At 44.6% G+C, this 144,179-nt stretch overlaps 2 protein-coding genes and 1 pseudogene across 10 annotated transcripts in view; 2 read left to right on the top strand and 1 right to left on the bottom strand.

Annotated features, from left to right (window-relative positions):
- Window positions 1-56,745: 56,745 nt before the first annotated feature.
- Window positions 56,746-115,272, bottom strand: hmg20a (high mobility group 20A). 5 transcript variants are annotated; one of them, XM_070865000.1, is made up of 10 exons: window positions 115,182-115,272; window positions 83,631-83,726; window positions 80,492-80,639; window positions 74,678-74,893; window positions 73,599-73,731; window positions 72,469-72,506; window positions 66,480-66,555; window positions 65,458-65,673; window positions 62,619-62,751; window positions 56,746-59,763 (listed from the first exon to the last, which is right to left on the bottom strand). In XM_070865000.1, the coding sequence occupies exons 2-10, from the start codon at window positions 83,723-83,725 to the stop codon at window positions 59,760-59,762; spliced, it is 1,059 nt and encodes a 352-aa protein (XP_070721101.1). In that variant the 5' UTR covers window position 83,726; window positions 115,182-115,272; the 3' UTR covers window positions 56,746-59,759. The 5 variants fall into 5 exon arrangements, with proteins under 5 accessions (XP_070721101.1, XP_070721104.1, XP_070721102.1 ...); XM_070865003.1 differs by having other exon boundaries at window positions 74,678-74,890; XM_070865001.1 differs by lacking the exon at window positions 115,182-115,272 and adding an exon at window positions 89,407-89,565.
- Window positions 115,273-117,001: 1,729 nt separating this feature from the next.
- On the top strand, window positions 117,002-117,240 carry LOC139234222 (U2 spliceosomal RNA; annotated as a pseudogene).
- Window positions 117,241-125,801: 8,561 nt separating this feature from the next.
- The window catches only part of peak1 (pseudopodium-enriched atypical kinase 1), a 196,472-nt gene continuing 178,094 nt past the window's right edge, over window positions 125,802-144,179 (top strand). For all 5 annotated transcript variants that reach the window (XM_070864994.1, XM_070864987.1, XM_070864992.1 and 2 more), the window contains exon 1: window positions 125,802-125,934. The gene's annotated coding sequence lies outside the window, so the exon portion shown is untranslated. The remainder of the gene's footprint in view (window positions 125,935-144,179) is intronic.

Genomic DNA, 144,179 nt, shown 5'->3' with positions numbered 1-144,179 from the left:
GCGTATTCCTGACTGGTGTCAGCCGTGGCTCAGTAGGTAGCACCCTCACCTCTGAGTCAGAAGGTTGTGGGTTCAAGTCTCACTCCAGGGATTTGAACACAAAAAATCTAGGCTGATACTCCAATGCAGTGCTGAGGGAGCGCTGCACTGTCAGAGGTACTGTCTTTTGGATGAGACGTTAAACCGAGGTCCCATCTGCTCTCTCAGGTGGATGTAAAAGATCCCATGGCACTATTTTGAAGAAGAGCAGTGGAGTTATCTCCAGTGGCCTGGGGTCAATATTTATCCCTCAATCAACATAACAAAAACAGAAATTATCTGGTCATTATCACATTTCTGTTTGTGGGATGCTTCTCTAATTGGCATTTCCTACATTACAACAGTGACAACACGTCAGAAAGTATTTAATTGACTGTAAAGTGCTTTGAGACGTCCAGTGGACGTGAAAGCTGCTATATAAATCCAAGTCTTTCTTTCTCTAATTTTCTTTTTCCCTCTCCCTTGCTGAAGATGTTGGCTCTTTGCTTAGGTACTGCTCTATAGGTACCAGATGACTTCAATACATTGCCCAACAGCTAGTATTGGCAACCATTGGGCCGCAGTTGGCATTGCAACCAAGCTTGATCCAGACCTCATATGCCATCCAACACCAGTAAGAGTCGCTAGACAGTCCCCTGACCAATTTTCTACTACCCTTAGATCAGCCGTGATCTTATTAAATGGCGGAGCAGCCTCGAGGGGCCAGGTGGTCTACTCCTGCTCCTATTTTTTATGTTCTCACCCCAAAGTGCTGAGGACAGACATGAAGACCTTACTAACCAGCCACCAGCTGAGATAAGATAATTGCTACATTAATAGATAAACTTGCTGAGCCTTTGCTAGAGCCCTTTGATTTAAGGGTTAGTGTTAAGATGCAGAGCAGAGGGAGCTTTTCCCTCCAGCTAACCCATACCGTGTCTTATAAATTAAAAATAAAACGTTTTTTTTAGGGTAATTTTCAGCAAGCCATGAACTGAATAATTTATCTTCTCACAGAAATATTTTCCTAATTTAACTTCAGCCTCCAAAATTGCAGAGAAAATCAGTGGTTGCTGCTTCTTGATGTAAGAAGAGAAAGCAGATTTTCAAAGCTACAAAAAGAGTCCTGTGGCACTGAAAGGATTAAAGTGAAAACTCGGTGTTCCCAGCCAGCCCTCAGTTGGGTCACCCTGATTTTCTGACACCAGCCTTTTCTCATCCCTACACAGCAGCCACAAGGCAAATAGACACTCAACAGCGTGCAAGCCGCCCACGTCGGCTGTTGCTGCCTGTTAATCACACGGTAATTGCAGGTTACATAAGCCACAGATTGGAACTGAGCCGTTAGGTTTTATCAGTGTCTAACTCAGCTTTTTAAGGTTACCAGTGGTGCCAACACACTTCAGAAAACCCAACTCGCAACTAAGAGTCACATTGAAAAAAATGAGGCCAATTAGGCTTATTAGTGAAGCTTTGGAGTCCGTTTGAAGAATCTGGGACTAGCAACAGTTCATCCAAACAGCTAGTAAGCAGATATCTTCAATTCTCTTGTGACTGCTGCACAAAAGAATGGTTCAAACGAACAGCCTTAATCTCTCTGTAAGGACCAAACGCAATGGGAAACAAAGACCAAACCCATTGTGCTTTTGTATTCTTAAATAAGGCAGAAATAGAAAGCCGCAACTGAATTAATTAGATTTTTTTGTTGTTGAGAAACTATGTTGAAGGGCCAAGGGCCACAGTGTAGAACAGCGATAAAGATGAAAAAAACGGGAAAGTAATTAAGATGACTCAAGAAATAAAGGTAGAGTGATATTAAGCATAGGTTTGGAAAGTCTATGCTTATAGCAGTAATGGAAGACTGAGGGACAGGGAAATAATGAGTTAGAGCCAGATGCTGGGGGAAGACCAGGAAGGGGAGTCAGAGTTGGACCATGCACAGTTGAGGGATGAGTAGAAGTGGAAAGCGTAATGCATATGCCGCTCCAGATCACAGCAAGAACAGTCATCAGTGTAGGGAGGAAGAGGGATTGAGGAAGAATGGATGAAGGAGTGTTCCACATCTCATAGGATGAAGATAATTCTGTTTTTTTACACACCAGCCCAGATTTTCAACTATAAATCTTTTCAATTAACACAGCCTCCCATGCACCTCAGGTACCTAAACCTAGGTATCCAATTTAGTCATCCAATGGCTCAGTTGGTAGAACCCTCGCCTCTGAGTCAGAAGGTTGTGGGTTCAAACACCACTCCAGAGACTTGAGCACATAAATCTAGGCCAACACTCCCAGTGCAGTACTGAGGGAGCGCCGCACTGTCGGAGGGGCAGTACTGAGGGGGTACTGCACTGTCGGAGGGGTAGTACTGAGGGAGTACTGCACTGTCGAAGGTGCCGTCTTTCGGATGAGACATTAAACCGAGGTCCCATCTGCTCTCTCAGGTGGGCGTAAAAGATGTCCAATGGCACTATTTTGAAGAAGAGCAGGGGAGATATCCCCGGTGTCCTGGCCAATATTTATCCCTCAATCAACATAATAAAAATCCTATTATCTGGTCATTATCACATTGCTGTTTGTGGGAGCTTGCTGTGCGCAAATTGGCTGCCGCGTTTCCTACATTACAACAATGACTACACATCAAGAAGTGCTTCATTGGTTGTAAAGCGCTTTGGGGCGTCCAGTGACCGTGAAAGACGCTATATAAATGCAAGTGTTACTTTTTTCTTTCTTTTAACCTTTGCCGTATCTACTTCAGTACAGCAACCAGAATTACGCACAATATTCCAGATTCAGCAACCCTCCCCAAGACTGATCCCTCCCTGTAACCCTCCAATAAAGGACTATACCCCCAAGATCTTGTTTGGTCCCATTACTGAGGTAGAACATTGTGGTGATGGGTTCAGCAATCCCTCCACCATGACCTCCAGATCTCCCTCCTGCATTGTGTCCTATACACTGCTATCATTTAATTTATATTCCCACTGCTATTACCTTTGCCCAATTTTATCACTCTGTATTTAACCACATTAAATCACGTTTGGCACTTGTCAACCCCAATTCTGAATCTATCGAATCTATCTACTGCCCTCCCTCGCCGCCTCAGCTGTAGATAATTTGTGAACTTAACTTTGTTCATGTCATCACTTCCAAATAATTTATGTCCACAGAAACAGCCCTGACAGTTCTCCCTGAGGAATCCTACTCGTTCTTCTGTCTTTACTGTCACTATACAATCTCCAGCCTGAAACGATGCCTTAGGGCTGAAAATCAATCACCACCTTGTAATACATGGTCACAGCTGTAGAGTCAGGAAGAGAGGACAAGTCAGAAATCTTGGCGGAAAAGAGTGAGCGTTCCAAAATCTAACCAAGCTCTATCCGTTTTTCATTCCAACAATGCATCCACCCCAGTCAACTATCTTCACCCTAGTGACAGTGGTGGGACGTGAGGCCAAGAGGTCCTGCGTTGGCACTCCACCAAGGTAGTGGGAAGCTACTTGACATGCTATTGAGCACGAATGACCCAATTCAATACATTTGATCACTTGTATGTTATTGCACGCATTCTGTGAGATTCAACTTTTAACTATAAGACACTGCTTTTGGAAAATATTCCATTACTTATACACTAAATATTCCATTACTTATACACTAAACCAGGCAGATCAGTTTCATCAAAGTTGAGTAGGTAATTGATCCAGAAGATATTGAGGCTAAAAATTCGCGTGCGCCCAGTTTTGGGACTTCTTAGAATTCTTCATTAAGATGGAGAGTGACACAGTTAATTCAGAGACTAGGGTCCTGAACTTAAAGAAAGGTAACTTCGATGGTATGAGACATGGATTGGCTAGAATAGACTGGCGAATGATACTTAAAGGGTTGACGGATAGGCAATGGCAGACATTTAAAGATCACATGGATGAACTTCAACAATTGTACATCCCTGTCTGACTTAAAAATAAAACGGGGAAGGTGGCTCAACCATGGCTAACATGGGAAATTAGGGATAGTGTTAAATCTAAGGAAGAGGCATATAAATTGGCCAGAAAAAGCAGGAAACCTGAGGACTGGGAGAAATTTAGAATTCAACAGAGGAGGACAAAGGGTTTAATTAGGAGGGGGAAAATAGAGTATGAGAGTAAGCTTTCAGGGAACATAAAAACTGACTGCAAAAGCTTCTATAGATATGTGAAGAGAAAAAGATTAGTGAAGACAAATGTAGATCCCTTGCAGTCAGAATCAGGTGAATTTATAATGGGGAATAAAGAAATGGCAGACCAATTGAACAAATACTTTGATTCTGTCTTCACTAAGGAAGACACAAATAATGTTCCGGAAATACTAGGGGACCAAGGGTCTAGTGAGAAGGAGGAACTGAGGGAAATTCTTACTAGTCAGGAAATTGTGTTAGGGAAATTGATGGGATTTAAGGCCGATAAATCCCCAGGGGCCTGATTGTCTGCATCCCAGAGTATTTAAGGAAGTGGCCCGAGAAATAGTGGCTGCATTTTCCAACATTCTATAGACTCTGGATCAGTTCCAATGGATTGGAGGGTAGCTAATGTAACCCCACACTTTAAAAAAGAAGGGGGAGAGAAAACAGGGAATTATAGATCGGTTAGCTTGACATCGGTAGTGGGGAAAATGTTGGAATCCATTATTAAAGATATAATAGCAGGGCATTTGGAAAGCAGTGACAGGATCGGTCCAAGTCAGCATGGATTTATGAAAGGGAAATCATGCTTGACAAATCATCTAGAATTTTTTGAGGATGTAACTGGTAGAGTGGACATGGGAGAACCAGTGGATGTGGTGTATTTGGACTTTCAAAAAGCTTTTGACAAGGTCCCACACAAGAGATTAGTGTGCAAAATTAAAGCACATGGTATTGAGGGTAATGTATTGACGTGGATAGAGAACTGATTGACAGACAGGAAGCAAAGAGTAGGAACAAACAGGTCCTTTTCAGAATGGCAGGCAGGACTAATGGGGTACCGCAAGGTTCAGTGCTGGGACCCCAGCTATTTACAATATACATTAATGATTTAGATGAAGGAATTGAGTGTAATATCTCCAAGTTTGCAGATGACACTAAGCTGGGTGGCAATGTGAGCAGTGAGGAGGATGCTAAGAGGTGCAGGGTGACTTGGACAGGTTAGGTGAGTGGGCAAATGCATGGCAGATGCAGTATAATGTAGATAAATGTGAGGTTATCCACTTTGTTGGCAAAAACAGGAAGGCAGAATATTATCTGAATGGTGACAGATTAGGAAAAGGGGAGGTGCAACGAGACCTGGGTGTCATGGTAGATCAGTCATTGAAAGTTGGCATGCAGGTACAGCAAGAGGTGAAGAAGGCAAATGGCATGTTGGCCTTCATAGCGAGAGGATTTGAGTATAGGAGCAGGGAGGTCTTACTGCAGTTGTACAGGGCCTTGGTGAGGCACATCTTGAATATTGTGTACAGTTTTGGTTTCCTAATCTGAGGAAGGACATTCTTGCAATTGAGGAAGTGCAGCGAAGGTTCACCAGGCTGATTCCCAGGATGGCAGAACTGACATATGAAGAAAGACTGGATCGACTAGGCTTATATTCACTGGAATTTAGAAGAATGAGAGGGGATCTCATAGAAACATATAAAATTCTGACGGGATTGGACAGGTTAGATGCAAGAAGAATGTTCCCGATATTGGGGAAGTCCAGAACCAGGGGACACAGTCTAAGGATAAAGGGTAAGCCATTTAGGACCGAGATGAGGAGAAATTTCTTCACTCAGAGAATTGTGAACCTGTGGAATTCTCTACCACAGAAAGTTGTTGAGGCCAGTTCATTAGATATATTCAAAAGGGAGTTAGGTGTGGCCCTTACAGCTAAAGAGATCAAGGGGTATGGAGAGAAAGCAGGAATGGGGTACTGAAGTTGCATGATCAGCCATGATCATATTGAATGGTGGTGCAGGCTCGAAGGGCCGAATGGCCGACTCCTGCACCTATTTTTTATGTTTCTATCTTTCTATAATGACCAGATAATCTGCTTTATAGTGATGTGGATTGAGGGATTAATATTGGCCAGGCACCAGGGATAACTCCCCTGCTCTTCTTTGAAATAGTGGTGTATGATCTTTTACGTCCACCTGAGAGAGCAGACGGGACCTCGGTTTAACGTCTCATCCGAAAGGCGGATCAAGGCTCATAGTTAAATAATTGTCACTTGTGCAAGGTACCAGAGGTTGCCTCAGTGTCAAACCACAGGGACCGCACTTACAGGAGACGAGGGGAGAGAAGAAAATTGTGGAAGAAAAAAAAAAGACCCTCAGTAACTCAACCTCCTAACCTTCCCCTGCCCTGCTCCACCTCGGCCTCGTTGGATCCTTTCATTATTGGTGGCGAGAGGAAACAATTATGACTAGCGTCCAACTCCTGGCTGCCGGAGCCCTGAAATAACTATGGTACTAACATGGACTCCTGCCACAAATAGCCTTCAGAAACTGGCATAACAATTAAAAGCTTATTAAGACTACTGTAATTAATCCATCTGCTTTGAAAGGATGTGTTTTGCACTAAGCAGGAGAATAGCTGCTTCCTCTTGCAGTTCAAAAATACTGATATAAATTCAGTCCAAGTCCCATGTTACTGAAACTAGACAACAGCTGTGTTAATGAGAGGCCTGCAGGTGATGACAGCACTGCGCTAATGCAGGGTTGGTGGAATGAGTCACAGATCATATGCTCTTTCATCATCATAGACGGTCTCTCGAACAAGGATGACTTGCTTCCACACGAAAAGGGATGAGTTCGCAGATGTTTCAATGATGGACCCGATATTCCAGTCCTGAATTCTAGGGGTGGAAGATGCCTGTGCATGGATTTTCTTTAATGTGTGGTGACCGTTGCACATCAGCCACCACGCAGGCTTGGCAGAGCTAGGCCTTGATCCAGTGGCAAGGGTTAACCAGGGCGACTGGAGACCTGCTCTGCTGCACGGACCTAGTGAGCACACATATCGCAGTGTGGGCTGGCCCGTGCTGCCCCGGGGCCCTCGGCTCTTCTGGGCCCCATACCCCCATTTGCCACACCTCCGCCAGGATATCCCGTCGCTCCTCCGTCACAAAACATTCGCCGCACCTCCTTCACAACCTCTCACCGCACTTCCGCACCAAGTATTTGCTGATTACTGGAATGAGGAGAGGGGCTTTATACAAGCAGCACTTAAAAGCAATATTTTTGAACAGTACAACTATGTAGCAATAACAACAACTTGTATTTATATAGCACCTTTAACATAGTGGAACGTCCCAAGGCGCTTCACAGGAGTATTATGAGATAAAAAATTTGGCACCGATCCGCATAAGGAGAAATTAGGACAGGTGATCAAAAGCTTGGTCAAAGAGGTCGGTTTTAAGGAGCATCTTGAAAGAGGAAAAAGAGGCGGAGAGGTTTAGGGAGGGAGTTCCCGAGCTTAGGGCCCAGGCAACAGAAGACACGGCCACCAATGGTTGAGCGATTATAATGAGGGATGCTCAAGAGGACAGAATTAGAGGAGCGCAGATATTTCAGGGAGTTGTGGGGCTGGAGGAGATTACAGAGATAGGAAGGAGCGAGGCCATGAAGGGATTTGTAAACAAGGATGAGAATTTTGAAATTGGTTCTTTTTGTCAGAGCAATGCCCGATGACCAGGGCTGATTAACCAAGCTCCAATTCCCTGGCACAGTACACACGACAACAGCTTACATTTATATAACGCCTTTAACCAAGTGCTTCTCAGGTGCATTATCAAACAAAATTTGACACTGAGAAAAAAAGAAAGCTGTACTAAGCCGCATAAAGAAATAAATTAAGAATAGCGCTTTTCACGACCTCAGGATGTCCCAAAGCGATTTACGGCCAATGATTACTTTTGAAGTGTAGTCACTGTTGTCATGTAGGAAACGCGGCAGCCAATTTGCGCACAGCAAGCTCCCACAAACAGCAAATAAGGAAATATTAGGGCAGGATTTAAAGGAGGAGAGAGGTGCAGAGGCGGAAACATTTAGGGAGGGAATTCCAGAATTTAGGGCCTTGACGTCTGTAGAAATGGCCACAATGGTGGAATGAAAAAAATCAGGCCAGAATTGGAAGAGCGATCGAAGAGGGTTGTAGAGCTGGAGCCAAGCACAAATGCTCTTATTGAAGCGTACATTGCAGCGCAGATGCTAATTTCATGCTGTTATCTCGCTGATTCATGGAGCTATTTTCTTCCTTCATAAGAAGCTGAAGGAAGAGAGGAACAGGAGTAGGCCATTCAGCCCCTCGGTGTTCAATGGAATGTTCTGTCATTCAGTGAGATCATGGCTGCTCTGTATCCTAACTCCATCTACCCGCCTTGGCTCCATATCCCTTATGCTAGCAAAAATCTATCGCTCTCAGATTTAAAATTATTAATTGAGCTAAATCTGTGGAATTTGCTGCCTCAGAGAGCTGTGGAAGCTGGGACATTAAATAAATTTAAGACAGAGATATACAGTTTCTTAACCGATAATGGAATAAGGGGTTATGGGGAGCGGGCAGGGAAGTGGAACTGAGTCCGTGATCGGATCAGCCATGATCGTATTAAATGGCGGAGCAGGCTCGAGGGGCAGCATGGCCTACTCCTGATCCTATTTCTTATGTCCTTATGTTCTTATGTTAGCAACTACTGCTTTTTGTGAGAGCGAGTTCCACACTTCTATCACCCTCTGTGTGAAGAAGTATTCCCTAACTTCTCTGCTGATTGGCCTGGTTCTGATTTTAAGGTTATGTCCCCTTGTCCTAGACTCGCCCACCAGTGGAAAAAGTTTCTCTCTATCTACCCCATCAATTCCTTTCAAAATCCGAAATACCTCAATTAAATCACCCCTTGGCCTTCTATATTCCAGAGAATACAAGCCTAGTTTATGTAATCTCTCTTCATAATGTAACCCTTGAAGCCATGGTAACATTCTGGGGAATCTGCACTGAACTCCTTCCAAGGCCAATATATCCTTACTAATGTCCGGTGCCCAGAACTGTACGCAGTACTCCAGCTGTGGTCTAACCAGGGCTTTGTATAGCTATAGCAAAACTTCCTCCCCTTTATATTCTGGCCCTCTAGACATAAAGGCTAACATTCATTTAGCCTTTTTGATTATTTTTTTGCACCTGACCAATACATTTTAGTGGTCTGTGTAGATGAACCCCTAAATCTCATTGGACTTCCTCCGTTCCTAGTTTTTCACCATTTAAAAAAATACTCAAACCTATCCTTTTATTGGTCTAGAATGGATGACCTCACATTTACCTGCATTGAAATCCATCTGCCACAGTTTAACCCACTTACATAATCTATCAATGTCTCTAATTCTATGCTCCCATATAGATGACTTGTATACCACCACTCTTTGTGTCATTGGCAAACTTGGATAGATGCTGCAGTATAGTTCCATGGGCACCGATTAGCCTCTGGTACTTCACTCAAGTGGTAAGAGCTTCGTCAATGGAAAGGTCTCCCAGGAACGACTGCAGCTCTTTGGTGCAGAGCAGATGGTTAGTCTTCACGGCTGACCTGAGATAGTGAGTGTTGTCACGCTACTTCACCGTGGGGCTGTCGCAGCTCAGCCTGAACCGCTCCTCATCCAATGTGTACAAATGTACATCTTCCAGAAGGGGCCACTGCCAGCCAGTGCATCTATCCCACTGTCGGAAGTGCCGTCTTTCAGATGAGAGGTTAAACTGAGGCGCCGTCCGCGCTCTCAAATGAACGTAAAAGATCCCATGGCACTATTTCGAAGAAGAGCAGGGGAGTTATCCCCGGTGTCCTGGGCCAATATATATATCCCTCAATCAACATAACAAAAAGACAGATTATCCGGTCATTATCACATTGCTGTTTGTGGGAGCTTGCTGTGCGCAGGTTGGCTGCCGTGTTTCCTACATTACAACAGTGACTACACTCCAAAAGTACTTCATTGGTTGTAAAGCACTTTGAGACATCCAGTGGTCGTGAAAGGCGCTATATAACTGCAAGTCTTTCTTTCAAATGTAACGATGAACCCAGAGTACAGCCCAGGTCACAACATAAACAAGGTATTTAGAAGGTCCTCAAAAATCAAATGATACAATGCAAATAAAAAATACAGTGGAGGCCCCTCTCCCCATGGGCTAATGGGCAAATGCAGTAGGATACAGAGTCAGTTAGACCAGAAGATCCTCGGTTGGATCGCCAGTTTGTGCAGTGTTACTATAGCTGATCTCATTCAGGTCAGCAGTTGAGGTCTTCCAACTGGCCACGATACCTCTAGACTAGAGACGGGAAACAATAAGCCAGGATTTCTGCTCATGATTGGTATCCAGTAACCCCTTCTGAAAACCTCAGTCAGTGTCTCATAGTGGTTGTCAGGTGAGGACAAGGATGACCTTGCTTCTGACTCCATCCATGAATAAATTAGCCTGCCAACGCTCACCGACTAGGCTTATACAGGAAGAGTGGGCACAAAGGTGAGATTAGAGGGTTCCTGGGCTTCCAGTAAAGTGTTCAGAAGGGCGGAAGGAACTGTAGGGAAATAAACACAAAGCAAGTGCAAAGCACAGATATATTTTTCTATTCCGTACCACCTGAACACATTACTCAGTCAGTTGTCTCATAATGATGCAACCTTCAGCTCCATTCACACAAATTTTCAAAGCAATTTAATGCAAATGGAGCATCAATTCTGCCTACAGCAGAGAAGGGAAAAAAATGTAACCTGTAATTCGAATTTCCTGAGACTTTCAAGAGCTTGGACTTAAGGACATGCAATTGGATTGAAGCCAGTGGGAGGTTAAAATCTTATTAAAAGTTAAAAGACCTTTAATTCCCTTCACGTGTAATCCTTCATTAACCCACTGGCATCAACCCTTTTCAAGAAAGACAGTCTGGCTTTTGTGTTGCATTATTAGGTCATTAGGGCAAGAACATGAGAGGTTGGCTTTCAGTCGGATGGACCTGAGTTCAAGTTCAGATACCCAGACTTGCTTGTGTCAGATGAGTTTTGTCAGTTCTTGAATGATATGTTTGCCACAGTGCCACAAAGCATTTCATTTCGGGGATGGGGAACTGCAGATCCCAACTAATCCCTGAACTGAACTGTACTGGTTGTAGCAGTGCAGCGCTGTCTGTTGTGCACACGTAAATAACTGACAAACTGAGCCAGAAGTAATCTAACTTAACCTAACTGTGCTTTTATACAACCCAAAATGGTGTCCCCCAAACCAGCATGAGTACAGCAACTGTGAATAGCTCCCGCAGGGTCCTAATGCCCATCCAGTGAGCTGTAACAAATCGAGTATGAACACAACATATTTCCCCCCTTTTTAAAACGACAGTCTATGTACAGACAAAGTCCTTGAGATAGCCAGGTCGTGTTCTGACCCGCTGAGACCAGCGAGGAGCTTGCGGTGTTTCCTCTCCGAGGGGTGAGTGGCAATTAATCCTGAACCAGGGAAGGTTAAGGTTTTGTCTGCCAGTATCTGAGTTGAAGCAGAGGCTCAGTCTTCAGTCAGCTGGTCTTAACCATGTGATCTCCTTCCCCTCTGGCGGTCTGCCTGAGGTATTTCCTTGACCTCGGGAAGTACCATTATCATGGTTCTGATACGCAATCAGTACCTCTAATGGTGGTCATAAGAAAATAAAAAATAAGAACAGGTGTTGCCATTTGAATGGAGGGGATCGTCCTATAAGGAGAGAATGAGAAGACTAAGCCTATATTTCCTAGAGTTATAAATATTGGTCCAGGGGACTGTGAGAATCATTCTGCATCCCCACATCTTGCAACCTTTCTCTGTTGCTGTTTCAGTATGCATGCTTTGTGTCTGTATTAGCTGCTGCTGATATCGTGCGTCCAACAGATCATAAACCTCGGGCTTTGAGTGTGCAATTTTGCAAATGTGCTCTCATCGACAGCCAGGAGCAGCAATTTCCAACAGTTTCTTTATTCCTTACATTATGTCACTATCCTTATGAGTGTCAGCTGTGGTTCAGTTGGTAGCACCCTCGCCGCGGAGTCAGGAATTTGTGGGTTCCAAGTCCCACTCCAGGTACTTGAGCACAACAATCAAGGCTGACACTCCAGTGCAGTGCTGAGGGAGCGCAGGACTGTCGGAGGTGCCGTCTTTCGGATGAGGCATAAACTGAGGCCCCGCCTGCCCTCTCAGGTGGATGTAAAAGATCCCACGGCAATATTTCGAAGAAGAGCAGGGGAGTTATCTCCCTCAATCAACATCACTATTGCATTGCTGTGATATTATTATCTCTGTTTGTGGGACCTTGCTGTGCATAAATTGGTTGCCGCGTTTCCTACATTAAAACAATGATTACATTTCAAAAGTACTTCTTTGGCTGTAAAGCGCGATGGGACATTGTAAAAGGAAATATATGATTGCAAGTCCTTCTTTCCTTTTCATTGCTTTATTTCATACACTCTAGAAGAAAGAAAGACTTGCAATTATATAGCGCCTTTCACGACCACAGGACGTCCCGAAGAATTTTACAAAGGTACTTTTGAAGTGTAGTCACTGTTGTAATGTAGGAAACATGACAGCCAATTTCTGCACAGTTAAGCTCCCACAAACAGTAATGTGATAATGACCAGACAATCTGTTTGTGTTGTTGATTGAGGAATAAATATTGGCCAGGAGATAACTCCCCTGCTCTTCTTTGAAATAGTGCCGTAGGATCTTTTACGTCCACCTGAGAGGGCAGACAGGGCTTCAGTTTAAAATCTCAGCCGAAAGATGGTGTTGTGTTTCTGTAAAGCATGCACTCTCATGTTCTGCCACCAGGGAGCTCATCCCCTGAAGTCCCAAGGGATCCCAGCATTCCTTGGGAGCACTGTATATAAGCCGGCCCCTAAAGCCTGTTCCTCACTCTGGAGTGTCTTATTAAAGACTGAGGTCACTGTTACTTTAACCTCCCTGTGTGCAGCCTCATCTGTGTTAGGAACACAATAGACGGCATCTCCGACAGTGCCCATGACCCTGTAGTGGGGCCTCAACCCCACAACCCAAACCTTCTGATTCAGAGGTGAGAGAGTGCTACACAGCTGATACACAACACTTCAGAAAGGATCTCTATAAGGGATTGAGGTAGAGATGGCAGTTAGGAAGGTGTTACGCTAACTCCGCAACATACATGAACTGTACACATTGACTTAGAAGCGTATAATGACTGGAAGTCGAATTGTTGAGAAAATGTCCCACTCTGTGGAGCGCACCAGGAAAAATAGGGAAGGTTTAAGAGAAAAAATTTAAGATCAGTAGCAGGAAAGGTTTCCCGAATGACTTAGTAAGGAAATGCACCAGTGGCGTGGTACAAAGCTGTACAGCCCAGAAGGTCCCCGCTTTGATTCCTGATCTGTGCTGAGTTAAAACTTCATCCAGGGTATCACTGCTATAATTGACTTCAGTGATGCTGGGCTTGGCGGGGTTAAAATCGGCCACTCCTAATTACTGTTTGGTCACCCTTGCTGGTCACACGTGTATACATTGAATGGCCATGGCTGTGATGCAGTAGAATAGCCTACCGACACTCACTTGGGCAAGACACAGGAGAGCACTTGTGGAACCAGTACCCCAGCATGCAATCATAGAAATTTACTGCACAGAACAAGGCCAGTCAGCCCATCGTGTCCATGCCAGCCGAAAAAGAGCCTTGTAGGTTACAGCACTTCAAGTGCATATCTAAGTACTTTATAATGTGATGAGGGTTCCTGCCTCTACCACCCTTTCAGGCAGTGCATTCTATACCTCAACCACCCTTTGGGTGAAAAAAGTTCTCCTCAACTCCCCTCTAATCCTTCTACCAATTACTTGAAATCTGTGCCCCCTGGTTATTGACCTCTCTACTAAGGGAAATAGGTCTTTCCTATCCACTCTATCTACACCCCTCATAATGTTATACACATCAGCTCCTCTATTCCATCGAAAACAACCCCAGCCTATCCAATCTTTCCTCATGGCTAAAGTTCTCCAGTCCTGGCAACATCCTGGTAAATCTCCGCTGTACCCTCTCATGTGCAATCATATCTTCAGCACCTTCATTAGCTTATGTTAGTATCTTTGGGAAAGGAGCAGGAAAAAATGGGAGGAAATACCTGAACCTTCTTGCCCCGATAGCTTTATGTTGCAGAGAAAAAACTTGAATGGAAAATACTTTACTTTAGGTCCAACTCCTGTCAATCTAAACTAAATGAATTCTGATTCATGACTCAAGTCAACTCCAAAAATATTTGGTGAGTTGGTTCCAAATCTTTTGCCAGAAATCTGTTACTAATTGGTGCTGAGTGATCGAGATAACTCATATAAAAGCTACATCTATATAAAACATGAGTCTATGAATCCTATTTCATGAAAACAGTATAAATACTGCACCTATATATTAGACATAGCAATGTGTGTAGCCAGTCCAGTGCCATTTGAATATAAGTTAGGGCTTTGCGGTGTTATTACAATGTCTCTCATTTTTATGTGTTAGCTATTTCTGATGGCTTAGTTGGCAACCACCATACCCAGTCAGCTTGTCTCAGTTCAGAGCGCTCACCTCCAAGTCTAGTGTGTTGTGACTTCCAGCTCTGCTCTGGGACTTGTATGCATAATCTATACTGACAGTCCAGTGCAGTACTGAGGGAGTGCTAGACTGTTGGAAAAACTATCCTTTGGATGAAATATTTAACAAGGTCTCATCTGTCTGTTCAGGTGACTGCTAAAGATCCAGCCTGAATTGAAATAGGGAAGGAAGCATGCCCAATGTCCTAGCCCAAATTCCTCTCTCAATCAACACCATCTAAAGCAATTAACTTACTATTTATTTACACGCCTTTGAGTCAGAAGTCCCCACTCCAGGGATTTGAGCACAAAAATCTAGGCTGACACCCCAGTGCAGTGCTGAGGAAGCGCTGCACTGTCGGAGGTGCCGTCTTTCGGATGAAACGTTAAACCGAGGCGCTATATAAATGCAAGTTGTTGAAAGAGCATACGTTAACAAAAACATTCAAAAGTTATACCTAAAAGGTTGTAGGGGACATGCTAATTAACCCAGATTAATTAATAAAGATCCTTTAAACAACAACGACAACTTGTATTTATATTGTGCCTTTTATTGTGTTCCTAACACAGATGAGGCTGCACACAGGGAGGTTAAAGTAACAGTGATCTCAGTCTTTAATAAGACACTCCAGAGTGAGGAACAGGCCTTTGGGGCCAGCTTTATATACAGTGCCCCCAAGGGATGCTGGGATCCCTTGGGACTTCAGGGGATGAGCTCCCTGGTGGTGGAACATGGGAGTGCATGCTTTACAGATACACATCACTCCCCCCGCCAAAGTCAAAGTGAAAACTATTTACAAGGTGAGGCGGTCGGGAGCCTTTCTTTCCCTGGTGGACCGCCTCGGTAAAAATGTCTGTTCTAGTGTGTTGGCTGTGTCCTCACTGGGCTGTCGTGTTGTTGGCCCTGCAGGGCTGCTGGGTGAGCCTGGCCTTGCTGGGCTGTTGGGCGTGATGGTTTCGATTTCCTGGTCCGGTGTGGTGTCGTTTGGGTGTGTGTTGTGGGCTCGAAAAAGGTGGTGTCTGCTGTCGATTGTTCAGAGCAGTCTGTGAACCGCAGCCTCGTTTGGTCCAGGTGCTTTCTGCAAATGTGTCCATTGTCTAGTTTGACTACAAACACCCTATTCCCTTCTTTAGCTATCAGCGTGCCCGCGATCCACTTGGGACCATGTCCATAGTTTAGCACATACATAGGGTCATTCAAATCAATTTCTCGTGACACAGTGGCGCGACCATCGTTTACATTTTGTTGCTGCCGTCTGCTCTCTACCTGATCATGCAGGTTGGGGTGAACCAGCGAGAGTCTGGTTTTAAGTGTCCTTTTCATGAGTAGCTCAGCCGGGGGCACCCCTGTGAGCGAGTGAGGTCTCGTGCGGTAGCTGAGCAGTACTCGGGACAGGCGGGTTTGGAGTGAGACTTCTGTGACTCGTTTAAGGCTCTGTTTGATGGTTTATACTGCCCGATCTGCCTGCCCATTGGAGGCTGGTTTAAACGGGGCCGAGGTGACATGTTTGATCCCATTGCGGGTCATGAATTCTTTAAATTCGGCACTGGTGAAACATGGCCCGTTGTCGCCGACCAGTATGTCAGGCAGGCCGTGGGTGGCAAACATGGCCCTCAGGCTTTCAATGGTGGCGGTGGCGGTGCTTCTCGACATTATTTCACATTCAATCCATTTTGAAAAAGCATCCTCAATCACCAGGAACATTTTACCGAGATACGGGCCCGCATAGTCGACATGGATCCTCAACCATGGTCTGGAGGGCCAGGACCACAAACTTAGTGGTGCCTCTCTGGGCGCGTTGCTCAACTGAGCACATACGCTGCATTGCTGTACACAGGACTCTCAGTCAGAGTCGATACCGGGCCACCACACATGGGATCTGGCTATCGCTTTCATCATTACTATACTCGAGTGTGTGCTGTGGAGATCCGAGATGAAGGGCTCCCTGCCCTTTTTGGGTAGCACTATGCGGTTACCCCACAACAGGCAGTCTGCCTGAATGGACAGCTCGTCCTTTCACCTCTGGAACGGCTTGATTGGCTCTTGCATTTCAACGGGGATGCTGGCCCAGCTCCCATGTAGTACACAGTTTTTTTACTCGGGACAGCAGAGGATCTTGGCTGGTCCAAGTCCTAATCTGGCGGGCCGTAACAGTTGATTTATCATTTTCAACGCTTCCATGACCATCAACAAGTTTGCAGGCTGCGCCATTTCCACCCCCATGGTGGGCAATGGTAGCCGACTGAGAGCATCCGCACAGTTCTTGGTGCCTGGCCTGTGGGGATGGTGTAGTTATACGCTGATAGCGTGAGTGCCCACCTATGTATGCGGGCTGAGGCATTAGTATTTATCACCTTGTTTTCAGCGAATAGGGATGTGAGGGGCTTGTGATCGGTTTCCAGTTCAAATTTGAGGTAAACAGGTACTGATGCATTTTCTTTACCCCGAACACACACGCTAATGCCTCTTTCTCAATCATGCTGTAGGCCCTCTCGGCCTTAGACAAGCTCCTGGAAGCATAGGCGACAAGTTGCAACGTCCCCGCAACATTAGCTTGTTGTAATACACGCCCGACTCCGTACGGCGACATGTCACATGTGAGCACAAGTCTTTTACGTGGCTTATACAATACAAGCAGCTTGTTGGAGCATAAAATGTTTCTGGCTTTCTCAAAAGCAATTACTTGTTTTTTTCTCCATACCTAGTTCTCACCTTTGCGCAATAACACATGTAGGGGCTCTAAAAGGGTGCTTAACCCCGATAGGAAGTTACCAAAATAGCTGAGGAGTCCTAGGAACGACGTTCTGTAGCCTGGGTGCATTCCTGATAGCCTCTGTCTTGGCTTCTGTGAGCTGAATGGCGTCCGCCTCGATCTTTCTCCCCAAAAACTCCACTTCTGTTGCCATGAAGACACATTTCGACCTCTTCAGCCGCAGCCCTACGCGATCCAGTCACTGGAGGACCTCCTCCAGGTTTTGTAGGTGCTCGGCGGTGTCCTGACCTGTGACCAATATGTCATCCTGAAAGACCACCGTGTGTGGTACCGACTTGAGTAGGCTCTCCATGTCCCTCTGGAAGATCGCTGCAGCCGACCGGATTCCAAACGGGCATCTGTTGTAGATGAACAGTCCCTTGTGCGATGCAGGTGAGGCCCTTCGAAGACTCCTCCAGCTCCTGCATCATGTAGGCCGAAGTCAGGTCGAGCTTGGTGAACTTCTTGCCTCCTGCCAGCGTCGCAAATAGGTCGTCTGCCTTAGGTAGCAGGTATTGGTCCTGTAGCAAGAAACGATTAATAGTTACTTTATAATCGCCGCAAATCCTGACCGTGCCATCATTTTTGAGTACTGGAACAATCGGGCTGGCCCACTCGCTGAATTCCACTGGGGAGATGATGCCCTCGTGTTGCAGCCTGTCCAGCTCGATTTCCACTCTCTCCCTCATCATGTGAGGTACCGCTCACGCCTTGTGGTGAATGGGTCGTGCCTCTGGGACCAAGTGGATCCGCACCTTCGCCCCGGAAAAGTTTCCAATGCCTGGCTCAAAAAGGGAAGGAAATTTGTTAAGAACCTGGGTACATGAGGCCTCATCGACATGTGATAGCGCTCGGATGTCATCAGAGTTCCAGCGGATTTTGCCCAGCCAGCTCCTTCCAAGCAGTGTGGGGCCATCGCCCGGGACAATCCAGAGTGACAGTTCGTGCACCGTGCCCTCGTAGGTGACCTTGACCATGGCGCTGCCCAGGACAGTGATAAGCTCTTTGGTGTACGTTCTCAGTTTCGTGTGAATGGGGCTCAGGGCTAATCTGAATGCCTTGTTGCACCACAGTTTCTCAAACATCTTTTTACTCATGATGGATTGGCTAGCGCCAGTATCTAGTTCCATGGTTACGGGTAAGCCATTCAATTTTGTGTTCAGCATTATGGGTGGGCATTTCATCGAAAATTTGTGCACCCCATGTACTTCAGCATCTGCCTCCTCTCTCTGAGGCTCAAAATTGCTTTGATCCACCATGGACCGATCTTCCTCTGGTGGTTAGCAGGTTTTACAGAGCTTGCAGCTCGTTTGCAAGCTCGTTGGAGGTGCCTCATTGTTCCATAGCTCTTGCAAACATACCCTTTGAAGCGGCATGAATATGCTGAATGGAAGCCTCCACAACGCCAACAACGTGTGATTTGCCTTGCATTCATCCTTTGTTGGGGACTCTGAGTCATCTGGGTCACCTGAGACCTGCTGGCAGTTGCAGATGGGTTCTGCCCTGTACATTTCTGCTCACAAACACAGTTCCAGTTAATTTATGAACATTGCTAGCACTTGTGTGCTGAAAGATTTGTTTGGTGTTATCACTGGCCTGTGCTATCGCAATGGCCTTACTGAGGGTCGGTGTCCCTACAGTCAAACGTTTTCGTAGGATGGTCTCGTGGCCAATGCCCAGTACAAAAAAGTCTCTGAGCATTTGCTCCAGGTAGCCATCAAACTCACATTGTCCTGCAAGTCGTCTTAGCTCGGCGACGTAGCTCGCCACTTCCTGATCTTCAGATCGCTGGCACGTGTAGAACCGATACCTCGCCATCAGCACACTCTCCCTCGGGTTAAGATGCCCCAAAACCAGTGTACACCGCTCCTCATACGACTTATCTGTGGGTTTCACCGGAGCCAGAAGATTCTTCATGAGGCTGTAGGTCGGTGCCCCGCAGACTGTGAGGAGGAGCGCTCTCCTTTTTGCAGCGCTTCCTTCTCCGTCCAGCTCGTTGGCTACAAAGTACTGGTCTAGCCGTTCGACATAGGCTTCCCAGTCCTTACCCTCCGAGAACTTCTCCAGGATGCCCACAGTTTGCTGCATCTTTGCGTTGGATTTGTATTCTCATCGCCAGTTATTGTGTTCCTAACACAGATGAGACTGCACACAGGGCGGTTAAAGTAACAGTGACCTCAGTCTTTAGTAAGACATTCCAGAGTGAGGAACAGGCCTTAGGAGTCGGCTTATATACAGTGCTCCCAAGAGATACTGGGATCCCTTGGGACTTCAGGGGATGAGCTCCCTGGTGGCGGAACATGGGAGTGCATGCTTTACAGATGCACAACACCTTTAATGTAGAAAAACACCTCAGGCACTTTCGAGAGCTTTGAGAAAAAATCAGACACTGAGCCAAAGAAGGTAGGAAGGGTAACCAAAGCTTTGTCGAAGAGATTGGTCGCCGAGAGCATGCAGAAATCAAGCGCAGACAGCGGAAAGAGCGTGCGGCAAACCTGTCCCACCCAGCCTTACCCTCAACGACTGTCTGTGCCACCTATGGCAGGGACTGTGGTTCTCATATTGGACTGTTCAGTCTTCTAAGGACTCATTTTAAGAGTGGTAGCAAGTCTTCCTCGATTCCGAGGGACTGCCTATGATGATGATAATGGTTTTAAAGGAGGAGAGGGAGGTGGAGAGGATTTAGGGAGGGAATACCGAGAGTCAGACTTAGGCAGCTGGAGTCATGGTCACAATGCTGCCCAATAGGCTGAAGTCCGAGGAAAAGAGAGTCGGGTGGGAGGGATGGGTTAGGCCATGAAAGCCTTAAACTGGCACAATTTCTGTTGAATTGCAATGAAACGGCTCAAGTTATGACATGTTAGTAAATTACCAGTTGGGAGCCAGGTCAATACAATAATGCTGTAATGTTATTTGAGCTTGGTTGCCATAAAACTGCAAATTGCTTTAAGTAAATCAAGTGTGATGTTCCTCCCAGGAAGCTATGAATGGCAGGGGAAATACCAGATTAGTTTTGTGGGTTGTGTTGTATCCTGCCCCTGTGGGCTGTTTGCAAAATAGTTGTGTGGGTTTATGGAGCGTCCTCCTCTGTTTCGGCGGCCTCCCAAAAGTTTGCCAACATTCTTCTCCTGCTCCATGACGACCGTGATCCTTACCAATGGATCCATTACAGACCCAATCCACGTCCGGACCGGGGTCAACCAGGGCTGTGTCATCACTCCAACCCTCTTCTCAATTTTCCTCGCTGATATGCTCGACCTCACAGTCAACAAGCTCTCCGCTGGAGTGGAACTAAACTACAGAACCAGTGGGAAGCTGTTTAACCTACGCCGCCTCCCGGCCAGGTCCAAGATCACCCAAACATCTGTCGTTGAGCTACAGTACGGGGACGACGCCTGCATCTGCGCACATTCTGAGACTGAACGCCAGGATATAGTCAATGTATTCACCGAGGCATATGAAAGCATGGGCCTTACGCTTAACATCCGTAAGACAAAGGTCCTCCACCAGCCTGTCCCCGCCGCACAGCACTGCCCTCCAGTCATCAAGATCCACGGCGCGGCCCTGGACACCGTGGACTATTTCCCATACCTCGGGAACCTCCTATCAACAAAAGCAGACATTGATGCAGAGATTCAACATCGCCTCCAGTGCGCCAGTGCAGCCTTTGACCGCCTGAGGAAAAGAGTGTTCAAAGACCAGGCCCTCAAATCTATCACCAAGCTCATGGTCTACAGGGCTGAGGTAATATCCGCTGTCCTGTATGGATCAGAGGCATGGACGATGTACAGAAGACACCTCAAGTCGCTGGAGATATATCACCAACGATGTCTCCGCAAGATCCTGCAAATCTCCTGGGAGGCCAGGCGCATCAACATCAGTGTCCTCGTCCAGGTTAACATCCCCAGCATTAGCACTGACCACATTCGATCAACTTCGCTGCGCAGGCCACATAGTTCGCATGCCAGACACGAGACTCCCTAAGCAAATGCTCTATGTGAAGCTCCTTCATGGCAAACAAGCCAAAGGTGGGCAGCGGAAACGTTACAAGGACACCCTCAAAGCCTCCCTGATAAAGTGCGACATCACCATTGACACCTGGGAGTCTCTGGCTGAAGACCGCCCTAGGTGGAGTAAGTGCATCCGGGAGGGCGCTGAGCTCTTCGAATCTCAACGCCAAGAGCGTGAAGAGGTCAAACGCAGGCAGCGGAAGGAGCGTGCGGCAAACCAGTACCACCCACCCCTTCCCTCGACGAATGTCTGTCCCAACTGTGACAGAGTCTGTGACTCTCGTATTGGACTGTTCAGCCACTAAAGAACTCACTTCAGGAGTGGAAACGAGTCTTCCTCGATTCCGAAGGACTGCCTAGGATGATGATGAGCTGTTAAATATGTGCACACAGCTCCCTTGTTGGGCTTAGTGGTAAAATCCATTGTGGTCCTGAGCCACACAAACTTGAAGGTGTCAGACTCAATTTCCAGTCTTTACTAATACAAAAGCAAAATACTGCGGATGCTGGAATCTGAAATGTGCGGGGTTGGGGAACTGTGAGGTTGGTGGCTGTGGAGGGAGCGCAGGGTTGGGGATTTTTCAGATTCCAGTCTTTACTAATTTAGCTTATCTGAGCCAGGACAAGAGTTGCGGCGCTGCATTGACCATTTTTACAGGGCATGGGCGACTTTGGCAAGACCGCATTTTATTGCCCAAAACTTGTTGCTCTCAGAAGGTGGTGATAGACTTTCTTCTTGTACTCCTTGTGGTAATGGTGTTCGCCGGATGGTGTTAGGTAGGGAATTCCAGGTGAAGATGAAGGCATGGAAGGGAACTTGAAGTCCTCGTGTTCCCGTAATGTTGTTAGTTTTGTCATTTTCAGTGGTAGAGGTCATGGGATTGGGAGCTGCGTAGGAAAAATATTGGGAGCTAATGTAGGAAGAATGGCATCCAATTCACATACAGCAAGCTCCCACACACAGCAATGTGATAATGACCAGATAATCTGTTTTAGTGATGTTGATTGAGGGAAAATATTGGCCAGGACACGGGGTATAACACCCCTGGCTCTTCTTCAAAATAGTGCCATGGGATCTTTTATATTCACCTGAAAGAACAGACGGAGCCTCTGTTTAACATCTCATCCGAAAGACACCACCCATGACAGTGCAGCACTCCCTCAGTACAGGACTGGAGTATCAGCCTAGATCTTTTGTGCTCAAGTCTCTGGAGTGGGACTTGAACCCACAACCTTCTGACTCTGAGGCAAGGGTGCCACCCACTGAGCCACAGTTGGATTATGTGATCAAGGCTGCTGCCAGCGAGGTCTATTTGTTAAAAATGCCTGGTTCAGTGTACATGGTGTTGACAGATCACAGAAACTTGTCGCTAATCTTAGTGGTAGACCTTTGTTTCCTGAGACGTTAGTCATTGGGCCCATGTACAGCCCTGGAAATCTTATTTCTGCAAGGAAAGCTTTAATACCATAAAAGCCGATCACCAATGACTTGCAAACAGGATGAAGACAACCACTTGACTCATTTTAATGGCTCAAGCACAGTGACTAAACAAAAAGCTTTTTTTTTAGAGTAGCCACTGTTGTAATAAGAACATAAGAAATAGGAGCAGGAGTTGGCCATACGACATAGCAAGCTCCCATACACAGCAAAGTGATAATGAACAGATAATCTGTTTTTGTTATGTTGATTGAGGAATAAATATTGGCACGATCTTGGACAACGTGGACCATTTCCCATATCTCGAGAGCCTACTATCAGCAACGGCAGACATCGCTGATGAGGTCTAGCACCGCCTCCAGTGTGCCAGCGCAGCCTTCGGTCGCCTGAGCAAGAGAGTGTTTGAAGACCAGGACCTCAAATCTGGCACCAAGCTTGTGGTCTTCGGGGCAGTAGTGATACCCACTCTTCTATATGGCTCATAGATGTGGACCATATACAGTAGACACCTCAAAGCACTGGAGAAGTACCACCAACGCTACCTCCGCGGGATCTTGCAGGTCCACTGGGAGGATAGACGCACCAACGTCGGTGTTCTCGCTCAGGCCAACATCCCCAGCATCTTAGCACTGACCACACTTGACCAGCTCCGTTGGGCGGGCCACATGGTCCGCATGCCCGACACGAGACTCCCAAGGCAAGCACTTTACTCGGAACTCCTACATGCCCCCAGGTGGGCAGAGGAAACATTTCAAGGACAGCCTCAAAGCCTCCTTGATGGGGTGCGGCATCCCCATTGGCACCTGGGAATTCCCTGGCCCAAGACCGCCCTAAGTGGAGGAAGAGCATCTGGGAGGGCATTGAGCACCTCGAGTCTCATCAGTGGGAGCACACAGAAATCAAGCGCAGACAGCGGAAGGAGCATGTGGCAAACCAGACTCCCACCCCCCACCCCTTCGACTATCTGTCCCACCTGTGACAGAGACTGTCATTCCCGTATTGGACTGTACAGCCACCTGAGAACTCACTTTTAGAGTGGAAGCAAGTCTTCCTCGATTTCGAGGGACTGCCTATGATGATGAAATATTGGCCCAGGACACCAGGGATAACTCCCCTGCTCTTCTTCAAAATAGTGCCATGGGATCTTTTACATCCACCCAAGAGGGCAGACAGGGCCTCGGTTGAATGTGTCATCAGAAAGATGGCAACTCCAGCACTGCAGCGCTCCCTCAGCACTGCACTGGGAGTGTCAGCCTAGATTTATGTGCTCAAGTTCCTGGAGAGGGACTTGAACCTACAACCTTCTGACGTTAAGGTGGGTGTGCTACCCACTGAGCCACGGCTGACACTTACAGAGTTAACGTTTCAAGTCGATGACCTTTCCACAGATGCAGCGTATTTCCAACATTTTCTGTTTTTATTTCAGATTTCCAGCATCAGCAGTATTTCGCTTTGCATTAGCGTTTCTGACTTCATGTAAGTAGAAGCTGAAGTTGCTGTATTGATAAGCAAAGCTGAAAGTGTACAAAGCGCCAAGCAATGTTCCCTGTAAGTTTTTTTGGGCTGCGTGGCCGCTTTAATGGACTAAGCAGCCCGTTCAAAAGTCAGTGCATGCGCGACTTTTTCAACTTAAAAGCTGGCTCACTGGCTGCGTGGGACCCTTGGAGCGTGCACAGCCACGCAGTTTAAAGGGAACATTGGTGCCAAGGTATCCAGAGCCATTGATTGTATCTATTGGTGTTCGATCAGTTGTCTTCCTCTTACTGTGGTACTCAGTAATTGTTCCTGCCTAGTTTCCCACCATTATCTCAGAATTTAAACAAAATATCTATATATTTTAAATTGTTGACATTCACATATATTATGAAGCCATTGCACACCTTACAGATATGGTGCTTGCAGGAAGAATACACGAATATATTAAGTTTTTTCCAAGTCTGGCAAGGCCTCGATTTGAAAATGCTCATGCTGGTTTTCAAATCCCTCCATGGCCTCACCCCTCCCAATCTCTGTAACCTCCTCCAGCCCTCCAAGATCTCTGCGCTCCTCCAATTCTGGCCTCTTGCACGTTTCTAGATTTTCAGAGTTCCACCTTTGGCGGCTGTGCCTTCAACAACCTGAGCCCTAAACTCTGGAACTCTCTCGCTAAATCTCTGCGCCTCTCTACCTCTCGCTCCTCTTTTAAGACTCTGCTTAAAACTTACCTCTTTGACCAAACTTTTGATCACCTGCTTTAATATCTCTTTATGTGGCTCAGTGCAAATTTTGTTTGATAACACTCCTGTGAAGCGCCTTGGAATATTTTACTATGTTAAAGGCGCAGTATAAATACAGGTTATTGTTGGTTTCTTGGTGCGGCTGTGCTTGCACTGGGAGCAGAGCATGTTTAAGATTTAACAAAATGTATTTGTTCCTGGTCCCTGATGTTTAGTTGGTTTTGGAACCACTGGAGAAGACCAAGTAATGACCCTGTTGGCTGGGGTGGCTGTTGCTGTTTTTCTACCAGTGGTTGATCTACTTTCAGGTCCTGAGGAGTGGTTTAGGGTTGGAGGTTAGACATTGTTGCTGAGTAAATAAAACTAGCCTAAAATATGAACAGAAGTTGACATACTACTGAGTGATAAACTGGGACAGTGACTAGTGGAGCGCCGCAGGACTCAGTGCTGAGACCCCAGCTATTTACAATATACATTAATGATTTAGATGAAGGAATTGAGTGTAATATTTCCAAGTTTGCAGCTGACACTAAGCTGGGTGGCGGTGTGAACTGTGAGGAGGACGCTAAGAGGCTACAGGGTGACTTGGAGACTAGGTGAGTGGGCAAATGCATGGCAGATGCAGTATAATGTGGATAAATGTGAGGTTATCCACTTTGGGGGCAAAAACACGAAGGCAGAATATTATCTGAATGGCAGCAGATTAGGAAAAGGGGAGGTGCAACGAGACCTGGGTGTTCTGGTACATCAGTCATTGAAAGTTGGCATGCAGGTACAGCAGGCAGTGAAGAAGGCAAATAGCATGTTGGCCTTCATAGCTAGGGGATTTGAGTATAGGAGCAGGGAGGTCTTAATGCAGTTGTACAGGGCCTTGGTGAGGCCTCACCTGGAATATTGTGTTCAGTTTTGGTCTCCTAATCTGAGGAAGGACGTTCTTGCTATTGAGGGAGTGCAGCGAAGGTTCACCAGACTGATTCCCGGGATGGCAGGACTGACATATGAGGAGAGACTGGATCGACTGGGCCTGTATTCACTGGAGTTTAGAAGGATGAGAGGGAATCTCATAGAAACATACAAAATTCTAACGGGACTGGACAGATTAGATGCAGGAAGAATGTTCCTGATGTTGGGGAAGTCCAGAACCAGAGGACACAGTCTAAGGATAAGGGGTAAGCCATTTAGGACTGAGATGAGGAGAAACTTCTTCACTCAGAGAGTCGTTAACCGATGGAATTCCCTGCCGCAGAGAGTTGTTGATGCCAGTTCGTTGGATATATTCAAGAGAGAGTTAGATATGGCCCTTACGGCTAAAGGGATCAAGGGGTATGGAGAGAAAGCAGGAAAGGGGTACTTAGGTGAATGACCAGCCATGATCTTATTGAATGGTGGTGCAGGCTCGAAGGGCCGAATGGCCTACTCCTGCACTTATTTTCTATGTTTCTATTTGCTGTGGGCCAAATTTGAGATTCCCCCATGGGGCAAGGTGTAATCGCAGCCATGTCAAGCCTCACTATAATTACATATCGGTTGGAATATTATAACTAAGATGTCCCCTTAATACCAATAGGTGCTATTGGTGTTAGTGTTAGGCAACCAATTAGATCCAGACTGGAGTCAGTCAAACTCCAAAAAGGAAGACAGATTTAAATTGATATAGCGCTTTTCACAGCCACCGGATATCTCAAAGCACTTTACAGCCAATGAAGTATTTTTGAAGTGCAGTCACTGTTGTAATGTAGAAAACGCGGCAGTCAATTTGCGCACAGCAAACTCCCACAAACAGCAACGTGATAATGACCAGATAATCAGTTTTTTTTGTTATGCTGATTGAGGGATAAATATTGGCCCAGAACACCGGGGATAACTCCCCTGCTCTTCTTTGAAATGGTGCCATGGGATCTATTACATCCACTTGTGAGAACAGATGGAGCGTCGGTTTAACGTCTCATCCGAAAGAAGGCACCTCTGACAGTGCAGCGCTCCCTCAGCACTGCATTGGGAGTGTCAGCCTAGATTTATTTGCTCTGGAACCCACAAACTTCTGACTCAGAGGCGAGAGTGCTACCCACTGAGCCACAGCTGACACTGTAAATTGGAGTTGGTAAGCTGCTGAATACGGAATAAAGTAAGTTGTTTTTATTGTGTATGCAAGCACTCTATTAATGACTGCACGAGGCAGGGTTATGGCATTTGAACTGTATTGACCTTAGTGCTTTATTGCAGCTCCTAGAGTGAGGACACCAAGAGGTGAGCTCCCTTTTATACTTGGTTACCTGCAGTGCACAGGTGACCCTTAGGTTTGCAGCAGCAGCACCCTCTGGTGTACAGGTATGGTATATACAGGGTGAAGGTACATTCAGGTCTAGTGTTACAGTACAACAATAACATGCATACATAACAGTTTTCAACCTGAAACAAATCTCAAAGGTAACTGAATACAGATTACAATTGGAAGACAGCAAGGAGAAAATGCAAAAACACACCATTTGATTTTTAATCTGATGGTTTTTCTCCTGAGTTTGCTCGCTGCAGATTAGTCTTTCATTCCTGGAGTCTCCAGGGCAGTCCTGGAGGGTTGGCAATCCTATCTGCAGTTGGCTAACAAAGTCTCCCTGCTCCTTTTGGCAGTGTAAGGGTTAAGTGATATTTCAAACATCTTCTCTTATTGCAAGGTTTCAGGGGATTAAATTAAATTGCTTTACTGCGTTTAAATTGGTTATGAAAGACAGCAGTTGTAAAACTTTAAAAAGTACAATATGTACTTGAAAATATGAAGTATTCATGAATCTGTCACCTTGCATATTATCTAAATAACTGACGGTTCACAGATTTTTTTGAGTCAAAGGTCTAAGCATTTTACTGTTTCTATATTTTATTACATCTAGTTATGCAGCAATGTACTATCACTCTTCTGAGTCTGAAACACTGTGCAAACTAGTTTCATCTGCCCTCCAGCATCCGTGGTGGAGCCTTCAGCCAATGTGCCGCACACTCTTGAATTCCCATATTAACCCCTCCGTCTCACTACCTCACACTTGACCTTCAAAAATCCCTCAAAACCTACTTTGGAAAGAGAAGTACTTGTATTTATATAGCGCCTTTCATGACCTCAAGACATCCTAAATGAAGTCTTTTTGCAGTGTAGTCACTGTTGTAATGTAAGGAAATGTGGTAGCTAATTTGTGTACAGCAAGCTCCCACAATCAGAGATTAGATAATGATTTATCTGTTTTTTTGTTGGTGTTGGTGAGTGCTTCTTATCGGCCAGGACACCGGGGAGAACTCCCCCCTGCTCTTCTTCGAATAGTGCCATGGGATCTTTTAGTTCCACCTGTGAGGGCAGACGGGGCCTCAGTTTTAAGTCTCATCCGAAAGTCGCGACCTCCGACAGAGCAGCGCTCCCTCAGCACTGCATTGGGAGTGTCAGCCTGGATTATGTGTTCAAGTCTCTGGAGCGGGACTTGAACCCACAACCTTCTCAGAGACAAGAGTGCTGCCCACTGAGTCAAGAGAGAGCAGGACAGTGGGATTAGTCTTAGATTGCACCAGTCAAGATACAGCAGAGACACGATGGGCCAAAGGGCCTCCTTCCATGCTCCAAATTTCAATGGTTCGTGACCTGTCCTTCAATCAGCTCTCTTAATTCCCCTCCCACTTCTTGTTCAACACTCACTTCTCCTCAGGATGTTTCATCATGCAAGTTGCACAATATTTAAAAGTATGTCCTTGTTGCTTATTGATAATGAGTTTCCCCTTTGCAGTCAAGGACTGACTTGTAAATTGAGCAATCCTGCGTTTTTTTCACTGAGTAAAGGCTGAGCTTCTTCCCGAGGGAACAGATTGTAATTTCGTTCTCCCCTGATTCAAAGCTCAGAAACATAAAAAAACCTGACGTTTATCTACAGAGTGAGGCAATTGGGAATTAGATTGCATGATTGTTTATTTTGCAATGGAATGTTACTTCCCCATTTCCTGATTGGATAATCTCTCTTCTGGGTCTAATTGAATACGCATAGTTTTCTGTGTTATTTCACAGGACTCAGGAAATTGTTCTCAACGGGAACATTCTTATGAAAATGTGACGATCCACTTTCTGCAGTCATTAGAGAACAAGCAGAAGATTCACATTTGATGGGCCACCTAACAAAGGTTCCTGCTTGAATTATCACTGATTCTTGTTCTCTTCCTCAAAACTGACATCTGGGTCTTCGCCTGCATGAGGTTTGAGCATGTCATCCAGGCTGACACTCCACCACAGATCTACATAGGGTTACACAGGATATACGGCACAGAAACAGGCCATTCGGCCCAACCAGTCCATGCCGGCGTTTATGCTCCACTTGCGCCTCCTCCCGTCTTTCCTCATCTAATTCTAAAGGCATAACCCTCTATTCCCTTCTCCCTCATATATGCTAGTCTAGCCTCCTTTTAAATGCATCTATCCTATTTGCTTCAACCACTCCCTGTGGCAGCGAGTTCCACATTCTCACCACTCTCTGGGTAAAGAAGTTTCTTCTGAATTCCCTATTGGATTTCTCGGTGACTATCTTATATTGGCCTCAAGTTATGCTCTTCCCCATAAGTGGAAACATTCTCTCTGTATCCATTCGATCAAAACCTTTCAGAATTTTAAAGGCCTTTATTAGGTTAACCCTCAGCCTTCTCTTTTCAAAAGAAAAGAGACCCAGCCTGTTCATCCTTTCCTGAGAGGTATAACCTCTATCTAAGGGAGTCTGCGTTATTGGAGGTGCTGTCCTTCAGGTAAACCATAGTCCCCTTTGCCTATTCAGGGGCATGCTAAAGATCCCACAGTGCTATTCGAAGAAGAGGAGGCATTTCTTCCAATATCCTAGCCAATATTTCTCCTTCAACTAATACAATATAATAAACACAGATTAACTGAGTCATTGCTGTTTGTGGGATCTTGCTGTTCGCAGAAATATATGCCTACTTAACATTTCAAAGTAATTTCTTGTATATGAAATGCGTTGAGATGTTTCTGAGAGGCTGGATTAAGTGTCATATAAATGCTCGTCTTTCTTTCACCTCTGGGACCTGCTTTCAAACCCAATAACTTGCATTTGTATAGCATCTTTAATGAAGTAAAACGTACCAATGCGCTTCACAGGAGCATTAGCAGACAAAATTTGACACCGAGTCACATAGAGATATTAGGACAGGAGCTTGGTCAAAGAGGTAGGTTTTAAGAAGTGACTTAAAAGAGGAGATTGAGGTAGAGAGGTGGAGGTTTAAGGAGGGAATTCCAGAGCTAATGGTCGAGGCAGCTAAAAGTATGGCCATCAATGGTGGAGCAAAGGAAAATAGGGATACGCAAGTGACCAGTATTGGAGGGCTGGAGGAGATTACAGTGATGGGGGACGGCATGGAGGGATTTGAGCACAAGGATGAGAATTTAAATTTTGAGGTGTTTCAGGACTGGGAGCCAATGTAGGTCAGAAAGCACAGGGGTGATGGGTGAGTGGGACTATGTGCAAGTTAGGATATTGGGAGCAGAGTTTTCGATGAGCTCAAGTTTACAGAGGGTGGTAGGATGACAGCCCTCTCTGTTGGCTTTACGGTTACTATATGAAATTAGTCTGGGGCATTCTCAATTCAGTACCGAGTGGGGATGGGTCGACAGCACAAAACTGCCCCTAATACTGAATCAATTAGCACTAAATCTGCAATCTCCCCTGGGGTGGTCGCAAGATGGTGGTGCAGTAAAGGCTTCCTGTTGAAGTTGGGACAGAGGCATATTATTAAGCCAGGCTAGTGGGTGCTTTGCTTTGCATTTAACTGCCCTACATCTGACCTGAGAGTTCCTGATGCTGACTTGGGAAATGGAAAGTGTTGTGTATGTATAATATAAATATATTCCCTATACACTCAATGTACAGTTACATAAGACTACTGAATGTATCTTCACACTGTATAGCACCAGAGGGTGCAACTGGTGGAGACCAAGGGGTCACCTGTACACGACAGGTAACCAGGTATAAAAGGGAGCTCACCATGCTGTACCCTCACTCAAGAGCTGTAATAAATGGACAAAGGTCACCACAGTTCAAGTACAATACCTTGCCTCGTGGAGTCATTACTAGTCACAATTACTTACAGACACAATAGAAAATGTTCTGATCTCCAGCACTAACATCTCTCATATCAATAAGTTCAAAATTGACACACAAAAAATATACCAGGCAGGTCCGGGGTTCAAACCCTGGCTTGTGTTGAGTTAATTGATCTCAGCTCGGGTGGCAGTTGGAATAATAGTAATTTCCCTCAGTAACCCTGAGTTGGGGAGGAGAACGGTAGCATATTGGTTATAGTACAGGACTAGTAATCCAACAATTTAATTAAATAAATCTGGAATTAAAAGCTAGCATCAGTAATGGTGACCATGACACGACTGGATTATCGTTAAAACCCCCAGCTGGTTCACTAATGTCCTTCAGAGAAGGGAATCTGCTGCCTTTACCCGGTCTGTCCTATATGCGACTCCAGATCCACAGCAATGTGGTTGGCTCTTAACTGCCCTCTGAAATGGCCCAGCAAGCCATGCAGTTGTCTCACCACCACCTTCTCAAGGGGCAATTAGGGATGGGCAATAAATGCCGGCCTTGCCAGCGGCGCCCACGTCCCGTGAATAAGAACATAAGAAATAGGAGCAGGGGCAGGCCATTTGGCCCCTCAAGCCTGATCCGCCATTTAATAAGATCATGGCTAATTTGATCATGGACTCAGCTCCACTTCCCTGCCCACTCCCCATAACCCTTTATTTCCCTTATTACTCAAAAATCTGTCTATCTCCGCTTTAACTATATTCAATGACCCAGCCTCCATAGCTCTCTGGGGCAGAGAATTCCACAGATTTACAACCCTCTGAGAGAAGAAATTCCTCCTCGTCTCAGTTTTAAATGAGCGGCCCCTTATTCTGAGACTATGTCCCTTCGTTTTAGTTTCTCCTATGAGTGAAAATATTCACCTTGTCGAGCCCCCTCAGTATCTTATATGTTTCAATAAGATCACCTCTCATGAATAAAGAAATCAGCCAGGATTCCTGCTCCCGATCGCTTTCCAATGACTCCAATGTGTGTGTATGGACATTAGAATCAGCTGTGATGTGCTGACCTTGCACAAACCTCATGAGGAGCTCCAATGCTTTCAGGAGAAGAAGGGGAACAAAGACTAATGCGAACAAAATCAATGAGCTGGAGAGGTTAGAAATAAAAATGACCAGCACGCAACTTGATGAAAGAATTCCTTTCTGCTGCTTAAATGACCTGTTCCCATTTCTAGCCGTCCTAAGTTCCAAACAAAATCTTCAGATATTGTTGCTATTAAAGTTAATTAAATAATTCAGCTGAGGAATTTTTCCCAGATTTAGGCTTTGGTGCTCCAGACTATTGACCTTCTGCTGTGTCTGTCGGTTCACTTTCAGGCGGGTCACTCGTTGCCATAACGCCTAGATTCTAGAAATTCTGAGAAATTCTGAGAAATTCTTATATTATTCCTTGATTGAACACAGCCATGTTCAACTAGTATGGACACTTGGCCAAGGCCCAGGAACACTAAAAAAAAAATCACAAAAACAGCCTAATTGTAATCTTTACCTCATGCATTGCCCAGACTCATTATTAATAAGTATTTATAAAGGAGTCTCAGGAAACTGATAAGAAAGCTTGAAAAAAGTGAAGTGGAGTTAAATAAAGCACATTGAGGAGGTGGATAGAATGGAAGGAATGGGATGGATAGAATGGAAGGCGAGATTGCATAGAATGGGGAAGGGGATGAAAGTTGTTGAGGCCAGTTCGTTAGATATATTCAAGAGAGAGTTAGATGTGGCCCTTATGGCTAAAGGGATCAAGGGGTATGGAGAGAAAGCAGGAATGGGGTACTGAAGTTGCATGATCAGTCATGATCATATTGAATAGTGGTGCAGGCTCGAAGGGCCGAATGGCCTACTCCTGCAGCTATTTTCTATGTTTCTATGAATAAGATGGAGGGAGGGGACAGATGCGATGGGGTGGGCATGCATAGGATAGGGTGGGGGTGAATAAGATGGAGGTAGAGGATGTATGGGATGGAGGATAAGGATGGATATGGTGCAGGGATCCTTGGATAGGATCTGTATTTTTGCCTCTCCCAGATCACATGGTTTTGGGTGTGGTGGAGTGTATATGTTGAGATACACAACTTTTCGCAATTGTGTGGGTCAGGCTCAATGGACCAGATGGTCTTTACCTGTCCTTCATTGTTCGTATGGATGAAGTCAGTACCTAGTGGCCCATGTTGAAAGCACATATGGCTTGCATCAGGTGAGGACAGGGTCTGGCTCAGCAGGCTCGAGGGGCCGTATGGCCTACTCCTGCTCCTATTTCTTATGTTCTCTACAATTGAATGGCCCACCAACACCAGGCCCCCAAAGGAAAAAGGTGGTCACTGCAGCTCCCAGTCACTGTTGGACTTTCACCCCACACACCACTCTGTAACTCATACTCCTCAACTCTTCTCTTTGCAAAATGTCTATCCAGTGTCTTCTTGAATTTTCCAACACTATCTTTGGCAGGGGGCATGTAAAACGGGCGATACCGGATCGACAGCTCGTTCTACACCCTGTTTGATTTTCCATTCCGTTTGAAGTCTGGCTGCACTGCCTTCCCAAGCAGTCTGAACCACGCATTCACCAGCCTCTCTACAAAGTAGTTAAAGGCAGCTCATCTTTTCTTTCTGGTACAGAGAAAAATCAATGTCATGAGAAACCAAAGCCGAAAAGAAAAATATCAAAAGATGACAAACACTAAAGGAATGGCCTACATTCTCTCCCTGTCCCCCAATGCGTTAAATTTAAATTTCTCTTCCTCTAATCCCTCGACGACCTCCTCCCACCCTATCTCTGCAATCTCCTCCAGCCTTGAATCCCCTCCTGCACTTTTCTGGCCTTTTGTGCAAATCCCTCCCTTGTATCTGAGAGAGCCAAGAGCCTACAACCACCTTGGGCCCATTTTCTGGAATTCCCTCCCTAAACAGCTGCCCCCACTACCGCTGCCGTCTCTCCAACTTTAAAGACCTTTACAAAATCCATTTTTCAACAAAGCTCTCGGTCCCCACACCCCGTCTAATTCCTCCCTTCATCGCGTGCTGTCCATTCCCTTATCTGTTTTTGACCCCGACACTAACTGCAAGCTGCTGTTCTAAAATATTGTTCGATTTACTCGCCTGAACTTTCAACTTTGACAGGGGCACAGAACGGGCCGGAGCTGACCAACCTCCCGTTACACGCCCGGACAATTTTTCTATCCACTGAGTCACAGAAAGGAAAATGAGACGGGGAGTATAATGGGCTGATTGGCTACACTCCCACCCAAGGGAGAAGTTCCACCTACATTTCCCATGCACTGTGCATTCTTTCCTTGGTGCCTGCAGTGCATGTGTTGACGTTCAAATATTGTATTAGGATAATGCTTTTCTTGGGCGTGATTAGGAAACAAAAATGCAGAAAAGGGACCAGAAAAACACAGAGACAAAGCAAGGGGTTGTCTCCCAGCAAATTCTAATCATGATGGTTTGGAACATTGTGTCATGTAGCTTAGCTACGCACAAAGACTATCAGCATCTGAGTAACACACAGGGATTATCAGCATCCCAGTGACCCACAGGGATTATCAGCGTCCCAGTGACCCACAGGGATTATCAGCGTCCCAGTGACCCGCAGGGATTATCAGCGTCCCAGTGACCCACAGGGATTATCAGCATCCCAGTGACCCACACGGATTATCAGCGTCCCAGTGACCCACAGGAATTATCAGCATCTCAGTGACCCACAGGGATTATCAACATCCCAGTGACCCACAGGGATTATCAACATCCCAGTGACCCACAGGGATTATCAACATCCCAGTGACCCACAGGGATTATCAACATCCCAGTGACCCACAGGGATTATCAGCGTCCCAGTGACCCACAGGAATTATCAACATCCCAGTGACCCACAGGGATTATCAACATCCCAGTGACCCACAGGGATTATCAGCGTCCCAGTGACCCACACGGATTATCAGCATCTCAGTGACCAACAGGGATTATTAGCGTCCCAGTGACCCACAGGGATTATCAACATCCCAGTGACCCACAGGGATTATCAACATCCCAGTGACCCACAGGGATTATCAACATCCCAGTGACCCACAGGGATTATCAACATCCCAGTGATCCACAAGGATTATCAGCATCTTTAAGGCATGGATATTTCCAGGGGAATTTATTGTGTTAAAGTTAGGTTGAGAAACAGACAAGAAGGGCTTGGATGTCCTCCCTTCACTTACCTCCCGTAACTCCCCCACAAAGGCTCGATGGCTATTACTTCCTTCCTCTGTGAAACACTTTGGGACGTTGAAGCAAGAGTCAGCACATTCAGGAGATGAGGGTGAAAAATGTATGCGGGGGGGGGGCGGGGTGGGGGAAGTACCTTCTTCTGTTTTTTAATAAATGGTTAATGGAACTCCCTCCTTAATGAGTTCACACAATTGAAAAACTACTATGTGAGGCCTCCCATTAGGACAAAGTAATTGCTGCACTGAAGCAAAGATTAAGTCAACAATTTGCATGTTAGTGAAATATGACGTGAATTAAATCCTTCATATGACTATCTTAAGGTCTTACTTATGTTAATGTTAATTAAGTTAGTTTTTTTTATTACGTTAAGTAGAAGATTCTTTTCACTAAAACTTGTCAGAGAGTTTCCTTGTACAGAAGTGTATTAGGGGCATCTGTATGGTTCAGTGGGTGAATGCACTTGCCTAGTGCAACATCCCCACCGATACCTGGGAGTCCCTGGCCAAAGACCAAAGTGGAGGAAGTGCATCCGGGAGGGCGTTGAGCACCTCGAGTCTCATCGCCGAGAGCATACAGAAAACAAGCGCAGGCAGCGGAAAGAACATGCGGCAAATCAGTCCCACCCACCCCTTTCTCTCAATGACTATCTGTCCCACCTGTGACAGGGACTGTTCAGCCACCTAAGGACTCATTTTAAGAGTGGAAGCAAGTCTTCCTCAATTCTGAGGGACTGCCTATAATGACTGAGCTTTGCAATCTCAGTGCTCTTAAGGTTTGATCCTTGCAGTGTACTAAATATCAGCTCTGGCTCAGTGGGTAGCACACTGGCCTCTAAATCTGAAGATTGTGGGTTTAAGTCCCACTCCAGGAACTTGAGCATGAAAAATTCAGTGCATTGCTGAGGGAGTGCTGCACTGTTGGAGCTGCCGTCTTTCAGATGAGACTTTAAACAGAGGCCCAATGGGAAAAGATCCCATGGCACGATTTTGAAGTAGAGCAGGGGAGTTATCCCCGGTGTCCTGACCAATATTTATCCCTCAATCAACATAACAAAAAAACAGATTATCTGGTCATTATCACATTGCTGTTTGTGGGAGCTTGCTGTGCGCAAATTGGCTGACGCATTTCCCACATTACAACAGTGACTACACTCCAAAAGTACTTCATCGGCTGTAAAGCGTTTTGAGACATCCGGTGGTCGTGAAAGGCGCTATATAAATCCAATTCTTGCATTCTTTCCTCAAATTACCCAATGCCAATTGGCTACTTGTGTCCCTGGGTTGGCTGATCAGAGAGGGTTTCAGCTCCCGACAATTTTCCAGTCATTGGATGAGGACAAGGTCAGGCTCGGCTGTGATTGTGCCATGGTTGAATTGTGCTTCAATACTCTGGGTTCGCACGAGAAAATTCACCACTTTGCTGAGCTAGTGAAGGACACCGGGTGCCCTGGGAACCGTACCCCAACATGAGGCAGCTATTTCAGGGGATGGGGGGCAGGCACCTAACAGTGCTTTTTAATTGTTGCCAGAAGAATATTAAACAGAACATTGTGCAAAGTGTGTTTTGGCAGGGAGCCTATCCCCCTATAAACTGGCAGGGCCGGACGTAGTTAGCCTGCTGCCATTTCCTGTGACACACAATGGTGTCGGACCAGTTCTATGGGCGGAGAGGAGAAGGGGGACTCTGTGCCGACCTGGCTAATTCCAGCCAGGAAAAACAAAGGATTGTTAACCATTTGCATGCAGTTGCGTCCTTAGTATTCGAATTTTCTCAAGATTTTTAATTACATTTCTTTATTTTACACTCGGTGTTTTAAAACTTCTGGCAGCCTTTTTTCTGAGCTTTGATTTTTTTGGAGGGTTAATTTCCGTATTCTTTTTATCATGTGTTTACATGCATTCGACCAGACACAAAAAAAGAATTAATTTGCCTTTATAAAGCACCATTCACGACTGCAGGACATCCCAAAGTGCTTCGCAGCCAATGAAGTAATTTTGAAGTGTAGTTGCTGTTCTTCTTCTTCTTAGGCAGTCCCTTGGAGTCGAGGAAGACTTGCTTCCACACTAAAAATGAGTTCTCAGGTGACTGAAGAGATCAATGCAGGACCAACAGTCTCTGTCACAGGTGGTTGAAGGAACAGGTGGGTGGGGTGCCTGGGTTGCCGCGCGCGCCTTCCGATGTTGACGCTTGGCGAAGGGATTCAGCGCCCTCCCAGGTGCTTTTCCTCCACTTTGAGCAGTCTTGGGCCAGGGATTCCCAGGTGTCGTTGGGGATGTTGCACTTTTTTAAGGAGGCTTTGAGGGTGTCCTTGAAGCGTTTCCTCTGCCCACCTGGGGCTCGCTTGCCATTTCGAAGATCCGAGTAGAGTGCTTGCTTTGGGAGTCTCAAATCAGGCATGCGGACGATGTGGTCCGTCCAACGGAGCTGATTGAACGTGGTCAATGCTTCGATGCTGGGGATGTTGGCCTGAGCGAGAACACTGACATTGGTGCATCTATCCTCCCAATGCCAAGTTGCTGTTGTAATGTAGAAAAAGAACCCATGGTACTCTTTTGAAGAAGAGCAGGGGAGTTATCCCCAGTGTCCTGGGGCCAATATTTTATCCTTCAATCAACATAACAATAACAGATTATCTGGTCATTATCACATTGCTGTGTGTGAGAGCTTGCTGTGTGTGAGAGCTAACTGTGTGCAATTTGTTTTCTACCTTACAACAGTGACTTCAAAAAGTACATCATTGGCTGTGAAACGCTTTGGGACATCCTGAGGATGTGAAAGGCACTATATAAATGTAAGTCTTACTTTCTTTTTCAGATCCCAGCACTCGATTTAGATCACATCATAAATATTTACGAGGCATCATTACTAAATTTAAAACTCTCTACATATTCAGATTTCTTTCAAGGTAAAACACTTTGCGATTGTACTCTATTATCTCAGCGGGGGGCATTAAATTATTATTTTTTTTTTAAATAGGCAGGTACTATTTCTGGAGGAAATGCTTTGAAGTGGAAAGTTGCAGTTTTCCCAATTGAAATGATATATCATGCCAGCTTCGATTCTCGGTCAGTACTGGGTTCCCTGATCGCATCTCGGGTGGCTGTTTGTGCCAATATCCCTGGGCAATGGTGGAGGGGAACATCCGGGATTCCTGTGTCAGCTGTGGTTCAGTGGGTAGCACACTTTCCTTTGAGTCAGAAGGTTGTGGGTTCAAGCCCAACACCAGAGATTTAAGCACACAATCCAGGCTGACGCTCCAGGGAGTGCTGCTTTGTCAGAGGTGCAATCTTTCGGATGAAACCCTCTCGGGCGAATGTAAAAGATCCCGTGGCACTATTTTGAAGAGCAATAGAGAGTTCTCTCTGCTGTCCTGGTCAATATTTATCCCTCAATCAACATCACTAAAAAACAGATTATCTGGTCATTACATTGCTGTTTGTGGGAGCTTGCTGTGTGCAAATTGGCTGCTGCATTTCCCACATTACAACTGTGACTACACCAAAAGTACTTAATTGGATGTAAAGCGTTTTAGGACATCCTGAGGTCATGAAAGGCGCTATAGAAATGCAAATCTTTATTTCTTTTTAAAACTTTGCTTTGATTTTACAATAGACTGCAGCCAGACGTGTACCTCCCAGTCAGTTTCTTTTGGTTTTATGGTATTTAGGAGGTGTTCTGCTGTGTTAATCCTGTGTTATAACAAAACTTAATGGAATTTTCATTTATGGAGTCAGTAGACAATTCGTCGTTTAGTATTTACATAATTCTCGTTGAAAGGTATTTGCCTGTATTCATTGCACTCAATGACAACCCTTCAAGCACTCCCTAGTCAAAGAAAGAAAGAAAGACTTGCATTTAGATAGCATTGTTCACGACCACCGGACATCTCACAGCGCTTTACAGCCAATTAAGTACTTTTGGAGTGTAGTCACTGTTGTAATGTAGGAAACACGGCAGCCAACTTGCACACAGCAAGCTCCCACAAACAGCAATGTGATATTAACCAGATAATCTGTTTTTTGTTATGCTGATTGAGGAATAAATATTAGTCAGGACACCGGAGAGAACTCCCCTGCAATTCTTCTAAATAGACCCACGGGATCTTTTACGTCCACACTGAGAGGATTAACGTCTCATCAAAAGGCAGCACCTCTGACAGTGCGCCGCTCCCTCAGCACTGCACTGGGAGTGTCACCCTAGATTTTTGTGTTCAAGTTCCTGGAGTGGGACTTGAACCCACAACCTTCTGACTCAGAGGCAAGAGTGCTGCCCACTGAGCCACAGCTGATTCAAGAGTTAAATATAGTGCAAACCTACCTCTATGCTGCCCCAATAACGTGCCCCAGCTCCCAACTTCAGAAGACTGCCCTTCACTACCACAGCACTGACATTCCCATTTTCGCACCATCTATTTTTATGACCTAAAGAGATGATTCAACTCGTGTCAAGTTAGGTGTCATTCTGTGCTATGATTTGCAGCTCACTGGGAACAGGTTTGAGACCGCCCCAACCTCAATACACAAACGAGTCTTAACGGTGATAGGAGAGGGGAAACTTTCAGCTTAGTGCTCTGGGCTGGTCTCCAACTGAATTCCTGGAGATGAAATGATAACGTTCTAACGCACTACAGGATCTATTCCTCCACCAGAGATTTTCATCTCAATGCTCAGCGACAATCCCCAGAGTTTTCCGATGCGGCCCACCAATCGCTGCCAAACAGAGGAGACTTTCAGTTCTCTGTCTGAGTTATGGTGAGGTGTGAGGATAATGCTGATGTGCTGTTTCCCAACACTCTCCACCAGTGAGTACCCCCCCCACCAGAGATGGGAGATTTGCATCCCATCAGTCTGAACTAGACTCAAACCCCTCTCCCAATCCCTGTTCTAGATTTCCCCCTGCAAATCTAATTATTAATAAATATTTACTGTAGTCCAAGGAAAGGAAATCTGAATAAACTTAAAATGAGACAAAATTGTGCAATCGTACTCAAGAATAATTAGAACCTCTATGTGGAATTAGGTGATGACTTAACAAGAAAAGAACTTGCATTTATATAGCGCCTTTCATGACCTCAGGACGTTCCAAAGTGCTTCACAGCCGATGAAGTACTTTTGAAGTGTAGTCACTGTTGTACGAAACGCAGCTGGCAATTTACGCACAGCAAGCTCCCACAAACAGCAATGTGATAATGACCCAAATGTTTTAGTGAGGGATAAATATTGGCCCAGGACACCAGGAATAACTCCCCTGCTCTTCTTCGAAATAGTGCCATGGGATCTTTTACATTCACCTGGGAGGACTGACAGCGCCACGGTTTAATGTCTCATCCAAAAGTACTGCACTGAAGTGTCAGCCTGCATTATGTGCTCAAGGCTCAAGTGGGACCTGGATCCACAACCTCTTGACTCAGAGGCAAGAGTGCCACCCAGAGTCACGGCTGACAAGATAAAAGTTACTGAGCTGCTCTGATTTACATGTGTGGCTGGTTAGAACACTCATCATCATAGGCAGTCCCTTGGAATCGAGGAAGACTTGCTTCCACTCTTCGCATTAGTTCTTAGGTGGCAGTACAGTCCAATACGAGAACCACAGTCTCTGTCACAGGTTGGACAGAAAGTCATTGAGGAAAAGGGTGGGTGGGGAGCCTGGTTTGCCGCACGCTCCTTCCGCTGCCTGCGTTTGATTTCTGCATGCTCTCGGCGACGATACTCGAGGAGCTCAGCGCCCTCCCGAATGCACTTCCTCCACTTAGGGCGGTCTATGGCCAAGGACTCCCAGGTGTCAGTGGGGATGTCGCACTTCATCAGGGAGGCTTTGAGGGTGTCCTTGTAACGTTTCCTATGCCCGCCTTTGGCTCGTTTGCTGTGGACGAGTTCCGAGTAGAGCGCTTGCTTTGGGAGTCTCGTGTCTGGGATGCAAACTATGTGGCCTGCCCAACGGAGTTGATCAAGTGTGGTCAGTGCTTCAATGCTGGGGATGTTGGCCTGGACGAGGACGCTAATGTTCACTACCCCATAAAAGAAAGACTTGCATTTTTATAGCGCCTTTCACGACCTCGGGATGTCCCAAAGCTCTTTACAGCTAACGAAGCACTTTTGAAGTGTAATCACTGTTGCAATGTTGCAAAGAACACTGCACCTCTCTCCCCTTAATTTTCTGGCCAGAAGGCATGGCCTCTTGCTGGTGTGTGGAACACAAGAACATGAGTAAAAGGAGCAGGAGTCGGCCGTTTGGAATCGCAGCTGACGGCAGACCTCCGGTTCCTCTTTATGTGTCAACCTGGACAGTGAGTGTCAGCAGGACATCTGGAAGAGCAACTCTAGCCAACTTTGATGCTGTCCTCAATCACTGTCCACAGATGTGCACTTCCCAGCTGCATGGCCAGTGTCTTGGATCACACATGGCCAAGGGATATACTACAGCCAGCTGAGAGAACATTTTTAAAAAGACTTACAGTTCCATTCATCTTTTCAGACCACCTCACAAATAGCAATGCACGGGTTCTGCTTGATCCTGGGGTCAGACAGTGACTCACCGAGTTATGAATCGCACACACTATAATAAAAATAAATTCTTGCTGAACATGCAAGGTTATTTTTGCCTGCGGATATGGGCCCTGCTGAATCTACGGAGCATGTCCGCATGGAATGACTTAAACATCCTTAGGCGCAGCAAGGAAGTGTTGGACCAATGAGACGTGTCCTGAGAGGTTTCCTGCAGCTTGACATTCTTCTCCCCCTCGTTAAAACATATTTCAGGTTTCCTGGCAACGGAAAATGTGACTTTAAAAATTTCAATGCAGTGTGACGACAGGAAACAACTGCCGCAGAACAGGAATTAGGTTCAGTCAATTATTTACACTCGCTCCAAGATCTTCATGATGACTTGACTCCTCGTCCAAAACTGAAGTCTTGTCTGAAAACGATCTTACTTTATGTTCCACCACCCCTCACCTCGGTTTCTGTTTTGTTCAATCATTTATGCACTACTGAAAATGTCACACTGCCATCATGTAGAACACCTGGGCTGTGGCATATTTTTCTTAAAATGCAGCGATGGAAAAGGCTAACACATGCCCGGATGAAATTTCATCACACCCCACGTGCCACGTTCTGTACTAATGCATGGATGGCATCGAGCTTCCACAAGGATCTGAAAATATAAAAAAAGACTTGTATTTCTATAGCGCCTTTCTCGACGTCAGGGCGTCTCAAAGCGCTTTACAACCAGTGAATAACGTTTGGAGTGTAGTCACTGTTGTAATGTTGGAAACGCAGCAGCCAATTTGCGCACAGCAAGCTCCCACAAACAACAATGTGATAATGACCAGATAATATTTTTCTCTTGATATTGATTGAGGGATAAATATTGGCCCCAGGACACCGGGGATAACTCCCCTGCTCTTCTTCGAAATAGTGGCCATGGGATCTTTTACGTCCACCCGAGAGGGCAGGCGGAGCCTCAGTTTCGCGTCTCATCCGAAAGACGGCACCTCCGACAGTGCGGCACTTCCTCAGGACTGCCATATAATTTTCCAAATCAGTGCAATTTCGCCTAGTGAAGTGTAGTGCTATCTGCTGGGGCTTAATACAAGTTTTATCCGCTGCCGGGAGCCTGATCCCTTCTTCATGTTTTTCATGGAGGTTGGTCCCTTGCTGGAGCTGAACAAAGCTCGTTTCTGTACATTAGAATCTTGTGGCCAACGGGTTTCCTGAACTATGATCATTGAAGCAAGAAACAAAATGTGGTTATTATGGCCACACCCTGACTGGAATGATTCAACAAGTAGCCTTCACTCCAGGCCTATTATTTTCTATTGGCAGTGATAAAGGACATATTTTAAATATTCACGTTTCCCTGTGTTTGGCTATTTTTATGCTTCCTTGAAATATGGAACATTACTGGCTAGCAAGAGTCATTGGGCTAGACCCAACTGGCTGGAGGACATTTACCCATGGCTATTCTGATAGCCTGGTGCCAAAGACACTGTCTGTAGTACAGTGCTTAGTCTGTGCCAGATCAGAAGATGCCAAGTTTCATTCAAGCCTATGATAAATTGGATGATCGCAACCAGAACAGCAGTTGGGATTCTACAGTTGGCCTCAGTGCCTTGAAGTGGAAGGGAAGAAAGGGAAGGTGTAGGAAAGCAGCTTGAGCTCCCACTCGTGATCATTATCCAATGCCTTCTACTGGAAACTACATGTGTAAAGACAGGATTAGCCTCAGTGGCTATGTTCCCCAAAAAAGACTTGCATTTATATAGCGCCTTTCACAACCTCAGGACATTCCAGCCGATGAAATACTTTTTGAAGTGTAGTCACTGTTGTTTGAACACAGCAAAGTCCCACAAACAGCAACGTGATAATGACCATGTTTTAGTGACATTGATTGAGGGATAAATATTGGTCCAGCAAAGCGGGGAGAACTCCCTTGCTGTTCTTCGTAATAGTGCCCTGGAATTTTTTATCTCTACCTTAGAGGGCAGACGGGACTTCAATTTAATATCTCATCTAAAAGACCGCACACCTCTTGACAGTGCAGCAGTCCCTCAGTACTGCAATGGGAGTATCAGCTTAGATTTTTGTGCTCAAGTCTCTGGAGTGGCTCTTGAATCCAAAACCTCCCTGACTCAGGGGAGAGACAGTGCTGCCCACTGAGCCCCGGCTGACACACGGTAAAGATGTGTGTGAGGACAGAATTGGGCTTAGCTGTGATGCTCACCAAGGTCGAGTAGCCTGACAAGGCTCAGCAGTGAGGATTCACACATGAATAGTGGCGGGTGAGATACCAGAGAACTGCTGGAGGACTGCTGGCTGGCGTCTGTGGAAATATACCCCAGCAAGAATCAGTGCCTTTAGGAGAGGTGAGGAGTAAAGTGGAAAAACTAAACAAGGGAAATAGTCTCACATAGGTGCCATTTGGCCCTTCGAGCCTGCACCACCATTCAATATAATCATGGCTGAGATCATGCAACTTCAGTATCCCACTCCTGCCTTCTCTCCATACCCCCTGATCCCTTTAGCCATAAGGGCCACATCTAACTCCCTTTTGAATATATCCAACGAACTGGACTCAACAACTTTCAGTGGTAGAGAATTCCACAGGTTCACCACTCTCTGGGTGAAAAAGTTTCCCCTCATCTCGGTCCTATATGGCTTACCCCTTATCCTTAGACTGTGACCCCTGGTTCTGGACTTCCCCAACATTGGGAACATTCTTCCTGCATCTAACCTGTCCAGTCCTGTCAGAATTTTATATGCTTCTATGAGATCCCCTCCCATTCTTCTATATTCCAGTGAATATAAGCCTAGTCGATCCAGTCTTTCTTCATATGTCAGTCCTGCCATCCCGGGAATCAGTCTGGTGAACTTTCACTGCACTCCCTCAATAGCAAGAATGTTCTTCCTCAGATTCGGAGACCAAAACTGCACACAATACTCAAGGTGTGGTCTCACCAAGGCCCTGTACAACTGCAGCAAGACCTCCCCGCTCCTATACTCAAATCCTCTCACTATGAAGGCCAGCATGCCATTTGCTTTCTTAACTGCCTGCTGTACCTGCATGCCAACTTTCAATGACTGATGTACCATGATGTACTCCTGTCCCGCACCCCCGCCCTCCCAACCCCGCAATTGCTATGTATTAACTAGATGGGGTGCCTATTCTGCTTGGGGCAGAACTCAACCACGTCATCTCACCTAGATGGGCCTAGCCGGGTGCAAAAAAAGAGAGATACATGAAGAAGCAAGCCCTTCAAAGGAGGACTTAGCAATGAGCCACTTTGTTACGCTGGTCGCATAGTATTAACATTGTGTTGCCAATTCTACCTCTGTGCGCTCCTTCCATTACTCACCTGATAAATTGTCTTACGAAGCAATTTAACAGATGACGAAGCCTCTTTAATTACATTGTCAAGCAGCAACAATTAATCTTCTGCATGTAGTCATTAACGTCTTGTAATGTAGATTTTTCCAGAAGCCAAGAATGGAGAAACAGAGGTAGCGCCCTGATTAAATTTAAACACCAGGAGAACGACGGACATGGGCAGGAAGCAATGAAGGATAGGCTGACAAATACACAACTGAGACACATAGAAGGGGATTAATCAATGTAGATGACTTCCCCCGCTCCCTTTCCTGAAAGTGCTCACTTGGTTGTGCTGGGGTTGCACAACTCCATCTGCATTTTGGGCATCACTGGGAACATAAGAATTAGGAGGAGTAAGCCATTTGGCCCCTCGGGCCTGCTCTGCCATTCAATAAGATCATGACTGATCTGATCCTGGCCTCAATTCCACTTTCCCACCCGATCCCCATATCCCTTGATTCCCCTAGAGTCCAAAAATCTATCGACCTTGGCCTTGAATATATTCAATGACCCAGCCTCCACAGCTCTCTGGGGTAGAGAATTCCAAAGATTCACAGCGCTCTGAGTGAAGAAATTCCTCCACATCTCCGTTCCCTCTGTGAGTCTAAATAGTAAGTGATGCTGAGCTATTTGACCCATTGGTGAGGAGGACCCATCATGAGAAAGGAACGAGATCCCCTTCTTAGAACTGACCAAATCCGCCTTGCCCCAGAACATTCAGGCACCCAGTTCCTTTCGATTTGTGCATTTCATTAAATTCTAAATCAGAGACAGACTGGAAAGATTAAGGCATTGGTAAACATACAAAAAAAAATCCCCCTTCGTTCTGTCCAAAGTTAGTTTTTTGCACAATTTGTTGTTCCCCGCGTCAAATGTCGGACAGCTGTGCCTGTGTGGATTCCGGTCTCTGTGGGCAGATTCCATCTCAACATTATCCACACAAATTCACTCAAAACCTGCTGGCAATCCATCAAAGACAGAGTCTCCGTCTGCATTGTTTTCATTAAATTATTTAAAGATTTTTTTTTTTAAAAAGCTTTTATTTTTCTACCTTTTTCTCCTAATTTATGCTGTGGAAAGGTTCCAGCCTCCTCCTGCCTCACTCACATGGCCTTTATTCATACGCGAGCAAGGACGGTGAGAATCTTTGCGGGAAGCTTCAGTCAAGCCTGTTCCTTTTCTCACCTGATCCACACATACATGTTGCAGCAGAAGTCATTGGACTGGAGTCAGAAGTGGGAAACCCTGGATACTTTGTCCCACTACTGAACCCAGGACTGCCCCGAGCATTCAGTGGGCAGCACTCTCGCCTCTGAGGCAGAAGGTTGTGGGTTCAAGTCCCACTCCATAGACTTGAGCACAAAAATCTAGGCCAACACTCAAGTGCAGTAGTGACAGAGGTGCTGTCTTTCGGAAGAGACGTTAAACCGCGCCCCCGTCTGCTCTGTCAGGTGGATGTAAAAGATCCCTCGGCACTATTTCGAAGAGCAGGGGAATTATCCCCGGTGCCCTGGCCAATATTTATCCCTCAAACAACATCATAAAAACAGATTATCTGGTCATTATCTTGTTGTTTTGTTTGTGGGACAGGGACTGTGGCTCTCGTATTGGGACTGTTCAGCCACTTAAGGACTCATTTTAAGAGTGGAAGGAAGTCTTCCTCGATTCCGAGGGATTGCCTATGATGATGATGCTGTTTGTGGGAGCTTGCTGTGCGCAAATTGGCTGCCCCGTTTCCTACATTACAACAGTGACTACACTTCAAAAGTTCTTCACTGGCTGTAAAGTGCTTTGAGATGTCTGGTGGTTGTGAAAGGCGCGAAATAAATGTAAGTCTTTCTTTTTTCTTTTTACAACCAATGCAGTACTTTTAAAATGTAGTCACTGTTGTAATGTAGGAATTGCAACTACGTAACGGAGGCCAAGCGTGGTACCACTATCGACAACCTGGTGGAAATGAGCGAACTCAGAACAGATTAGCAGTGGGGTCACTTCGTGCTTCACCAGACATGTGGCTGAACCCACTAGGGCATTGAGCCCATAGACAACAGTTGAGAAAAAGGCACGGAATGCAGATTCTAAACGAGTGATGAATACCAAATAACTCACGACTACCTCAGGCATGAAGGAGTCACATAGGCCCTAATCAAAAGGAGAATAAATCCTGCACAGAATGCTCAGCCAAGGTCAAAATCTTTGATGCAGGTGGTTGAGAAGACTTTAAGCTTTACTTCCAACCTTTGGTTGCAGCCTTTTTTCATGGACAATTTCCAATACAGTGAGAGACACGATAGGTACCATGACTTAGAAACATGGATGTGTTGTTGCACATTTCATGTTAATTCAGTGGACAGATCATAATATAAGAACATAAGAATTAGGAGCAGTAGGTCATTTGGCCCCTCGAGCCTGTTCCGCCATTCAATAAGATCATGGCTGATCTTCTACCTCCACTTTCCTGCCCTATCCCCATATCCCTTAATATTCAAAAATCTATCGATCTCAGTCTTGAATATACTCAACGACCGAGCATTCACAGTCTTCTGGGGTAGGGAATTCCAAAGATTCACAACCCTCTGAGTGAAGAAATTTCTCCTCACCTCAGTTTTAAATGGCCGACCCCTTATCCTGAGACTATGCCCCCTAGTTCTAGACTCGCCAGTCGGGGGGAAACAGTAAGTCACCGAGCGATACAGACTCAAAGTTTGGCTGATGGTTTGGGCTGAGCCAGCTGATCTAGTTAAGAGTGGTGATGAAGCATTACCAGCTTTGGGCTCAGCAAGAGGAACAATGCCCAGGTCTCCCACGCTGACCATTAGTCAGTAAACTCACCACCCCTTCCTCTGCAAGAAGTGTGTACATCTGGAATTTGGGAAAGGGCAGGATCCGACTTGGCTCCAAATATAGTCAAATAAGCTCAGCATCACTTACTGTTTAGACTGAGAGAGCAGTCACTCAGATGACCGTCTGGAAGGCTTTTGGCCTACAATCTAGCATGAGTCACTCATTTTCAAGATTGGAGCAAAATCAGCACATATGACACGCACAATAATCAGTAGGAAAAGAAGTGGGACCAAGAGCTGGAACACTGGGTTTCGGCTGGAGAGCTCTTTTACAGTCAGCACCAACACGATGGGCCGAATGGCCTCCTTCTGTGCCGTAAATGTCTATGATTCTATTCTATAGATGATGTATAAACAGATCAAGCAAGTAAAATACCTGAAAACAAAGCTGTATGCTGGCCAATACACAAGAGTATATGGCATACTCCAAAATAGTCACACAAAGCACATTTCCTACAAATTGTGGTCGTCAGTGAATCCATACAGTATTGTTTCGCTTCAGATCTATTTGGGTCATCATACATGCAGTAAGCTATAGTCAAGCATCTTTTATCCCACAGAGCATAGGAGGAACAGATTAGTTTAGGTTTGCGTTTTAAATATAGCACACACCACCTTATAGGACAGTCTTCGAGGCCGTAACAGATCACATCTCCTGCTCAGTGTCTGAATATAAAGCTGTGGATAAATACAAATTTAGACCATGAATCCAAAGAGAAACAGAAAGACTGACTTGCATTTATATAGCACCTTTCACAACCACTGGACGTCCCAAAGCACTTTACAGCCAATGACATACTTTTGAAGTGTAATCGTTGTAATGTAGGAAATGCGGCAGCCAATTTTCACACAGCAAGCTCCCACAAACAGCAACGTGACAATGACCAGATAATCTGTTTTGATGATGTTGATTGAGGGATAAATATTGGCCCCAGGAAACCGGGGATAACTCCCCTGCTCTTCTTCGAAATAGTGCCATGGGATCTTTTACGCCTCAGTTTGATGTCTCATCCGAAAGATGACACCTGCGACAGTGCAGCGCTCCCTCACCGCTGCACTGGAGTGTTTGAATCTCTAGACTAGGACTCGAACCCACAAACTTCTGACTCAGAGGCAAGTGTGCTACGCACTGAGCCATGGCTGACACAGCTGAAACAGATGGGTAAGTGCAATGACTTCCACTGTACAGCTGAACTAACTACTGAATGATTTTCCAATTCTCTTCCTTCCTGGCAGTGGTCTGCTTTCCCGAAGCATTTCTGGAAGCAAGTATTGCCCTGAGCTGAGTGATGCACAGTAAACAGAAAACCCGACATCCCCTTCCAGATGTGTTTTCCAGCTGTTCTATACAACAGGAAGCTGTTGGCCATTTTTAAGTTGTGTTTCCAGTACCTTATACATAGCCTGCAACAGCTAACGACCAGGTTATACCTATAATTAGCACCTGACATAGCAAGGAAATGATATGCAGCGGAACAGGAATTCCCCCCCAGCCTCTCCTCCATCCCAGCTGTACTGAAATCACATGCAAAGTGACATGGGTGTAAATTCTTTGTCCCTGCACAGTGCAACAGAGAAAATTGAGCAGACTGCAAAATGAAATTTGAATGCAACTTTATTTGGCAAACTTTTTCTCTGCCCACTTGTGAAGCCTGTCTGACTCGACAATAGGCCTTAATGTTACTCTCTCCTTCTGATCCAACGGAGATCATCTAACTCACATAGACCAGGTGTTCAAACAGCCGTGGCTCGATGGGTTGCACTCTCGCCTCTGAGTCAGAAGGTGGTGGGTTCAAGTCCCACTCCAGAGACTTGAGAACAATAAATCTAAGCTGACACTCCAAGGCAGTACTGAGGGAGTCCCTGGAGTGGGACTTTGAACACACAACCTTCTGACTCAGAGGCTAGAGTGCTCATCATCATCATAGGCAGTCCCTTGAAATTGAGGAAGACTTGCTTCCACTCTAAAAGCGAGTTCTCAGGTGACTGTACAGTCCAATGCGGGAATTAGTCTCTGTCACAGGTGGGACAGTCAGTCATTGAAGGAAAGGGTGGGTGGGGAGTCTGGTTTGCCGCACGCTCCTTCCGCTGTCTGCACTTGGTCTTTGCATGCTCTCGGCGACGAGACTCGAGGTGCTCAACGCCCTCCCGGATGCTCTTCCTCCACTTAGGGCGGTCTTGGGCCAGGTATTCCCAGGTGCCGGTGTTCTCGATCAGACCAACATTCCTAGCATCGAAGCACTGACCGGCACTCGACCAGCTCCGTTGGGCGGGCCACATCATCCGCATGCCCGACACGAGACTCCCAAAGCAAGCGCTCTACTTGGAGCTCCGACATGGCAAGCGAGCCCCAGGTAGGCAGAGGAAACATTTCAAGGACACCCTCAAAGCCTCCTAGACTGCTACCCACGAAGGTGGCACCGTTCCAAAACAAAAATACAATCATATAAACATACCTGGAACATTCACAAGATGGGATCAGATGAAGAATACCCTTCAGCTTTCCAGAATACCAACATCTTCCCATTAAAGCATACAGATGCTTTTAAGGGAGTCCAGTGTCCTAGCAATTCACATTTTTCTTGGCAACCTATTCCAGTTGTTGACACCCAGTATAAAGAAATACTTCCTGCCATCTATTCTAAACTTTCACAACCTAAACCTGTGCTCTTTTTTCCTGCTGCATTAGTGTATTTGAAAGTATTTTTCCAAGTTTACTTACTCTACACATTAAAGGAAGAATATTAGTACTGTGGAAAGAGCCACTAGAATACCAGGACAGAAAGGTTATAGTTTGGAAGAAAGGCTAAAAAAATGGTTTTACCCTCACTAGAATAGGGGATTAAGGAGGGGGTTGAATAGGAGTTTTCAAAATTAGTAAAACTTCTGAGAGCGTAAATAATGAAAGACTGTTTCCACTGGTTGGGTAATTGCTAACAACAGGGCATAAATTCAGGATTGTCATTCAACAAATGTAGGGTGAAGCAAGAATAATTTGTTTTGCAATTAGAATATGGAATGCTTTATCACAAAGTGGCTATTGAGGCAGAGATTATATATCATTTAAAACGGGGCTCGATATGTATTGGAAAAGGAAGAGTATAAAATGTTACCAGGAAGCAAGAAAATGGAATTAAGAGAACTCCAGTTAATGAGCGAGCATGAGTATGATGGCCTCCTTCTGTGCTGTAATTTCCATCATTTTGATCCCATTAAAGTTCTTGGAGGGAAGTGTCTTCAATTGCAATGTTATACTACAGCGCACAAAAATCTAGGCTAACACTCCACTGCAGTGTTGCACTGTCGGAGGTGCCGTCTTTTGGGTGAGACGTTGAATACATAAGAATTAGGAACAGGAGTAGGCCATCTAGCTCCTCGAGCCTGCTCCGCCATTCAACAAGCTCCACTTACCCATCCGCTCCCCATAACCCTTAATTCCCTTATTGGTTAAAAATCTATCTGTGATTTGAATACATTCAATGAGCTAGCCTCAACTGCTTCCTTGGGCAGAGAATTCCACAGATTCACAACCCTCTGGGAGAAGAAATTCCTTCTCAACTCAGTTTTAAATTGGCTCCCCCGTATTTTGAGGCTGTGCCCCCTAGTTCTAGTCTCCCCAACCAGTGGAAACAACCTCTCTGCCTCTATCTTGTCTATCCCTTTCATTATTTTAAATGTTTCTATAAGATCACCCCTCATCCTTCTGAACTCCAACGAGTAAAGACCAGTCTACTCAATCTATCATAAGGTAACCCCCTCATCTCCGGAATCAGCCTCGTGAATCGTCTCTGTACCCCCTCCAAAGCTAGTATATCCTTCCTTAAGTAAGGTGACCAAAACTGCACGCAGTACTCCAGGTGCGGCCTCACCAATACCTTATACAGTTGCAGCAGGACCTCCCTGCTTTTGTACTCCATCCCTCTCGCAATGAAGGCCAACATTCCATTTGCCTTCCTGATTACCTGCTGCACCTGCAAACTAACATTTTGGGATTCATGCACAAGGACCCCCAGGTCCCTCTGCACCTCAGCATGTTGTAATTTCTCCCCATCAAATAATATTCCCTTTGACTGTTTTTTTTCCCCCAAGGTGGATGACCTCACATTTTCCGACATTGTATTCCATCTGCCAAACCTTAGCCCATTCGCTTAACCTAGGTAAATCTCTTTGCAGCCTCTCTGTGTCCTCTACACAACCCGCTTTCCCACTAATCTTTGTGTCATCTGCAAATTTTGTTACACTACACTCTGTCCCCTCTTCCAGGTCATCTATGTATATTGTAAACAGTTGTGGGCCCAGCTCCGATCCCTGTGGCACACCACTAACCACCGATTTCCAACCCGAAAAGGACCCATTTATCCCGACTCTCTGCTTTCTGTTAGCCAGCCAATTCTCAATCCATGCTAATACATTTCCTCTGACTCCGCATACCTTTATCTTCTGCAGTAACCTTTTGTGTGGCACCTTATCGAATGCCTTTTGAAAATCTAAATACACCACATCCATCGGTACACCTCTATCCACCATGCTCATTATATCCTCAAAGAATTCCAGTAAATTAGTTAAACATGATTTCCCCTTCATGAATCCATGTTGTGTCTGCTTGATTGCACAATTCCTATCTAGATGTCACGTTATTTCTTCCTTAATGATAGCTTCAAGCATTTTCCCCACTACAGATGTTAAACTAACCGGCCTATAGTTACCTGCCTTTTGTCTGCCCCCTTTTTTAAACAGAGGCGTTACATTAGCTGCTTTCCAATCCGCTGGTACCTCCCCAGAGTCCAGAGAATTTTGGTAGATTATAACGAATGCATCTGCTATAACTTCCGCCATCTCTTTTAATACCCTGGGATGCATTTCATCAGGACCAGGGGACTTGTCTACCTTGAGTCCCATTAGCCTGTCCAGCACTTCCCCCCTAGTGATAGTGATTGTCTCAAGGTCCTCCCTTCCCACATTCCCGTGACCAGCAATTTTTGGCATGGTTTTTAGTTTTGACCCCTCCTGCAGCCCCTTTATATTCATACATATTGTCCCTTCCTATCACCTTGTGGTTTACACTTACCCCAGTGCTACTCTGCTCTGTTGCCTCCTGCCTTTTGCATTCTTTCCTGGGGTCCTGTTCATCTGCGCTCTTACCCACTCTAACTAGCTCAGAGCCCTCTCCTGGGTTCCGAATACTCCTCGCATTGAGGCACCGAGCTTTCAGGTTTGCCTTTTTATTACACTTTGACCCTTTAGAATTTTGCTGAAAAGTGGCCCTTTTTGTTTTTTGCCTTGGGTTTCTCTGCCCTCCACTTTTACTCATCTCCTTTCTGTCTTTTGCTTCTGCCTCCATTTTGTTTCCCTCTGTCTCCCTGCATTGGTTCCCACCCCCCTGCCATATTAGTTTAACTCCTCCCCAACAGCACCAGCAAACACTCCCCCTAAGACATTGGTTCCAGTCCTGCCCAGGTGCAGACCGTCTGGTTTGTACTGGTCCCACTTCCCCCAGAACCGGTTCCAATGTCCCAGGAATTTGAATCCCTCCCTGATGCACCCCTGCTCAAGCCACGTATTCATCTGAGCTATCCTGCGATTCCTACTCTGACTAGCACGTGGCACTGGTAGCAATCCAGAGATTACTACTTTTGAGGTCCTATGTTTTAATTTAGCTCCTCCTTAAATTCGTCTCGTAGGACCTCATCCCTTTTTTTACTTATATCGTTGGTACCAATGTGCACCACGACAACTGGCTGTCCACCCTCCTTTTTCAGAATGTCCTGCACCCGCTCCGAGACATCCTTGACCCTTGCACCAGGGAGGCAACATACCATCCTGGAGTCTCGGTTGTGGCCGCAGAAACGCCTATCTATTCCCCTTACAATTGAATCCCCTAATACTATCGCTCTCCCACTCTTTTTCCTGCCCTCCTGTGCAGCAGAGCCAGCCACGGTGCCATGAACTTGGCTGCTGCTGCCCTCCCCTGATGAGTCATCCCCCTCAACAGTACTCAAAGCGGTGTATCTGTTTTGCAGGGGGATGACTGCAGGGAACCCCTGCACTACTCTTCCTGTTGGCCTTCCATTTCCTATCTGGCTGTGGACCCTTTACCTGCGCTAAGACCAACTCGCTACACGTGCTACTCACGTCATTCTCAGCATTGTGATGCTCCAGAGTGAATCCACCCTCAGCTCCAATTCCGCAACGCGGTCTGTCAGGAGCTGGAGGCGGATACACTTCCCGCACACGTAGTCGTCAGGGACACCGGAAGTGTCCCTGAGTTCCCACATGGTACAGGGGGAGCATATCACGTGACCGAGCTCTCCTGCCATGACTTAACCCTTAGATACACTTAAATTGGCAACAATGCTAAAGATTACTCACTGTTATAGAAGAGAAAAAAGAAAAACTACTCACCAATCACTTACCCCCTTGGCTGTGACGTCACCTTTCTGTTTCTTTCTACTTCTTTTTTGCCTTCCCCCTGTAGCTGCACAAGCCGCCTCTCGCCGAACTCGCGCTGCTCCTGGTCTCACTGGCCTTTTGTAGGCCTCTCCGATCCCTGGAACTCCCGCCTCTCGCCGAACTCGCGCTGCTCCTGGTCTCTCTGGCCTTTTGTAGGCCTCTCCGATCCCCGGAACTCCCGCCTCTCACCGAACTCGCGCTGCTCCTGGTCTCACTGGCCTTTTGTAGGCCTCTCCGATCCCCGGAACTCCCGCCTCTCGCCGAGGCTCCATCTGCTCTCTCAGGTGGACGTAAAAGATCCCGCGGCACTATTTCGAAGAAGAGCAGGGGAGTTATCTTTGGTGTCCTGGGCCAATATTTATTCCACATGCAACATCACTAAAACAGATTATCTGGTCATTATCACATTGCTGTTTGTGGGAGCTTGCTTGTGTGCAAATTGTCTGCCGCGTTTCCTACAGTATAAAAGTGACTACACTTAAAAAGTACTTCATTGGCTTTGGGAGGTCCTGTGATCATGAAAGGCACTATTGAAATGCAAGTCCTTTTTTAAACTAGATCCTTATAGAAAAGGGCCATTAGAGAAAAAATATAGTGCAGAAACAAACTCAGATAAAGAAAATCTGAAGAAAGATTTGTTTCAGTGCAGTGATAAAAATAGCCACTTGTACTTTAACCCCCATTTAAAATGAAAAGAGATGCTTTCACATGGTAGTCACAGGGTAATGTTGATTTGGACTGAGTAATGAACACTGCAGAAACAGTATCCTGTTGTGAATGTTGTACTTGTGAAAACTAACTGTTGTTCCTTTTTGGAGACCGGCTGCTCTGGTTGTCCAGGAGAAGTCACTGAAGGCAAAAATTGCATTTCAAACATGTCAATAAGGCTTTGTATAAAGCAATTTGGCAATGAGGCGCATGATGGGGCCTTGCGACAGTGTCGACATAAATATTTCCAGTTTTCCTATCTCCATTAAAAAGGTTGTGGGAGGTTCAACCAATAGCCCAGTACCACCATGGGCTGAAATTACTCGAATGCCAGTTTGAACAGTCTAATTTCTTTATACGGAAAAACTGAGGTGCCAGTAACATTTGAGATACCTCTACTCAATTGTACCAATTTGACCTGAGTGACATCCCTACTGTGGATGAAATGGAATACATCATTTGCAGACTTCCTGAGTTTACTCTCCCTTACTCTGTGCAAGAGAGATTTTTTCTCCCGCGGTGTGCTTTCAAGGGACACCATCTGGTATCGAGCACCTGCCCAGCCTTCATGTGCGAGCCTAAGCAACAAACGTTGGCAGATTGAGTCGGTTGGGCCTCTACTCTCATGGAATTTAGAAGGAGAGGTGATCTCATTGAAACAAGTAAGATTCCGAGGGAGATTGACAGGGTAGATGCTGAGAGGTTGTTTCCCCCGGATGGAGAGTCTAGCACTAGGGGCACAGTCTCAGGATAAAGGGTCGGCAATTTAAAACTGAGATGAGGAGGAATTTCTTCAATCAGAGGGTGGTGAATCTTTGAAATTCTCTACCCCAAAGGGCTGTGAATGCTGAATTACTGAGTGTATTCACGGCTGAGATTAATAGATTTGTGGACTCTCGGGGAATTAAGGGATATGAGGATCGGGCGGGAAAGTGGAGTTGAGGTAGAAGATCAGCCATGATCTTATTGAATGGCAGGGCAGGCGCGAGGGGCCATGTGGCCTACTCCTGCTCTGAATTTTTATATTCTTATAAGTTGGCTGATCCTGTCCTCGCTGATGTTCACACATGCATATTTTCTAGTAGGAACCATTGTACGGTGATCAGCAGAGAACACCAGCCGATTCTCACAGAGCCCAAACCCAACAGACCAGGATCGAAACTTTCCTGATCTGTATGCCTCAGTACCACAACAGGTCGCCAACTAAGCCAGCAGAGAGAAACTTCCTAAAGTTGTTTAATTCAAACTTCGAAGAGAGCAAGCAGCAATTTCTTAAAAGAAAAAAAAAGAAAAAGAAAAAAGTGGGTTATCCTCTGCGGAACCCGGCTGGAACGCCTGGTAAAAATCCTTGAAGCTCATCTTCAATTATTCCACTTGTTATTTTTCACAGGGACAGATATGTCAGTCATCAACTCTGGTGGGGAGGATTATAAGAATTAACAAGATTCCTAAAAATCAAAATGGATTTGTTGTGACCTTACCTTGTCCTTGGAGTGACGTGGACGTTTTTTAAAAACAAGTGCACAAAAATAAGTGATCAACTTTCATAAATATTTAATAGTGTTCATTTTGAACTGCAGTTACACTGTAACTCCTTCGAAACACAATCTGTATACATAAATTGCTTTATCAGTTAACAGCCTGAAAGAACATCTGTACTGCTGCTGCAGAACATTTCAGTCTATTCTCTGTATTACCAGCATGTCTACTGGCAGTGCTTTAGATCAGACTGTGTTCCCTAACAACCTTCAGGAAACAGTTTATCAACACAGTAAGAGAGATCACAGTGTTTCTGCAAATGGAAATGTTGTGGCTTGACCCCTGAAAGTTTGTAGTTTTTAAGGCTACAAATTAATCTGTATTCAAGCAAAATATAAAATCCAGTCTTCCGAGGATTAACCAGTCTCTAAACCTGAAAAGATCGAGTTGCAGAAAAAGACCAGAAATTGTTAAGGAAATTTGTGAGAGACTTAACAGACTAATTCTTCTCATTTGGTGTACTGCACTCTCAAATGTGCATGCAATAGAGGTCAATTAAGAGTTTCAGAAGAGGAGAATTAAGTTTCTGTACATATTTTTACTTAAGAAAGGCTGAAACATTAGATGGAGAACGCTTGACATTTTCAGGCATGCAATACATCAGTAAATTTGGCAGCAAATCTTAACTGCTAGTTGTTTTTCGTACTCCCTTCCCCAAGCAATGGCGCATGCTAGGATACAATTCTCTAGGTAGCGGTGACCATCCAGTACCGCATCCAAAGTATGATTCTTCCTATGGAAGCATACATAATGAGCATCAGTGGGCCATTCGAGCCAAGTCCAACCCTACCCTCAGTTAGCAGAAATACTTCCAGCAGTTATTGCTGGATAGTGATGAGGAAATGAGAACCCTAGCCAATTTTCCTTGAAGACCAGTTGCAACACCTCTAAAGTCAGCCAGGGTCAATACTCCTGAGCTCTGCCCAGTGTCCCCTGTTGAAAGTGCTCATATGTAGACAGCGAGGTCGGACAGTATTCGGCTCACCTGTGATGCCCTGCATCGTCTGCCAGCATTCACTGAACAACGGCCACTCGTGCGAGATTGCAGAGGTAAAGTTGACGCCTGTGGAACTGCACCCAGCGTGAGTCGGCGTTTAAAGAGAGGATAAAATTAGCCCCCCAAAAATTATAAAATTGTAAATGACTGCCAAACCACATCTCTCGTACCCTTTTGGAGACTGCAGTCTAACCTTATAATGGTGACTACCATGCACTGAAGTAGGTTAGAATATCCATTTGCTGATACAGTTCAGTGCTCAAGTCATGGAAGTAGAAAGTGTCAATTGTTAAGGAATGTTAGTTTTCACTCCTTTATGTAAATAGGTGAGGCGCCACATTTCACGAGTACAATCCTATCGTCACCTGATGTCCACCTCTGCATTTTTTTTCCAATCACTGGAGATCAGTGGACAGCACTTAGGAATAGAACACTGCCTCCCTAGTTCAGGGGCAAGGAGGGCCCCTACTCTTTGGGGGGGATAAAGTTCCATCTGAGGTGCGTATTCTAAAATACTCAACAGCTTCTGGTACTCAAGGAGTTATTCACACAGTCACACATGCCGGTTGTACTACACGAGAGGTTGGTGCGATTCTGAAAATAGCCACAACCCGAGATACAATACAACAGACCTGACCCATTTGGCGCCGTGTAAACCAAATCCACCTGGAAATCAGGCCCCACTCTGGCTCCGATTTAAACACCCGAACACAAGTGAAGCAGCCCCACCGATATTATCTCAGCCTTTCCAGAGAGTAAATCCAGATTAGACCATTAGTCCCAATTCAACAGATGCAATAAAATTCACTGCCTCTCCCCCGAAACCCAAGAACATTAAAAAAAAACAGCCTCACTTGAGTGTATTCTCTGGCGTTATGTTCCATTCACAACAATGTCTCTAAAGCACCATAAGATGAATGCATTCCCTGGGTCATTTAACTGTAATTCATGATTGAGATACTATGCAATATTCTTTGCAACAATTCAGTCTCATTTTGGGCCACAGGGTTTAATGTACAGCAAAGAATATAATTTTCTCTCCTCTTCTGAGGGTGCTGCTGAGACATGGTTCCATGGGCACCTTACTATCTTGCCCTAGTTCTCATTCTTCATATGTGAGCTTACACAGCGAGTTTTGGCAAACTATTCGACCGTGGGGGTATCACGATTGAGTTGGATTCAGTCCCTCATCAACCGTGTACATTCCCGCAAAAGTCACCAGCTGTCTTCCTGTGGGAGGCATCAAAGCTGATTTAGATCCCATCCCTTACCAAGGAGGAATGACTGGACAGCAATCGGGAGTGCAGACTCTGACAATGCTCCCACCCCCACAACAGCTTAGGAAAGCTGAGGCCAATTGTATCCCCCCCTCCTGCTATCTTAGTTGAGATCAGAGAAGTCAGCATTGACTCTGGCACCTCCCTCGTCTCTGTGACTCAGTTCTACGCTGGGCAGCGCATTTACCAATTCAATCATGGGGGGCACTCAATCAAATTTTTTAAAAGTCTTAAGACGTGGCAATTCAGTCTGTATTTCTGAAAGCCACCTTTTAAAATCATTAAACACCAACTTCACCCAGAAGCTTGTTTCAATATATAGATATATACCTGTACCACTTTCAGGGTAGAGGGGGAGAACCATTTTTTAAAAAGCTATTAAATAGATGAATTTGATGATTGAGCACCCAAGGTCTCCAATGCCACAAGAGGACACATTACATAAATAATACAGGAATATTTGGCGTTAGTCAACCATTTAAGGAATTAGAAGATAGCAACACTTCCAGCTCACAAGAAGCAACACAACAGTCCCCTGTAGGACGGCAGACTTTCAGTCCATAAAAATGAAAGGGGACCCATTAGTTAGGAACAATTCTTCGCCAGGACAGGCTAAACTCCAAGTCCTCAGACAGTAGCTGCCATTTTGTTCCCATTGCAAACCTAAGTGGCACCTTCCATTTCATTCTGCTCCAGCTGTGTGAACAGATGTCCAAGCCCTCCGAAACCATCATCATTTCAACTGGATAAGGGGGACAAGGGGAAAGAGAAGAGAGAAAAGGACAACTTTAAAATTACAAAGACCATTTTGCTCTATTAAGAATTATAACCTGACGAAGCTTTCATCATCTAGCCAGAATTGGAATATTTATGTTAAAACCTCTCTGTTTAATCACCCAACAGAGTTTTTCCTTCACATCTGGTTTCAGCCCCCATCTGGTAACATTTTTGAAAACAAACAGATGTTAAATTCTAAAACAATTCTATGTTTTTGTCTTTGAGTTAAATAACCAATACTTCATCCCCCACCCCCTCCGCCCTCCCATCACCAACTAATTTTCTCCTTTTTTATTCTCTTCCCATGATGGAATCAACTCGTTCCAGGGAGCAGGTGCATGGGTGTCAACAGCCCTGCTGTATCTCACCCAGGGCCATAGTGCACAGGGAGCTCTTTTGAAGCTGCCATGGTTTCAATTAATATATATATATTTTTTTTAAACTCAAGTAGCAATCAGCCATGTTATGGTCACGTTACAAAAGGAACCTGCAATCCTCCATTTTGTCATTTGTTCCTGCAGTGCGCCAGTGTTCGATTCTGCCAAACCTATTGTGACATTGCAGGAGCCAGAGATTGCCAATCATTTCACCTGATCAAACTGGTCACCTGGAATCCACCAGACAGCCAACAGCGTGCTCTGTGTTTTTGCTAAACTGGTAAGTGTACAACACTTCATGTTTACAAAATGCTGTGACTGGCTCTTCTGTTAAAATATTGTTTTTGCTTGGTGGCCAGCAATGAAACTGTAAACTTCATTTTTTGTTGTTGAGGGGAATGTAATAAAAATAAAAATGCATGCAGTAAAACTACTTTAATTGGACCTCCAAGCATCTCTGTAACTCTGCAGATTTCAGGGCTGGAAAGACAAGAGGTCCCAGGACTCAACCGCGCAGCCTTCTGAGAGTTACAGCCAAGTGGTTGCACTCGGAGTTATTAGGCAACCATCAAATTATGAGTGGGGGTGGAAATTATGGGCCCAAGTTTCCACATGATTCGCACCTGATTTTTAGGAGCAACTGGTGGAGAACGGACTATTTTAGAAATCGCAATTCTCCACATTTTTTTTTCTGCAGTTCTAGTCAGGTAGAACAGTTCTAGTTTAGAACAGAATTTTTTCTTCAAAAGGGGGCGTGTCCGGCCACTGACGCCTGATTTGAAAGTTTCCACAGTGAAAATGTACTCCAAACTAAAGTAGAATGGCACCAGTGAAGATTTTTGTTGAACTGAAAAAACCTGTTCTACACATTAAAAAATCAGGCGCAGGTTACAAATTAGGCGTCCAGAACGAGGTGGGGGGGAGGGAACTCATTAAATTCGACAATAAATCCTTATTTATACTTCTACAAATATTATACAAATAAATCCAACCTGAATAAACATTTATAAGCCAAGAAAAGATTAAATAAACCATCTTCCTACCTGTGTGAAAGTGCTTCAGCCAGGGAGAATTCTGCAGCTGTTCGTGCCGCTGAGCGAGAGAGGGAGGGAGAGAGAGGAGAGAGGAGAGAGGGAGGGAGAGAGAGAGAGAGGGAGAAAGGGAGGGGAGGAGAGGGAGGGGAGGAGAGGGAGGGGAACAGGAGCGGGTGTCGGGTCGGGGGAGCGGGTGTCGGGGGGGGCGGGTCTCGGGTCTCGGTCGGGGCGGGGGGGAGCGGGTGTCGGGTCGGGGCGAGCGGGTCTCGGGGGGGGGAGCGGGTGTCGGGTCGGGTCTGGTCGGCGGGGGGGGGGGAGCGGGTGTCGGGTCGGGTCTGGTCGGCGGGGGGGGGGGGGGGGGGAGCGAGTGTCGGGTCTGGTCGGGCGGGGAGCAGGAGCTGGCCGTGGGAGGAGCCTCATTCACGCAGCCCCAGTGAGGCCATTCAGCCAGGGGCTGCGTGCTTCGGGCCCCTCCCACACAGTTCGGCGCCTAGAGCTACTGCACTTGCGTGCCGACTGTAGCGCGCATGTGCAGAGGTCCTGGCACTGCTTTTAGCGCAGGGACCTGGCTCCGCCCCCCCACAGCTCGTGCCGGCTGCGCCGAGTGCCACAGGACCTGTAAGTCGGTGGAGAATACCGAAGATTTTTTTAGGCGCCGTTTTAGGCGCGAAAAACGGGCGCCCAACTCGGAGGGGCGCCCGTTTTTTTTTCTTGTGGAAACTTGGGCCCATTAGATGCTGAGAGGTTGTTTCTCTTGGCTGGAGAGTCTAGAATTAGGGTGACATAATCTCACAATAAGGAGTTGGTCATTTAAGACTGAGATGAGGAAGAACTTAATTCACTCGGAGGGTTGTGGATTTGGAATTCTTTGCCCCAGAAGGCTGTGGATGCTTAGTCGTTGAGTATATGCAAGGCTGAGACAGATGGATTTTAGGACTCGAGGGGAATCGAGGGATATGGGGATCAGGCGGGAAAGTGGAATTGAGGTCGAAGATCAGCCGTATGGCTTTCTCCTGCCTCTATTTCTTATGTTCTTAAGAAAGAGATGGTTGTAAAGAAAAAATGTTTTCAGGGTTTTATGTCCTGTATCTGTTTGGGGGAGTTTATCTTGTAGGTAATGAGAGTGTGCTTGGCTTCGGCCCATTAATCCATGTTGCATGTTATGGTGATTTCATATTATATCTTAATATAATTGTTATCCCAAGTTACACCACCCTGGCCCAGTCCGTAATCACTGTACAAATAGTACCCTGCAAACACTTCAGTTATTCATGTGGATAGGTTTGAATATCCAATTACGGCTCAAATTAATTGCCAGACACAGAGATCCCCACTGACTACCAATGCTCTCACAAAGCACAAAGGGTCAACACAAATTACTCTTTAATGTGGAGTATTTGCCTCCTCACCTGTCAAGTCGGCTTACTAAGTCGCGGACTGTGGCAATGAGATTCTCATTATTTTGGGGGTTGGATAAAATAACACCATGTAGTTTCCTCATGTAGGAGTCAATCGTGTCCAGGGTGGGCGTCTCCCCAGAACCTATAAAAAAAAACAAATGGTAAACTTCTATTTACATGATTACAGCAGTATTAGAAACAATTTCATGTTTTTTTTTAACAACTGTTTCTGCCTCCCTCCTCCTGAAAGCGCCAGTTCCTCCCGGGATACCCCCTGGTACCGCGACCAAGCGAGGCTCATTCTTACTTTGTGAGCCTAGACAAGGAGTATTTGCAGAATATTCAACCATCCAAGCTTAAACTTAGCCAGCTTAACATCCTGTTTCCTTCCTCCTGACATTCACACATTCCCAGTGACAAAGTGAATGTGCATGAGATATCCGATGGGAATAGGACCTGGTTTTGCTGTAAGGCACTTTAAGGTTCACACCTGGAGGACAGCCACGGTGGTACTTGAGATACCCAAGGAACTGTATCCACACCTTCAAGGGAGGAAAGAATTGGAAATAAAAAATACTTCACCGGATAAAAGTGCCCTGCTAAGTCATGGCAAGATACGGGTTATGCTGTGTCCAAGAGATTTGTAAAATGGGTTATTATATCTGTACGTTAATTAGTATTAAGTACCAAGCAAGGAAACAGACTATATAGAACCTTTAAATTCTACAATTCTTGCCAAAATCACTCCTGATACAAAGCTGAAAAGCTGCCGTTAAGAAATCATTGGGTGAGAATCTGTTGGTGTGTCACTTTGCTGCTCCACTGGACAGTACATGCACCCCTTCTCCTTCAAAACTTCACCACACCATTTGGTAGAACATGGTCTTTACGAGCTACTTGCTGCCACCCTTGTTAACATCGGTAACACACACAACACCAAGTTTACTCTGACATGGCAGCAATCTACTGGCACTGATTATACCCTTTGAGTGTCCATTTTTAACTTTGAATGTGCAGATCCCCTGAGTCAGGGTTAGTCATCTTGTGGAACTCTGGCACCATTACAATACTCGATATCGAACATCCCATTCCCAGGGCAATTATTCCTGTGACTTTCAAAGTATAAAGAATCCTTAACAACCAAAATCAGATCATAGTTTCAATGCAATTCTAGCAAAACTGCCAAAGAATCTTGTAAAATGTTTTCAATAGATATTTCTAATTTATGGAAAGAACATCTAGCTCAATGACAACAGACAAAAGGTAAGCTTTGTTAACAAGCACCATTATCTATTTTTACCCGTTTTTTCTACTTCTTATTCTGAAGGTGTCTATTCTGATTGGGTTAGTTCCATGAGCAATAAATTTTTTTTGATATCTTGGCCAAGTGGCTATTCCACATGCGCATGCCGAGACAAGCGTGTCTGATCCCATCCTTGCCCAACATCCATATACAGGTACGATGTCCCGAAAACCGGAATTGTCCGAAAACCGGACATTTTTGAGGCGACCAAGTTGGCGACATCGGGCAGCGAGGGACGAGGAAACCCGTGAAAAAGAGCGCCGGAAATCGGCAAGGAGCAAAGCATCAGCGAGGTCCGAAACCCAGCACAGATTCGGCCCACGGCGAGGTCCGAAATCTGGCAAAACTCAAAATCCGGTACGGATTCAGTCACGAGGATTCCAGATTTCGTTGTTTATGCACTTTCCAGCAGGAGTCTCTAGTTGGCTTTCAGATTATTGATTTTCTTGTCCGAAATCCAGCAAAACCCAAAAATTGGCACGGATTCGGTCCCGAGGATTCCAGATTTCGTTGTATGTGCACTTTCCAGCAGGAGTCTCTAGTTGACAATCAGGAGGGACAACCTGTCTGACTTCCTTAACCTATCACTAGCACAGGGACGTAAGAACCAACTGTAGTATCACAATCTCTGCCCTGGAGATTGAAGCTGGAGACCTTGCCAGGTCTGTATGGCTTGGTCACTCCTGAGCTGTCAGATTAGACTGCTTATTTCACTAAAAATGTAACCGTGGTCTTCAATGAGTCATAGTACTGCAGCACCACCTTCATTCGTCAAGGAGGACATCCTCCGCACACTGCTGGAGTTCAGCTGACAACAGATCAGGCTGGGGAATCCACATAATGGATTTCACCCACTCCTATACAGAACATATAAACTGCATGTATACCAGAGCTTGTTTGTTTTGCCTCACTCCTTAGTGCGATCCTTTTTGTGACTCTTTTTGGTAGCAATCAGAGCATTCGTCATACAAAAGCGAAATACTGCGGATGCCAAAATCTGAAATTAAAACAGAAAATGCTGGAAATCTCAGCGGGTCAGGGTCAGAAGAGAAGCAGAGTTAACGTTTCAGGTCGATGACCCTTCGTCAGAACTGGCGAATGTTCGAAATGAACAAATTCTTAAGGAGCACTGAAAGGGGGAGGGGAGGAAAGAACAAAAGGGAAGGTCTGTGATTGGGTGGAAGACGGGAGAGATAAAAGGGATGATGGTAATGGCAGTAGTTAGAGAAAGATTAGATAGGGTGTGAATGGCAGGATAATTACCAGCTGCCATGGGAGACAAAGAAAGAAAAAATACATCAGAGCAAAATGTGGGCAGAGGTTAAGGTCTGATATTGTTGAACTCGATGTTGAGTCTAGAAGGCTGTAAAGTGCCTAAACAAAAGATGAGGTGCTGTTCCTCGAACTTGTGTTGAGCATCCTTCATCCCGGATCGTTGCTTGTTACCACGTTTATTTCCTATTTTGGAAAAAGTCTGACTTGGAAATGTTTTCACTTTTCCATCTTAAAAGTCCACTGTCCTAAATCCACAAAAGATTGAGGTACCTGGCAGTGGTACCGTGGCAAAACTGGAGGTCAGTGCCTGCCGCAGGGTGTCTAAGTGCTGCTGAAGGACAACGTTCCTGTTTCGTTCTTGCATCACATCAATCTCTAGCTTCTCGACCGCCGTTTTCATGCTCTCCACATGTTTCTGCAAGGCTGCATTTCGTTCTTCATACTCAATATTGGATTTCCTCAGCTGACGGAGCTCCCTTTCCCGAGCTGCAATTCAAAGAAAAACACAACTGATTCAACTTTAAACTGGAGATACAAACTACTGGGCACCACAAGAAAGAAAGCAACGAAAACTAGCAGATCTCCCATGAGTGTTTAAAATAAACAGCAGTAGTTATACTCTGAATTGAAATTGGCTTGGCATTGTGGTAGAGCAGAGGGACTTCGGAGTGCAGGTTCAAAGAACAAAAAAGCTAATAGGACTCTAGGTTTCATCTCAAGAGGGATAGAAAACAAAAGCCAAGCTATAATGATGAGCATATATAAAACCTCAGTTAGAGTACTGTGTGCAGTATTGGGAAGGATATTGAGGCTTCAGAGAGGGTGCAATGCAGAATCTCGCGGATTCTGCCTGATATGAAGAAATATTTGAACAATTGGGTATTTTTTTTTGTAGAAGTGTATAAAATTATGGACGATAGAAGCAAACTGCTTCTACTGATTGAGGGGTTAAGAATGAGGGGACAGATACAAGATTAAACACGAGTTACTAAGAACTGAGGGAAGGAGAAACATCTTCACAGAGAGTTGTGAGGTTGTGGAATTCACTCCCAGGGTTAGTGGTTGAGGCAGAAACGGTCAACAGTCAAGATTATATTAGATAGGTCGATGAAGGGATACGGGAACAGGGTGGGTAACTGTGATTAGAACTATTCGCTCGCTGACGCGGACTGGCTGGGCCGAATGGGCTCTATCAATGCTTTAACATTGATGTATATCTATGTGACTCTTTGATGTTATTTTCCTTGTTGTTGAATGATCAGCGCTACAATATTTACAGTGGCTCTTCATACCTTTGCTGTGGTCTAAAAATTCCTCAGAGAAAATAGGAATGTCCAACACAGATCGATCCTTCAGCTCACCCTGCTTCTGTAAAAAATATATAGAATCATCCATTTATTATAATTCTGGAAAAAGCTACTGATCTTCCCTCCTATTCATGTTATCAAGAGTCTAACAATGTTGTCACAGAAGCCAAATTAAACAGCTTTCTGCAAAAATACATCGGAACAAATTCCACAGGTTCTCCTGTAAAGATATTTGCCATATTTTTTCTGAGACAATTTATTTTCTCTCTCCCTCGCCTCTCCCCACCACATACTGGTACAGGAGGGCCATTCTGGAGACCTCCTCCCAGGTTCTGCTCATGTTGCTCAGCAATAGGCTACCAGGAAGTATGCAAGACTGGCCTGCATACTGCTCAGGAAGTCCTTGACATCCCATTTGCTATTCTCCCACAAGTCAGGAACATTGCTGGAGACACAAATAGGGCTCCAATGATCTGCACAGTCGCTCCCACTGGCTTTCGGGGGTTTGCTTTTCTTTCACTGCATCTCGCGGTGCAGGTACATTTTATTTTTGTGTCCCACAGACTATTTACAAGACCAGAAGAACACAAACAGGAATATAAACACTGTTTTAGAATTTTAGAATTGAGACAAATCAAAAATCTATTTGAAAAAGACTTGCATTTCTATAGCACCTTTCACAACCTCGGGATGTCCCAAAGCACTTTACAGCCAATGAAATACTTTTTGAAGTGTAGACACTGTTGTAATGTGGGAAACACGGCAGCCAATTTGCGCACAGCAAGCTCCCACAGACAGAAAGGTGATAGTGACCAGAGTGTTTTTTTTGTGGAGTTGGTCGAGGAATAAATATTGGCCTGGACACTGAAGATAACTCCCCCTGCTCTTCTTTTTTATGTCCACCTGAGAGAGCAGTCAGGGCCTCGGTTTAACATCGCATCCGAAATACATCTCCAACAGTGCAACACTCTTTTAGTACAGTACTGGGAGTGCCAGCCTAGATTTTTGTGCCCAAGTCCCAGGAGTGGGACTTGAACCCACAACCTTCTGACTCAGGGGCGAGAGTGCTGCCCACTGAGCCATGGCAAAGATAAGGGAGATACGGATTTGACTGGATAGACAGAGTGTGTTTTTTCAAGCATTCTCCTCTCACCAAAATAATTTTCCTACAGTAGACTGTCTCCAGCAGTTTAGTTAAAAGCAGCACAAATGATGGCTGTCAGCAAGTTGTCAGAACAACTAGACAGTCAGCTCCAATAACAAAAACTTTTATATTTAAACATCAACCTAGATGAAAGGGTGGGTGAGTGATCTGCTCCCAATCTGTGCTGCCAAAATTCTGTCACCTTGCCCTGATACGCTGCAGCTAATGTTCATGTTCTCAAAGGCTGCCCGAGCTAAGGCCAGTTCCAGATCCACGAAGAGAGTCTTTGATCTATGTAAATGGTCAGGGAAGAGGTGTCAAGGAGGCACCCATCCAGAGAGGGGAAAAAAACAGAGGGCAAACCACCACAGGCTATTTTTGTACGCACTCGAACAGATGGTTACAGAATGAACTGACAAGGGTTTGGAAGCAGGTTATTGTTTCCTAGGCTTCCCCTTGCCGCTATAAAGCTGTTCGGCAGACGTGACTTCTAAAAGAGGCAGCGAGAGAGAAACATTTTTCAACTGGAGGCAACAAGGCCCGACAAGAAACTGACCAATCGTTTCCCCCTCACCCTTTGGTTGGTGCCAATTTTCTCCTATCCAGCAGGAACTGAATCGTGCTGCAGTACGCTTCCAGTCGCCAGTAGCCCTTTGTTACTTTGACCAATTGGCCGTTGAGAGTGGGCTGGTAGGCTATTTGACCATGGAGGGCATGGCAGCTCAACCGGATTCAGTCCTTAGCCAATATTTGCTTTCCAGCCGCAGTCAGTGATAGTGATCAGAAGCGGAATTCACGGCTGATTTTTTTTAACCCCCAGGGGAACAGAGGTAATTGTTGTACACCCACTCCTGCCCTAGCTTTTAAAAAAAAGTGTGTTTACAGGATGTGGGCATCGCTGGCAAGGCCAGAATTTATTGCTCATCCTTAATTGCCCTCAAGAAGGTGGTGGCGAACCACTGCATTCCTTGTGGTGAAGGTGCTCCCACAGTGATGTTAGGGAGGGAGTTCCAGGATTGTGACCCAGTGACAATGAAAGAACAGCAATATATTTCCAAGTCAGGATGGTGTGTAACTTGGAGGGGAACTTGGAGGTGATGGTGTTCCCATGCGCCTGTTGCCCATGTCCTTCTAGGTGGTAGGGGCCGCAGGTTTGTGAGGTGCTGCCGAAGCAGCCTTTGAGAGTTGTTGCAGTGCATCTTGTAGACGGTACACACTGCAGACACTGTGTGCCAGTGGTGGAGGGAGTGAATGTTGAAGGTGGTGGTTAGGGTGCCAATCAAGCGGGCTGCTTTGTCCTGGATGGTGTCCTGCATGAAATCAGCTAACTAAGCACAGCCTGGGAATGGAACCTAGGAATTTCCCAGTGTGTGTGTGGCTCAACTACTCACTGGATACAAGTTTACTGAATCACCAGGGAAACTACCAGACAAAACGCCTTGAACGAGCCCCATCCACTGTTTTCAGAGCTGGTTGCCAGGAGCAGAGTTGTTGTCTTGTAGGAGTTCAGTTTGGGGCCCCTATATTTCACTAGTCAATGATACTAAATAATCACTCCAGAGACTTGTGCACAAAGATCTAAGCTGAATCTCCAGTGCAGTACTGGGGGAGCGCTGCACTGTCGGAGGTGCCGGCCTTCAGATGAGACGTTAAACCGAGGCCCCGTCTGCTCTCTCAGATTGACGTAAAAGATCCCGTGGCACTATTTCGAAGAAGAGTAGGGGGATTTCTCCTTGGTGTCCTGGCCAATATTTATCCCTCAATGAACATCACTAAAAACAGATCTGATCATTAACAAATTGCTGTGTGAGGGAGCTTGCTGTGCACAAATTGGCTGCCACGTTTCCTATATTACAGCAGTGACTACACTTCCAAAAGTACTTCATTGGTTGTAAAGCGTTTTGGGATGTCCTGAGGTCATGAAAGGCGCTATATAAATGCAAGTCTTTGTTTCTAAAGACTTAATCTGGTGTCAAATCCTTACACGTGTGATCGTTAAAAGGTATGTTTGCAATAGGTAATATAAAATAGTTGTCAAAATGATCATGGATGAGCTATTACCATTGTGCAGGTGACCTATCATTGAGATCACTCGGGGCTGCGTGTAATTGTACGGGTTGCATGGTTCTAATGCCACCCCTGCTGGTTAAGCGTCTACTGATAAAGCTAGCCTTGACCCAAGTGCAAAATACAAGAAATGTGCATGTGTAATCTATGGGGAATGAGTGGGTCTGTGAAATAACTGGTTCATGTAAAGACATTCCAGTCTGTAAATTGGCACTATTCCTTACTTCTGCAACATCAGTTCTGGCAAACAGCAACATTCAATGAACTTCAGTCCAGAATATCATTCCAAGATTTCATTAAAATGCACAGAAAGCAATTCCTGTTGCTTATTTCATGGAAATAGCACATCCCTCGGTGGAGATGCTGTCATTTACAAGTTGGTGAAAGTTAATCTATCAATCCACAGGGCTTTCTTCGAACCACTATCCACAGCATTCTGGGAAACGCAGATCCTGCTTCTGCTCCGTTGTGCAAACATTTTCTTCTAAATTGAGGCAAATTCAGCTATTGGTAAACACGCACAAGTCATTTGTACATGTCACTATTTGTCAAACTTCCAAAGTTAAAAAAAAATTGGCGACAACTTCCGCGTTTTCTCAATGTTGAATTTCCATCTCCCACCTGCCCCAGAGATTCTTCGTCCACCAGCTGGAACTGTGCAGGAGGGGGCTACAGCATCCTCCGCAACATGCCCCTGGAATATAACTCTTCACCAAACCCTGCTACTTAAAAGACTTCAGTGGAAGGATCCAGTAAGCCACTGCGTCTGTTCCTACAATTGTTACCAATGTTCCCTGTAATTTTTTTGGGGGGTGTGCACGATCCCTTTAACAGGCTGCGCGGCCATTCAACTTGTCGCGCGTGCACGGTTTCTTGCACTGAAAAGCCGGTGAGCAGCCTGCGTGGGACCTCCAGTCCGCTGTGTAGCCACGCACCTCGGCAGAAACGTTTTTTTTTGAGTGCGCTGCTGGAAATTTTGAAAAAGTAAACGGACACACAAAATATACTTAAATAATGAAATCCATGTTTTTCTGATTTACTTCTCTGCTTATGGTGTGAAGGCTTTCCTTTATCAATTAACTTTTTAACAATCGTAAGGAAACATTAAAATAGAAGCCATGACAACACCCATCATCACTCCCCTGCCCATTTGGTTTTGGGGGAAAGGTGGCAGTCTCAACCACTCCACATGGGCCAATACTAATGAATATTCGGTTACTACATTATTGTCGAGCAACTCCTTCTGATTTAAGAAACTGCAGTATTTATGTCAAACCACTACCTCAATCGTAAGTGCTTGTTCAGGTGTGTAGACAGTCAAATGAGCAATGTTACTAACACTTCTTGATTCACTCATGACTCAAGCTTGAAATTTAAAGACTAAATTCCGGGCTTGAATTAGTACCATTAAATAAACGTGTATAGGAAGTGGGGGATGTGCAAGTGGCTAGAGTTGGAGGGGTGCAGAGTCCATGGAGAATTATAAGGCTGGAGGAGGTCACAGAGATAGTGAGGGACAAATCCATGGAGGAATTTGAACACGAGGATGAGCCTTTTAAATTCGAGGCGTTAGTGGACCTGGGGATAATGTAAGCCAGCGAACAATGATGATGAGTGAGCGGAACTTGGTGCAAGTTAGGATACAGGCAGCAGAGTTTTGGATGAGCTCGTCAAAAAAGGGTGGAAAATGGGTGAGCTGGCCAGGAAAGCACCGGAATGGTAGAGTCTGGGGATAACAAAAACATGGATGAAGGTTTCAGCAATAGATGGGAATGAGGTAGGGACGGAGATGCAGTATTAAGGCTCTATCCTGATCACAACTGTGCTGTTAAGGTGCATGTATTGAGCCCAGACAAGGCATCTCCCCAAAGCGAAAGAAAAATAAAACCCGACAGAGATCCCGTGTGTTTGAACGATGAAAGCACTGGTCAGTGTAGTCCTAAACCATGAAGGCTAGGATTGATTCCCGGTTTCTAGCTCGAGCAATGCACTTCTTTGACAGCACCTCCCAAACCTACGACCTCTACCACCTTGAAGGACAAGGGCAGCAGGCGCATGGGGATACGACCACCTCCAAGTTCCCCTCCAAGCCACACACACACAGAAATATATCGCCGTTCCTTCATCGTCGCTGGGTCATAATCCTGGAACTCCCTCCCTAACAGCACTGTGGGAGCAGCTTCACCACACGGACTGCAGCGGTTCAAGGCGGCGTCTCACCACAACTTTCTCGAGGGCAATAAATGCCAGCCTTGCCAGCGACGCCCACATCCTATGAATGAATTTAAAACAATGCTAGCAGCACCGCAGTTGGCTTCAGCATCCCTGGGCTAGGAAGACCAACCAGGATTTCTGCATCCATTTGGCATACATTAACTCCAGCTGGAAAGCACGCAGTGTGTGGATGTCGGGTGAAATAAGGATTGGTCCTGGCTGTGATGCCCTCTGCAGTCGAATGACCTGTCAGCACTTGTCCTCTGAGCTCGCGAATGAAGGATGGCCAATTGGGTATGGTACTGGAAGAATGCTGCTGTCTGTGGATCTGTACCCCAGTGCCTTCAGTAGAAGCAGCCAGCAACAAGTACTGCTGTCATGGCCAGTTGTAGAACTCCCGCCCCCAAGTTGGGCACTGGCATGTGGCTCATTGAGTTCAATTACAATAAGGCCAATCCATTCTGTTTTCCAGTTGTTTTATATATATACATATATATTCATTGTTTCTTAGCTGCTGTGCTGGTAAAAGTAATAGATTAGCAATCCTACCTCAGTAACAAGAATGTTATTGGCTCGGGATCCTTCATCTAAAGGACAGGGGAGATATAAAAAAAAGATACCATTTCATGTGTGTTAGTTATAGAATCATAGATTAGTACAGCACAGGAGGCCATTTGGCCCATTGAGTCTGCGCTGGATCTTTTGAAGAGCAATCCAGTCAGTCCCATTCTTTCCCCGCATCCCTGCCATTTTTTCCCTTTCAAGTATTTATCCAATTCCCTTTTGAAGCCTACTGTTGAATCTTTATCCACCACCCTATCAAGCAGTGCATTCCAAATCTTAACCACTCGTGTAAAATATTATTTCCTCGAGTCGTCCCTGGTGCTTTTGCCAATCACCTGAAATCTGTTCCTTTCGTTATCGACCTGTCAGCCACTAGAAACAGTTTCTCTTATATTTCCTCTTATCTAAATCCTTCATGATTTTAAACACCTCTATCAAATACACTCATCGCCATCACTACTCTAAGGAGAACAACCTCAGCTACTCTAGTCCCTGCACATAACTGTAACCCCTCATCCCTGGAACTATTCGAGTAAATCCTCTTCTGGTCCCTCTCCAAAGCCTTCACATCCTTCCGAAAGTGCGGTGCCCAAAGCTGGACATAATACTCCAGCCGGGGCCGAATTGGTGTTTTATAAAGGTTTAGCATAACTTCCTGGCTTTGGTACTCTTATGCCTCTACCTATAAAGCCCAGAATCCCATATGCTTTATTAATTGCTTTGTTAACCTGTCCTGTCTTGGAGAAATCAACCCACTTACAATACTATACTTCAATCTCCATTTGGTCACTGGTTTAAATCAGAGAACAACATGAATACAGCAGCATCTTTGGGTTAATTTTATCCTTCTCCCCTGAACACTGATGATGTTGATTCTCTGAGCCTGATCTTTATATTCTGGGACGCAGCCAATTGAGGGAGAGTTGTATCTGCAGTTGGCTGCTCTCCCTTCACGTAAAAATGTCTTCACATTGCCATTTGCAGAGGGCTGGGATGAGGAGACTCAACAAAGGAAGGGATTAAAAACCAGAGTTTCAGATTTTACAGGAGCTAATTGTGCCCATTATGAAACTGCTGACAATATTTCAGTTAACCGCAAGCCTCCCGATTTTTACCTTGGCTATGCCCTTTTGTGTGCCGTTTGTCATCTGCCTTCTGACTGAACCGTTTGTAAGCCTCAGTCTGTTGGTACTGCTCCAGCTCCTTCATGTAACGCTCTTTGTCTCTCTCCGCCTCGTCTAAATAATGCTGGACAGACAGAACAGACTGATTAGAAAGAGAAAGGGTCAGAGGGACGCGGTACATTCGGAATGTACAGGGATGGTGCCAAGCAGAGAACACAAACTACTGATCAAGTATTCACCTAGCTAGCAACTTCACAGGGCTGACAGACAAATTGGATATTCACAGGGACACACTGTGATTAAGGATATATGCACTCAGTGCACTCGCAGCAATCAGTGCTTGGTCCATGCATGATTTCTACAAGAGTGTGATTCCAGCAAAGAATGATAATGAACTAAATCAATTCCCTAGTCACTTCCATTACCACAGACGGCTTAACTGTTAAATGCAAGCGGCAGGCCAGCTTGGGTGTGCAGTGCGTCCTTGTACCACCAAGTTACCTGCAGATAGATGATTCCTACAAGGAGGTCTTGATTTAATTCCAACCACTACAAAGAACAAGTTAACCCGTGTCTTTCTTCTCACTCCTCACCACCCTTGAAGCTTTCAAAACCCCAGTTTGATATCATCCAATTGTGGCTTTTCAATTTATCTCATCATCTTACTCTTGATGCTGTCCCCCAATATGTGTCTGGCTCCTTACTCATGGTCCTCAAATGATTTTTTTTTGGGCAGGGGGGACGACACAACTTCTGGGATTCATGAAAACATCTGATAGTCAACTCAACCACCCCTACTGCACAAAGATTAGCCTGGCTTACAATGAGAATTTACCATGTCGGGGAAATCAGGTCGACCGATTTGCTTCCCACCGACATGTGGCACATGACACCGTTCCACCAATGAATTATATCTTCAGGCCACCCATCCCACCTGTTCACGCAAGCTCTAGCGATCATGTCACATCCAAGCTCCGGCTCTGCGAGTAACCATTGAGAGATTGTATCCATATTGGGAGTTCAGAGCCCAGCCATCATTACACTCGGTGCCCAACCCACCCTCTCAGTACCTGCTTATCATCCGCAGGCAGTTTACTCCACTCGTTTCCCAACATTCTGGTGATTTCGGAGAAGGGGACATCCGGCCGCTGTGCCCGAAGCTGTTCCCGGCGCTCGTTGAGGAATCTCACGTAGCCAGTGAGTGGGGCTTTCGGAGCATTGCTGTCCTTGGTGGCTTTTTTCCTTTTCCTTCCTTTGGGCCAGCCCCCTTTCTTGGCGATTTTCTGCTTAACAATACAAAGCAAGTCTGTTTTACAATGTCAGAAACTGAACAGCGCTGACAGAAGGTGCCCGGCGAGGGATCCCTGTTGCAGTGGAAGCGATGAACACTACATACAACATTACGAGCTGTAGTCCAACACCCCCACCCCACCAAAAAAGAAACCAACCCATGTGCATCTTGGGGAGTGCAGCATTGTCGGAGGTGCCGTCTAACAAAAAGATTATCTGGTCATTATCACATTGCTGTTTGTGGGAGCTTGCTGTGCGCAAATTGTCTGTTGCGTTTCCTACATTACAACAGTGACTACACTCCAAAAGTACTTCATTGGCTGTAAAGCACTTTGAGACGTCTGGTGGTCGTGAAAGGCACTATATAAATGCAAGGCTTTCTTTCTTTCAGACACGACTCGTTCTTCACCAGCTGGATCACCCCTACTTGTATATTCACTTTCCCAGCTTGTTGTTCCATTCAGAACGGCAGCTTAACCTACTTCAAACCTACTGTGACCACAGCAAGATTACTGTAAGCTGGAATGAACCAAACCAACCTCGTATGCAAAGACGATGCGGATTAAACATTTTCATCATCAGTGCAGTCACAAAGCTCGATTACCCAGCTCATTTTCTGAGCTAACTACAGATATTTATCACAAGGGCCGAATGGCCGACTCCTGCTCCAATTTCTCATGTTCTTACATCATACAGAATAGGAAGTCTCAAATTCAATTCCCCGTCTGTGCAGAGTTCGCTACATATAGCCTCGGCTTGCTCGGCCTGAGGGGGTTGGAGAACCAGGGTTCCCATTCCTAATTGCTATGTACCGACCGTTCTGGAAATGCTGAGCGAGGAGGGTCTTGGGCTCAGCTGTGACATCACCCATTGCTCAATCGCATACCATTTACACTGCCATATGGAGAATGACCAATTGGGCAAAGCACTGGAAGGCAGCTGTGGCATGTGAAAGGAGCCACTGCCTTTAAAGAATGGAAATTCCTATCCTTATTTTCAAAATCCCTCAATGACCTCACCCCTTCCTATCTCTGTAATCTCCTCCAGCCCCACAAACCCACCACCCCCCACCCCCACCCGAGATGTCTGCGCTCCTCTTAATTCTACCCTCTTCAGCATCTCTGATTATAATTGCTCCACCATTAGTGGCCATGTCTTCAGTTGCCCAGGCTCCAAGCTCTGGAACTCCCTGCCTAAACCTCTCCGCCTCTCTTTTTTCCTTCAAAACACTCCTTAAAAAATAACTCTTTGATGAAGCTTTTGGTCACCTGTGCTAATTTTTACTTATGTGGCTCGGTGTCAATTTTTTATCGCATCATACTCCTGGGATGTTTCACGACATTAAAGGCGTTATGTAAATACAAGTTGTTGTTATTGAAATAACTGCAGTATGTAACGTTTTAATAGATAGTGAGTCTTGGTATGCATATATAAACCCAATCTATGGCCAAAATATAATAAATTTTTCGGATGTTTTACTGTATGTTCCCCACAGGGAGGAGGTTTCATCTCCTACAGAAAGTGTGAGTTATACACTTTTGCACCTGTTCCTGAAATGATATTTGAAATTTTCCCAATCTTATTCTAACCACAGAGAAGACTATCATGTTACGCATAATAATGTTAGCAGGCAGAAAATATATTACCTTGTCTCTAGACATAAAAGATAAGCAGGGTGGAAAAACATGAGGTCATCAGTGTGATTTTTTAACACAAAGACATGCACTGTACCAAACAAAAGGCTTACAGTGCACAATACTTGAAACGTTCATCGCTGCTCTTGACTGCATGGAACACACAATGAATTTGTGACCTTTTTTTGCTGTGAATTTTGTGTTCGTCAATGTAAAGGACATCAGTGTTGGGGAACAGAACAATACCCATTTCAGGCACGCAGTGTCAGCATCAAGTACTCACAGGTCAGGTGAAGCACAGTTAGACACAGAGTAATGTGCCTGAGCTCCAATCTGATTGTAGCAGTGTGGCATTTTTCCTGTATCGCACACCAAACAGCCTTTGGCCTCTCGGAGAAGAGATTATTAATTTCGTGCCAAACTAGGGAGAGCTGGCTTGAGACTTTCTGAACTAATTTCACTTAGGATCCATGCAGCCGGGAGACAGAGACTTTTGTCCCACCAGTCTGGGTTGGATTTCAACACATGTCTCAGCGCCCAGCTCATTTTATGATTCATTCCTCAAATAACTCACTTGAGTCACAGGGACACAAGTTCTCCATTCAGTTAAGCCAGTGGCAATTCACTGACCTAGGGAGGGGGAAAGATTTGAAAGCAAATAAGAACATAAAAAATAGAAGCAGGAACAGGCCAAGTGTATAAATCACAAGTCAGGACTTTCTGTAGGAGATGAAACCTCCTCCCTGTGGGGAACATACAGTAAAACATCCGAAAAATTAATTATATTTTGGCCATAGTTTGGGTTTATATATGCATACCAAGATTCACTATCTATCAAAAGTTAGATACTGCAGTTATTTCAACAACAACTTATATTTATATAGCGCCTTTAATTTAGTGAAACATCCCAAGGCACTTCACAGGAGCAGGCCATATAGCCCTTTGAGCCTGATCTGACATTCATTAAGATCATGGCTGATCCTCAACTCCACCTTCCCACACTAACCCCATATCCCTTGGTTCCCTTCGTATCCAAAAACCTATAGATCTCTGCCTCGAATATACTCACGACTGAACATCCACGGCCCTGTGGGGTAGAGAATTCCAAAGATTCACAATCGACTGAGTGAAGAAATTTCTCATCTCAATCCTAAATGGCCGAGCCCTTATCCTGAGACTATGACTTGTAGTTATAGACTCCCCAGCCAGGAGAAACATCCTCCCAGCATCTATCCTGTCAAGCCCCTCAAGATTCAGTAGCACACCTAGCTGCCAACTTAAAAGCTACTTATCCCCTCTTGTTTAGGAAATTGTGGAGGAATGCTAGAGATCAGGAGAAAAATTAGCTCCCCAGATTACAGGGTAAATACGGCACATGGTAGCGAGCCATACAGTCCAGAAGGTTGCAGGTCTGATTCCTGGTCTGTGAGGTAGCTGATTTTAACCCACTCCTAATAGTTATGTAGTAACTTCAGGAGAGAATGTTCGAACATTTTAGGAAAGAAAATTCTGTGACAAATCTAATAGGATTTAAAAACCTTCACTATTTCTTGCTCAAAACTTGAAATATATCACTGAAATGAACCATTTTACAGAATTAAAGCTTTACATCTCGCCACAACTTCCATGAATCTCACATTTAACCACAATGAAATGGACAATTAGTTGGTAAATGGAGTGCATGTATACAGATCCCTGAAGTTAGCAGGACAGGTAGATAAGGTGGTGAAGAAGGCATATGGGATACTTTCCTTTATTAGCTGATGCACAGAATATAAGAGCAGGGAGGTTATGCTTGAACTGTATAAAACACTAGTTAAGCCACAGCTAGAATACCATGTGCAGTTCTGGCCACCACATTACAGGAAGGATGTGATTACACTAGAGAGGGTACAGAGGAGATTTACGAAGATGTTGCCAGGACTGGATAATTTTAGCTATGAGGAAAGATTGGATAGGCTGGGGTTGTTTTCTTTGGAATAGAGGAGGCTGAGGGGAGATTTAATTGAGGTGTATAAAATTATGAGGAGCCTAGATAGAGTAGATAGGAAGGACGTATTTCCCTTAGCAGAGGGGTCAACAACCAGGGGGTATAAATTTAATATAATTGGTAGAAGAATGAGAGGGGAGTTGAGGAGAACTTTTTTCACCCAGAGGGCTGTGGGGGTCTGGAACTCACTGCCTGAAAGGGTGGTAGAGGCAGAAACCCTCACCACATTTAAAAAGTACTTGGATGTGCATCGTAACCTGCAGGGCTACGGACCAAGAGCTGGAAAGTGGGATTAGGCTGGATAGCTCTTTTTCGACTGGCACAAACACAATGAACTTCCACTCCATTTCCGCTGGTTTTCTCGGCGGTACTGCTCGTTTTCGGCAGAAAACCACCCGGCAAGAATTTCCACTCCATTTCACAAGAGTTCTGCCGGCGATTTCGAAATACCACTGGGGAGCAGACCGCCGACGGGCACTGCCGAAAAAAAACGCTACTGCCCAAGTTTGGGCTCAGCAGTGGCCCATAGGTAAGAACGAAAATCAGCCGGGGCTGGGCGGTACGTAAGTGCCCCTACAAAGAAAAGTAAGTTAAAGTGTTTTTTATAATTCTTTTACAGCGATTAAGTTAAAAAGGGTCTTGAGAATGTTTTCTGATTTTTTATTTCTTGGAAATTTTTTTTTTTTATGTTTTCCCCCGTCGGTCTAAATTTGAGTAACTACCGCCCATTTTGATTAAGAACCGCCCAATTTGCCCAGGATTGCATTTAACCGCCGAGAATCTACGTGTAAGATCCATTTTCTCGCCGGGCAGTATTTTTTCCTTTTTTAGTGCAATTTTTCACCAGCGTTAATTTAAGAATCTTAGCGATCTTTTGGGCGACAATCCGATGGTGGCGGATTTTATGGAAATTGTAGCCCAATGGGCCAAATGGCCTCCTCTTTGCCATAAATTTCTGTGATTCTATGAAATGCACTGGCTGGTCTAATAGCGAGGTACACTAAAACCGTGGCAGCCCATTAGCTTGCTAGTCTGTATTGAGTTAGCTGATTTCAGGCAGAGCAGTAATGAGGATACTACTAATGGCCATGGTGTACTGGATAAAGGCCTAGCTCTGTCAAGCCCGTATGGTGGCTGATGTGCAACGGTTACCACATGTTAAAAAAATCCACGCACAGGCATCTTCCATCCCCTCAATTGGAGTTCAGGACTGGAATATTGGGTCCTTCATTGAAACATTTGTGAACTCTTGTGGAAGCGAGTCATCCTGGTTCGAGGGACCGCCTATGATGATGATGATGGTGTACCCAGGGAACAGAAGGAAGACAAAAACAGCCTGGGGTTCTGCACTGTCCGGCCACTTCTGCTGGGGAGTGTGCTTGTGCAGACATCAGGTCATGACTGAAACATGGCGACTTGGGGGAGGTGCAAAACGACAGATGGCACTGTTGGAACCATAATCTAAGTATGAGGTGGAATTTCAGGGAGGGGGAAGAAAACTGGAGGAAAGAAAATAATAAAAAAAGAAAACTGAGAAAATGGTCCAGTTAATAACCCATTGTTGGTGTGTGGTTTTCCTAGAATACTGAGTTAATCTATTAGGCTGCTTAGACCGGTTTTGTCATGCTCGTTATCCACACACCTTTAACCTGCCCCCTTCCGTAATCTTCCTTATTATTTTTATTTCCATTTCATGTTTACCTCTTTCAATTCTTTAATTAAGCTCTGGTAAATGGCATCAAAAACTTAACTTCAATTAGGACAAACAAACCGACTGGGTTCCTGCACCTGATCACTGTCCAGTCGGAGAGTGCGCTCTCCAGGTCTCGACTGAAACATTAATTGTCAGAGAGATGTGAATTTTCTGTGAGAAAAAACCCAACTAGAGCTGCTTGTGCCCGAGAATACAATGCTTTTACTGTGTGATCTTTAGCAACTAAGCGATAAACACAGATGGTTTCCACACTCACCTCCTCCTCACTTCTTTGCTCATTGCTGTCTGCTGCCTGGGGGGACTCATTCTGCAATAACTGCACCTGGGACAGATCCTCCACAAACTCTGGATTGTTCAGAGACTGAGAGACCCCTGAACTGTATGAGCCCTCCGGGCCTGAAAATCTGCATTAAAAGGAAAAAGTTTTAAAGTTTGTTGTGCAAAGATGATTCAGTACAGTACAGAACACTGATGTTTCAAGGCCTGTTTAACGTATTAGCACAAATATACTACAGCAAGAACGGCACGCAAGTCAATCTGTTTCTCATGCAATACCCTTAGTTTCCCATCTCAAATTGTTCCCACCATCACCACCAGTGAGAGGTCTGTAACCACCATGACATCACCCTAGTATTAAGTACATCAAATGGTGGTTTTTGCAGTTCACAGTGGCACAGTATAAACATGTCACATACCCACCAGTAGCCTTTACTGAAATCCTAGAAAATTTCAGATACCGGTACCCACTTACCCTTCACTAAAATTCAACGGTAACACTATTGTGCGTGCGTGCGCACACAACACACACGTCTGTCTTTTTTTTCCAGGTCAATGACCATCATGAATTTGCTGTTACAAATATCTAAACGTTGTGGCTTTGCTGCACCCAGCTGTGCTTCATCAGCATTTTGATAAATCAACTGCTTCTGCACAAAGTAGAAACTGTTTGATATGAGCAGAACAGGTTGAGAGAAGAGTTGATAGAAGTGTTCAAAATCATGAGGGGTCTTGACAGAATAGATCGAGAGAAACTGTTCCCACTGGCGGAAGGATCAAGGACCAGAGGACACACAGATTTAAGGTGGTTGGCAGAAGAACCAAAGGCGACATGACAAAAGACAGTAATACGCAGCGAGTGGTTAGGATCTGGAATGCACTGTCAGAGAGGGTGGTGGAGGCTGACTCAATTGTGGCTTTCAAAAGGGAATTGGATAAATACCTGCCAGAAATAATTTTTCAGAGCTACAGGGAAAGGGCGGGGGGAATGGGACTAGCTGAGGTGCTCTTGCAGAGAGCTGGCATGGGCTCGACAGGCCAATTGGCCTCCTTCTGTGCTGTAACCGTTCTATGATTATAGAATGCATTTCAGGCAGGCGCTTTCCCTGATGGCATAGGGCATTGGAGGATCGACAGGAGCCACTACAAGTTTGGCGTAATACCCTCCAACTAATAACAGTCTTATAAAATATATACTGCCAAAGTCTATTAATTTGATAAATTATTTTTCTTCTACTTACATAAGAACATAACATAAGAAATAGGAGCAGGAGTCGGTCATTTGGCCCCTCGAGCCTGCTCCGCCATTCAATAAAGTCACGGCTGATCTGATTCTGGCCTAAACTCCACTTCCCCGCCCGCTCCCCATAACTCTTGACTCCCTTATCGTTCAAAAATCTGTCTATCTCCACTTTAAATATATTCAATGACCCAGCCTCCACAGCTCTCTGGGGCAGAGAATTCAAAAGATTCACGACCCTCAGATAAGAAATTCCTCCTCATCTCCGTTTTAAATGGACGACTCCTTATTCTGAAACTATGCCCCCAGTTCTAGATTCCAGCACAGTCAATCACATTTTATTACTATGTCCACTTAGTCTGTGAAAAACATCCAGCACTTCAATGATAGATTTTGCCCCTTCAGATTTGGATTGCGACTGGAAAGATGTTTTCAACTTTATAACACTAAGGTGAAGTACCGTTGGTTACAGGTCAATCATTGGTAGTGTGATGATCTGCAGGTGTCGCACAACATTAGAGAATATTAGTTTAAGTCCAATTTTTTCTATAGTGCATTCGTACCAATACACTAAATAAATCCAGTGACGGTACTGAATCTATTCGAGTAAAGCATTTGGATATGTTACCTTTTAATAGGAATTAAGGTTCATTCAGTGAAGACTTCCCATCTATTCTACCTGTCCCTTACAATATCGCTATTCACAGTTGAACACTGATGTTTACAAATGCTGTGTGCATTGTATGTGTGCACTATTCGCAATGCATGCGGTTCACTGGGCTTCAATAAACACAGTCTTTGGTCTGAGACTTCCACAACATCTTCAATGATCAAAAAATAATAGTCTAATACATTTGTAGCAATTACAACTGTAGACTAAAAAGAATGAGGTATCAAACTTTTGGCAAAAACATCAACATGTGTAAAATGTCAGAGAATAAGATCACCTTTGTAGAAATAGGTACATTTAAAAAGCGAGAACCTGTGGCATCATTCCAAGCCCGCAGCTCGTACAGCAATTACAGTAGTTTATATAACACAGTATCCATAATGCCAGGCACACCCCAGGGACATGGAAGAATTTTTTTTTAATGCACTGTTTCTGATTTTTTTATCCTGCTTCTGAATGCGAGCTACCACGCACATGTTGAGCAAGGACAGGATTAGTTTTTGTGATGCTCCCACGTCAAATAGCCCACTAATGCTGCTTGTCTAGGCTGTCTCATGGGGAATGGCCAATTGGGTAAGGCCCTGAGAGTGGTGTGTTGGGGCAGGAGGAAACTGTATGTACAATTACTTCTTCACCCCCAACTCCCTCTTATTTAAAAAAAAAAATTCTCGTCAATTTTCTTCCCTTGTGTTCCAACTCCTTGCTGGGGTACTGTTCCATTGACAACAGGCACTCACTAATACGTCACCCAAGTCGCTATTGTTGCTCTGTGAGCTTGGCAGTGGCCGTCGGGGGGCTGTGGGGAGCAACTCAGCTGAAGCTGATCTTCATCCTCACTCAACAATCAGTGGATAGTGAGGAGATTTTTGCCCTCCATGTATCAGCAGCACTGATCAACTGTAGCCAACAGCTAACTCAGACGTAAATGGGCTTAGTTGTGAGGCCCTCCACAGTTGAGCAGCCTGCCACCACACGTGCGGTACAGGTTCACACATAAAGAATGGCCATTTGGACAAGGTAATGGGGGAATGCCAACATCTGCCGAACTATACTGCAGCTACAGTCATGATCTACAGGAGAACAAATGACAAAAGAAAGCAGGCAGCATTTATCGAATTACCTTCCAAACTCTGCCGTCCTCTCAGGTGAAGATTAATTAACTGCAGTGCAATATTACAGTGCCTTTTGGCAAGAGTCTATATAACATACCCTGCATCGACTGTCAGATCGGCGCTCTCCTTTGATACGTCATCATCAGCAAAAAGAAGGGGTAATGCTGTGTTTGATACGAGTCCATCCATCATTCTAAGAGGAAAAGAATATGTTTTAGGTTTTTTTTTCGGAAAAAAAATTGTACGTCCATTCGCGACTGCATAGATGCAATCTTTTTTGGGGGCAATTAATAATCCTATTGATTGTTTCAAACAATTCATTATTCCATTAAGTTAAAATAAAGTATTGCTTCAAATGCCAAACAGTTTGGTTGTCATTTTTGTGCCATTCACAGATCAGTGAAAAGTTTTAATCTATGTTTCAGCATTTCTGTCATCACAACTGTTAGTCAGCAGTCTTCAGTTGATAATCTAAAAGATGGAATCCGGTCTGCATAAAATGCTGTAACTGTGCCAGTATTATCTGGCTCAACAAGCACATTTGGAAATTACTAACTGCTAGTCCAGGATCAAACATTTCGACTGGTCAGGTATTTTGTAACTAATAAGTGAGCATTTATTGGCATTACAAATGACTGGGAAACATTTTATAAGTTCAGCTGCTGTTCACTCTTCATTCTGAAACTCATTCATATTCATGTTAATCCACTTAAATTCAGAAGTGCAGTGAAAGACCATCTCTTTAATTTCAGCAAGTCTTACTGCTGGCGTAAATAACTGCAGGATGAACAAGTTTGACGCCCTGAATTGACTGCTATTCTGGGCAGGAGAGTTAATAAAAACGCCACCAGACAGAAACACCCAGCAGGGAACCATTACCTTACAGGAACATCTCTCCATGCAGCCGAGATATGAACCATACTTAACTGATGTCGCAGGTGAAGAAATAATGTGGTACCCCGGACAGCTAATAGAATTCAAGACACTGGAACACTACTGAACTATGACCATAGCAATTGAGAGTACCAAGATTATTTTTTTTAATATAAATTTAGGTCAGGATTACAAAAGTGACCATTTCCAAGAATAGTCACAATAATGTTGCATGGCACATGGGTCGGTGTGATATCCCACAATGCTCTACACTCACTGCGTGGAATCCATTTGCTGCTGGAGTACCTCGGTTTTTCATAAAACATCACAGAGGCAGTGCTGATTTGGGTGCAGACTTGAGTATTGATTTGATGTGGCTGTAGACAGCCCACTTACTCTGGCTGTTCCAAGCCTATTTTCAGCTTTTCATTGTGAGACTTAATTAACACATTACGTAACAATATCCTGATTTTTTTTTTATTCGTAGCCAATCTTTCCAATTCTTTGTCAAATCATAAACGCCAGAGGTCACCTTGCACACATCAAGGATCACTCTGCGCCAATGCTCTTAGCCAAAAGGCCGAGAGCCACTGCACCGTTCCTGGAAGTACTGCAATACCAGGTTCGTGCCATGGAGGTGGATGGGTCAGGCCCCCCACACACCTCCGTGGAGGTGGATGGGTCAATCCACCCCACCCACCTCCTATTTCCAAAAAGCATAGGAGAACCACCTTCCTGATCCAGGGAGAACCACTTTGGGGTCATGGTTACTCCCCTGTCAGGTCAGTTACGCATGATCTTAGCCAAAAGGCCGAGCATGTCCTGATGTTACAAGGGAAAAGGAAACAGGAGCTTGGAGTCTGAACTGTCCAAGATCACACTTCCACTGCAGCAGGGGAGCTGCTACTCAGGGTTTCACGTTTGAGTCCAGAGTGCGATGGGGAGCTGACCAGACTGTTCGCACTCCAAATTTTAGTCACAGAATGGCTGGATGCTGAATCGTTGAGTATACTCAAGGTCAAGATCGGATAGATTTTTGGGCTCTTGGAGAATCAGGGGATATGGAGATCGGGTGGGAAAGTGGAATTGAGATGGAAGATCAGCCATGATCTTATTGAATGGTGGAGCAGGCTCGAGGGGCCGTATAACCTACTCCTGTTCCTAATTCGTAAAGCAACCAAACATACCACTTCAGAACTAAAATAAGTATGGTAAAACTTAACACAGTTTGGTTCTCACAGCAGGTAAAGAAAATATGCCAACAGTTTTAAAAAACAGTTTAAGTATCCTAAATGTTTGAAATTGCTATGAAATTATCAGCGCTCTGAAGAGGTCTCCATTGCTGCACATTGTAATGTGTCAGCAGGATGCTTTATGACTGGATAACCCAGTGGCTGGACCAATGGATAAATCAGGCCTCGCCTTTCAACACTAAATTTCCATGACATTTGCAAACAATCAATGTCCCGTAAAAATAATTTGAAGTTTATGAGCGCAGTGCTGCTCGACAGTAGGATCAGACCGTGGGAACGAGTTCGCTATGTAGAACACGGCAGGAAATTGGGAAAAAAATAATTGCAATAAAAATGTATTTAAAATGAACACTCCACGCACTGTACTAAATATATCGGAGAAGGCCGAGGGTGAGAGTCAAGAATTAAGCAGCGGAGAGGACATTGGGATGAGCTGCTGTTCGTCACGAGAAAGGGTTCAGTACAAGAACGGCTGCAGGGATGGTAACCCTATCTGGCAACATCTCCACTAGCTGCCGCCTCCACACATGTTCACCACGAGTGTTGGAGGCCCAAACTGCAACAGTGCCAGGCAGTGCCTGATGGTGGGAGAAGATTCTGTGTCTGTGGTGCAGTGACACTTGTTTCTTCTTCTGCGATCAGAATCTGCACAACAAAATGGCAGCAGTCGGCAATATCTGCACGAGCAGCAAGTACGAAAACTCAATAGTTAAAACCGTTGGGAGAGGTGTTCCTGAAAAAAAAAAGAGGGTCAGCTCACCCAACATTTGAATGTGTTTAAGACAGTGGAGCCAGTTTTATCTATCAGTGGGTGGTCCGACCGCAGCAGCTGCTCGATGTCCTCGGCGAGAGGGCCGTGCCAGTTTAATAGCCAAGGCCTCACATGCACAGTACGAGTGAGCTGCGTACATGGAACCAGTGCTTACAGGCAGCTCGCCAATCGGGTGGGCGGGTGGTGGCTCCTTCATAGAGCCGAACCACAAGTTAGAGGCTTTGGAAGGGGGACAGGGACAGACTGGCAGCAGGTGAGATGATTTTTGTGCAACCAGGAGGAGCATTCACACACAGAAACCTTCCAAAAAAAGAACTTGCTGTTGCCGTTTTGGTGAGGATCTCATTGCTGCTCCTTTAAGGGTGCTCAGTGCATGTTCCAATGTTGTATCAGGGTCCTATGTAAGTCAATGTATCCTGATTCGAATGTCTTAATAAAGTGCTCGTCCGAAACAGCCAATGGGTTCTCTGGCTTCCCATTTCTAGGACCGACTAGAAATGGTGGCAAGAGCATCAGGAGCGGGAATGGGGCGGTAAGTTTTTCGAGCGCGACCGTCCCATTTCCGCCCGGCTGAGGCAATGAAAATCCAGTTAAATCCCCGAGCCATACAGACCAGGGATGACAGAGCTTTAATCCCTGCTTTGTGCTGACTTTCTCTGATTTCAGTTAAGGTGTGTTACAAATGCCCTCAATCCACTGGGTTAGGAAGAGCAACATAAACCAGGGGGAAATGGTATTCCTGGTCACTCTCCAGTGACCAATGCTAGAGGTCTGTAAGGATGGACCTCAGGAAATGACAGGATCAGGCTTTGCTGCGTTGCCCGTGGGGTTGAAATCCCTGCTAACATTCACCGTAGAAGGAAAGATTATCCAGATGCCCCCACTGGTAAACGCCATACAGATTTCGAAGACCCGAGATTTAATCCTGGTCTGTACTGAGTTAACCAACTGGAATTCGAGATGCAGGAAAAGAGGGTATACTACAAATAGTCTCAGTTTCTGCCTTCACTAGATTGATCCCTGGGATGAGAGGGTTGTCCTATGAGGAGAGATTGTATAGAATAAGAACAAAAGAAATAGAGGCAGCAGTAGGCCATAAACCCCCATCGAGCCTGATCCACCATTTAATATGATCATGGCTGATCCGATCATGGCCTCAGGACCACTTCCCTGCCCGCTCCCTGAATGGGCCTGTACTCTCTGGAGTTTAGAAGAATGAGAGGTGATCTTTTTGAAACGTACAAGATTTTGAGGGGGATTGACAGGGCAGATGCTGAGAGGCTGTTTCCCCATGGCTAGAGAGACTAGAATTGGGGGGCATAGTCTCAGGATAAGAGGTCAGCCATTTAAAACTGAGATGAGGAGGAATTTCTTCACTCAGAGAGTTGTGAATCTTTGTAATTTTCTACCCCAGAGGGCTATGGATGCTGAATCATTGAGTATATTCAAGGCTGAGATAGATAGATTTTTGGACTCTTGGGGAATCAAGGGATATGGGGATCGGGCACGAGAGTGGAGTTGAGGTCAAAGATTCTATGATTCTATCACCCAATAGCAGGCTCGAGGGGCCATATGGGCTACTGCTGCTCCTAATTTATATGTTCTTATGAATGGTCAGTTGAGGAAAGACAGCGGGATATCGGTACCTGTGGCATTTACCTAGGCATGAGTCATGGCCTTCAAGGGAGCCAAGAGATATGGGGATAGTGCAGGAAAGTGGAGCTGAGGTAGATCAGCCATGATCTTATTGAATGGCTGGGCAGGCTCGAAGGGCCAAATGGCCTACTCCTGCTCCTATTTCTTATGTTCAAGAAAGGAGGGCAGAAATGAAGAGTAAACTGAAACAGAAAAGGGGCTGCTGGAACCCTGTTACAGGCCCTAATGACCATATGAGCTGCTCAAACTTCACTCTAGTTTAGTCTGTCACCAGAACCCTCAATTTAAACTTATAACACATTGTGCTGTCCATCTTTCACTCTCGTGTAATTACAGCACTTCCTGTAACCACTTACATAGACCACAACTTTCGTCACCAATTCCAATTGCTCAGAGCACCCAACAAAATGAGAGGAAAAAGTAAACTCAGGATACACTCCTGCACCTTCACGTGCAAGTCTATAGCCTGGTAAAAGAACAGGACGCCTGGGGAATGATGCACTGTATTGTTTTGAAGTGTGTGCGCTGGATTTGGGAGCAAGGGAAAGAAACTATTGAAACCAAGTAAGGTGCCAGGATGAGTGCTTGGACAGAGCTGTCGCTTAAAAGGCAATTTTTCTGGCATGTTTCCAGACATCGACTAGAAAGGAATGTAGGTGAACTTGTACCACAATACAGCTGACCTTTAGATAATACGAGCTTTGATGCAACAAACCGAGGCCGGTACTGGAATGACTGTTTCTTAGTCACTGAAATGAAATCATCTATTTACAAAGTTAACCAACTTTACCATAGGAACACAAGTAGGGTATTGTGATATGCATTTCACTGGTTATCATCCTGGGGGGCACCACTGACCAGAAACTTCACTGGACCAGCTCCATAAATACCATGCCTACAAGGCTGGGTATTCTGCGGTGAGTGTCTCACCTTCTGATTCCTAAAGTCTTTCCACTATCTACAAGGCACAAGTCAGGTGTGTGATGGAATACCTGGATGGGTGCAGCTCCAACAACACACAAGAATCAGCCATGATCTTATTGAATGATGGTGCAGGCTCGAAGGGCCGAATTACCTACTCCTGCACCTATTTTCTATGTTTCTAAGAAGCTTGACACCATCCAGGATAAAGCACCCTGCTTGATTGGTATCCCATCCACCACCTTAAACATTCACTCCCTTGATAACCACTGCACCATGTCTGCAGTGTGTACCATCTACAAGATGTACTGTAGCAACTCCCAAACCCACACCCTCTACCACCTAGAAGGACAAGGGCAGCAGGCGCATGGGAACACCACCACCTCCAAGTTACACACCATCCTGACTTGGAAGTATATCAGCCGTTCCTTCATTGTCGCTGGGTCAAAATCCTGGAACTCCGTCCCGAACAGCACTGTGGGAGCACCTTCACCACACGGACTGCAGTAGTTCAAGGCGGCGGCTCACCACCACCTTCTCAAGGGCAACTTGGGAAGTTGCCGGCCTTGCCAGTGACGTCCACATCCCTTGAGAATGAATAAAAGTGTGGCAGTATAAGGCAAAACTGATTGCAACTTCTAATCTATTTGTTGTATTGTGTTAGCAGATGGCAGGTAACCATGGTAGCACAATGAAGAGGCAATCTGAACGTCAGATTTTGCAGTATCAGCGTGGGTGCAGGGACAAAAGGATTTTGCTGTCGTGATTTGACTACATACATTTAATGTTTTCGACTGGCCAAATGGATCGGTAACATAGCAGATTAGAAGACAGCCTTTTCATTTGTGAGCCCTGGGTTCAAACCCATTTCAGACTGATAGATTCAAGGTTTCCTCTGCAACTCCTGCCAAGTGAAAAAGGACAGTTTCAAGGTCCCTAGTGCGTGTCAGCCCACGCTGCATAACTGCTCAAAACTTAGTATGAAAAAAATAAAGACTTGCATTTCCACAGCGCCTTTCTCGACCTCAGGATGTCCCAAAGCGCTTTACAGCCAATGAAGTACTTTTTAAGTGATGTCACTATTGTAATGTGGGCAACGCAGCAGCCAATTTGCACACAGCAAGCTCCCACAAACAGCAATGTGATAATGACCAGATAATCTGTTTTAGTGATGTTGGTTGAGGGATAAAAATTGGCCAGGACACTGGGGCTAACTCCCTGCTGTTCTTCAAAATACTGCCGTGCGACCTTTTACATTCACCTGAGAGGGCAGACGGGGCCCGAGTTTAACATCTCATCCGAAAAACGGCACCTTCGACAGTGCAGCACTCCCTCAGCAGTGCATTAGAGTGTCAGCCTAGATATTTGTGCTCCAGTCTCTGGAGTGGGGCGTGAACCACAACCTGCTGACTCATGAATGGATACAATGTCATTCAGAGTGGCAGCAAATGGGACATTACATTGATGAGGTTGGGGGTAAGATACATGATTGGAACAGCACAAGAAGCTGGAAGTTGGATTTAATGCTCAGTGCATGACCAGAGTATGTTTAATTGAAATAAAGAGTTGGGAAATAAAGAAGCAATGCCTGTTTCCCAGGACTGATATTTGCAGATATGTGGTCCTGCTTTGGGCCTCCAGAAAAAATAAACAAAGATCTAAAATGAAAATCCCTGGGGAACGTTGGACTGATGAGGGTTGGAACAGTAATGAGGTCAGAGTATCTGAACTTTGTAAACAGATGATTTTATTTCAGTGACTGGGAAACAGTACATCAAATTATGCATTAAATGAGACATCTTTGTTACAGCTACTTACTGATACATTCGACATGAATGGGGCAGGTGGGGGGGGTAAAAGTCTTTGATGCGATTCCTTATATGCCTTGCGTGGAATATATAGCTCGAAGGGCAGGAAGAAAATTTTTCCCATTCCCATGCTGAGCTCTTAATTCAGTTCCCATACAGTTTCAACATCTGGCTGACCAGCATCACCAAAGCAGTCAGCCCAAGCCCTACGAGGAAATGCTGGAAAAGGTTTGTAACAGAATGGAGCTCAATAAAAGACTCAGTTACACCAACTGCACTCTGTGCAGCTAAGTAAACTGTTGGTTCGTTTTGATGTTTAAACCAATCCCATTATGGCTTTTACGGTGTTTAAGATGTGAAGGAAGGGGATCACATTTGCAGGTCACATTCATGAAAAACCCACCAACATTTGTACCTTTGTGTCAATTGGGAGCAAATCTAGAGGTTTGCTAAGTGATGCCATCAGGGATATAAAGTATGGAGCGTTAGGGTTAGAGTCTTTGCTTACATTGCATCTCATTTTTTGAAGGCTAATATTCGCCTAACTTTCTTTTTATTAAATGAGCTTCTGCAATATTCTCAGAAGAATGGCTGGCAGGCAACATGCTCTCCCAGACTGCTGGCCAAAGTGGCTCTTGAATTAGGTGGTATTTAAAAACAAACCATGCTGGCCTCAACTAAGTTAACACAAAAGATAGTACAATTAGCCTCACTGCCCTTAAGTTAGAGAGGGGAAATGAGCTCGAGTTGCTGTGCCTGATCGCAAAGCGAATGCCAGGTGATGCAGCATCAGGTCCCACTGCAATGCCCTATGTAGTGGAATAGTCTTAACTCACCATCTAGGCTCACACATGGGGAACACAAGGATGCCGGCACCAAATGTCAGCCGTGGCTCAGTGGGTAGCTCTCTCGTCTGAGTGAGAAGGATTCAAAGTCCCACTCCAGAGACTTGAGCACAAAAATCTAGGCTGACACTTCTGTGCAGTTCCGCACTGTCGGAGGTGCCGTCTTTCGCATGAGACTTTAAACCGAGGCCCCGTCTGCCCTCTCGGGCGGATGAAAAGATTCCATGGCAGTATTTTGAAGAGGAGCAAGGGAGTTCTCCCCGGTGTCCTGGCCAATATTTATCCCCTCAATCAACATCACTAAAACAGATGATCTTGTCATTATCACACTGCTGTTTGTGGGAGCTTGCTATGCACAAATTTTCTGTCGCGTTTCCTACAACAGTGACTGCACTTCAAAAAGTACTTCACTGGCTGTGAAGTACTTTGGAACGTCCGGTGGTCATGAAAGGCGCTATATAAATACAGGTCTTTCTTTCTATGAAAGCAGATCTCAACATGAGTCATCACCCTCAGGGGTGAAGAGAATAGGGATAAAACAATACAGCAGTGGAAAGTGAAAATACCCCATTTAATTTGGGATTTATCCACTCTGCTGCAAACCTCATTACATGCTGCCAGAACAGAAACCATCAGAGTCGGGGGGAAAAAAAACTGAGAAATGGCTTCGTAAGGCTTTTATTCTAAAGTGCCAGTTCAATTAAATGGGGTTAAAAGGAGAATCTCTCCAAAGGAATACTGAAAGATTTCTCAGCAGGAGCCTGGTTGAAGCCGGGAGCCAGCGAATCACAAGAGTACCTTGGCACGAGACGGGGCTAAATAGCCATATTTAGTAAAAGAGCCCAATGCTGACTCTATCAGTTGGGTATGTCTGTCTTAAATTATTGTTTATCTGGCACCACAGTTAATTCTTTCCATCCCTATTTTCTGTGGAATTTGTTCTTTCAAAGAGCTGATTTATTCACACAAATACTGAATGGTCTGGTTTCATAGCTAGGAAAATTGGAGGCAAGCACTTTAAATCATTAGATTGATCTCAGCATCAAAAATAAATAGATTTCTGCACACATGACTTGTACATGTAAAAGGATTGTCAGCAGAGACTTGATAGCCATTACTGTGGAAGTGACTGGTACGTCCAAGTTAACAGCTACAGAGATAAACCACAGCATCTAATCTTATTGGCTGCTTTTCACAGGACATGGAAAAGTAAAAAAAATACTTGACTTTATGTAGCACCTTTCACGACCACCAGAAGTCCCAAAGTGCTTTACAGTCAATGAAGTACTTTGTGAAGTGTAGTACTGTATTAAAGGAGCTGGCAGCAAGTGCAGAGTTTAAATAAACAAAATCAAACAAATGATTTCAAGGAGAAAGCTAATTCTAAATGAGAAGGCACTTACCAAAACTCCTCTCCAAATCTACCTAATTGAAAATCAACATGGTGAACTTTCTGTCCCCGATAATGCCATTTTTGGTGTTAATCATTGAACAGCTTAATCATTACTGTTGTAATCTAGACAATGCGGCAGCCAATTTGCACACAGCAAACTCCCACAAACAGCAATGTGATGATGACCAAATAATCTGTTTTAGCGATGTTGATCAACGGATAAATATTGGCCAGTAAACCAGGGAGAACACTCCTGCTCTTCTTCAAAATAGTGCCATGGGATCTTTTTGTCCACCCGAGAGCGCAAACAGGGCCTCGGTTTAATGTCTCATCTGAAAGACGGCACCTCCGACAGTGCTGTGCTCCCTCAGTACTACACTGCAGTGTCAGCCTAGATTTTTGTACTCAAGTCTTTGGAGCAGGATTTGAACCCACGACCTTCTGACTCAGAGGCGAGAGTGCTACCAACTGAGCCACAGTCTGAGCAATTCCATGATTTAGCAACATGGCTGACCACTGGAGCTAAGCCTCGGGAGCCTATTATCAGCAACAGCAGATATCGGCGACGAGGTTCAACATTGCCTCCAGTGCGCCAGCGCAGCCGTTGGCTGCCTGAGGAAGGGAGTGTTCGAAGATCAGGCCCTCAAATCTGGTAAAGTGTACATGTATGGCATTAGACCAAGATAAGATCTGAATCAGCTGAGATGCTTCCCACTTTGACACTCATCTCATGTGAAGAGTGCCAACTGAATAAGGTTCAAGTGGGCTGCCACTGCCCCGGTAAACATAACTAAACTATAGAACCAATGGGAACCTATTCAACCTTCGTCGCCGCCAGGCAAATTCCAAGGTCGTTTCATCCTCTGTCATCGAACGACAGGACACGGCGACGCTTGCGTCTGTGCACATTCAGAGGCCGAACTCCAAACCATCGTCAACATCTTCACCGAGGCGTACAAAAGTGTGGGCCTTACACTAAACATCCGTAAGACAAAGGTGCTCCACCAACCTGACCCCGCCTCACAGCACTGCCCCCGTCATCACAATCTACGGCGTGGCCTCGGACAACGTGGACCATTTTCCATATCTCTGGAGCATACTATTAGCAAGGGCAGACATCGACGCACCAACGTCAGTGTTCTCGATCAGGCCAACATCCTCAGCATCGAAGCACAGACCACACTCGACCAGCTCCGTTGAGCGGGCCACATCGTCTGCATGCCCGACACGAGATTCCCAAAGCAAGCGCTCTACTCGGAACTCCTACACAGCAAGCGAGCCCCAGGTGGACAGTGGAAACGTTTCAAGGACACCCTCAAAGCCTCCTTGATAAAATGCAACATTCCCACCGACTTCTGGGAATCCCTAGCCCAAGACCGTCTCATGTGGAGGAAGAGCATCCGGGAGGGCGCTGAGCACCTCGAGTCTCGTCACCAAGAGCATGCAGAAACGAAACGCAGGCAGCGGAAGGAGCGTGCGGAAAACCAGACTCCCCACCCACCCTTTCCTTCAACCACTGTCTGTCCCCACCTGTGACAGAGACTGCAATTCCCGTATTGGACTGTTCAGTCACCTGAGAACTCACTTTTAGAGTGGAAGCAAGTCTTCCTCGATTTTGAGGGACTGCCTATGATGATGAAACATAACTGGCTATCTTCAAGGATGGAGGAAGAAAACACGAGCGGGAATGTTCCAGCTCTGATCGTCTGAGTTAACTGATCATAGCCAGGGTGGAAATACAATCCATCTCTACATCTCTCAGATAATAAAGGAAAATAAATCTGCCAGGGTTCCTGCTCCTGACCTGCATTGGGCGACTCTGCTGAAGTGCATGTATGTAGAAACATAGAAAATAGCTGCAGGAGCAGGCCATTCGGCCCTTCAAGCCTGCACCACCATTCAATATGATCATGGCTGATCATGCAACTTCAGTACCCCATTCCTGCTTTCTCTCCATACCCCTTGATCCCTTTAGCCGTAAGGGCCACATCTAACTCCCTTTTGAATATATCTAACGAACTGGCCTCAACAACTTTGAGGTAGAGAATTCCACAGGTTCACAATTCTCTGAGTGAAGAAGTTTCTCCTCACCTCGGTCCTAAACGGCTTACCCCTTTCCTTAGACTGTGACCTCTGGTTCTGGACTTCCCCAACATCGGGAACATTCTTCCCGCATCTAACCTGTCCAATCCCGTCAGAATTTTATATGTTTCTATGAGATGCCCTCTCATTCTTCTAAATTCCAGTGCATATAAGCCTAGTCGATCCAGTCTTTCTTCATATGTCAGTCCTGCCATCCCAGGAATCAGTCTGGTGAACCTTCGCTGCACTCCCTCATTAGCAAGAATGTCCTTCCTCCGATTAGGAGACCAAAACTGTACACAATATTCAAGGTGGATAATGTGCAGTCAAATAACCGTCCGACATTCACACTCAAACCCATATACAAGAATTGGCCACTGAGACACCAGTCAGCACCTCTGACTGGGGGAGGGCGCAGAAGTTGAGAAAATGAAAATTGCAACAAAAAAAATCAATTCAAGGCAGTAATGTCAACATTTAGCAGTAAACATCTGAAAGCAATAATCACATCTCGTGATTCAGTTGTCTGAACTTATACTGCCCAAAACTTATTCTGATGCGATTATTCTTTTCGTCCATAATCTAAAGGGTTTGTAACCATGTACAGAGAGAAAGAGAGTTAACATTACATCCCTTTTGTCTCTTAAATCTCTCCTGTCTTCCACCCTATCACAGACCTTCCCTTTAGTTCTTTCCTCCCCTCGCCCTTTCACTGCCTCTGCACTTCCTTAAGAATCTGTTACATCTCGAACTTTTCCAGTTCTGACGAAGGGTCACAGATCTGAAATGTTAACTCGGTTTCTCTCTCCACAGATGCTGCCTAACCCGCTGAGATTTCCAGCATTTTCTGTTTTTATTTTAGATTCCAGCATCCGCAATATTTAGCATTTTTTAACCATGTAGTTGTGTGCTGGATAATTGTGACTAAAAGGTTGAAATGCTCCAATAGCTTATACTGAACTGGTCAAAAACAGTGGCAATCTCATTGCAAGGGAATGGCACAAGGAGTGACTGAACAGGACAAAAGGAGCAAAGAATGAGCTGTTTCTGCTGCCTCACATCACTGGAATGCACTGCACTATTTATGGCTGTTAAATATTTATCAATGGACTAGTCGCGGCAGTGAACAGGTGCTCTGTGGTGGGAATTCATATCAAGTACTTCACACACATCAAGCTGGGAGGGGAGGGGAGGGGAGGGGTGAGAACAAGAGATGCAGCAGCTAGTTTGCTAGACATGTATGGAACTTGGGAGCCCTGGCTTTGCAGCAACTCGAAGGTGGTCCAACTACACACGTGCTAGAGGTAGAGATGTCATGTTGTGACGACAGACCACAATACATCAAACCCAGGCCATCTGCTCAATGCCTGCTGTGATTACCAACACCCACAATAATTAAGGTGACAGATCAACAGAAAATGAGTTGCAAAGTTACTTGATACTCGACACTCATTAACTACATTATTGCCCCAAATTATGAGCTGAAATTACCAATACTGATTTTAATGTGGACAGACCCTCCCATTTGGGGGTGGGTTTCTTACAGATGGACTTGGGATGGCCGTAAGTCTGTAGAAAAACAGGACCGATAGCTTCCAAAGGATAAAGCAGGACATTGAGCATTCTACACCATTTGAAATAATCAACATGGATAGCATATGCAAATTAGACAGTATAAACCCAAAGGGAGTCTGATGCCGCGGGAGCAAAGCTTGAATGACTTATCACACTGTTCAACCCCCCGAGATGCATTATGACCATGAAGCACATGGCTGCGTGTGCAATTTCTTTATACACACACAGGTGCCTTCGAGGACTGGTTTTACTCAGTTTCCTGCTGCATATATTTTTTCAACTTGCTGGCAGGAGCGAGCTACACACAGCAAGCTCCTGCATCCACGATTTGCACTGAAATGATGATGTACCACTGCTGCGATATTGGGATTGAGTTCTATGTACGGGAGGGGAACACACAGAATTTACATCATGGAAACAGGCCATTCGGCCCACCTGATCTATACCAGTATTTTCCACCAATTTAAAGTACTGGATTACTTAAACACTTAATTTGCCAACAAAAATTTAAGATTTCTTGAAGAACAGAGCCTACTTTTAATTGCGGCAAAATCATTATGTGCTTTACTGAAAGGCGGGAATGATTGTTGGGATTTGGCACAGTTAGTGCTGAAGTTAACTGATATCTGAACATGTGCATGTTCAGCTCCACTGTTTTTTTTATGTGCCTAAGGGTTGTGTCAAGAAACTGGAATGACGGCCTTGTACCCTTCGGTCTGTTAGCATTCAATCGCCTCAAAACTAAAAGGCATACCATTTAACACAACAAAATCAGAAAGCTCTTTGGCTCAATGATTTTTCCTAGTTTCTTCCCTTTTAATCTCCCGAAGGCACCGACTCTTCCTTGGGTACTTTTCCATGGGTGCCAGATCCTCCCCATCTCTAAACTCCTCCAGCCCTACAACCTTCCAAAATCTCTGCGCTCCTCCAACTCTGGCCTCTTGAGCATCCCTGATTTTTAATCGCTCCACCATAGGTGGCCGTACCTTCAGCTGCCTGGCTCCCAAGCTCTGGAATTCCCTTCCTAAACCGCTCCACCTCTCTTTCATTCTTTTAAGACGCTCCTTAAAACCTACCTCAGTCATCTGCCTTAATTATCACCTTCTGCGGCTCGGTGTCAAATTTTGTTTGATAATGCTCCTGTTGAAGCACCTTAGGACGTTTTACGATGTTAAAAGCGCTATATAAATACAAATTGTTGTTGTTAGTCATAGGTGCAGGAACTCACGGGGTTTTGCCCCAGACCTAGCGCAGGGATGCTGACGCCAATGACATCTCTGCTGCTTCCGAGGCGAGATCTCCAGCTCAGTGCAGATCAGGGAGTGAATCTCAGACCTTTGTAGTCTGTACACTGAACAAGTGGAGGTTTTCAGTTTAAAATTGCCATATTTTAACAGATTCAATATCAGATCCTTCTTTAGTAGCAACAACTACAGTGGGCGAACAAGCAACGATCCCTCTAATTTTTTTGGCAACGGGCTGCTTAGCCCTTTCAAATTTTTGCACAAGCGCAGTTTTTCCATTTAAAAGCAGGTGAGCCAGCTACGCAGGACCTCCAGACCGCTGCACAGCCGTGCAGCTTAACGGCAACATTGCTAACAAGTTTATTCCATAATTACTTCACACAATGCTTCCCTAAGTGATGAAAGTGGCCATTATTGATGTATGAGCCAAGAAAATGAGCATCAGTGGGCTATTTGACAACAGCGGACACCAGAGCCAAAACAAATCTCACCCCCACCCCATGCCCACAATCCTGCACTTCAAGTAGGCATTCGTGGCGCGTGATCAGCAACCCTGGGCTAGGTTCCAAAGGCTGACTGATGCCTACAGAACCATACCCCATTATGGGTCAGCACCTTAGGGAGAGGAAAGGATGTAAAATGTTTTTTTTTAAATCCAGAGTAAACTGCAGCTTTTTGCGACTTTTCTGACAGTTAATCCTAATTAATTACACTTTCAATTCACATTGAACAGCACTCAAGAACAAGGATGCCCATCAATCACACAGCACATTAACAATGCAGAACAAGAACTATTTCTCCTTCAGGGATACTGAGATCTTATCAAATATTAATAATTTAATGTACTGCAATGTTTACAGAGTAATGGTATTTTTGAGGAACCTGTTTTAATGCACTTAGATATTTTAAGCGAATCATAGTCCAATGTGCGTATTGTAAAGACTGGGGTTTAAGATTAGGGGGATGATTTTAATCTAACCCACCCAGTGGGAAACCAATGGGATGGAATCGCATTTTTACGTGAAGTCAATGGAAATTATAATCAGTCTCAAGCGGCCAATTCAATCCTAAACTCTTCTGGTAACTGGGGAACATTTAGCTACAAATATTATATGTTTGGTTTATTTGTGAATAATGTTTGATTCACTTTATAAAAAAACAAATAGAATGGCCCCCAGGATGACTCACTGCACATTCCTCCTTCCTTGTTTTTTCTCTCCCTCTGAACCAACTGCCTTGCTTCCGTCATCTCAGTCAGGCAGAAAAGGAAACATAGAAACATAGAAAATAGGTGCAGGAGCAGGCCATTCGTGCCCTTATCCTTAGACTGTGACCCCTGGTTCTGGACTTCGCCAACATCAGGAACATTCTTCCTGCATCTAACCTGTCCAGTCCCATCATAATTTTATATGTTTTTATGAGATCCCCTCTAAGGATAAGGGGTAAGCCATTTAGGACCGAGATGAGGAGAAACTTCTTCACTCAGAGAATTGTGAACCTGTGGACTTCTCTACCACAGAAAGTTGTTGAGGCCAGTTCATTAGGTATATTCAAAAGGGAATTAGATATGGCCCTTACGGCTAAAGGGATCAAGGGGTATGGAGAGAAAGCAGGAAAGAGGTACTGAGGTTGAATGATCAACTATGATCTTATTGAATGGTGGTGCAGGCTTGAAGGGCCGAATGGTCTACTCCTGCACCTATTTTCTATGTTTCTATTCTTCTAAATTCCAGTGAGTATAAGCCTAGCCGATCCAGTCTTTCTTCATATGTCAGCCCTGCCATCCCGGGAATTAGTCTGGTGAACCTTCGTTGCACTCCCTCAATAGCAAGCACGTCCTTCCTCAGATTAGGAGCCCAAAACTGCACACAATACTCAAGGTGTGGTCTCACCAAGGCCCTGTACAACTGCAGTAAAACCTCCCTGCTCCTATACTCTCGCTATGAAAGCCAGCATGCCATTTGCTTTCTTTACTGCCTGCTGTAACTGCATGCCTACCTTCAGTGACTGATGTACCATGACACCCAGGTCTCGTTGCACCTCCCCTTTTCCTAATCTGTCACCATTCAGATAATATTCTGCCTTCCTGTTTTTGCCACCAAAGTGGCTAACCTCACATTTATCCACATTATACTGCATCTGCCATGCATTTGCCCATTCACCTAACCTGTCCAAGTCACCCCGCAGCCTCTCAGCATCCTCCTCACAGCTCACACCGCCACCCAGCTTAGTGTCATCTGCAAACTTGGAGATATTACATTCAATTCCTTCGTCTAAATCATTAATGTATATTGAAAGGATACAGTTCCCTTTAGATAGGGAGGTTGGTGGGGGGAAAAACAAATTTGCATTCTTTAGCACCTTTCACATCCTCAGGATGTCCCAAAGCAATTATTGTTGCAGCCTATTTGAACACAGCAAGGTGCCACAAACAGCAATGAGATGAACGGCCAGGTATTCTGTTTTGGTGGTTCATTGAGGGATAATTATTGCCACAACGCCAGGGTAACTCCCATATTTTTCTATGAATACTGCAATAGGATCTTCTACATAGGAGCAGGAATAGGCCATTCAGCCCTTCAAGCCTGTTCCACCATTCTATTGGATTACAGCTGATCTGTAGATCAACTCTCCATATCCCCAATACTCTTACCCAACAAAAATCTATTGCTCTGTCTTGAAAACTTCAATTGGCCCAGTATTCACAGGCTTTGGGAGAACAGTTCTAGATTGCCACCACACTTTATGCTTCCTGACTTCACTCCTAATTGGCCAAGCTATAATTTTAAGATTAAGATCTTGTTCTGGATTCCTCCACCAAAGAAAACATTTTCTTTGTATCTAACCTATTGAATAAGAACATAAGAATTAGGAGTAGGCCATTCGGCCCCTTGAGCCTGCTTCCGCCATTCAGTAAGATCATGGTTGATCTTCTACCTCAACTCCACTTTTCTGCACTATCCCCTGATTCCCTTAATATCCAAAAATCTATCGATCTCTGTCTTGAATATACTCAAAGACTGAGCATCCACAGCCCTCTAGGGCAGAGAATTCCAAAGAAGTGAAAACAGTTTTAGTGATTTGTGTACGTGGGCACCTAAATCCCTTTGCTTAGTCTCTCACCATAAGGGAGAAATTCTGATTTGTCTTTCTTGATCCAAACCTCTCACTTCCCCACATTGAACTCCACCAGCCAGTTTTGCACACTCACTTAACATATCTATGTTCCTTTGTAACTTCCTGCTTCCATCGACACAACTTACGATGCCTCCTAACTTAATGTCATCTGCAAACATAAGGAATAGGAGCAGGAAAAGGCAATTTGGTCCCTCGAGTCTGCTCCACCGCTTAATAAGATCATGGCTGATCTAATCATGGACTCAGCTCCACTTCCCTGCCCGCTCCCCATAATCCTTTATTCCCTTATCGCTCAAAAATCTGTCTATCTCCACCTTAAATGTATTCAGTGACCCAGCCTCCACAGCTCTCTGGGGCAGAGAATTCCACAGATTTACAACCCTCAGAGAAGAAATTCCTCCTCATCTCAGTTTTAAATGGCTGTCCCCTTATTTTGAGACTATGCCCCCTAGTTTTAGTTTCCCCAGGATTGGAAATATCCTCTCTGCATCCACCTCATTATCTTATATGTTTCGATAAGATCACCTTTCATTCTTCTGAACTCCAATGAGTATAGGCCCAACCTATCTTCATAAGTCAACCCCCTCATCTCCGCAATCAACCTAGTGAACCTTCTCTGAACAGCCTCCAATGCAAGTATATCTTTCCTTAAATACGGAGACCAAAACTGTGCGCAGTACTCCAGGTGTGGCCTCACCAATACCCTGTACAGTTGTAGCAGGACTTCTCTGCTTTTATACTCTATCCCCCTTGCAATAAAGGCCAACATTCCATTTGCCTTCCTGATTACTTGCTGTACACTAACATTTTGTGTTTCATGCACAAGGACCCCCAGGTCCCTCTGTACTGCAGCATTTTGCACTAGTTACTATTTGCCAATCGGAATATGACCCATTTATCCCGACTCTCTGTTTTCTGTTAGTTAGCCAATCCTCTATCCATGCTAATATATTACCCCCAACCTTGGTGGCAGATTTGAGGGCCTGGTCTTCAATGCTGGGGATGTTACCCTGGACGAGGACGCTGATGTTGGTGCGCCTGTCCTCCCAGGGGATTTGTAGGATCTTGCAGAGACATCGTTGGTGATATTTCTCCCGCAACTTGAGGTGTCTGCTGTACATGAGCTTGGTGGCAGTTTTGGGGGCCTGGTTTTCAAACACTCTTTCCTCAGGTGGCCGAAGGCTGCACTGGCAGCGGTGTTGAATCTCGTCGTCAATGTTTGCTCTTGTTGATAAGAGGCTCCAGAGGTATGGGAAGTGTTCCTCGTTGTCCAGGGACACGCCGTGGATCAAACTCATGGTCTACAGGGCTGTAGTAATACCCGCCCTCCTGTATGACTCAGAGACATGGACCATGTACAGTAGACACCTCAAGTGGAGAAATACCACCAACGATGTCTCCGTAAGATCCTACAAACCCCCTGGGAGGACAGACGCACCAACATTAGCATCCTCGACCAGGCCAACATCCCCAGCATTGAAGCACTGACCACACTTGATCAGCTACGCTGGGCAGGCCACAATGTTCGCATGCCAGACACGAGACTCCCAAAGCAAGCGCTCAACTCGGGACTCCTTCACGGTAAACGAGCCAAAGGTGGGCAGAGGAAACGTTACAGGGACACCCTCAAAGCTTCTCTGATGAAGTGCAGCATCCCCACCGACATCTGGGAGTCCCTGGCCAAAGACCGCCCTAAGTGGAGGAAGTGCATCCGGGAGGGCGCTGAGCATCTCGAGTCTCATCGCCGAGAGCGTGCCGAAATCAAGCGCATGCAGCAGAAAGAGCGTGCGGCAAACCTGTCCCACCCACCCTTTCCCTCAACGACTATCTGTCCCACCTGTGACAGGGACTGTGGTTCTCGTATTAGACTGTACAGCCACCTAAGGACTCATTTAATGGGCCCAAGTTTCAACTGTTGGTTAGAACGACACATCTCTGAGAGATGCGCCGAGTTTGTAGAATTAAAAGTGCGCCTAAAAAAGTACCTAGGTATTCTGGACGGTCTGCAAGCCTCCATTCCACTTGTTGCAGCACAGCAGATCCAGCGGGGGGCGGAGCTACAGCCCTGCACCGAAAAGACTGCCAGCAGCTATGCGCGTGCTCAGTGGAGTCTGCGCACATGCGCAGTAGCTCCTGGCCCTGCCAGCGCGTCCTGTCTCCGGGCGACCCTATCCCTGGCCGAAGGGACGACGCGATGTTCGCCGTCCCTAGCCCGGGCCGAGTGGCCTGCCACACAGGCCGGCCGCTGCCTTCCCGCACATCTGACTACTTGAAAATGTAATCAGGCAGGCAGGGCTGCGTATGCTGCTGGAGGGCTCCCAGAGCTCCCGAACAGATAGGTGCTGCAGTAGGTGAGGTAGGAACTTCTAATTTATTTATTGATTGATTTATCATTTATTATTAATGATGGTTCTTTATTTTTTTAAAGTGAAGGTGTTTAGTGCTCTCTCTCCCCCCCCCCCGCTCCCCCAATCTCTGGCTAGCTGCGCTGATTTCTTAATTCTACACAAAGTTTTTCTGAGCATTCAAAAGTGAACACTTACTCTGTTCTAAGTTAGTTTGGAGTAACCTTTCGCAGTCTAAACTTGCAAACAGGCGTAAGTGGCTGGAAACGCCCCCTTTTGGAAAAAAAACTGAACTAAAATGAAACTAAACTAATTCACTGAAACTGGAGCAAACTAAATGTGGAAAATTGTAATTTCTAGGATACTCCAAAAAAATAGGAGCAAATCCAGTCGAAACTTGGGCCCATTTTCTTCTCCACATTTAGTTTGCTCCAGTTTCAGTGAGTTAGTTTCGTTTCGCTTTAGTTCCGTTTTTTTTCAACAAAAGGAGGCGTGTCCAGCCACTTACGCCTGTTTTGCAATTTAGAGTGGAAGCAAGTCTTCCTCGATTCCAAGGGACTGCCTATGATAATGATGATTACCCCCAACTCCGTGAACTTTTATCTTGTGCAGTAACCTATTATCAAATGCCTTCTGGAAATCCAAATACACCATATCCACTGGTTCCCCCTTATCCACCCTGCTCGTTGCATCCTCAAAGAGCTCCAGCAAATTTGTCAAACACGATTTCCCTTTCATAAATCCATGCTGACTCTGCTGGATTGAATTATGCTTTTCCAAATGTCCTGCTACTGCTTCCTTCATAATGGACTCCAGTATTTTCCCAACGACAGATGTTAGGCCAATAGTTTCCTGCTTTCTGTCTGCCTCCTTTTTAAAAAAAAATTAGGGGTGTTACATTTGCGGTTTTCCATTTCGCTGGGACCTCCCCAGAATCCATGGAATTTTGGTCGATTACAACCAATGCATCCACTATCTCTGCAGCCACCTCTTTTAGGATACAAGCCATCAGGTACAGGGAACTTGTCCGCCTTTAGCCCCTTGATTATCCACTATTGGGATGTTTTTAGTGTCTTCTACCGTGAAGACAGATACAAAATATTTGCTCAAAGTCTCTGCCATTTCCCTGTTCCCCATTATTAATTCCCCAGTCTCATCCTCTAGGGGACCAACATTTACTTTAGCCACTCTTTTCCTTTTTATGTACCTGTAGAAACTTTTACTATCTGTTTTTATATTTCGTGCTAGTTTACTTTCATAATCTATCTTCCCTCTCATTGGGCCCAAGTTTCCACATGATTTGTGCCTGATTTTTAGGAGCAACTGGTGGAGAACGGACTATCTTAGAAATCGCAATTCTCCACATTTTTTTTTCTGCAGTTAGAACAGTTTCACTTTGGAGCAGAATTTTTTCTTCAAAAGGGGGCGTGTCCGGCCACTGACGCCTGATTTCAAAGTTTCCACAGTGAAAACGTACTCCAAACTAACTTAGAATGGAGCAAGTGAAGATTTTTGTAGAACTGAAAAAACTTTGTCTACACATTAAAAAATCAGGCGCAGGTTACAAATTAGGCGTCCAGAACGAGGTGGGGGGGGGGGGGGGGAGGGAAGTCATAAAATTCTACAATAAATCCTTATTTATACTTATACAAATATTATACAAATAAATCCAACCTGAATAAAAATTTATAAGCAAAGAAAAGATTAAATAAACCATCTTCCAACCTGTGTGAAAGTGCTTCAGCCAGGGAGAATGCTGCAGGAAGCCTCACAAGTTGAGGCAGCCGTTCGTTCCCGCGGGGGGGGGGTTGGGGGGAGGAGACAGTGAGAAGGCTGCAGGAAGCCTCACAAGTTCAGCAGCTATTTCCCGACGGCGGGGGGGGGGGGGGGGGGGGAAGCCGTCGGGAAACGACTGCCTCAACTTTCTGAGGCTTCCTGCAGCCTTCTCACTGCTGCATGAAGCCTCAGTGCTGATGTTCTGATGGCAATGTGCTTTTATTAAAAAATGTTCAAAAATTAAACAGCTACAAAGAACTACAAAAATGGCCGAGTGCCAATGTTTCCTTCACACTGCGCGTGCGCGAACGCTCCAACGCGCACGCGCAGGGTTGCCGGCAGGAAAAAAACTAATTTAAATGGTACCCGCCCCCTCCCACGTACAAAATCGGCGCGAGTGTAGGCTCCGCCCCCCTGGGCGCCACACCAAGCAGACATGGAGCTGCAGGGCACTCCAGAATCGTGCGGTTCTTTTCCGGCGCCGTTTTCGGCGCGAAAAACGGGCGCCCAGCTCGGAGGGGCGCCCGTTTTTTATCGTGTGGAAACTTGGGCCATTATTTTTTTAGTAATTCTTTGCTGGCTTTTAAAAGTTTCCCGATCCTTTAGCCTCCCACTAATCTTGGCCACATTGTATGCCCTTGTTTTCAATTTGATACCATCTCTTATTTCCTTAGTTAGCCTGGATATAAAATTCCCTCTTCCTTCATCATACTGATATATGGTGAAAAGCTAACGCCCTAGTACTGATCTTTGGGAACCATCAGTCACATCCTACCAAACGATCCCCTTTTATTCCTATTCGATCTATCTCCCAAACGATTACCAACCCATGTCACAATGTTATCTCCTAATTCTATGCACTAACATTTTTGACACACTCTTGCACAGAACCATATCAAATGTTTTCTGGAAGTCCCTATAGACAATACCCATAGACACGCCCCTATCCACCATATCAGTGATCTCCTCGAAAAATTCAAATAGATTAGTAAGACGTTCCCTTCACAAATCCATGCTGACTCCCTTTGATCAGCACATACCAAGTGCTCATTCACTCTGTCCCCGATGACAGATTCCAGTAATGTCCCCACAACTGATGTTAAACTGACTGTGGGAGGTTTTACGCCCACTTGAGAAGGCAAATGGGGCCTTGGTTTAATGTCTCACCCAAAAGACAGCACCTCGCAAAAAGCAGCACTACCAGTACGGCACTGAAGTGTTAACCTAGATGATGCAGCTGGGCTTGAAACCATAACCTCTGGCTCAGAGGCAAAGTGCTACCATCAAGTCAACACTGACAACTATTCCTTACTGTAATACAGTGCAAAAACTGCAGTGTGTGTGGATAAAAGGTAAAAACAGAACAGGTTTGGCTGTGATACCCTTATGATTAAATAGCCTGCTGACATTTGCCATCTCAGCTCTCACCTGAAGAACAGATGAGGTACTGGATCATTGTTGAGGCCAAGAAAAATTGAACCCCTTCAGGAAATAAGCCAAGTAAACTGATGAGCCTGTAATCTTATATTATGGTTCATACCAGTTTATAATGTCAGATACTTTGTACAGGATTCTGATTTATAGCCACTACCCATTATTCTGTAACTAGTTTAGATTATTGATTTTAGTGCTCAAAGGGTCTTGGGTTTTACTCTAAAATCACAACAGACTCGATCTAGCTATAATGCAACGGAGAGCCTGAACTTCCTGCCCAATAGCAATTAGCCAATTGGAATGGACACTGAGCGCTGTACTGGAAAACCCTTCCATTGTAATTGCTTCCTGAACATCTTGCAATTACTCCACACTATCCGACAATCACGTAGTGACACAGGCTGATCATAAGCTGGGGGGGAAAGTGCAGTCAAGTTTGCAAATCTATCAGGAATGTTTCTGGTCACATCAAGGATTTTTTTAGCTCCTATTAGTCACTATTTTGTTTTTTTCATCATGAGTTTTTTTAATCCAGTTTCTCATTGAATCTATTCCTGCAGAGCTTCCCCTTTTGTCATTGCTCTGGACAACCTATCCATTTTAACTTTGTGGCTCATACAACTCTCTGCCTCCTGCCACCACCTTCGAATTTGCTGTTCTTCTCACTGCCTTTACTTCAAGTTTGGTATGGGTGAACAGACTGCTGCCTATACTTTTGTTGCTCTAAGTGATTGAGCAACAATTTTAGAGAGAGACAGAGGGATGGTTCATCGAGGTCCTCACTTCAAACAGGCTGCTGGCAGAAAGAAATATCGATGGGCGGAAAATAAGTCAGGGTAAAAAAGATGGCAAGTTAGTTCTGCAGTGTTGAAGAAACCAAAAAGCAAAGAAATATCTGAAAAAACCTAGCTTGAAAAGTTTTAAAGTCCCTGATGACCCTAGTAGGTAAGGACATCTCTGGACTATAGGGATGAAAAGTCCCCGGTTTGTTTTTTGGCCTTTACTGTGTTTGCCGATCGTAGCCATGGTAACAATTCCAAAATAGCTGATTCAAGCTGAGGTACAGTTGTACACGCACTTCTTTCGTCGTGCCTATTTTTCACGTGTCAGTGTTCGCAGGCTCATCATAGGCAGTCCCTCGAAATCAAGGAAGACTTGCTTCCACTCAAAGTGAGTTCGCAGGTGAGGAAGTGTGGGGGAATACCGGAATTAGAGTCTCTGTCACAGGTGGGACACAGTCGTTAGAGGAAAGGGGGTGTGGGGAGGCTGGTTTGCCGCACGCTCCTTCTGCTGCCTGTGCTTGTTTTCTGCATGCTCTTGGCGACGAGACTCGATGCTTTTCCTCCACTTTGGTCGGTCTTTGGCCAGGGACTCCTAGGTGTCGGTGGGGATGTTGCACTTAATCGAGGCTAGCCAACCTCCGAGGACATCATCCCGTTCTTATCCAAGGCCCAAGCTTGCACATCCTGCAAATGCCGCTGGTTGGCGACCAAGATTGGGAACTACTACTTGGGTGGGCCGTGACCAATTGTTGCACGAATGGCTCCTCCATCCGTGATCAGCACAATTCAGGGATTGAAGCTAGGAGCTTCCTGCTGTGTATGGCTCAGCTATTTGCTGCCTGAGCAGGTTGAACCACTGGGGGAGCCCACACCGTCAAGCTTGTGAAAGCATCTATAAAAGGATCCTGCTACTCAAACTACATATATCTGGCCATTCAAGACTCAATGAAAGAGGCACGAGAAGGCTCAAAGGACCAGGAGCTGCTTTTGATAGATGATTTCATTAAACACTGATTTGCAAATACAGTGAGGCCAATTCAATTACTCACTACACATGGATATTGAACTTCTCTCAAGATGCAAGACAGTAAACCAATTGAGGGAGAGGGTTTTCAGGCAACATTGTAAACCAAGCGTAAAGTGCAAGCAGTTTGTCTTCATAATGTAAACCCCAAGATTGGATTGTGGTCTTGTATGAATGCCAGATTCTGCAACATACAGTAGATAATGAATTTGTGTATAACTGAACTCCCCCGTGAAAACATTTATTGACATCAACCAATTTATTTCAGATTGTGATTGGCTGTTCTCTTTGTGCCTTATGACTGAAGCCCATGAAGCAGAGAGTCTGCGACTTTAGATCACTGGAGATTGTGGATTATTTATTGCCAATACTTTGGAGAGTGAGCTGCAGAAAAATTCATTTTCCATTGCTAATCTCCACTTGATAACTCATCAAGTTAGCTTTTATGAATTATCTAGCAAGTGCAATTAAGCAATGCAAGTGATGCAACAATATATTAATTTAGTGCTAAAAAGAATGAGCAGATAATTTAAATGAAATGACGAAATTAAGACAAGTAGTCTGCATTAGATCTAGGAGGTGGTGTCTGTTCTGGCATCAGCGTATCAAAATGCTAGTGCACTAACAATGTTCTGTCATTAAGGGACTTTAGAATACTTTACAAGTACTAATATTAAATATATATACACACACACACACACCCGTTTTTCTCAAATGATATATGCATACATTAACCAAAGTTCCCAATAAGCTGTGCAGGTCCCACTCATCCCAGGACCAGCTTTTGAATGGGAGAGTTTGCACATGTGTGAAACTTTGAATGGGCCATGCAGCCTGTTATAAGAATTAGGAGCCGGAGTCAGCCATTTGGCCCCTCGAGCCTGCTCCGCCATTCAATAAGACCATGGCTGATCTGATCTTAGCCTCAACTCCACTTCCCTGCCCGCTCCCCATAACCCTCGACTCCCCTATAGTTCAAAAATCTGACTATCTCCACCTTGAATATATTCAATGATCCAGCCTCCACAGCTCTCTGGGGCAGAGAATTCCACAGATTCACGACCCTCAGAGAAGAAATTCTTCATCTCTGTTTTAAATGGGCGACCCCTTATTCTGAAACTATGGCCCCTTGTTCTAGATTCCCCCATGAGGGGAAACATCCTCTCTGCATCTACCCTGTCGAGCCTCCTCAGAATCCCATAAGTTCAAGGGACCTTGCATCCCAAAAATAAATTAGGGGGAACATTGACACCAACTGTGCTGGTTCCACCTATTGGCAGATATCCTTTTAAAAAAAGTTATATTTACAGACTAAACTTGTTCTCTCGCTCACTCCTCCCAATTTTTGTTCCTGATGGTGCCAAGTATCGATTCCATAATACGTAGCTCCTGAGTGGCTACTTTTCATGTTTGAGTCAAACAGTATTGGTCTGCAGTTTTATCATGGGGGTCATCGCAGCAAGTGTCTATTCCCATACTCACCCAATGTCCAAACATGTAGGTTTTCAGGTGTAGGAGACCTTTCCCTTCCTAGCTAGGGATTGGGTGCTACAGTTACCGAGGGTAACTGTAGCACCCAATCCGCAGCCCCACATAAATTTAACTGACTCAGCCCAGATCAGGGATTGAACCTGCAACCTCAGTATCTATACCAGGAAGTATCTATACCAGGAATCTATACCCATTAGATTTTTTTTTGTTGAAAAATGAAATTAGATACTGAGCAACTTCATTGCATTATACAACTGCTAATAGTTATCAAGACCAGAAACAGGACGAGTTCTATTGGCATAACACCAGCAGTAAAATACCACTGACTGCATCAGGCTCACTGTATGGGTGTCAGTCGTGGCTCAGTGGGTAGTACTCTCACCCGAGTCAAAAGGTTGCAGGTTCATGTTCCACTCCAGAGGCTTGAGCGCAAAATCTAGGCTTGTATGGAGTTGCTGACCGCAAGGTACTGAACTATTTTCCAATGTATTGTGAAAATTTTATATGAGCAAAATCTAGGCTCCCAGTGCAGTACTGTGGGAGCGCTGCACAGTCAGAGGTGCCATCTTTCGGATGAGACATTAATCCAAGGCCCCGTCTGCTCCTCGCAGGTGGACGTACAAGATCCCACGGCACTATTTTGAAGAAGAGCAGGGGTCCCCGCCAGTGTCCTGGCCAATATTTATCCCTCAACATTGCTAAAACAGATTATCTGCATCTTGCTGTGCTTCCTACATTACAACAGTGACCACACTTCAAAGGTATCTCATTGGCTGTAAAGTGCTTTGGGACAGTGTGATTTGGTAAAAGGCGCTATATAAATGCAAGTCTTTCTTCTTTAGTTAGCATCCTGAATTCAGGCCTGAATAATTTGACAAGACACACCACCAGAATGCATGCCAAAAATTGTCTTTAATATTGATAGTGCACCATCGGGTTCTGCCTGACACACTCCGTCTTCCTGACCACGGACCCTTGTGAACCCGGGAAGTTTATTTCAGAAACTGGCAGCCCTAGTATGCATCTAAGCCATAAGAAAAGGAGCTTGCTTAGGGTCCAATCTTTCTTGGTTACAAAGGTAGCTGCTTTTATATAGTGTTTCCTATTAGTTCTCCAATGGGCCCAATAGCAACTGGCAGTACAGTTCTGAGAGAGCACATGCCTCCACTTGCTCACTGATTTCCCCAAGGCCCCAGAACCAATATGAAAATGTCACGAATGGCTCACTGCAATTGCATTGTTCTTCAACCAGAACCGCAGATTCCAATCGACTTTGGTTACTCTAAGGCATCCAACAGAAAATTACGAATAATGCCCTCTTCGAATAACATGAAATGAGGTATTAGTCTTTACTTTATTAGCCGGGCCACTCACGTACTCATTGCTCAGAAATGTGATCTCATGGAGCTGCCGTTCATTCAGCAAGACTTCGAAACAATGAACTGGCATTCAGCCATTTTTATGGAAATTCAATGTTTAACCAACTGTACTCAACAATCAATAGACTATTGAATCTGAAAATTAACTGGGTATGTCACATCGGCTTTGGATACATTTTGAAATGCGTCATTTTATTCATCAGTGCAAACCATAGTTTTTTTCTTTTGCAGTCATTTTCTAACCTTGGGAGACCCCGTGTTGTGGGGGGCAAGAATTCCAAGGTCAGGCACATCATGGAGTCCTGTGATTCTGTACTAATACATGCAACAAAAGTAAATTCCTCAACTTCAGAACACCCTCCCCAGCAGAATTTAAATCCCAGACAAAATAAAACAACAGTCACCAAAGCAAGTGGTGGCAATGGCACCTTTTATCACCACCAGTGTTTGGCTCCCGAGATGCAAGAAATTAAATCACCCTGCAAGGTGCCGTTCCTGTCCTTTGGAGGCACTTACTGTTTAATGTTAGATCACAACATTGCTTGCAAAAGCAGCACTGCAATCTAAATAGAGCACGAGTCAAGATCTCAGCAGTCGCAGAGAACATGGTTGAAAAATACTGAGCCACGGGAGTATCTACTCGGGGACAATGAAATCTGTGGTTTTGCTGTAATGCAGTGGAAATGGCAAAGAGCTACATAACTTTGCTTTTCAGGATGTAACGAGCAGGGTGGATAAAGGGGAACCAGTAGATGTCATGTATTTAGATTTCCAGAAAGCATTCGAACGGGTGCCACATAAAAGATTACTGCACAAGATAAGGGGTTGTGGGTAATATATTAGCATGGATGGAGGATTGGCTAAATAACAGAAAACAGAGTGTCGGGATAAATGGGTCATTTTCAGGTTGGTAAACTGTAACTGGTGAGGTGCCACAGGGATCAGTGATGGGGCCTCAACCATTTACAATCTATATTAAATTACTTGGATGAAGGGACCGAGCGTAACGTAGCTAAATATGCGATAATACAAAGATGGGTGGGAAAGCAAGTTGTGAGGAGGATGCAAAGAATTTGCAAAGGGACATAGGCAGGCTCAGTGAGTGGGCAAAAATTTGGCAGATGGAGTATTATCTGGGAAAATGTGAGGTTATCCACTGTGGTAGGAAAACTAAAAAAGCAAATTATTATTTAAATGGGGAGAGATTACAGAATGATGAGGTACAGCGGGATCTGTCCCACAAGGAGGTCCTCTGATCTGCCCGCTCCCCTCCGCACCGGGTGCCCAAAGATCAGGAGCGTGGGATTGAAATGCAACCAGAAATTGAGGAGCAGCCCCTTTAAATAGTGGAAGAGGGGCTGTAACCTCTCATCATCATAGGCAGTCCCTCGGAATCGAGGAAGACTTGCTTCCACTCCTGAAGTGAGTTTTTTGGTGGCTGAACAGTCCAATACGAGAACCACAGTCCCTGTCACAGGTGGAACAGACAGTCATTGAGGGAAAGGGTGGGTGGGACTGGTTTGCCGCACGCTCCTTCCGCTGCCTGCGCTTGATTTTTCCACGCTCTCTGCGACGAGACTCGAGGTGCTCAGCGCCCTCCCGGATACACTTCCTCCACTTAGGGCGGTCTTTGGCCAGGGACTCCCAGGTGTCAGTGGGGATGTCGCACTTTATCAGGGAGGCTTTAAGGGTGTCCCTGTAACGTTTCCGCTGCCCACCTTTGGCATCTCACTCTACATGGAACAGACTGATCCAGGCCACAGAAAATGCAGTTAGGCTGGGAGTCTGAGAACCTACTTCGAAACTTATTACACGGGACTGCCCCATGCAACACCCTCCACGCCATGTCCCCAATAGATAAAGGGAGGTCTCCCATGTAGCGAGCCCTCCATTGGGGACCTTTTGATGGCAACTCAAAATAAAGAACCATTCTAAAAACTTCCAGCTCGTTAAAAATGAAGCTGACAGGAACTGTAAAGTAGGGTTTTTTTCCCAAAAAAATCCACATATTCTTCAGTGGAATCGTGAGCTAATTTTACATAGTGACGTTCAGCCAGAGGACCGTTGCTCCACCTAGCCCACCTATCCACAACATTCCCTTGGTTAATTTCTAATAACCCTGAATACCATTTGTTGACATGAATCTGTCTCGCTCGGTCTTGAAAGGTTTCTTGTCTCACCAGCCGTGTTGGTAATCTGTTCCACATACTTACCACCCTTTTAGTTAAAAAAGTTCCTCCGGCATTTCCTATTGTTATCCTTAATTTGTAAATAATGACCACCTTTGTTTAGTACAGGACAGAAAATGATTGGGACCCTATCTGTCCAAACCTTTGTAATTTTGAACATTTCTATCGTAACCCCTTTGAGTTTTCATTCACTAGAAAACAAAACATCTTGCATGCACTCACACAGTTTGGGTAAATGTACTTATATGCGTATATGTACTTAACAAACATCCACCACCATTCAGTAACTAAGGAAGTGAAGCACTCACAACAATCAAACAGCACAAGCACACTCTGCTTTTTGTCTTACCACTTTGCCAACAAAGGCACAAAAGATGAAAGTGCACATGCATACTCCATGAGTATTGAGGTTACATGCCCGGCAGTGTCTATTATTCATTTTTTTATTTCATAATCAAAAAGGCAATTAGCACACATCTGGCTAACATACTGGACAACAATGCTGCCATTTCTTACCCAGCCAATAACATGTATGTTCACTGCACATCCAGGCACAGTGCCCATCTACATTTGCTACCTTCTAAATTCAGCACAGGACAGGAACCAGACTATGGAGGGCAATTCCAATTAGATTAAAACACAGCAATCCAACACCAGAGTTTTAAGCTGTTGAACTGCAAGAATGGGGTGAGAGGCAGAGGCAAGCCAGACTTCAATTTTACAAAGGCATTGAGACATTGGAGTGATGGGGAGAAAAAAAGTGTGACAAGCAGTGCCAAGTGTCAGACTAGCGGAGTATAACACAACAAACATAGCTCATGTTGAGCAGGTTAGTTCTCTCCGGTATCCTGGCCAATAATTATCCCTCAACCAACTAAGACTAGAGCATGCAGAAATCAAGTGCAGGCAGCAGAAAGAGCGTGCGGCAAACCAGTCCCACCCTCCCCTTCCCTCAACGATTATCTGTCCCACCTGTGACAGGGACTGTGGCTCTCGTATTGGACTGTTCAGCCACCAATGAACTCATTTTAAGAGTGGAAGCAAGTCTTCCTCGATTCTGAGGGACTGCCTGTGATGATGATGAGCACATAAATCTAGGCTGACACTCCAGTGGAAGTACTGAGGGAGTGCTGCACTGTCGGTGATGCCGTCTTTCAGATGAGACGTTATATCGATGGATGTAAAAAATCTCACGACTCTATTTCGAAGAAGGGCAAGGATCCTGGTCAATATCTATCCCTCAACCAACATCACTAAAACAAATGGATTTGGTCATTATCACATTGCTGTTTGTGGGAGCTTGCTGTGCGCAAATTGGCTGCTGCGTTTCCCACATCACAACAGTGACTACACTCCAAAAGTAATTCATTGGCCGTAAAGCGCTTTGGGACGTCCGGTGGTCGTGAAAGGCGCTGTAGAAATGAAAGTCTTCCTTTTGACAATGCAATTTAATCAGCTTTTAGCAAAAGATCTTTTTTGTTTGGAGGGGCTGAAATTTGACAACTTTTCCCTCCCCCTCCCCTCAAACCTGCCTTAACTAATGAGGTGATTTAAAAAAAAAATAAAAGCAAGCAAAGGCTTTTTTTAATGAGTCAAATATTCAATTAGCAAAGGACAGTGCTCAGTAGCCCATTCCCCTTGCATCCTCTCACCCATACTCACACTGACCTGACCAAGAGCCGCCTCCAACTATTGGCTGCACTCTGCTCCTTAGAGGGGGGGTTCCACAAATGAACAAAATGGCGTGAATCCCTCCAGCGCCGCTTCACCCAGACCGCGGCCGGCAAACCACTCCGCGCCATGCAAAAGCGGGGGAAGGAGGTGACGGGACTACTTTCAAATTCGCCTCACAAAAATGAAAACAAAAATCACTTCCCCCGCCCCCCAAAAAAATTGCTCTCGGTCCAATGAATCGTTTTAAATTTATGCTGAGATGGAACGATTATTTCCCTCCCCCACTAATATAAAAACCCCGCGCTTGAAAGTGTGGCCGGATTCTTTGACGGCAGCGGTGGGACCGCGAGTTGTATTTTTCTTGCCCTCCCTGGTATGTCACAAAGCTTGCCGGGAGTTGTAGTTTGCGGCAAACTTTGACCCGGGTCTGAAAGCGTTGAGGCGATCAGCCAAAAAACTACAATCACGTGATGCACAGCGGCGGGCGGCAGAGGAGAGTCGACTTGGAGCCAGTGCTTGGCATATCAATAGGAAAAGAAAAGGTTGCATTTCTATAGCGCCTTTCACAAATTCAGGAAGTCCCAAAGTACTCTACAGTCAATAAAGTACTTTTTTGAAGTGTAGTAACAGTTGTCATCATCATCATCCTAGGCAGTTCCCTCAGAATCGAGGAAGACTTGCTTCCACTCTAAAATTGAGTTCTTAGGTGGCTGTACAGTCCAATGCTGGAATTACAGTCTCTATTACAGATGGGTCAGACAATGGTTGAAGGAAAGGGTGGGTGGGAACAGGTTTGCCGCCGCTCCTTCCGCAGCCTGCACTTGTTTTCTGTTTGCTCCCGGCGACGAGACTCGAGGTGCTCAACTCCCTCCCGGATTCTCTTCCTCCACTTTGGGCAGTCTTGGGCCAGGGATTCCCAGGGGATGTTGCACTTTGAGTAACAGTTGCATTGTAGGAAACGCAACAGCCAATTTGCGCACAGCAAGCTTCCATAAACAGCAATGTGATAATCATCTACATAAGAACATAAGAAATAGGAACAGGAGTAGGCCATACGGCCCCTCGAGCCTGCTCCGCCATTCAATAAGATCATGGCTGATCTGATCGTGGACTTAGCTCCACTTCCCTGCCCGCTCCCCATAACCCCTTATCGTTTTTGTTATGTCGATTGAGGGATAAATATTGGCCCCAGGGAGAACTCGTCTGCTCTTCTTTGAAATAGTGCCATGGGACCTTATACACCTACCTGAGAGAGCAGACGGGGCCTCGGTTTAACGTCTCACCCGAACAACGGCACCTCCGACAGTGCAGCACTCCCATAGCACTGCACTGGAGTGTCAGCCTAGATTTTTGTGCTCAAGTCCCTGGAGTGGGGCTTGAACTCAATCTTTTGACTCACAGTGGGTGCTCCCAACTGAGCCACACGTACTTAGTAATCATGAAATGTAAGCATTTAATGGTCGAGAAAGCATCCCATCCTTCTGTTTAACGTTGTTTTTTTCAAGTATTTTGTTCCTTCCCCATAATTACGGGTAAAATATTCAGAGGGAGAGAAATGCATTGTTTTCTTAAAATGTTTTACAGCAGTAACAGAGGTAATTGTATTGCTGCAGTACTAATATGTAATTTTACAGTCAGCATTTTATGTTACATTTAGCAAAAGATATGTGTCCTCTATGGCTCAGTTGGTAGCACCTTAACTTCTGAGTCAGAAGCTTGTGGGTTCAAGTTCCACTCCAGAGATTTGAACAAAAATCTATGCTAACACTCCAGTGCTGCAGTGTCTTTCGCTTGAGACATTAACCCGAGGCCCCATCGCTTCTCGGCCTTTTGGCTAAGATCATGCGTAACTGACCTGGCAGGGGAGTAACCACCATAACCCCAAGGTGGTTCTCCCTGGATCAGGAAGGTATATGCTTGCTTTTTTGGAAATAGGAGGTGGGTGGGGTGGCTTGACCCATCCACCTCCACGGAGGTGTGTGGGGGACCTGACCCATCCACCTCCATGGCACGACCCTGGTATTGCAGTACTTCCAGGAACGGTGCAGTGGCTCTAGGCCTTTTGGCTAAGAGCATTGGCGCAGAGTGATCCTTGAATGGGCCCAAGGTGACCTCTGGCGTTTGTGATTTGACAAAGAATTGGAACGATTGGCTACGAATTTCAAAAAAAAAAAATTAACCTGAGGCCCCGTCTGCTCTCTCAGGTGGATGTAAAAGATCCGATGGTACTATTGCGAAGAAGAGCAAGAGTATTATCCCTGGTGTCTTGGCTTGGCCAATATTTATTCCTAAATCAACGTAATTAAAAACTGATTATCTGGTCATTATCACATTGCTATTTGTGGGAGCTTGCTGTGTGCAAATTGGCTGCCGTGTTTCCTACATTACAACAGTGACTCCACTTCAAAAAGTAGTTCATTGGCTGGAAAGTGCTTTGTGATGACCAGTGAAAGGCGCTATATAAATGCATGTCTTTCTATAATGCATCAAATAAAAAGCACATGCTCAATATTTAAGATATCATCATACTGTTCACACTATTTGTATATCACATTGTAGCATTGACTTCATATTCCCACATAGTAAGTGTTTTGAAGGAACACACTCTCTAAATATATGTGAAACACTTGACCCTTTATTACTCGGCGGGTGCTCCCTCAATGAAGGTGGTAGGAAATTCTAGAATAATGACCCAGTGATGAAGGAACGGCGATATATTTCCAAGTACGGATGATGTGTGACTTGTCGGGGAACTTGCAGGTGATGGTGTTCCCACGACATCGCTGCTCTTGTCTTTCTCTGTGAAGATGTTTTTAAAAGTAATGGAGCAGGATAAACCCAAACAGCATGCAGTATTTGTTTAATCCAAGCCGACTTCTTTGAAAGTTAGTCTGCTGCTATCTTAATTCTCACTCCTTGTGAGTTTGTCCCCCCAACCAAGAGTTTAATCGTGTGATCTGCTCAAGCAAGGATGACATGATAACCCGGGGGTATTTCAAAGAGTGTGAGTTATATTTTCTTTTGCCACCTTTCCACATTTAATGTATTTTTACATTTTATTTTCTCACTTTAAGCCTCTCTTGGCCAAGAATGGGTAGGCGGAAAATGACTTGCTGCTCTTTTGTTAGTAACAATGGACTCCCTCCATGGAATAATTGGTAAATGCATTGGGTGTGTGAAACTGAAACATCTCCACCAGGATTGTTTGAGATCTGTATTAAGCTGAGGCAGTGGTGGGAACCTCAATGTCCCATTGCAATGCAGGAAGTGAGAGAAATTAACCTGAGCTCCTGCTCCTGATTGTTACCTAGTGACCCCTGTTGAAAAAATGCTTATTGTAAAGGATAAAGTGTGATTCTGTTCTTTATTTATAGTATATTTATTGGTGTTGCATGTACGAAATTTTGACTGCATATTTGGAAGAGACCACAAATGGCACCCATATGCATCCCTACAGGGAGGGAGAGAGTATTTGGAATTCAACGTACCCACAAGTTGCTTTTGTACACCTCTTTCCCTGCCCTAATGGTGTTGACTCATCCTGGGTTGCTGTTCGACGGATGTAATTTACCTGGTACAGGTGCAACGTCTGAAATCCAGCAGCCTCGGGACCGAGTCCGTGCCGGTTTTTGGGTTTTGCCAGATTTCAGACCTCGCTGTTGGCGCTCCTCGCTGCCCGCCAATTCTCGCCGCCTACAGCTCCCCTCCGGCTCTGCGTCTTTTTACAGGTTTCCTCGTCCCTCGCCGCCATCTTGGCTGCCTCACAAATGTCCGGTTTTCGGAAAATTCCGTTTTTGGGATTTCTGGATTCGGGACGTTGTACCTGTATATTGTTTAGATGGCATATCTTCATGATCAATGAATATTGGTTTAATGACCACAGTGTGATCACTGAATAATGGTAAAATATGAAATCACTGAATGGTTGGATTCTCTAGACCAGGGGTGCTACCCCTACAGCTGTACTTGCTGTCATCAGATGGCTCTACCATGGACTGGTGATTTACCCTAGGACCTTCCTGGTCTGTATTGGTCTGTTGTAGACAGTGAACCTATCAACGGAGGTAAATGGTCAATTTTCTTTTATCTAGTAGCACCTATTATTCCTAATTTCTGAAATGACAATATCAGCACATGATCCTAATTTAATAATTTCCTCTCCCAAACAGAAAATTCCCTGAGGCAATGAATACCAGAAAACTCTCTTATGCTATACAACTCCTTCCTTTGATTCCGAATTCTTTAAATTCCAATGTTTATATCTGTCAAGTGCTTCCCTGCCCCTACACTTGCTTCAAACCCTGTTACATATCTAACTTTTTCCAGTTCTGACGAAAGGTCATCAACCTGAAACGTTAACTCTGTTTCTATCTCCACCAATGCTGCCTGACCTGCTGAGTATTTCCAGCATTTTCTGTTTTTACTTCTTTTGATGGGCTGCATTGAATGCTTTGTCAATCTCTAGTCACGCCTTTTCACCTCGCTGGCCAACATGAAGCTACTGAAGTTTCAAATTCAATGTGCATAAATTGGCTGCCGCGCTTCCCGACATTACAACAGTCACCACGCTTCAAAAGTAATGAATTCGCTGTGAAAAACTTTGTGATGTCCTGAGATTGCGATATAAATGCACATTCTTTTTTTAGTGAATGTTTCAGCTGCAACTATAAACACTAAAACTTAAAATACTGTACTTTAGTAATTGAATACACACTTCAAAATCAGCTCCTCCTCTCACCACATGCAACTCCTTAATTGCTACAAAAATGTTATATTATTTGATAGTATGGATTTTTTCGGATGGGCACATTTTCCCCTCTCCTTGAATGGAGATACTGATTATTGCTGAAATACTGTTTTATGGATACTGACAACCCTGTCAGCTGTGGCTCAGTGGGTAGCACTCTCACTTCTGAGTCAAAGGTTGTGGGTTCAAGTCCCACTCCAGGATCATAAACACAAAAAGATCTCGGCTAACACTCCAATGCAGAGCACTGCACTGTTGGAGGTGCCATCTCTTTTGGATGAGACATTAAACCGAGGCCCCATCTGCTCTCTTCAGTGGATGGAAAAGATCCCGTGGCACTATTCTGAAGAAGAGTTGGGGAGTTATCCCCGGTATCCTGACCAATATTTATCCCTCAATCAATATAACAAAAACAGATTATCTGGTCATTATCACATTGCTATGTGTGGGAGCTTGCTGTGCGCAAGTTGGCTGCTGCGTTTCCTACATTACAACAGTGACTTCATTCTAAAAGTACTTCATCGGCTGTAAAGCGCTTTGGGACGCCCGGTGGTTGTGAAAGGCACTATATAAATCCAAGTCTTTCTTTCTCTCCTACTTTAAGACGCTTAAAATCTAGCTGTTTGAGTAAGCTATGGGTCACCTGTCCGAATATCTCCTTCTTTGGCTTGGTGTCAAATTTTGTCTGTTGGAGCACCTTGGGATGTTTTTACTACTTTAATGGCACTATTTAAATGCAAGTTGTTGTATGGCCTCAGCACTACATTGAGTGGTGCAGTTCCTTTTGGGGAACTGATACTAATGTTAATGCTGACACTAATAAATAGAAAGATAGAATTCTGCAAAAAAAAGGTTGGAGAGAAATGGCATGGCTGCAAATAAATTACTTGGTGAGTTGTAACAGGCCAGATTGATAATGCAACAAAAACAATTCTGCTGCTTATTTTTCCAGTGACACTTGCCACAAAACCATCAATAGACTGAAATTAAACATTAGAACATACATCAATGTGTTAATTATGTATGGTATATACACATCTAATATGTGCATGTCAATGAACGACTTGCATTCCTGTGCTGCTCACGAGGGGACTGTTGTTATTTAGTGATTGGATTCACAAAACAAGCTAGACATGTAATTATAATGTCGTTGATGATGTGATGGTAATTTGGTTGTTTATCTTCCTTAAACTGCATTATGTATGTCTTGTTTAAGTCATTTCCTTTCTCGAAGAAGGTATTTTATTTTGATTTACTCAGTCTGTGAGCACTATACTAAGTTGCGTCACAGACGCAGCCAAACTGAATGGTGTACTGTGGAGTTGCAGTAACAGTAAAGCATGGTAATTTAATTTTTGCCCAATTTCTCCCTTCTGAGCTCCTGAAAGCACTGACTTATGCTAGTTGATGAGCTTATCGCCCTTCAGTACCTTGTCCAAGTCTCCTTACTGTCTGTGGTGCCGTCTTTTGGAAGAGACATTAAACAGAGGCTCGTCCACCCTCTCAGGTGGATGTAAAAGATCCCGCGGCACTATTTCGAAGAAGAGCAGAGGAGTTATCCCCGGTGTCCTGGGACCAATATTTATCCCTTAATCAACATCACTAAAAAATAGATGATCTGGTCATTATCACATTGATGTTTGTGGGACCTTGCTGTGCGCAAATTGGCTGCCGTGTTTCCTACATTAAACAGTGACTGCACTTCAAAAGTACTTCATTGGCTTTGAAGCGCTTTGAGACGTCCTGAGGTGTGAAAGGCGCTATATAAAAACAGCCTTTCTTTATTTTCCTTTCTTTACATTAATCTATATGTTGTCAGGCTATTCAAATGCCTGTGACATCACCCATATGTGCACTTTCAGCAGGGGTCACTGGATAGTGATCACATGTGGAACCACTTCCCTTTTCCCCAATGCAAGATGATGCTAAGTGTGGTGTGATCAGATGACTCGGTACAGATTGGTATATGGACTTGTCACACACATCCATTACCAACTGAGCCATTATAGAGGCAATTCATAATAAATACTGTTAAAGCTTCATTACATACTTCATTATAACATCAACACAGTAACTGATAGTCAACAATATCTGGTTTACTCAAAATGTCATTCGAAATTTTAGTTTCTCTCTTCTTCCATTGAAGCAAATGTTATTTTTGAAGCAGAGTGTGATAGTTTCTAGATTTGAAACAATGTAAGAAGAAAATAACCTATAGAGCAAATGGTCACAATAAACTGTACATATTCAGCTTTGCCTTAAAAGTATCCATCACATAAATAGTAATTTTTCTCACGTATCTCTAGAACCAGGGAGCATAGTTTAAGAATAAGGAGTCGCCCATTTAGAACTGAGATGAGGAGGAATTTCTTCTCTCAGAGGGTTGTAAATCTGTGGAATTCTCTACCCCAAAGAGCTGTGGAGGCTGGGTAATTGAAATATTTAAGGTGGAGCTAGACAGATTTTTGAACGATAAGGGAGTGAAGGGTTATGGGGAGTGGGCAGGGAAGTAGAGCTAAGCCCAAGATCAGATCAGCCATGATATTAAATGGCGGAGCAGGCTCGAGGGGTCAAATGGCCTACTCCTGCTCCTATTTCTAATGTGATTATGTTAGCCTGTCTCTTTCTCTTTCAGAGGCTGATTGACTTGCTATTTAGAAACATAGAAAATAGGTGCAGGAGTAGGCCATTCGGCCCTTTGAGCCTGCACCACCATTCAATATGATCATGGCTAATCATGCAACTTCAGTACCTCATTCCTGCTTTCTCTCCATACTCCTTGATCCCTTTAGCCCTAAGGGCCACATCTAACTCCCTTTTGAATATATCTAAAAAACTGGCCTCAACAACTTCTGTGGTAGAGAATTCCACAGGTTCACAATTCTCTGAGTGAAGAAGTTTCTCCTCATCTCGGTCCTAAATGGTTTACCCCTTATCCTTAGACTGTGATAGTGGTTATGTTCTATCTTTCAAAGTTGACCATTTCCTTTGTCCAATATCATATATGTTCAGAAGCCCGTTACACAATTCAGGCTGAACAATTAAATTCATGCAGGTGGATTAATGTTTCTGTCTTGGAAACTGGTGAGTCGCTCCATTGTAGGTCTTTGCTTTGCTTCTTTCATACTGAATTGCTTGTGTGTGATGCATAGTTGTGCTTATAAACACGTTATTATCTAGAAAATTCCTATTTATGTTTTTTCATTCCTATCCTGAAAGCATGTTGAACTACGGTTCCTCATACGTTGTCAGTTGTCTGATATCTCATCCTAATTGTCATCTTGGCAAGCAATTCCTAAAATCATAGAAATTTACAGTACAGAAGGAGGCCATTCAGCCCACTGTCTCTGCGCCGGCCGAAAAAGAGCTGTCCAGCCTAATTCCACTTTCCAGCTCTTGGTCCGTAGCCCTATAGGTTACTTCCAAGTACTTTTTAAATGCAATGAAAGTACTGCCTCTACCATCCTTTCAGGCAGTGAGTTCCAGATTAACTCCACCCTCCGGGTGAAAAATGTTCTCCTCAACTCCCCTCTACCAATTACTTTAAAGTTAAAGAAAGAACTTGCAGGTCTATGCCAATCTCTCCCGTAAATCCCTGTATGAATCTCTCTAATCAGGTTTTTGTTGTCCCCAGCACCAAAATTGCCCTAACGAAAGTTATCAATGACATTCTCAGTGACTTGTGACCATGATGTGTTCTCCTCACTCTCTCTGCAGCCTTTGACATGCTAGACTGCATCATCCTCCTTCGACTCCTCTCTTAAGGTTTGTAGGGTCTACCAGATTGGGAGTGGGCCTCCTCGACTTGTGTGAGTACACCACTGCAGGTTGGGGCTATAAATAGAGCTGGAGCACCGGGCCCTGGAACATCGTGGCCGAAGGTGCGACGAATGAGGGCCTGGGGCAGCATGGGCCTGCCCACACTGCGATGTGTGTGTGACTAGGTCCGTGTAACAGAGCAGGTCTCCAGTTGTCCTGGTTAATCCTGCCACTGGACCAAGACCTAGCTCTGTCAAGCCCGTGCGGTGGCTGGAGTCCAATGGTCAACACACGTTAAAAAAATCCACGCACAGGCATCTTCCACCTCCTCAATTGTAGTTCAGGACTGGAACATCGGGTTCTTCATTGAAACATCTGTGAACTCTTGTGGAAGCAAGTCATCCTCGTTCGAGGGACTGCCTATGATGATGATGCGTGGACTCACTTATATTCATCAACGGCCATTTTTTTTGGGGGGGGCGGGTGAAAAAAAAATTGAACAGCTATATATCTGGGAACAAAAACTGCTGTTACTTTCAGTGGGTTTTCAAAAGTATGTCACCAATTCCAGTGGGAAAGGCTGAATACAATGAAAAACATATCTATTTTTATAAACTTGGCACCTAGAACCGGGTGTTAATCATACTGGAGTTGCATTGTATTCATTGCAAACTGGCCTGGAGGGACTCTCACAATGAGGAATTTTAATGCACTCGGTAAGTTATACTGTCACTTTTGCATTGATATACACCCAAAACCTATTTCCATTGATAGACCACCACACTGGTGGGAAAAAAAACATTTAAAATGAATAAATATTTTTCTTCTACAGACCTGAAAGGGAGCCAAGAATCTCATTTCTACCATCTGCAGATTTTTTACCGTAAATATAAACCGAATAAGTCAGGAGAAACGTCTTTACCCAAAGAATGGCAAGAATGTGGAACATGCTACCGCAAACAGCAGTTGAGGTAAATAACATAGATGCATTTCGGGGGAAGTTTGATAAACACCCGAGGGAGAACAGAATAGAAGGTTCTGTGGAAGGGGGAAATGACGAGGGGTGAGAGGAGGCTCCTCTGGAGCATAAACACGGCATGGAGCATGTTGGGCTGAATGGCCTGTTTCTGTGCTGCAGACTCGATGTAAATTCATATTTCACACTAAAGGGGGCACAGGAGCTGGGGATACTACACTTTACTGCATTTAGCTTTACACGGGTATGCTGGGAGTTGGGGCCACCCTCCTTCCCCTATCCTCCCTCCAACTCGCCGACCCCATCCCTTCTCCTCCCCCCTTCTTTCTTCTAAACTATTCTTGCCCCTTAACTCCTACCTCAATCTCTCCCCACCTCTAATCTCTCCTCTGCTCCATCTCTCTCCCCCCACGTCATCTTTCCCCACATCTCTTCCCCACCCCCATACTCTCGCCCCAACCCCCATCTCTCTCCCCACCCCCATCTCTCTCCCCACCCCCATCTCTCTCCCCACCCCCATCTCTCTCCCCAACCCCCATCTCTCTCCCCAACCCCCATCTCTCTCCCCACCCCCATCTCTCTCCCCACCCCCATCTCTCTCCCCACCCCCATCTCTCTCCCCAACCCCCATCTCTCTCCCCACCCCCATCTCTCTCCCCAACCCCCATACTCTCGCCCCAACCATCTCACCCCCAATCTCCCCTGCTCTCTGCCTCAACCCCCGCTCTCTGCCCCTCACCCCCAATCGCTCCCCCACCCCCTCAATCTTTCTCCTCACTCCCCCTCAATCTTTCTCCTCACTCCCCCAGCTTTCCTCACCTCAATTTTCTCTCTCTCTCCCTCCCTCCCCAGGTTATCCGTTTGGCTCGAGGCTCCCGATTTAAATGTTTGGTGGAGCGGCGCACGGGTGCGGGGCGGGGGGGCGCGGGGGGGGAGCGCGGAGCGCGCACGCGGGTGGGCGGGAGCGCGAGCGGTGGGCAGGGGGCGGGGCGAGGAGCACGCACGCGGGTGGGGGCGGGGCGGGGCGAGGAGCGCGCACGGGGGCGGGGCGAGGGGCGCGCACGCACGCCGCCCGGGCCGGGGCCGCGCATTGCCGCCAGCGACTGCGAGTTGTGTTCAGTCGGCGGGTTTGAGCAGCAGCGAGCAGGAGCTGAGCTCTTTCAAAACCACCAACCCTCCCCAATCCCACCCCTCCGCGAGAAAAACACAACCCCAGAGCGGGGGAAAAAACTTTGTTTTAAAAAAAACCGCAGTTCAACCCCGAGGTAAGACTCGGATCTGTTCATTTCCATCCTTGTGGTGTGGGTTGGGGGAAAATGACAGCTTGGAATTTTATTCAGTTGGAATTGGAAGTTTAGTGTGAGGGGAAAGCGTCCGCCGGAGGGAGAGGGCGAGAAGCTGCCTCAGTCCGTCCGGGCACCCAGTCCCTGCTCAGGGGGCTGCCAATGTGCTCAATCCGTGCAAATTACAAGATGCATTTTACAAAAAATGCTTTTGCAAACAAAAATATGCACCGCAAATTTTAAATTGCATATTGTTAAAAAAAATATTGCAAGTGTTATTTCCAGAAAAGTTTGCAAGTCTGCTCGCGATTTCGACTTCGGTTTCTGCAATCATGTTCTGACCAACTTTTTAAACCCTGAACGTCCCATTTATTTGCCCGCTGTAATGGTTGGTTAAATAGCGATTGTAAATAATCCGCTAGTGTCACCAGAGGAGATTCTCCGATTTTCTCTTTTATAAAATAAATCAGGCATCAGTTCTTTTCCTCTTGTATAAAATATAGTTGTTGGATGGCGGACAGACATCATCCAACTCTTAAAGCAGCCCTTGGAGTTTAAAGGAAGATATTTATTTATTTTCGCGGATTGTAAAAATAAAGATTGGTTGGTTGGCTGGCTGGCTGGAGGAATTTTTGTGAACATTGTGGCCGGGACAGAGTTGAGTTCCTTGACCATGTTCTTTCCCCCTCAGGCTGGTACAGCTTCATATATTTACGAAATGAAACTCTAAGCAAGATTTTTTTTGTTTAATCAACTGTGCAATTTATATTTACACTCGTTCACACAGACTTTTAGTTAGCGTCATTTAAAAAAAAATGGCACAAAGTTGTTTGGATCTTATTAGAAATTAGGTGCCTGAAAATATTTTTGAGTGAAAACTTGGATGGAGCAAACTACATTTCTATATCTTCCAAGATTTCATATTATTTACATATACTTTTTTATTTCTATTGTGAGACACGATTTGATCTCGATACATATGGTCGATTGGGATGATGGAAGTGTGGCATTAAATTATTGACTCCATAAGAAGATTAGAAAAAAATGACAAAAATGCAATTTTGAGTTTGCAATGATTGCTATTACAACCGATCTCCAGTATCCCAGCTTCGCAAAGATTCTGTGTTAAACCGGTTGAACTTCTGAAAAATAGATCCCGATGCTGTCGGAATAATTGAAAGCATTAATTTTATATTGCCAGTTTTTACAATGATTCAAATCAAACCAGTCTTTAAGCCACATAAAGTTTAATATATTTACACGACAGTGACAATTACAGTTGTGAAAACATAATCGACCCGTTAGCTGCAGGCATGACGAGGATACGTGCTGAGCTGTGGGATATATAGTGGGTGGACTTAGTAATTATTGCTAGTTCCACAAGTGGGACATAGAAATCAATCTATTGCTCCTCCTTGTGCATTTTATAAAAGCAGTATAATGACCTGTAATTTTTAAATTGTACTATAGTGTGAATTGCAGTGTGTTTCTTTCTCTGCATTTTTCTCCTCCTCCTTGGCAATGCTCCTTCAAGCGTGATGTCAAGTTTCATGGAATAATTTTTGTATCTTGTCGAGGTTAGTATTGGAATTGGCTTAAACCTTTTTAATGTATTCAAATGTAATGAAAATATACCTCTTTTAAATGAGTGACAAATCACTCCAGTGTTCCTTGCAATCTGTAGTAAAATAATCGTATAGGTCTGACGACTCGTGTTTTACTCTCAGAAAATGTGCATCTACCTGATCAGTTTTTTAGCCACTCGTAGCTGTCAAGCAAATGGATTGATGGGGTGAAAAGAATATGTCCTTCTGTTGAAGGACATCAGTCTGAAGTACTCTACTTATTCTACTCTGCTTATTTTGGTGTACTAAGTAATTGGTGGTCTGTTTTTGATGTAAAATTAAATGTTTAGTCTTTATTTAATTATTTCGAAAGTAAATAAATGTCCCATTTCCCATGGGGAAAACCTCTTTCACTGCTGCCCCATTCTCTGACGTAGAGACAGATCCCTACCTTGCAGCTGAAGTTTGTCTGTGGCATTTGACATAATGTTCTTGTGTACTTGCTTTGTTCATGGATTTATTACCACATGAGATACATAGAAACATAGAAAATAGGTGCAGGAGTAGGCCATTCAGCCCTTCTAGCCTGCACTGCCATTCAATGAGTTCATGGCTGAACATGCAACTCCAGTACCCCCTTCCTGCTTTCTCGCCATACCCCTTGATCCCCCGAGTAGTAAGGACTTCATCTAACTCCCTTTTGAATATATTTAGTGAATTGGCCTCAACTACTTTCTGTGGTAGAGAATTCCACAGGTTCACCACTCTCTGGGTGAAGAAGTTTCTCCTCATCTCGGTCCGAAATGGCTTACCCCTTATCCTTAGACTGTGACCCCTGGTTCTGGACTTCCCCAACATTGGGAACATTCTTCCTGCATCTAACCTGTCTAAACCCGTCAGAATTTTAAACATTTCTATGAGGTCCCCTCTCATTCTTCTGAACTCCAGTGAATACAAGCCCAGTTGATCCAGTCTTTCTTGATAGGTCAGTCCCACCATCCCGGGAATCATTCTGGTGAATCTTTGCTGCACTCCCTCAATAGCAAGAATGTCCTTCCTCAAGTTAGGAGACCAAAACTGTACACAATACTCCAGGTGTGGCCTCACCAAGGCCCTGTACAATTGTAGCAACACCTCCCTGCCCCTGTACTCAAATCCCCTCGCTATGAAGGCCAACATGCCATTTGCTTTCTTAACCGCCTGCTGTACCTGCATGCCAACCTTCAATGACTGATGTACCATGACACCCAGGTCTCGTTGCACCTCCCCTTTTCCTAATCTGTCACCATTCAGATAATAGTCTGTCTCTCTGTTTTTACCACCAAAGTGGATAACCTCACATTTATCCACATTATACTTCATCTGCCATGGATTTACCCACTCACCTAACCTATCCAAGTCACTCTGCAGCCTCATAGCATCCTCCTCGCAGCTCACACTTCCACTCAACTTAGTGTCATCCGCAAATTTGGCGATACTACATTTAATCCCCTCATCTAAATCATTAATGTACAGTGTAAACAGCTGGGGCCTCAGCACAGAACCTTGCGGTACCCCACTAGTCACTGCCTGCCATTCTGAAAAGTACCCATTTACTTCTACTCTTTGCTTCCTGTCTGACAACCAGTTCTCAATCCACGTCAGCACACTACCCCCAATCCCATGTGCTTTATCTTTGCACATTAATCTCTTGTGTGGGACCTTGTCGAAAGCCTTCTGAAAGTCTAAATATACCACATCAACTGGTTCTCCTTGTCCACTTTACTGGAAACATCCTCAAAAAATTCCAGAAGATTTGTCAAGCATGATTTCCCTTTCACAAATCCATGCTGACTTGGACCTATCATGTCACCTTTTTCCAAATGCGCTGCTATGACATCCTTAATAATTGATTCCATCATTTTACCCACTACTGAGGTCAGGCTGACCGGTCTATAATTCCCTGCTTTCTCTCTCCCTCCTTTTTTAAAAAGTGGGGTTACATTGGCTACCCTCCACTCGATAGGAACTGATCCAGAGTCAATGGAATGTTGGAAAATGACTGTCAATGCATCCGCTATTTCCAAGGCCACCTCCTTAAGTACTCTGGGATGCAGTCCATCAGGCCCGGGGATTTATCCCATCAATTTCCCCAACACAATTTCCTGACTAATAAAGATTTCCCTCAGTTCCTCCTCCTTACTAGACTCTCTGACCCCTTTTATATCCGGAAGGTTGTTTGTGTCCTCCTTAGTGAATACCGAACCAAAGTACTTGTTCAATTGGTCTGCCATTTCTTTGTTCCCCGTTATGACTTCCCCTGATCCTAACTGCAGGGGACCTACGTTTGTCTTTACTAACCTTTTTCTCTTTACATATCTATAGAAACTTTTGCAATCCGCCTTAATGTTCCCTGCAAGCTTCTTCTCGTACTCCATTTTCCCTGCCCTAATCAAACCCTTTGTCCTCCTCTGCTGAGTTCAAAATTTCTCCCAGTCCCCAGGTTCGCTGCTATTTCTGGCCAATTTGTATGCCACTTCCTTGGCTTTAATATTATCCCTGATTTCGCTTGATAGCCACGGTTGAGCCACCTTTTTATTTAAAAATTTTTTTTTTTTACTGTGGTAGTTTGTGCATATTACACTTTCATTCAGTTAAACCTTGCGACCACCGCTTGTGAAATCACATGGACTAGGCTTGTTGCTCATTGCTATATATCATGGCAACTTGTCTGCAAAGAAGCAAGTTAAAATGGTAAGAAAGCCTCGAGTCCCATTATAAATGGTAATTTTGCGGAGTTAGTAACATAGCATAATACATTTTAGGGTTCAGGCAACAATGGTAAACACTTGTGGACACATCTTTTTATTTTCTTTCATGTACATCGTGGGTCAAAGGACAGCAATCAGGAGCAAGAGTGCGAGCAACTGAGATTAGCTTCATCCCTTCACTGGCTGAAGGATGTTGAGACTAGTTGTAATTCCCCACACGATATGGTAGAATTACCCTTTGAACTACTGGAGGAGCGATCTGCATTTATCCAATAAATCTTCAGGCAGCTCCAAAATTAATATCCAATAAATATATGCAATGCAATATAATATAATGCAACGCCTGAATGAAACTGACATAATTTTGATAGACATTAAGACAAGTAAAATAGATGGAGTATGCTGCCCTAGCAATTTAAATACTTGTCATGGCTTGCTGCTTATGTATGTATATCAATGGTTGATTTATATTAAAAACAGTATGCATTGAGGGCTTTTGGTGCTAACTGATGTAAAGTAATTTGCAATAAGAGAATATTTTGAAAAATTCAGATGCATGGCATCATTTGCCACACATTGAATACTTTGGAGTTGGAAACTTCCTATATTGTTGCAACCCAAAAGACAGTGTAACGAATTCAAATACTTCCCAGTGAGTTCCAAAATGATTTTGCTGAACTTCCAATTGCTCATTGCCACTTTATATTAAAAGGCTACTGCTGATTGGTTTCAACAGAAATTGCAATGCATTAGGAACTGCATAATGTCTGGTGTATTTGTAGTATTGTTCCTGTGCATTCATTGGCTATTTCAAAGGGTGTATTATTTTCAAATAGGCTACTTTCAGCTATAAAGTTTCATAGCTTTGCTTGTTTAGAGCATAACGAATGAGGAAAGCGCCCTTTTTTTCCAATTACTCTGCTCCATTCACAAAGCACGTATGAGTATGGATTTTGCTGAATCTGGTTGTTTTCAGGAAGCATGAATGCAAGGAATTATTGACGCCACTTGATGTGGATTTGGGATTGAATAAAAATTACCATACATTACTTGCTCATGGAGTAGGGAGCCTGATAGTTGGCTTGCAGCCAGTGACTCTTGGAACCCGGTTTGGACAGATGCTGCTGCTTAATTTGGTCTTAATATATTGTAATCCAAATTTACTTACCATGATTCTTTAGCACTGCAGAACCCATTCATTCTTCCACATTTGTATACTTTGTTTCTTCAAAAAATAATGGGCAGTGGTGGGTAAAATAAGGTATCTCCAATGTATGGATCAGGGAAAAGGAATTAAGCTGCTAGGTTATATCATCACGTATAACATGAAGGTGAAGAAAGTCCAGGTTTAAGATGTTTTGCATGGCTGTTGGGAAGTGGAAAGAATTATTGCTTTCTGAATGGAGAAAATTTAACGGATGCTCCATAAAAGAATAATATCTGAATCTTTGGACTGTCTTAGTTTGTCAATACAAAAATGTTATACAGGTACAACATCTGAAATCGGGCAACCTCGGGACCGAATCTGTGCCAGTTTTTGGGTTTTGCCAGATTTTGGACCTCGCTATTGGCGCTCTTCGCCGCCTGCTGATTTTTGCCACCTACGGCCCCCCTGGTGCTGCGTTTTTTTTACTGGTTTCCTCATTCCTCGCCGTCCGATGTCGCCGTCTTGGCTGCCTCAAAAAAAAGTCTGTTTTTTGGACAATTCCGGTTTTCGGAATTCTGGATTTGGGACGTTGTACCTGTACTTGGAAATTGGATCTCTCTCTTGCACCTGATTGATCAAATTCACAAAATTGCATCGGGCACCTACTAATGAGTGAGTAGCATCTTACAAAAATGCACTTTTAAAAAAAACAAACTTTATGGACCAACAGCAATTAGCCTCTGATTGATATCAAGGTGTGTCTATCTACATCCATTTCTCTTGGGGAGTAGTTGAGCAACTAGATTAGATTTCTGTTCTGGTCACCTGGACCTTGTGGCCTTAAAGAGACACGCTATTTAAACACAGATCCAACTTAGTGGAAAGCTTTCCTCAAGGCGATCCCTTTATTTTTAATTAAAAATTTTTAAGACCTAAACAGTCTCCTGGTTATACAACAATTATGTGTTACTTGGTATAACCAATTGTCATTAGAATACAGTGATTTACCATGAGTGATGCTACAAGAGATTTATTAATGAACTATAAATATATATTTATTTTAGTAATGTCTGGTAGGATTCATGCCATAGTATTGGGCTGCTACTCCTGTGGGTGGTTTAAAATATTTTTGAACAACTTGCATTTATGTGGTGCTTTTAACGTAGTAAAACATTCCAAGGTGCTTCGCAGGGGCGTGATTAGACAAAAAAATTGACACCGAGCCAAAGAAACAGACATCAGGCTAGGTGCACAAATGCTTGGTCAAAGAGGTAGGTTTGAAGCAGCGTCTTAAAGGAGGAGAGAGGGGGTGAGACGAAGTACTTCGGGGAGGGAATTCTAGAGATTGGGGCCTAGATTGCTGAAGGCCCAACCAATGGTATGGCGGAGGAATTGAGGGACGCACAAGGGGCCAGAGTTGGAGGAGCGCAGAGTTCTGAGGATTGTGGGGTTGGAGAAGGTTACAGTGCGGAAATGCTTTTTTCAGACATTAGTTATTACTATTAAATATTCTGAGTTAAATTATATAAAAGCCATAGGACACTTCTGCACAGTACTTAATGTTCCATTTATGTTTCAGAACAGTGCAAGATGCAGACTAATAGATAAATTAGAGTACTTATCGGGCACGCAGCCAACTTGGAATGCTGATTATCCTATTATTTTAAATAATTAATTTTGAATCCTTGTGGCTTGATTTCCTTCCTGATATTGAATAGGAAAAAGATGTTTATTTATTATTGTGACAGTGACTGGCAAAAGCAACTTTTGGGGATAAAGTAGCCTATCTGCTTTTGGTGTTGTTAATTATTAAAGTACTTAATCTTCCTTTCAGATGAACTCAATGGCGCTTCTTATTTGACGAGCACTTATTTGAGTACAGAGACATCACACTGCCACCCACGTTAATTGTGCTTAGTTCGCTGATGGATTTATAAGAATTAAGAGCAGGAGTCGGCTATTTGGCCCCTCAAGCCTGCTCCGCCATTCAGTGAGATCATGGCTGATCTTCTACCTCAACTCCAGTTTCTTGCACTATTCCCATATCCCTTGATTCCCTAAATATTCAAAAATCTATTGATCTCTGTCTTGAATATGCTCAACAACTGAGCTTCCACAGCTCTCTGGGGTAGAGAATTCCAAAGATTCACAACCCTCTGAGTGAAGAAATTTCTCCTTATCTCAGTCCTAAATGGCCGACCTCTTATTCTGAGACTGTGACCCCTGATTCTAGACTCCCCAGCCAGGGGAAACATCCTCCCTGCATCTACCCTGTCAAGCCCTGTAAGAATGTTGTATGTTTCAATGAGATCACCTCTTATTTTTCTAAACTCTACAGAATATAAGCCGAGTCTACTCAATCTCTCCTCATAGGACAATCGCCCCCCCCCCCATTCCAGGAATCCGTCTGGTGAACAGTCATTGTACTCCCTCTATGGCAATTATATATCCTTCCTTAGGTAAGGAGACCAAAACTGTACACAATACTCCAGGTGCGGTCTCACCAGGGCTCTATATAATTGCAGTAAGACGTCTTTACTCTTATACTTAAATCCTCTTGCACTAAAGGCCAACATATTATTTGCTCTCTTAATTGCTTACTGTACCTGCATGTTAACTTTCAGTAATTCATGTACAAGGACACCCAGGTCCCTCCTGAACACCAACATTTCCCAATCTTTCATAATTAAAAAAAATATTTTGCTTTTCTACTTTTCCTACCAAAGTCGATTTCTTCACATTTCTCCATATTATATTCCATTTGCCTCGTTCTTGCTCACTTAGCCTGTCTATATCCCCTTGAAGTCTCTTTGTATCCTCCTCACAACTTGTATTCCCACCTAGCTTTGTATCAGCAAACTTGGATATATTACATTTGGTCCTATCATTGAAATCATTGATGTATATTGTGAATAGCTGAGGCCCAAGCACCGATCCTTGCGGTACCCCACTCGTTACAGCCTGCCAACCTGAAAATGACCTGTTTATCCCTACTCTCTGTTTTCTTTCCATTAACCAATCCTCAAACCATGCTAGTATATTGCCCCTAATTTTGTTTAATAATCTTCATGTGGCACCTTATCGAATGCCTTCTGAAAATCCAAATATACCACATCCACTGATTTTAGTATCTTATTGTTGGGATGGCTGGATGTTGCTGCTGATAATTACAGTCTACAACTAACCACAAGTATATCCCATATTTTCCATTCAGTGAGTCATTTTGAAAGTACAATAAAAGGTGGATTTGCCTTATGGAGTGAAGTAGAAATATGGTTCTTGCAGTATTGATGATATTCCTAAACATAAATGACCCACCCTCCATGTAGTTTCCATAAAAATGCAGGCGTGGAGCAACAGGAACAAGATGCAAAAATGCAGGGGTGGAGAACCAATTCAGCATTAATTCTTGGCCATCTGCATCTGTTGTATAACAGACTGTTCAGGATTTGAGTGCATGAACTAGTTTGACACTTCAGCACAGTACTGAGTGAATGCTGAAAACATAAGAAACATAGAAAATAGGAGCAGTAGTAGGCCATTCGGCCCTTCGAGTCTGCACCGCCATTCAATATGATCTTGGCTGATTCTCTATCTCAACACCATATTCCTGCTTTTTCCCCATACCCTTTGATGTCTTTTGTTTCTAGAAATCTATTTATCTCCCTCTTAAATATATTCAGTGACCCGGCCTTCAAAATCTTCTGTGGTAGAAAATTCCACAGGTTCACCACCCACTGAGTGAAAACATTTCTCCTCATCACGGTCCTAAATTTCCTATCCCATAACCTGAGGCTGTGACCCCTTGTTCGAGACTTCCCAGCCAGGGGAAACATCCTCCCTGCATATATCAGAGGTGTTGTCTTTGGATGAGACGTTAAACACAAGTCCAGTCTGCCTGTTCAGGCAAATGTAAAAGACTTGCTGAATTTGAAGAAGGCCAGGGAATGTCCCGGCCGATATTCATCCCGCAACCAACACCACAAAAACTGATTAAATGGTCACATTTGAGGTTGACTGCTTTGTGTGTATATGTAACAACAGTAATTCCAGTTCAAAGTTAATTAATTGGCTGTGAAGTGCTGATGATATGAGCCACTGTAAAAATGAAAATTCTTACTGTATGGATGCAGTTTGCTATTGATTAGTAATATTCACACAATCTGAAAATGGGAAATTCATGTCATAACTTTAAAATGGATTTACCCCTATTTTATGTTTCTACTTGCCTTATATTGTAGCGCATCATTGACAGCAGGAGGCCAGTGCTTTAGTGTCTGTTAATGTTGAGTACTGTTATTTTCCTTTTATTTTATGCTGTATTTTTCATTTTAATCCACCACTGTGTTTGTGCTAACAATGGGAAAACAATGTGTCCTTTGAAAAACTAAGTTGAGCAGTGTCAAAGTTTTGCATGCCAAATCTGCTCAAATTAAAAAAAGAATGTAAGGAGGAAATCCTCCACTTGCTCACTTCCTAACTCTGATTCCGTTGGCTGCAGCACAGACATTGAGGGAATTCTATAAGGGATGGGTTTCCTGGCCCTGTGCGAAGGAGTGAATTGTACTTGGGGACAGGAATTTGGCGAGTCAGCAAAATTGTTTGCTGTACCTCACTGGTTGAAAACTCCCCCCCCCCGCCCACCACCACCCCAGCATGCCATGCAAGCATTTGTGCGGATGCAGGAAAGATAGGGGAATTTTTGATGGCTCATTGTTTATCCACTTGTTTATAATTTCACTATATAGAGTTTATTTACAGTTTTGCTATACATAGCAATAGTGGAAATCTCCCTGTGCAGTGCCTTGGAACATTTTTTGATGTTAAAGGCGCTATATTAATGAATTGTTATTCTGCCACTCCTCCTCATTATCAAATTTATTTTTAATACGCGATGTATGGAACAAAAATGTTTTTCCCCTGCAACAGCCATGAATAAGAATTGTTTATACAACATGTATAGGCTCTCAAATATGATGCAGTAAATAAAAACTTGGTCTGCTTTGAAAATGAATAATTTTCCATAATACAACATTTATTTTCTCCGACCATTTTATCTCCTTTTCCATGCTGCTTTCCTGAAGGCAGAGAATTGGGTTGGAGTGTGGTTCCACAGTCATCAGTCGCACTCTTACAATGTGAGGGGTTATAAAAGTGTGTGACCTGCTCGAGCACTGTCATGCACTAATATTTTTGTTATGGACCAAAATTGTTAGAGGACCAGTCCAGGAATGCTGTAGCCAGAGTGATGGCACCTCCTTTTAATTGATAGCAACACTAGTTAACCATGTAGCCTCGTGAGCCTGTTACGCCATTCAGTTAGATCATGGCCGATCTCCTTTTACCTGTCTTTGCTCCATATCCCTCGATACTATTGCCCAACAAAAACCTGTCGATCTCAGTCTTGAACATTTCGGTTGACTCATCATCCACAACCTTTTTGGGGGAGCGAGTTCTGACATCCACTACCCTTTACATGGAAGAGTACTTCCTGATTCCTAAATTTCTGAGCTCTAAGTTTTAGATTATAATGTTAGAATTCAACGTACATGTGTCAAGATGTGAGGTAGTCAAGTGTCCCTTTTACTATGGAAGCTGGGGTAACACCTCTCCAAAATGTGCGGGAGAGGGAACAACACCTTCTGTCAAAAGGTTAAATTTAAGCCTCACTGCAGAACCTGAATACCTAATCTAGGCTGACAGTTCCTTGCAGGTATGAGGCAATGTTGCATTGTCACACCATTCTTTGGTGGCTCAGTGGAAGTTAATAAGAATAGGGAGTGCGTCTGATATTCTGACTGATATTTCTCCTCCCCACCCCCCGCTCCATTCTCATCATCATAGGCAGTCCCTCAGAATCGAGGAAGACTTGCTTCTTAGGTGGCTGAACAGTCCAATACGAGAGCCGCAGGTGGGACAGATAGTTGTTGAGGGAAGGGTGGGTGGGCCAGGTTTGCCGCACGCTCCTTCCACCGCCTGCGCTTGATTGCTGTCTGCGCTTGATTTCTGCATGCTTTCGGCGAAGAGACTCAAGGCGCTCAGCGCCCTCCCGGATGCACTTCCTCTGTTTAGGGTGGTCTTTGGCCAGTGACTCCCAGGTGTCAGTGGGGGATGTCGCACTTTATCAGGGAGACTTTGAGGGTGTCCTTGTAACGCTTCCGCTGCCCACCTTTGGCTTGTTTTCTGTGAAGGAGTTCCGAGTAGAGCACTTGCTTTGGGAGCCTCGTGTCTGGCATGTGTGGTCAATGCTTCAACGCTGGGGATGTTGGCCTGGTTGAGGATGCTAATGTTGATCCGTCTGTCCTCCCAGGAGACATCGTTGGTGGTATTTCTCCAGCAACTTGAGGTGTCTACTGTACATGGTCCATGTCTCTGAGCCATACAGGAGGACAGGTATTACTATAGTCCTGCAGACCATGAGCTTGGTGGCCGTTTTGAGGGTCTGGTCTTCAAACACTCTCTTTTCCTCAGGCAGTCAAAGGCTGCACTGGCGCACAGGAGGCGGTGTTGGATCTCGTCATCAATGCCAGCTCTTGTTGCTAGGAGGCTCCCAAGATATGGGAAGTGGTCCACGTTGTCCAAGGCCGCGCCGTGGATCTTACTGACTGGGGGGCAGGGCTGTGCGGCGAGGACAGGCTGGTGGAGGACCTTTGTCTTGCCCCATTCCACCAACACGACCAAAAACATAAGAACATAAGAAATAGGAGCAGGCCATATGGCCCCTCGAGCCTGCTCTGCCATTCAATAAAATCATGGCTGATCTGATCATGGACTCAGCTGCACCTTCCTGCCCGCTCCCCATAATTCCTTATCCCCTTATTGTTTAAGAAACTGTCTAGTTCTGTCTTAAATTTATTCAATGTTCTGGCTTCCACAGCTCTCTGAGGCAGCGAATTCCACAGATCCACAATCCTCAGAGAAGAAATTTCTCCTCATCTCAGTTTTAAATGGGCGGCCCCTTATTCTAAGATCATGCCCTCTAGTTCTAGTTTCTCCCATCAGTGGAAACATCCTCTGCATCAACTTGTCAAGCCCCCTCATAATCTTATACGTTTTGATAAGATCACCTCTCATTCTTCTGAATTCCAATGAGTAGAGGCCCAACCTACTCAACCTTTCCTCATAAGTCAACCCCCTCATCTCCGGAATCAACTTAGTGAACCACCTCTGAACAGCCACAAAAGCAAGTACATCCTTTCGTAAATATGGAAACCAAAACTGCATGCAGTATTCCAGGTGTGGATAATACATATAAAAATAAAATTGTAACTAATGGAAATCTGAAACAAAAACAGAAAATGCTTGAATTATACAGTAGACCTGTCAAGCCCAGATGCTCAAAGACTTGCTGTGCCGTTCCACTGTATCCTATTTTTTTTAACTGGTCAGTCAGCTCGCAGCTGTTTTTGTAGGATCTAGCGGTGTACAAAGTGGCTGCACATTCACCTCAGCAACAACAGTGACTGCACTTTAAAGTAATTTATTTCATGTGTAACAATTTGCAGTATTTCTGAGAGAAGTGATAAGATAGTATACAAATGCAAATTCTTTGTTTTCATCTCGGCAACATTCTACAGCCAGTCGGGTTGTGAATGGAAACACATTCGGCAGAAAATAAGCCATAGGTGAGGGCTTCAAGTGGCCCCCAAGCCATTTTACTGAGTACCATTGTGGTAGAGAAAGTTAGACAATGTTGTAATCGGGACATCGGTGCTTTTCAACTGAAGGTGATTATTTTAAAGGTTTAATTATTCATAAGCATGAAACGTGTGTACAGGAAGCCATACCAATGCACAGGTCCATGGCAGTAAAGTGGGACAAAGGTGATGACTAAGTGATGTAAAGAAATTGTCTTCAAATGATCTATAATGAAAAGCACAGAGAACAAGATGCAGTGATTCTACAGAACCTACAAGGGAGCAAGCTATCTTAGATCTGGTCCTGTGTAATGAGACAGGAAAAATAAACGATCTCCGAGTAAAAGATCCTCTTGGAATGAGTGATCACAGTCTGGTTGAATTTGTAATACACATTGAGGGTGAGGAAGTTGTGTCAGAAACGAGCGTACTATGCTTAAACAAAGGGGACTACAGTGGGATGAGGGCAGAGTTGGCTAAAGTAGACTGGAAACACAGACTAAACGGTGGCACAATTGAGGAACAGTGCAGGACTTTTAAGGAGCTCTTTCATAGTGTGCAACAAAAATATATTCCAGTGAAAAAGAAGGGTAGTAAGAGAAGGGATAACCAGCCGTGGATAACCAAGGAAATAAAGGAGAGTATCAAATTAAAGACCAATGCGTATAAGGTGGCCAAGGTTAGTGGGAAGATTGGGAAAATTTTAAACAACAGCAAAGAATGACTAAAAAAGCAATAAAGAAAGGAAAGATAGATTACAAAGGTAAACTTGCTCAAAACATAAAAACAGATAGTAAAAGCTTTCACAGATATATAAAACGGAAAAGAGTGACTAAAGTAAATGTTGGTCCCTTAAAAAGATGAGAAGGGGGATTTAATAATGGGAAATGTGGAAATGGCTGAGACCTTAAACAATTATTTTGCTTCGGTCTTTATAGTGGAAGACACAAAAACCATGCCAAAAATTGCTGGTCACAGGAATGTGGGAAGGTAGGACCTTGAGACAATCACTATCACTAGCGGGGTAGTGCTGGACAAGCTAATGGGACTCAAGGTAGACAAGTCCCCTGGTCCTGATGAAATGCATCCCAGGGTATTAAAAGAGATGGCGGAAGTTATAGCAGATGCATTCGTTATAATCTACCAAAATTCTCTCTGGACTCTGGGGAGGTACCAGCGGATTGGAAAGCAGCTAATGTAACGTCTCTATTTAAAAAAGGGGGCAGACAAAAGGCAGGTAACTATAGGCCGGTTAGTTTAACATCTGTAGTGGGGAAAATGCTTGAAGCTATCATTAAGGAAGAAATAGCGGGACATCTAGATAGGAATAGTGCAATCAAGCAGACGCAGCATGGATTCATGAAGGGGAAATCATGTTTAACTAATTTACTGGAATTCTTTGAGGATATAACGAGCATGGTGGATAGAGGTGTACCGATGGATGTGGTGTATTTAGATTTCCAAAAGGCATTCGATAAGGTGCCACACAAAAGGTTACTGCAGAAGATAGAGGTACGCAGAGTCAGAGGAAATGTATTAGCATGGATCGAGAATTGGCTGGCTAACAGAAAGCAGAGAGTTGGGATAAATGGGTCCTTTTCGGGTTGGAAATCGGTGGTTAGTGGTGTGCCACAGGGATTGGTGCTGGGACCACAACTGGTTACAATATACATAGATGACCTGGAAGAGGGGACAGAGTGCAGTGTAACAAAATTTGCAGCTGACACAAAGATTAGTGGGAAAGCGGGTTGTGTAGAAGACACAGAGAGGCTGCAAAGAGATTTGGATAGGCTAAGCAAATGGGCTAAGGTTTGGCAGATGGAATACAATGTTGGAAAGTGTGAGGTCATCCACCTTGGGGGAAAAAAAACAGTAAAAGGGAATATTATTTGAATGGGGAGAAATTACAACATGCTGCGATGCAGAGGGACGTGGGGATCCTTCTGCATGAATCCCAAAAAGTTAGTTTGCAGGTGTAGCAGGTAACCAGGAAGGCGAATGGAATGTTGGCCTTCATTGCAAGAGGAATGGAGTACAAAAGCAGGAAGGTCCTGCTGCAACTGTATAGGGTATTGGTGAGGCCGCACCTGGAGTAATGCGTGCAGTTTTGGTCACCTTACTTAAGGAAGGATATACTGGCTTTGGAGGGGGTACAGAGACGATTCACTAGGCTGATTCCAGAGATGAGGGGGTTACCTTATGATGATAGATTGAGTAGACTAGGTCTTTACTCCTTGGAGTTCAGAAGGATGAGGGGTGATCTTATAGAAACATTTAAAATAATGAAAGGGATAGACAAGATAGAGGCAGAGAGGTTGTTTCCACTGGTTGGGGAGACTAGAACTAGGGGGCACAGCCTCAAAATACGGGGGAGCCAATTTAAAACCGAGTTGAGAAGGAATTTCTTCTCCCAGAGGGTTGTGAATCTGTGGAATTCTCTGCCCAAGGAAGCAGTTGAGGCTAGCTCATTGAATGTTTTCAAGTCAAAGATAGATAGATTTTTAACCAATAAGGGAATTAAGGGTTACGGGGAGCGGGCGGGTAAGTGGAGCTGAGTCCACGGCCAAATCAGCCATGATCTTGTTGAATGGCGGAGCAGGCTCGAGGGGCTAGATGGCCTACTCCTGTTCCTAATTCTTATGTTCATATGTTCGTGCTCATTAGACACCTGCAATTTGGAATAATTTGATAAATGCAGAATGAAATCAGCAAAAGAGTTGGATGATGAGTCGAGGAGACCATTGATGTGGAAAGAGAACCAGAACCCTTGGAAATCCTTGAGTTGATGGAAAAAATATTACTTACTTTCAGTTCTTAGTTTCTTCAGTTGTCATCTTGACTCAGTTGAAGCTAGGTGCATCCTCAGTGGACCATTGCTTTAAACTTGAAAGTTCTGTTATTGATGGCTGCATTTGGTTTGAATTTGGCAGCGGTGAGTGGAATAATATTTTGCCTTAGCTTCCCCACCTAATGTAAATGCCCACTCCTGATTGCTAGCCAGTGATCCCTGCTGGAAAATGCATGTTTATAGACATCAGATAAATTGTTTGCTGATACTTCACTACTAAAATTGTGTGTGGGACACTAGTGGATGAATACTTGTTTTTCCTAAAAATAAAATGGTTAATTCCTCCAGGAGAGGATGGAGGATAAGGACCCCCCCCTTTTTTTTTATTACATTAGAGACTTCTAATCAAGTGTTTACAGTCCTTTAAGCAAAGGCATATTTCCTTTTGGGTTGGGGGTGGGGGTAAAACACTCGGCTTGAAGCAAACCAGGACCAGAGATCAGCAAGAAACAGCTTAGTTCTCTGGATTCTCTGCCATTGCATCGTGTGAATGGCCAGTGTTACTATCTATCCTATTGATCAACAAGGCTTTAGACTAACATCTTCTAAAGATATGAGATCTCGCATGTCAAATTTAGGAGCTGGTGTTATGAAATTTCTTCAGTTTAATGAAAATGTTTCTTTAAATCTGTGATGGAAATAACTTGTCGAGCACATCCTGACTTTGTAACTGCTCTACCAAGTTAATATTAGACCATGAAAGTTAACGGTCTTACTCCCGATATGTCAAACCCATCTTGGACTTGTGAATATTTTACCTAAAATAGTCTCCGCATTCTGTCAGTTTATGGTGTTAATATTTCTTCTATTATCTCAATCCTTGGAGATTAAACTCATTTCATTGGATGGATGTTTTTAAACCTGCAGCACAACTATACTAATGAGTCTGAAGTTTTATGTAAATCTGGACGGATTTATCTGTTTCATTTGGCGATAAAACTTTGGTTAACCAATCAAAAAGGAATTTATTGATGAGTGGTTTGTGGAACATACATCTTTATGAATTGGCAGCTTGACAACTGCTAGATGAAGTGAAAACTTATTCCACTCACGTATGGATACATTGACTCATTTGACATTGGCCCAGTCATGTAGAATAATCTTCACACCTTTACTTAACACTATTTTAAGGACTTGTTTCTAAAAGCAGACGTTCTTCGTGTCCTTAAATACGCCTCAATATCAAGTCACAATTAGACGACTCCATTTTTTTTAGCATTGTTAATGTATACAGTATTCTTAAGACACGTGGAAGGAGAGTTATCCAATGGATAAGAAAACAAAAATACTTGAACATGTGTCTTTGGCAAACTCTATGCATGAGCAATAATCTGTACTGGATTGCTGTTAATCAGTTTATGTGATTCCAAAATTGAACTTGAGTTTTTCTGTGTAGTGTAGCCGCCCAATTATTGTGCTTTCTGCCAATATTGCAGAATACATTTTGTGTAAGTAAATGAGTATAACCTTTACAGAGCTTTGAGAATCTCATTACAACATCTCTTTTCCGATTGGAATTATGATTTCAGTAGAAATGTACAAAATGGCAAAGTTAAATATTTTTTAGGCAGGCTCACTTAATTATTTATGTCGGTGTTAAGCTACACTTAATGGAAGGAACTTTTAATGCTTTGGGCATCCAGAAAGCTACTGTATGATAAATTATATTTTGTTGTACGCATGAGGGACATGGACTTCTCTATCAATTCCCTTACTGTTCCCCAAAATTGCCGCCTTTTTGAATCCATTAGCGAAAACACAATGAAAGCTCTCTCAATCCTTAGACTCCTGCATTTCCAGCACTCAATAATTGCAGTTATATTTAGAAGAGTTCTGTGCCACTTTGAAGTCTGCGACTGGTTAAAGTTCAAGGATTAGCATCAGCCTGGAATACAAGCTTGTTTATCAATATCAATTGTAGGAATGCTGTTTAAATATCTAGTCTGTGTAGTCCCAAAATACTCTGAAAGCTACAGTGGCATTTTCTCTATTATGCTCTTGTGCTTCCCCTCAAGTCTTCAAGGAGCAAGGTATCCAATTCAGTTTTATGATTTTGTTTTAATGAACTGCTGCGGTATAGTGCCGTGGGTGTGTATGCCCTAAATCTCACCCAAGTAGCAATTGTTCAGCTAACTCAGTCAGCATAGGCCAGGGAGTTTACTTATCTGTATATCTCAGTTATTCAATGGATGCATTTGCTGTGCCATGGGGAGTTCCAAGGATGTTTGTTGCATCTTTCTTGTTTTGTATAACCTACAGAATACATTATTCATCCATTGT

This window comes from Pristiophorus japonicus, chromosome 21, assembly GCF_044704955.1.
Source record: "Pristiophorus japonicus isolate sPriJap1 chromosome 21, sPriJap1.hap1, whole genome shotgun sequence".
Taxonomy (NCBI): domain Eukaryota; kingdom Metazoa; phylum Chordata; class Chondrichthyes; family Pristiophoridae; genus Pristiophorus; species Pristiophorus japonicus.
Note: the sequence above shows the minus strand (reverse complement) of the source record. Positions and strands in the feature narration are given on the sequence as shown.

Bases quoted from the DNA above. Each gene is read 5' to 3' on its own strand.
- hmg20a (XM_070865000.1), bottom strand. From the start codon at position 83,725: ATGATGGATGGACTCGTATCAAACACAGCATTACCCCTTCTTTTTGCT. The intron at 73,732-74,677 runs GTACTGAGAGGG...CTGTCTGTCCAG, and splicing joins TGCCTGCGGATGATAAGCAG to CATTATTTAGACGAGGCGGA. The intron at 62,752-65,457 runs GTACCTCAATCT...TTTTTTTTATAG, and splicing joins TGCCACGGTACCACTGCCAG to GTTCTGGGGAGACGCCCACC.